General features: G+C 34.6%; 3 protein-coding genes, 1 long non-coding RNA gene and 1 other non-coding gene across 5 annotated transcripts; 3 read left to right on the forward strand and 2 right to left on the reverse strand.

Annotated features, from left to right (window-relative positions):
• Positions 1-18,503: 18,503 nt before the first annotated feature.
• LOC128221680 (uncharacterized protein DDB_G0283357-like) lies at positions 18,504-20,195 on the reverse strand. The gene is made up of 2 exons (XM_052930280.1): positions 19,964-20,195; positions 18,504-19,552 (listed from the first exon to the last, which is right to left on the reverse strand). Exons 1-2 carry the CDS (start codon positions 20,193-20,195, stop codon positions 18,504-18,506), a joined length of 1,281 nt encoding a protein of 426 aa, XP_052786240.1.
• Positions 20,196-55,557: 35,362 nt separating this feature from the next.
• On the forward strand, positions 55,558-76,092 carry LOC128221681 (angiopoietin-related protein 3-like). The gene is made up of 7 exons (XM_052930281.1): positions 55,558-55,600; positions 57,691-57,773; positions 58,379-58,450; positions 67,028-67,084; positions 69,380-69,476; positions 69,848-69,984; positions 75,955-76,092. Exons 1-7 carry the CDS (start codon positions 55,558-55,560, stop codon positions 76,090-76,092), a joined length of 627 nt encoding a protein of 208 aa, XP_052786241.1.
• Positions 76,093-81,568: 5,476 nt separating this feature from the next.
• Trnak-cuu (transfer RNA lysine (anticodon CUU)) lies at positions 81,569-81,641 on the forward strand. The gene has a single exon. It is a non-coding gene; the product is annotated as a tRNA-Lys (tRNA).
• An 11,439-nt stretch (positions 81,642-93,080) lies between these two features.
• LOC128222646 (uncharacterized) lies at positions 93,081-98,183 on the forward strand. Its single transcript, XR_008259191.1, has 3 exons — positions 93,081-93,172; positions 96,637-96,864; positions 97,866-98,183. It is a non-coding gene; the product is annotated as an uncharacterized LOC128222646 (long non-coding RNA).
• Positions 98,184-98,908: 725 nt separating this feature from the next.
• LOC128221682 (microfibril-associated glycoprotein 4-like) lies at positions 98,909-104,346 on the reverse strand. The gene is made up of 7 exons (XM_052930282.1): positions 104,331-104,346; positions 103,973-104,041; positions 102,778-102,981; positions 102,486-102,619; positions 101,977-102,073; positions 100,938-101,099; positions 98,909-99,174 (listed from the first exon to the last, which is right to left on the reverse strand). Exons 1-7 carry the CDS (start codon positions 104,344-104,346, stop codon positions 98,909-98,911), a joined length of 948 nt encoding a protein of 315 aa, XP_052786242.1.
• Between the last annotated feature and the right edge of the window lie 17,550 nt (positions 104,347-121,896).

The following is a 121,896-nucleotide window of genomic DNA, read 5'->3' on the forward strand; positions in this document are numbered from 1 at the left end:
AAGACAAAAAGAAATATAAAAAATGCCAAAACCTACCATCTGTGAGAGTGCAGCTTTAAAATTTCAGCTCAAATCTAAAATGGGTAAATTACAGTGTAGAAGAATCATAACCCTTACACGTGAATAATTACTTTAAATGGGGAGTGTTAGTTATACGGTCAAAATGTGACAAAAAGATGCATGTACACCAAAGATATCATAATAACTTAACAATTTGATTTACAACGGCAAATAAATAATAGAATATGGAATGACTGAAAAAGCTATAAATTAAAACATCGTAAGCTTAGTGCTGTAAACCATGGCCCAGTTTCCAATGTTTAAATGAATAATTTTGGGTGAACGCTAGGTCAGATGTAGAGAGCCAGTGACCCAGCTGCAAGGGATATGGCGAAAACCTCATAAATTTACCATAACAAGTGTCCAAGTTTGACCATTAAACTGACAACCCATAATTACCATGCCAATCCAAACTCATCGTATATGAATAGTAATAATGGCTCTCCTTGTCTTTCTCTTTTTAATATTACACTTTTTTCCATATAATTCAGTCTCCATTCAAACATACATCAAAGATGTGGTTTGTTTTGGAAATAAATAAACATTTCATGGTTTTGGATGGCTAATATGTAAATTAGGAGTTCTTTGAACGGACTACTTTTTCGCTAGTTTTATGACGTAATGAATCTGATTTTGAGATATCTCTTGGTGACTTTAATAGTCACATTGACCGGTATTTGTAATGTTGGTGCGCAGACAATTCAGGTATGGAATGTTACGTTTTATTACCGATTTACGTCAATTAGGTGATTGATAATCAATAATTGTTTTATTGTATTGTAATAAACTTTATGGTAATTGAAATCATGTTCATAAATGACACGTGGCGGCATGCGCACCGATTGATCTTTTCTTTCACATAATATGTTTCTGCAAGAATGCAAAAAAGAAAAGAAAAAGTTCATTTTGACAGAAAATTTATCGTAACGATTTACAAAAAATTCTTAAAAAGTTTAATTATTGAGTCAAGTATGTAGCTCAAGTTTTAATAATATTGTTATAAGAATCATTATTTTCTTGAATTGGGCTAACAAGTCTTCTTTGGTGCTCAATGCACAAAAGGGATTTTTTTAACTGATATGCTATTTGATAATAAAACAAACATTCAAGAAAGCTAGACAAAGAGAAAATTTTGGGGTGATTTATAATTTGATTTATTTGACACCAATATATTGATAAGAAAGGATTTACCGGCTATATTTTTTTCGCGTAAGAAACAGTGTGTGTATACCACGTGATAAATTACGTCATATATGCTACGTCAGAAGGCAACATTTTGCTTAAAATAAAGACTTTAAACATTGATAACTTTTCTTTTACTACACCATTTTAAATAAAACAAAGGGCAGTCTATGCCGCTTAAATATCCCCGCCTTCATTTTATTACCGAAGTTTGATAAGTTGATTAGTTTCATCAAACACTTCGACAAACCTGTTTCCAAAATAATGTTTTGACAGTGCTCTGTCAGACGGCCGTTTTGTGAAAAGGTTTGTCAAGTGTTTTAAGAAACTAAACTCTCAATCAAGCTCTGGTTAAATACCGAAGGTGGGGCTCCGTAAGCGGCGTAGACTGCGCTATGTTTCATTTAAAATGGTAAAGAAATAGTGAAGTTATCTTTGTTTAAAGTCTCCATTCGAAACCATATATTGCCTTCCGACGTAGCATTTATGACGCAATTTATCACGTGGTATACACACACTGAGAAAGAAATCTTGACCAAAGTTTACGACTGGTCTCAAGTCAAGTCAATTTCAGCCTCAAGACTCATAGCTAAATACTTTAAGTCCCCTTCACTTAAAGTATGCATGGTAAAATTGTTGTATATGTAACCACACGTATGTTTTTGAACGTCTTTTAATCATTGTTCGTAAACGCATGCAGTAACAATGTGTTTTTTTATTTAAAAAGTTTGCTTTATCTGGTCTGAGTCTAGACTTGAGAGGCCATGAATACGAACAGTCATCGTTAGTTTTCTTAAAATGCTCTTTTATCAACTTAGTTGAACTTTTTCATTTAGATGCTTTAAGAAACGACCCCCCAATTCATTCATTCATGTCTTGATTGACTCATTCGTATATTGTTTATTGATATTAATTATATTCATGCACTGTCTTTGCTCCATTACATCCATTCATAAGCATTTATTCATTAGCTTAAATTTATTAGTAAAAATTCGTTTACACAATGTAATTGATTATTCAATTCATTTTCTTTATAATAATCAATTCATTCAATAATGATTTACTTATTTATTTCCATATTTCATTCATTTTTTATGTTTGCATTCATTTTAATCTGTTTTACAATTTTTTTTTTATTTCAGACATTCATTACATCTATATGTTAAAACGATTACTTAATCTGCTTAACATTATTTTGAATATTCTGTCATGTATTCAGTCATCTAAATATTTGCTCGTTTATTAATTCATCCATTTGCCCCTTAAATGATTAGAGCATTCATTCATTCATTCGTTCGCTCGATCGTTCGTTCCTTAGTTAGTTCTTAGTTCATAAATTAATTCTATAATTAATCAATTCAATAATAGATATATTCGTTCGTTAGTTCATTCATTCATTCATACATTCGTTCGTTCGTTCGTTCGTTCGTTCGTTTGTTCGTTCCTTCCTTTCTTCCTTAGTTAGTTCTTAGTTCATAAATTAATTCAATAATTAATCAATTCAATAATAGATATATTCGTTCGTTCGTTCATTCATTCATTCATTCATCCATGCATCCATCCACCCATGCATCTATGCATCCATCCATCCATCCATCCATCCATGCTTGCATGCATTCTTTCATTCATTCATTCTTTCGTTCATTCGTTCGTTCTTTCATTTGTTCGTTCGTTCGTTCGTTCGTTCGTTCATTCATTCCTTCATTCATTCTTTCTTTCATCAATTTATTCTATTGTTCGTTGGTTCATTCTTTCATTCATTCATTCATTTGTTCATTCATTCGTTCGTTCGTTCATTCGTTTGTTTTCGTTCGTTCGTTCGTTCATTCGCGTATTTTATGATTCTTTATACTTTGTGTAATTTGTGTATTTTTTATTTAGAATATAGCTACTAGTATGTTAGAAAAGGCCATAGATAATTATATGAAGTTTTTGCAAAAAAACTGAACTTGTACTGTTTTCTTTTAAATTCATGACGTATTTTATTTTATAGAGGCACCAGCTGGGATTCCAATCACTGGCCAGACGTCCGAGACAATTAAGACAATCCCCCGACTCCCTCCAAATACTCTTGAATCGACAAGGACAATTTCAACCCGGGCCTCTGTCACAGCGTTCCCGTCATTCATTGGGATCAAATTTTATAACACCTCGCTCCAATGCCGCTTCAAGACCGCTTTCCAATAACAACTTGCGTTTGTCAGAGGCTGTTAGTTCACCTCTACGACTCTCTAGGGTGGATCCAGGCTTTCGGCAACATCTCTCTCCTAGCTTACAACGTCGGCTATCTGCACAACAAAGTCAGAGAGGATCTTCTCAGCATAGACCGGTGATACTTGCGAGAAATGTCCAGGTTATAAAACCACCTGCAATTCAAGGACAAAGGTCACCAGGACCTAGACAAGGTCATGGCAGCCAAATGTCAAGGTCGAATTTACGTGGCGCCGCAAATTCCGACAGTCTTGGAGTCGTGACTGTTGATGACATTTTGGCCATTGCTGACACGATATCAAGATTGCGAGGACAAGGTCGTTTATCGGACCTGGGTGGAATAAGAACTTCCATTTCTGAAACAGGTACTATAATTTGATAACAAAGGCATTCACCGAATACTTATTTTTGTCCTAAGTTTGAGGATCTGTAATGGACAAATTACCAATGCTCAAGCATATTAATAGTTTACACCTTAAAAAGTTGCAAATAAGTTATCTGACTACAACGACAATGATGAAATCACTGTGATTTATGGGTGTAATTATCATTTCTTATAATATATATATTTACAGTACAACAACCAGTGCGGCACATGTCTCCGCACCCTGGTATCTTATCGCAACCAACAACCTCATCAGGATCTTCTTCGTCTAGTTCGTCCCACGCCGGTCATTCATCATCTTCAGGTTCAACTGGCTCTAGCCAAGCATCGGCTGGAAGCCACCACGGACAGAGTTTAGCCTCCAGTAGCGCTGGATCTTCTTCTTCTTCTTCGACCTCCTCTTCTTCGTCTACTTCATCATCATCCTCATCATCAGCTGCGTCATCAGGGACTGCAAGGGCTTCCTTATTATCGTCACTGGGACGAGGAAATGATGCAGTAAGCCTTTCATCGTTAGGCCCTCCTGGCATAATTGGTGATGTTGTTGACCCTACACCGAACGGAGGCAGGCTCGCTTTGGATCCGTTCACTTCTCTGGCATTGATACAAGACGCGACAGACATCAGGACATTTGTAAACCACTTAATGTCCGACCCTGTCTTCAAAACTGAACTGATAAAACAAGCCAATGTTGGAAACTTGCCTATCAGTTTTACGAACTTGGCAAAACTGATTCAGTCTGGTACAGTCAACACAGGTAATCCGGAACAGAATAAAATGATCAGAGATTTGTTGGAAACCACTTATAAGAATATTCTTGAAGAGACTCTAGAGAATATCAAGAAACAGTTGTTGAAACAGGTGGAGCAAAAGCTGGAAAACAGGCCTCCGGCTGCAGCCTCGCATCCACAGAGTGTTCATGCGCATGCGCATGTCCCGAAACATGCGCACATTAAATAGTAATATATCAGCGTTCATACAGATGGGAAAGCAGATGATCACATAATATTAATAAATAAATACATCCACAGAGTGTTCATGCGCATGCCCAGATGCGCGCATTAAATAATAAAACATCCGCATTCATACAAATGGGAAAGAATGTGTACACATGATATAAAAAAAACATCCGCAAAGTGTCCATGTGCATGTCCATACGCAATACATGAGCGTTTATACACAATAAAAGCCCAAAAGAACATATTTTTATGAAATAAATAAAAGCATCCCCAGAGTGTACATGTTTATACTTCGGCACATTTGCACATTAAATAAATAAAAAAACAAGCACCCATGCTCATGTCCAGCAGTGCAAACACAAGCATACAAGAAATGTACAAATACACGTAAGGCTCTTAAATACACGGATACACAATATGGCATGATGGCAGCCTGTTCATGATTTTTAGTAGACATCTTCTTTACGTAAACAGTATTTTGAAATATATATCCTCAGTTTTGATCGTGCCGGTGTCTTTCATACAACCAAAGTGACCACGCAGCATTTATTTGTTTAAACACTTTCATTTTTTTTAAAAGTGCTAATAAATTGTAAGAACAGTATGTCAGCGTCTGTTTTATAGGCTTAGTATAAAATTGTTGTTACTGTAATAAACAAGGAGAAGGTTTTCACAAACTGCACATCAATGAGAAATGTTTTGACGAACGCGCAACTGCATGAGATGTATCATGAAAACTATATAGTCTAATAATGTACTGGTCATCCCAGATATATGAAGCATAGGGGCGCTGAAGTAATTGTGCTGAAGCAATAAATACTCTTTGTGCAAGATATATTTTCGAAGCACGACTTTTAGGACCATTTTATCAACATCAACACATTTGTTCTTAATATTATGCATTGCAGCTGCGTATTGTGTCTTTCATCTCCAATTGACACTCCACTTTGAAATTAAATAGATTAGGTTTTAACTGACAGCTACAAGTATTTATTTCAAAAGAAAAACTATTACTGGATAGAAGTATGGATTCGAAAAAGCAATCGTTTATGAGAGATGGGTCCTTAAATCTAAAAACGTCGATTAATTAGGATGCATTGATTACCTTGACATTTAAATGAAACCATATTTTTGTTACAGGATCCAGGGTTTGACCTTTTTTGGGGCCTCAGTTTGGGAAAAACTTGGATAACATGAGGGGCGTAAATTATTAGTGCAGTTTTGAGACGTAACTTAAAACGCAGATTGGAGACGTTACTTGGAGCGTAACTAAGGGGATGCAACTTTGGGGCACAACTCGGGGAAGGAGGCAAAGCTTTCGGGAAGGGGGCGTAACTTTGTGAGGGGGTATCTTTGGGGAAGGGGGCACACCTTGGGGACACACCTCGGGAAAGGGAGTGAAACTTTGGGGATGGGGCGTAACTTTGGAGAAGACGGCGTATGGCTGAGAATATGGGCGTAACTTTGGAAGGGGGCGTATTTTTGGGGCACACCTCGGGGAAGGGTGCGAAACATGGAGCGCAAGTTGGGGGCCTAATTTGGGCTTGTAACTTTGAGGTGTAACTTGGGTGCCTATTTAGGAAGAGCAGAATGGAAACGTCACTTGAGACGCAATTAAGGTGTGTCACTTCTGGTGTAACTTGGGGGTGCTAAACGGCAGTGTACTTTGCGTGCGCAAATCAGACGAAATATAGGCTCTTTATTTGTTATTGGGAATTTGTTCGATGTTTAACTTGGAGATGCAACTCAAAAATGACATCGGCTTTACATTTGGTATTGGTGATTTGTTGAGGGCGTAACTTTGGGGCGCAACTCACTTTTATAGGCTTTGCATTTGACATGCAGGATTCGTTCAGACCGTTACTTTGGGGCACAACTCATGAAAATAGCATAGGCTTTCTATTTTGCAAGGGAGACTTGAGGGTCATCCCTCAATACAATGAATGTGAGCTTAAAGTATATAGGCTATACTGTTTATCAAAGAAAAACTGTGCCAACCCTATCCACCTCTCCCTGGATCTGTTAGTGCGTATGTATTTTAAAACTTATTCGATGTGTGTAGCAAGTTAATCGATTTAAACAGTATTATCCATCTGTTATTATCATTTAAAATGTATCACATATATACTGTGTTTAGTATTCAATGGATGCGTCATCGTACTTATATGGAATAATAAAGACACAAACAGGGTTAATTGGCAATTTCAACTTCAATGACATTTGATTTACAATTGTGTCATTTATTACAAAGTTGACGTCATATTTACCAAATTTAAACAACAAAACTCTTGTTAAAAAAGTATAATATTGCGGTTACTTGATTCATTGTTGTTGATGGTATTTTATAGCCCTAAATCTGGCATTTCATTATAAAAAGCAGACCAATCGCCATTTAACGATAAGGAAGGGTGTTACTGGAAGTTAAATAAATGGAAACAAACGACCTCTGTCCTGTTTCCATCGGGTCAACGTGACATATAATAGATTATTGTGATCGTTTTTGAACTTGAAGAAAGAGGTTGATTTTAAAGGAAGTTCGTTACTGGAAGTGAAATAAATGGAGACAGATTACTTCCTTGCTGATTTTAATGGGTCAATGTGAGATGTTATAGAGTTTCGTTATGAATATCATCGTTGTTGAATTTTAAGGACGAGCTTGTACTCGTCAGGAACTTCGTCAAGGATATTTTAATAATTAGAGATAGATAACTTCCTGCTGATTTTATCTGGTCAATGTGACACACTGAGTTTTGTTATGAATAAAATTTGTTGTTAAACTTTAATGAACTTGGTGAACTTAAAGGAAGATTGACACGGATATTTAAATGATGGGAGACAAATGAACTTAATTTCACTTCGTGTCAGTTTTAAACTAAACTTAAGTCTTTTTTACATTTTAAAAACGCATTTTATTATAGAACAGCTTGAAAAAAAGCATTGGTCAAGATTCAAGTAAACCTCAATGTGTTTTTTTTAAACTAAAGCATTGTTTATGTACTCAATGAAAGAAGAAGAAGAAGAAGAAGAAGAAGAAGAAGAAGAAGAAGAAGAAGAAGAAGAAGAAGAAGAAGAAGAAGAAGAAGAAGAAGAAGAAGAAGAAGAAGTGAGAAAATATATCAGAACTATTTCACAAGGTTACGGGACAGTTCTATACAACTGCTGCACAGATTAACATACGCATATTACAATTATTTTATGACATATTATATACGTATAACACACATATACACAACACAACCAAATGAAAAAAAACAAAACAGCAAATATGTCACAATTATTCTACACTGAAATGAAAGGTTAACAACTTCTGAGAAAAGTATGACACATCTGTGAGTCATTAATGCTTACTAACCACAATGGTTTGGCTCACTTATGAAATATTACGCACTGGCTTTTAGGGTGATCTATATGTTAAAAATGGAATACTAATTAAGATATATTTGTTGATTTATTAGCATTTATGTCAATTCTGCGTGCAATATATTGCGGCTCTTGTTGTGTGTCAGGTTTAGATGTAGCTTTCAGTAATTGTTTAAAGTTGTTAGTATGTACTCACAAGAATGAATTATTTGGTGCGTCACAGATGCATAGCCATTAATTTTATATAAGGTACATACATTAAGTACATATAAACAACCTTCCACGTTTTTACGGGTTCTTACTCCATTGTAAAAACTACCAACTTAATAGGCCAGCCACTTTTTTATTTATCGCTTTACTTGATTTTAATCAATAGTGGCTGACTGTCGGTTTACCGAAATAATTGGATTGAAAATATCTGACAAATTTTGAAAAAAAAAATATCAAGGGAGGGAACTCTTTCTCAGCGCCGAATATTTAATTGTCTGCCCTTCTTTATTTTGGCGCCTTTCTCACTTGTTCTTTTATTCATTTTCTAAATGACGACAATTTTTGGACGGAATGAGGGGTTGGGGGGGGGGGGGGGGGGGTAAATTTGCGAAATTTAAATATCGGTGTAATGTATCTCATCATACAGATGCAAACAATATATTCAAAGCTAAATCTTTGTACATGAAATGCTGTCATTTTGTTAATTGGAAATAAACCCATCTTTAGATCTTCAAGTTATGACCTGGGCCCAGTTTGAGTAACGTACCATTTTCGAAATATGCCGTTATACGCTGCTTAAGACTGCTTAGGTATACCTGTAAAGTTGTTGGCGGAATGTATGTTATATGGCCTAAAGTATAGTATTTTGTTTCCACTAACATCTCAGAAATAAAATAGGGTAAGAAGGTAGGCTTTTATTCTATTTTTTATTTTTTGAGACCCGGGATTATGGACCAAAACGACCTTATCAGGGTATATCGCTATAGTTGAAAATTCAAATACAAAATGGTCAAATTTAAACAATATCACTTACAGTGTGTGTATACCACGTGATAAATTGCGTCATAAATGCTACGTCGGAAGGCAATATTTGACTTGAAAATATAATTTAAACAAAAATAACTTCACCATTTCTTCACCATTAAAAATGAAACATAGCGCAGTCAACGCCGCTTACAGAGCCCTGCCTTCGGTCTTTAACCAGAATTTGATTGCGGGTTTGGTTTCTTAAAACACTTAGACAAACTTTTTTTATAATACGGCCGTCTGACGGAGCACTGTCAAACACTATTTTGAAAACAGGTTTGTCGAAGTGTTAGATGAAACTAATGACCTCATCAAATTTCGGAAATAAAACAAATGCGGGGCTCTTTAAGCGGCATAGACTGCCCTTTGTTTCATTCAAAATGGTGTTGTAAATGAAAAGTTATCTTTGATTTAAGTCTTCATTTTAAGCAAATTATGGCCTTCCGACGTAGCATATATGAGGTTATTTATCACGTGGTATACACACACTGACTTAGCATGCACAAGTTTTAGAAAATTACGAGAAAAAAAAAAAAAAAACACTACGGGAAAGAAAAGTGAAGAGTCGGGAGGAATAAAAAGGGTCTGTCGGGTTAGTAGATTTTTTACGGTTGAAAGTTCGAACAATATTTTTATTGAATCACAGTTTATTATTTTTACCGCCGAAACAAGGTAAAGCCTGATTTTTAAAAAAAAATTACGATCTTTTTTGAAACCGGGTCTAGAAAACAACAAATATCTGAATCTGCTTGAATTCTTGAATAACAAAATATTAAGGTGATATTTGTATTTAAAATGAATACATACACATATATAACAAACATATGATAAACTTTTAACTACTTACTTAATAATATATATATGCAAAATATTAATTACTGATAACAAGATTCTAACCATGCATTTAATAGCTGAATACGCACAAATATTACATGACTGCAGAATGCTAAAAGATTTTCAGTGATCAACTTTTGTCTCATGTTGTAGAAATGCCGTGTTTTCTGCAAGGTTCTTTAAAATTCAACACGGTATTCTTCAGAAGAACCATTTTTTCGATATTTAGTCATCCTTTTCGGTAAACTAAAACACACTTTCCTAATTGTGGTTTTACATATTTTGGAGTAAAAGTGCATCTTTAAAGGATGGCCTTCATTATAAGAAACCTACATGTAAGATATCACCACGTGTGATTATTACTAAACCATCAATGTTGACGGATCATATTGCATACATTTATTGATATGGAGCACGCGCGCTTTGATCACAAAACAATGACCACTAAAACTATGTCATTCATTTCTGTTTGACTTACATTTCTGCAATTAATTAACCGCTGTTACTGACAAATGTATTTTATTAGAACACTCACTAAAGTAAGATATTTAGCGATTGATCTTATTCCAGAAGCCTGGTTTGTTAGAGATCAAATGAAAACATCATCGAAAATACATTTTTTGTCGAATTTAGCACTGGCAGAAAATTAAAACACAAAACACTTGTAATACAATACTTCTAGAAAGGCAAATGAAACTTAGTTTAAAGTTTATTTATTAATTTGTTCAACAAAAATAAGAAGTTTTATCGACATATGATTAGTAACTATAGTTTGCACGATTTTGCGAGAGTGAGGTAGTTTGTTGGGGGATGGGCCAGGGTACCTGGAGAAAATCCATTTGTGCCACCTGGTGACCACTAACAAGCACCGTGACATGAAATAGCTCAATCGAAACACCTCGGCCATTTTCCATCGAAAACAACTTTGGATGTATGTGGACGGTTTACATTATCAGATTTCTTTACATTTAACTAAGCTCTAGCAAATCGCGTAGTAATTTCAATTTAGAAATTAAGCCATAGGACCGTATACGCTTTCCCGAGAGTCAATTTAATCTTAAACAGAGTAATACAAATTTCACGTTTGAACTCTGCAATTGATTAATATAACTATTATTTATTTTTCGAACTCCTTTTAGTAATGTACAGGCATATATCCGAGGTTGTTTTTTTTTTCGATGGAAAAGGGCCAAGATGCTCCAATTTGGAATAGCTAACCGGATAACTGAAACTTATGGCTGATAAATCCTATATACAAATGAGGTGAGCATCTATTGTCCAGTCCTAAGAAGTCACAAGTCCACATACTTTTGAGATATATAATTTTATAACTCGTAACTTAGAAAACAACTTACATTTTCATCCAATGCAATTGCAGAACGGCAATCAATAAGTAGTAGACTTAATTATTAAGAATTTCATCTTTCGCGGGTGTTTAAAGATCCGTCAACTACAACTCATCCGATACATCCGTACAGAGTTTGCGTGGACAATTTGTCAGCCAATGAGGTAGTATTCTAAGACAAATAGATGATCTGAAGTAATATTATACTGATTAAAAGGGATATTTTCTTCGCTCACTCCGCCCATTCTTAATCATTAAAATGTTACTTCATGTCATTTACTACATAAAATATGTCGATATGACTACATGATAACAGCTTGTGTGTTCGATATTTTTCTATAGAAACTAAAACCACAAGCACTGACATATTTCGTCACCCAGCTATATAATAGGACAACTGTATCAAATAAGATATCGATTGGAGTAAGACAATAAGTATACGATGACTAATGGTCGAAGTTTTAAGTACAGAACCTAGCTGAGTAATTACATTATCAGACAAATGGTAAAACTATAAACAAAGGTGAATTGCCCGTATAGTATTAAGTTTTCATAATATCGCCTAAAACTACATATGTGTTTATAGTAAAAAAATCGAAACAGACACAATCGAGCAAAGCGGGCTTAATTTTATAATTGGAAAAAGGCGAAAATGGAACCAAATGAGTTTGAGCCAATCAGGATACGATTGTACGTTAAAAAACCCAACACAAACACATCTTATTTTGTCGCGGGAATCTTTTTTGTTCTTAATAAACATGCATAAACATCAAAGCAAGCAATTTAACAACCAAAAAAACCGACGTATATTTTTTGAAAATGTTGCAACCTTGACATTGAATCTCATGATAGCAAAATACAAAACATATAAAAAAAGCACTTTGGTTTTATGTAGAATTGTTGGTGTAAACAACATACTTAATACCCACATGTATAGTTGATATACCGACCAACATTTGATCGGCGAGTCACCTTAGAAGCGAACTAGTTGTCGTTGACCGCCTAAACATTTCGCTTCCACATGCACAATAAACATCGCTCCAAAAATCGAATACATCTTTTTAATGGTCATAACTTTTTTATGGAGAAAGAGTGTTGTCGATTAACAGCATCGTTAAAGTGACACACGTATCTCAAATCAATACCCCCACCCACACGTATAACAAACATATATTTTGCGTGATAAACCTTTAATTACTTACTAAATAATGCATTTATGGAAAATAATAATTACTGATAATAAGATTGCAACCGTGTATTTTATAGCTGTAAACACAAATATTAAATGACTGGTGATTGCTAAAAGATTTATAGTGGCAAACTTTCGTCTCCTAAGTTATAAACACCGTGTTTTCTTGGAAACTATTATACACCATTTTAACGGGTAAACCTATCTGAGACAGTGACAAGGTATTATTTTTATCATGTAAAGTGACAAATTATCGGCCTCATTCTAGCTTGTATTGACAAGTATAAGCCTTTTTTATGAAATACTGCATATTCCAATTTAGGGACCATCTGGTGTCTGATCCCTTCGAAAGAAAGTAGTTTAGAATGGTATGCTTAAACATTAGTCGGTTAATATATCTTAAAGATGCACTCTTACTCCCAAGTAAGATTTACCACAATTAATAATATTGTTTTAATAGTCCAAAAAGGATGAATAGATGTCGAAAACAATGGTTCTTAAGAAGGTTACCGAGTTTAATTTGAAAGTAATGAGCATAAAACATGCTATTTTTACCTTATGAGACTATAGTAAACCACAGTAAATATTTTAGTATTCACCAATCATTTAATATTGTTGCGCTTTCTGCAATTAAATACACGGCTACAATATTGTTATCAGTAATTAATATTTTCCGCACATGCATTATTTAGTAAGTAGTTAAAGGTTTATCACCTAAAATGTATGTTTGTTATACATTTATATGTATTGGTTTTGAATAAGAGTGTCACTTTAAAAAATGTAAGAAAGGGGGATACAGTCATCAGTCATCAAAAAATTATCGGCCAGTATATCTTTAAAAACATAATAAAGTAAAACAGAGTGATCATTTAGAATATATGTCGGTCATAGCTTAATATCTATAAAAGTAACAAACAGTAGAAAGTGGGATAAAGTGGGTTATTGTATCTTTAACAAGCATATAAAAGAAAAGACTGGTTAGCTATAATATGAGTAGGTTAATAAAGCTCTAAAAATGTAAACAAATATGTAGTTTTTCATGCTTCTTATAAAATGATAATATTATGAATTGTATTTGGAGCAATTTTGCATTTTATCTGTACTCTCATCTATGAATGTGAAAAAGGATAACGTGATTAGCTCAAATATCATTCGGGTAGTATATCTTTTACACACATAATAAAGCAGAATAGAGCGAATATTAAATACTGTAGTCGGTTATTATATCTTAAACCTACAAAAGAAAGTAAGATTAAGCGATTATTTAAAACATAAGCCGATTATTATATCTTTAACATACATACAAAAGTAGGAAAGATTGATTAGGTATAATATTAATATATTAATATATCTTTAACATTCATAGAAAAGTAGGTTAGAGTGATATACTTAAAGATGCACTATTACTCCCTAATAATATTTATTATGTTTAATAAATTCACCAAAATAGGATGAACAAATGTCGAAAACAATGATGCTTATGGAGGATATTAAGTCTAATTTAATTAAAGATGCAGAAAAAGCGGTATTGCTACCTTATGAGACCAGAGAAGATTGCAGTAGATATTTTAGCATGTACACACCATTTTTTTAATATTTTTATGTTTGCAGCTAATAAATACACGATTATAATATTGTTAATTGTAATTAGTATTTTCCATGAAGGCATTATTTAGTAACTAGTTGAAGGGTTATCACTCAAAATTTATGTTTGTTATACATGTATGTATTGATTTTGAATAAGATTGTCACTTTAACATACTTAAAAAACAAAATATTGACTAGTTAAAGTACGGGTCGGTTAATATATCTTTAAATATGTTAACAAATAAGTAGTTCTTCTTGCTTCTTATATTTAAAATGAAAATATTATGAAAGGTATTCGTAGCAAATCGTATTTTATCTTTATTCTTATATTATACTATGAAGATGGATAAAGTGATAAGCTAAAATAATAATCGGCTAGTATATCTTTTACAAACATAAGAAAGTAAGATAGGAGATAGAGCGATTATTAAATACATTAGTCGGTTAGTATATTTTAATCATTCAAAAAAAGTAGGTTAGAGGGATATAATTAAACATAAGATGGAAAATATATCTTTAACATTCGTTAAAAAGTAGGTTAGAGCGTTCTACATAAACTTAAGATGGTTAATATATCTTCAACATCAGTGAAAAAGTAGGTAAGAGTGTTATTCTTAAGCATTAGCTGGCGAAAATATCTTCAACTTTCGTGGAAAAGTAGCTAGGTTAGAGTGTAATACTTAAACAGTAGTCGGTTAATATATCTTCCAACAATCGTGAAAAATTAGGATAGGGTGTTAAACTTACACATAAGTTGGTTAATACATCTTTAACATACATTAGAAAGTAGGATAATATAATATACTTAAACATAAGTCGGTGAATATGTCTTAAGAATATACGAAAGGAGGATGACGTAATAAACTTGAACATTTATCGGCCAGCATGTCTTTAAAAAACAATGATTTAGAACAGAGTGATCATTTAGATTATATGTTGGTTAGTTTATATATTTAACAAACATTAGAAGTAGGATAGAGTGGTGAACTAAAACATAAGGCGGTTATCATAGCTTTAACAAACAGAATACAGTAGTATAGATATTAAACATTAATCGGCCAGTATATCTTTAAAAATATAATAAAGTAGAACAGAGTGAGCATTTAGATCATATGTCGGTCAGTATATATATATATTTAACAAACATTAAAAAGTAGGATATAGTGACGAGTTATCTTAAACAAACATAATGCAGTAGTATAGAGTGACCATTTAAGATAATAATCAGCTAATATATATTTAACAAACATTATAAAGTTAGATAGAGCGATTATTTAATACGTTATACGCTTATGATGTCTTTAACATACATAAGAAAGTAAGATAGAGCGATTTTTCAAAATCTAAGTCCGTCAGCCTCATTCTTACAAAACCTGTCACAAAAAGAAAGGTACAGTGCCTCTATATCATTCAGACTGACCAGGTGTAAGGTTTTCATTATGAATCACACAATTTGACATATATATCACTTTCGTATAACGCCAGGTGTCGATGGTGACAGTCAACTATTACCATTCGTACTTAAATATTAATTAATTACTCATTATGTCTCGAACAATAAATTAGTATTAACTGGTGTTCATAAAGATTGTATTATTAATTAATTAATGCTTTAGGTATTACGCAGTGCAAGTTCTTATTTATTAGTATATGCGATTATGGGATTGTAGCGCTACTTTTATCACATGTTTAAAGCTAGCCTTGTACTTTATCGCCGATTCTGACAATGTCCTCATCAATTCGCAATCAAAATATCTTACAAGTTTCAAAGTTTCAAAGTTTATTGGCAGATCGGCATAGAATAGCCTTTGGCCATTAACAACATAAATATGGCAAAAACATAAATCAACTATAAATAGCAACGGAATTATAATAAATATACATCATGTAACTAAATATGAAAATATAAATTGCTAAACACTTAGAAGGAAAAAGCAGAAATTAACAAAAGTTAACTTAAGAAGGATTACTATTGTACAAGGAAAGTATTTTTTAAATTCATGGCTTCTTTAATGTAGATTGCTATCATAGTTTGTCTTTTGCTTAACATTAGTCGTTTAAACATATTTAAATTTGGCCATGATATATTTCACATTACAGATCTAACGCGGATCTTAAATGGTTGAACGATTTTTAGCATGTACTTATAGAACTAAATGGTTTCAGGCAACGCAGTCTCATAACCGCACCTAATCATATTTTTGTAGGTACATACTTACAATCTTTAAGTAATTAAGTGGTCTACAGTATATTGTGTAAACTAGACATGCAGTTGGTCAGCCACTGTTTATATATGCCGCTCAACCAACGGCTAAATACTGATTTACTGAAAAAGATGTATTTGAATACATCCTTCTCATTGGACAATACATGATGATGACCACTTATCGCCCGTTCGAAACAAGCTTTGTACTATGAATCCGATTCTGACAATTTTCTGTAAGGGACAAAGACCATAACCGTCCGTTATTTCATAGAAAAGGACACCTAGAGGTCCCTAGGGCTCAGATGTTTATTTTCCATAAAATATTGGACAGTTTGAGGAATTTCTCTCACTTAAAACATTTTTTTCTCTTTTGTTGAGAGAGAGAGAGGGAGAGAGATTGCTGGTTCACAATCCAGCGATCTTTGTACGCTCAACGGATATTTGTAATTATTGAATGGTGATGGAGCGAGTGTTAGGTTATGGAAATACGCCCCATACGACTCGTGTTCCAGTGCCTCCTAGCTTCACTGATAAATTCAAGGTGGTATTTGTTGTTTGTTACTACTGCGATTTGCTCTTTAGATTTGCATTGTACTATTGTGATGTTGTGTTTCAAGGCGCACACTATAGGTTTATGCAGAGAAAATGTTTCTTTTTTATAATTTTAAAGCGTTATGATGTTTAATTCATTTGACGATAACGCTCACAATTTAGGCTCAGATAATACATATAAGTCTTTATAAATGAGTTTTCGTAGCTACAATTTCTACAGATAACAAGCGCCAAAATCTTTTCTTATTTATTTTTATCTGTATCTTAATCATGTAGACTTTTTATCATATGAGTTAAACACGATAATGTATTAAAATAAAAAGAAATTGACATCAACCAATATTGTGCGCCTTTAACTCATAGCGTGTATGTTTCTTTATTTGTCATTGAGCATTGTGCTTCTCAACATTATGGACATAGTTAGAATATTGGCCTGAGGGTGAATGTCAACAAGCTCATCTCCTCTTCAAACCCTTGACATTTCATTATCCTTAAAGTAATATTGGTTTGCAGTCAAGATTATTTCGGAAGATATGACTGTAACTGATTTCTGCCTTTTAGCTTAAAAAAGATAATATAATATTTTTGCTTATAAACTAGAGTCCTGGTCAATTTTCAAATAGCATTTCATGAAAGCTGAAGTTCAGGAAAAACTAACAATGTGTGGATGTTTAATTAATGAAAGAATGCAACAAAGGCTCATTCAATAAAAGCGTGCCGATAATTTCATGAACGGTAGAGGGTATTTCCAAAAATCGTTGAACATTTTCAATAAGATGATTTATAGAAATGGCAGCTGGGGTGATATTAACTATGTAACTGACGTCCATCTTACGATCTTACATCATTGCCATAATTCACAATATTAAAATGTTAGGATTGTGGTTACGTTGCCCGAATAGCTAAATCGTTTTTAAATCCAACAAAGAACAGAATTGAAAGCGCATTAAATGGTATATAAAGGTCATGCAAAAATAGGTTAGTTGTTCCGACCCAATTTTTGGACATCTTTTGCTAATTGGCATATATATATACCTTTAGTTTCGTTTGAAACTATACTCCGTTCAGTCGTTTCTGATTTGATAAAACAACACACATCGTTAAGAAAACTCATTCATCAAGTTTACCTCATTTTAATTATACTTCCAATCTCGACAAAGCTGTAATAATGACGACACTATAAACAAACATATTACATTTGTACAATAAGTGAATGAAAATACTTTTATAAAACATCGATCCATACACAGTAATATGACAATTTATTTAGAATTCAAATGGGGAGTGAACATCGCGCGGTGTAATTACGTACGTTTCGCAAAACTATTATATGAACATCAGTGTTAGAAATTATACAATTGTCTTCAATATCCTTATTATAAATGATACCCATGCCGTCGTGTGCTTCGAAAGCTTTGCACATAAATGCTACAAGATCTCGGCCAGCCCTATCTTTTTCGACCTTTCTCAGCGATTTGACAAAATGACAACCGCTTGTTGGAGGATAAGTCGTTAAAAAACCTTGCAGCAGCTAATATCGTGTACCAGTATTAAACTAACACTGCGAACAAGAATTCATTGCATAATCTAACAGGTATATTATCCCATTAATCTGATTAAACGCCCATTTCTTCGACATCGATGCCGCCAGGTCCAGTAGCACCCTCCGGAGGCTCTTCTGTAGTTTGGTATACCGATGTGGTACTTACTTTTGAACCAGAACCCCCTTGAGTTTTACCCGCGCTTTTAACACTGCTATTGGCATTGTTCTTGTTATTGTCCCTAACTGCGTACAATACACGCTGCCCGTTCGATAAATGCATTTCGTAATATGTGTGTCCATTATTTTGCCTAGTGCTTGAATGTCCGGTACCTCCAGCCGTTGTTGGCATGGGAACTACTTCAGCCATGCTAGGAATAACGGTTCCGGATACGTGTACGCCAATGTTTCCGTTTAGACTACCACTTGTACTTTTACCGACATTCGAATGCATATCTCCAGCTCCATGGCGACCGTTATTAGCTTTCAAATGTGCCCCGTTTACTCCTGCCGAGGAATGAATAGGATAGATATCCGCTACAACCACATCAACAGCATGTACTCCAGCTGCACCAAGCCAATGTTCTCCAATTAATCCTCCATGAGAGTTAAGTCCAAGTACATGTCCTGTACCACCATGATTGCCGCTAACTGCACTAAGCCCGTGCCCGCCATTCAACCGGCCATGAGAACCAAGTCCAAGTACATGGCCTGCTGCACCATGACTGCCGCCAGCTGAACTAAGCCCTTGTCCGCCTAACAACCCCCCATGGGAATCAGTTCCAAGTACATGTCCATTATTATTGTTGTTGTGACGGTTTTGTCCTGCTCCAGCTTTCCCTTTGACAAGGACGCCAATGTTATGGCTGTGAGGATCGTTCACGGACAATATGTTTCCATTGTGATCAATGTTAACGACAGGCAAGCGAAGAGTTGCGAAATTTCCGTGTCCAGAACCACTTCGTCCATTTGGCACTGTGCCATGTCCATTGTCTCCATAGTTATGTCCCTTACCCTGATTCGGATGTCCTTGGTTACGGATGCTGTGGAATGGGTTGTGTAGTGGTTGCCTTTTCGAAGTTGCACTATGATTGCTTTTGCCTTTTGGAGACTTGTCACCTGTCCCTGAAAAAGAAGAAGAAGATCATAAGCTTTCTATATTCACTAGTTGCTTCCCGTTCATTATTTATCTGGCAGTTACTTACAGTAAATAGTTTATTCATAAAGTTAACTTTAATTAGGTTGTTTTATGCTTTTCAAAACCTTCAGGACAAATAGAATTAACAGCAATATATTTTCTTTTGTAATTGCATGTGCATAATGAATCATACTCAGGTCACGTCCAATTTCAAATAAATAGTTATTAAAGATAACTCCAAATTTGTTCTCTAATAAATACAATGAACGGGCAATGGTTCAAACAAGTAATAGCCTAGAACTGCGAGTTAAACTATTCTATCTCTATTGAAGTTATTCCACCGATACTTCGAATCAGCATTCCAGGTTAAATAACAAAATACAAAAACCTTTACTCACCAACTGGCTGATGGCTTATGACCATCGTATGTCGGATGATTTTCGACTGCCCAGGCTTAAGATTAAGATTATTTATATTCAAAGAGTGGCTTATGGATGGTGCCCCGTTGTTGTTGTTGTTGTTGTTGTTGTTGTTGTTGTTGTTGCTACTTTTAGGGCTTCCGTTACTGCCATTCCATGTGTAAGGTTTCGGGGTGGGACGAGAGCTAGTTAATCTTCGTCTCCAAGTCATTCGTTGCGAAGGTGAACGGTTCTGGAATGAATTGGAGTTATATAAAATTAATAAAAAGCAAATGTATAAATAAGTTAGCAGAATATAAGACCATAAACTTGAAATTTGTTTTGAGGCTTATTGAAAGATTTAATCAAAATGAAATAAAGTTATGATCTTTGTCAAAAAAAATATGCTTAGAGAACCTGTCGCGGAAAGCAAATAATAAAAATAAAACACAATATATGAAGAAAAAATCCGCTGAGAGTTGAAAGTGTGATAATTAAGGGATTTTACAAAACTTCAGACAAATGAAAGTATATATAAATACAAATGTATTAACACCTTTTTTAAATCGTATGTTCGAAAATTGATAATATTTTTAATCACTCTGATTTTGATTATTTAAAGAAACTTTTTTGCATACACTATCTGCGGTAAAATAAGCTCCAAATGCTGCTTTGACGTCTTCAAAATTTAAAATAAAAACACAAACGAATTTGAAATTGAAGAAAATATAATCTGAATAGGATAAATCAGATATTTTTAGCATATGTTTTCACAATAACTAAAATATAGATCACCAGCTGACATATTTCAAAACGATATTTGATTATCATAGTTGATTTCTTTTTTTGTTTTTTGTTTTGGTTTTAGGACAGTTTATTTTCAATATAATATTTTCGAATTTAAGGTTAAGGTAATTTTTCCTTTTGTTTATAATTCAATTATGTCAGTTTTCTACATTTTTTTAAAATTGTGTTATTTTTTATCTTTTCTTAATTTTCGTTATATATTTACCTGGTGTCGCAAAATGTAACTGTCCACAGCGGCGAAAATTAAAAACACATTGAAAAAGAGCGATTTGAAATCCATCTTTCTGTATTTTGTATTAGTTGTCAAATAGATTATAAGTATCAACAATTGCCGAACGAAACTAGTGACTGAGTGCTACTTCTGATGTTAATCAGAACTTAACACTGAGAAAACTTTCGGTTTTATTATAGCATATAAATGACATGAAATAGCGGCTATGATCGTAAGAAATCGTACCTGTTCGATCAACGCTATTAATCATTGACAGAATCTGACGCACGGTGTCGATCTGACCGGGCTTGCCAATAAATTAACCCGCTGTTTTAAGCCTCAAATATGCAAACCACCATTTGGAGCGAAAAATCGATAAGTTCTGATACCATTATGATACTTTTGTTATATAGTTAATTAAAAATATAATACTGAACATAACAAAGGTATGATTAAAAAATCTATAAGAAGGACGCATGCTGAAATGACTTGTTTTCCGAGGTAGATCTTAAACTGATGTATTGTATGAAAACATGTTCGCGGATATCACCAGCCATGTTATATTTTAAAGTTAACAACGTTTTCATTGTATCTAACAAGGTATAAACGAATTATAAAATGTTCGTGTAGAACACTCAATAACGATAATATCATAGTTCGCATACTGTATAATGATCTTGTAGCAGAGTCTATGAAAGGAAATGCCAATTGGGCTAGTCATGTAAAGATAATGCTGGACTCAGCTGGTTTTTCAAATGTTTGGATTAATCCAGGCTGTGTCGATATGAAATCTTTTTATTTAGTTTATAGGGAACGAGTTATTGATCAGTTTAAACAATCTTGGTACAACGTTGTCAGTTACAGCCCCGTTTAATGTACTTATAAACATTTTAAGATATCTTTCGAACGCGCTGACTATCTCGATAGATTTGCTTCTAAATATCGAATTCCATTTACTAGATTGCGACTTTCGTCTCATCAGTTACGTATTGAAACTGGGTATAATGGCAACAATAGAATTCCTCAATCAACGCTATTGCACCATATGTAATAGTGGCGATATTGAAGAGGAGTTTCACTTTGTTTGTGTTTGTAAGGTATTTACTGATTTACGTAGACTATATCTTAAACGGAAATACCTTGTTAGGCATAGAATGATGAAATTCATTGAACTTATGCAAAATAGGAACTATACCATTCAACTTAATGTGTCCAAATATATTTCTTAAGGATTCGAACGACGTCATAACATTGTAAATATTGTTTCGTAACCACTATCACTTAGGTAAGGCTTTCGTTTAGAATTTAACTCTACTTGATTTATATGTATAATAATATTTCTTCATACAATTTGATTGTTTACAAAGTACATGATTGTTATATGATATGCCACTCTTCGTGAGAAATAGAATGTAAATATTTTGCTTAACGCTTGTTTGTCCATCCTCAATGTCAATTTATACACTATTTAGTTAATTTAGTTAATGTGCAAAATACTGATTATTAATAGTGATTATATAATATCTGTCGTGTCTCACATTCAAACCTATTGTGTTATCATTGTATATATGTATAATTGAATTATATTTTGATCATGTAATGAGGAATACGATTATGCTCAAATTACTTAATAAATATGTTGAACCTGAATCCGTTATACGTCTAAAGTGCTTTTGTAGTTCAATAGTTAAAAAAAGGACTGAGATGTTCCGAGGTTGATTTTTAACTGATGACTTGTATAAAAATCATGTACGCGGAGACTACCAGTCCATGGTAACAATTGTTCAGAACTTTGTTAAAGTTAAAACGTTGTCATCAGACATTACTGCCCTGGAAGTTTCATGGGTACACTTGTGTTACTCTGTATTTCTTACTTTGTTTGTGATAACCTTTTTAGCCATACTTGCTCATATTTAGATATGTAAGGTCATCATCAAATATTTCACGTTTAAAAATTAAAGACGATGTCCTTAGTTAAAAAGGTATGTTGAATCGGCCAGATATTCGACTAAGGTATTGTGAGAACAGTTTGCATTGATATGTTAAATAGATTCATGAAAGTATACTATTTTTTTCCCTATGATATTTTAGAATGCATTAATCTGGATTTTACTAGAATGATATTTAATGTTCTATTTAAGGTGAATCATCCATCAACAGGATGCAAAGATATGTTAGTGTTTAGATAGTAACATCGAGATTATTTTTATCTTTAATAAGTTAATTTAATACATCAATTAACCAGTATATGTTTTGCACGGAATATACTTTTGAATAAAACCAAAAGGACGCAACCATTATGATATGATATATTAAAAGGAGGTTAATAAACAATAGTTTAGTATAATTATAAAGTCATTTTATTAATTTGTTTCTTTAGTAACATAATGCCTATATTTAATTATTTTTACATGCCATAATATATCTTTAAAAATCTAGCTTTCATCATGAAAAATATGATATAAATATTTACTAATTAGTTGTTAGTCCATCCTCACTGTGGGGTGTAAGTGAAATGTTAGTGTAATGTAAAAGTATCTAATGTTTAGTCTTTTGTTAAAATATTAACAGTTCTTTTTTCACGTCTGAGATTTCAAACCTATCATGCTATCATTATATATATATATATATATGTTTAATTGAATGTATTATTTCTATCATGTAATGAGAAACACTTTGTGTTCAGGTTACTTACAAAATAAGTTGAATCTTGAATCTTGAATCCTATACAGAAACGCTCTCGATTTAAACGTAAAAATATTCAAACATACTTGTCTGTAACTATATGAATTATTTGACTTTGTACATTATTCTTGCTTCCAGGATTTTAAATTACGAAATAGTTTTTTTAAATATCGTTTGTAGAACTGTTATTAAATAATTGTGTTTGTTTTTTTGCTGGTTTCTCTTTCTCCGTTGCGTTTGGTGGCCATTATCAGATCGCAATATCGCATTACGCCCCATATCATAAATCAAACAACTTTGATATCTTAGATCATTAAATATGCATGGGGCGTAACCGTTTTAAAGCTACCTTGCCAATATATTACGACGCTATTCACTGATTCTGCTCGATATCTTTTAAACGTTGTCTTTGACACATGGAACAAGACAACTTCGCCACCGGTGGTTCTCTTCATTGACATTGGCTCCGGTAGTAAGCTCCGTAACTATTACTAAGATTTGCAATTTTAAGTCAGAACGTAAGTAAAATACAGGCCAAGGCGTTCGCATATCCCGAACTCAGCTCTTTTTCGAGCAGCTGATTGGATAGGTATTAAATGGAAACTGGCCCTGTATAGGTAGGGTTTGTCCCGTTTCTTTCTTGGCATTGATGCCACAAAGCTAGACCTTTTTTGTGTCCAGCTTCAATTAGCTGCCCCCTCCCCTTAGACATTGGATTATTCTTAAAAAATCTTAATTGGCAATGACCCAATCCAAGTTATTTTGAAAGATATGACTGAGACGGAGTTATGACTTAACACTGAACACAAAAAACAGTTTGAAGTGAATCATGTTGAGCTCATTATACTAGAGTCTTGAGCAGTATTTGCAAATAAAAGCAATTTCGGTCGATGTTTTACATTTTGTAAATAGCGTCTTTTTCTAAGTTCGATAAAAGGAAAAGTAAAATGATAATACCCCAATTGTATGAACACAAATGTATTTGAAAAATAATAATACGAAAACTAGAGGTTATTTTAAATAATCTTGTCAGTAAAGAGGAATGCTTTGCTAATTTGTTACTTTTAACGGCTCCTGTAACTCAATCTAATGGTCATACAAATTCGACATATGTCATTATATTGATCTGTTATTATTTCCCAACCAAAGCGATAAGCTACACTATTCTTTAAGATGCAATTAAGACCAACACGGAATACTACTATAGATGTCATTTTTGGTTAGGAGTTTGGACATCTGATTTGGATATTTTTGGACGTGTCCCTTGAGTTTGCTTCGGAACTTTATTCCGCTTAGTGGCTTCGCATTCGAAAAAAGAAACAGACAAAGGTACAAAAGCACACTATTTTAGTTTCATTCTTTTTATTTTACTTTCAACCTCGTCAAAACTTTAACAATCGCTTCAACTGAATATACAATATACCACAAATAGTGAATAATTATGAGACTATAATAGGAACATGTAAAATTTGCACAATAAATGAATATAAATACTTAACTTAAACCATGGATTCATACACGGTAATGAGACTTTAAATGGGGAGTATGCGTTAACGGATGCATATGCATTTCGCAACGTCATAATTTGAACATCAGTGTTACAAATTACGCAACTCTTTTTCATTGCATAGTTATGCAGTCATGTGCGCCAAAAAACATTGCACATTAATTGTACCAGAACTTGGCCAGCCCTGTCTTTTTCGACTTTTTTAAGCAAGTTGACCAAATGACAACCGCTTTTTGTGGGATAAGTCGTACAAATACCCTGCAACTGCTAAAACCTTGTACAGTTATTAATCTTTTAACTGCCAACAAGAATGCATTGCATAAACAAACCAAATGTTAATTGTCCTTTTGTTCTCGTTAAACGACCACGTCTTCTGCCTCAATGCCACCGGGTCCAGTAGCATTCTCCGGCGGTTCTTCTGTTGTTTGTAAACCCTTAGTATTACTTGCTTTAGAACCAGATCCGCCTTGAGATTTCCCCGCGCTTTTACCTTTGCTTTTGGTATTTTTAATATTTTTGTCTTTCACGGCGTACAATACACGCTGACCGTTTGATAGATGCATTTCATAGTACCTTTGTCCATTACCTTGACCTGTACTTGAATGAACTGCTCCTCCAGCGGTCATTGGCATTGATACAACTTCGACAATGCTAGGAATAGGGGTTCCGGATAAGTGTACCCCCATGTTGCTGTTTAAGACACCACTTGTGCGTATGCCGACATTTGCATGCAAAGCACCAGCTCCACGGAGGCCATTATTTGCCCCGTTTATTTCCCTCGGGTAGCCACCAGGAATAATATCTGCTACCATAATATCAACCGCATTTACTCCTGCTGCACTACTGCCAACTCCATGTCCTGCCGCACCATGGCCACCATTAGCTGAACCAAGCCCTTGTCCTGCACCGCCGTGACCGCCGTTAGCTGAACCAAGCACACCTGATAAGCCCGCATGGGAATTACGTCCAAGCCCATTGTTGTGACGGTTTGGCCTTGCCCCAGCTCCGCCTTTGACTAGGACCCCGATGTTATGGCTGTTGGGACTGTTGACAGACAAGACATTTCCCCTATTATCAATGTTAACGATAGGCAAGCGAAGAGTTTCAAAATGTCCGTGCCCGGAACCGCTTCGACCATTAGGCACTTCGCCATGTGCACGGTTTCCATTGTTATGTCCGTTGCCGTTATTCGGATGTCCTTGGTTTCGGTTGTTGTGGAAAGGGTTGTGCGGTGTTTGCGTGTTTGAAGTTCCACTTTGATTGCTTTGACCTCTCGGAGACGTCTTACTGGTACCTGAAAAAATAGCAAAGATAATGGTAAGCAATTTTTAATTACTGGTAGCTCCCCGGTAATGAATTATCTGGCAGCCATTGTTAGTTTGATATTCATACATATATACGAATATAAATTCGATTTGTTCTGTTGTTTTTTTTATAAAACTTAAACACTCAAAATAAGGATATTAAATAGTTTCAGTTAAATATAAAGAAGTATGTGTATATTCACAAAGAATACCCTGAACACATTCAATTTTTTAGAAAATCTATGCTATTACATATAGTTCAAATGTTCAGAACTCCCTTATGAAAAAAGAAAACGGGCTTTATTTCAAACGGGTAGAAGATTGATATGTAGGTAAGTTGATGAAATCTAAAAAATTACAAGCTATAGAATCGGACTTCATTTAGCGAAACTATTAACCTAAACGTGATTTAGCAAAGCGTTTAATTTTTATCGTGCAAATCATAAATATGATATCTATTTATCTTTTCAAAATAAAAATTTTACAAAATGAATCTTAAACAAAAAGGGTGTGCTTGGCTTTATCCGTTCATAAGGAGAATATTTGAGATATTTTGGGCCAGATTCCGAATTCTTCACCTTTTATTTAAATGTAAATTTTTCAGATAGTGTGAGGCTTTGATAACTGGAACTGGCGAGATCCATTGCTAAATGTGGTTTATATTATGGCAGTAGATCTAGTTCCTGTTGCTAAAATTTAAATAAAACCTATCACTTACCAACTGGCTGATGGCTTATGACCAGCGTCTGTCGGATGACTTTCGACTGCCCAGGCTTCAGATTCAGGTTATTGATATTGACAGAGTGGCTTATGGATGGTGCCCCGTTCTTATTGTTGTTGGTGGTGCTGCTTTTAGGGCTTCCGTTGATGTCATTCCATGTGTAGGGTTTGGAGGTGGGGCGAGTGCTACTTAGTCTTCGCCTCCATGTCAACCGTTGCCTTGGAGATCGTGACTGGAATAAAATTGTCGTTATAGAAATTAATTTTAAAACGATGAGAAAAAGAGACAGAACAAATGAATAATAAAAATATCATAACAGAATAAGAACTTATTATTGTATTATAACATAACAAAAATAGAAAATCAAGCTTATTTTTTTTATCGAAACTGTCGCGAAAAAGTGATAATATTAAAAACCAAAAAAGGAAAAAAATGATGCAATTTCACAATGAACATTATTTTCAAACTTTTTAACATTTGATTATTCCTATCATTTGCTTGTGTGTTTGCTAGTCACATTTTCATGCGCAATGTCGGTTTTATTCCGAATTTCGATTTTTCTTTATTCATTCTCATGTTAAACAGGATTTTGAGGTAACAAAGGGGAAATATATTAACAATATCTGTAGTGAAATTGACTTTCAACTGCTATATTGATTTCTTCAAAGATAAAAACGAATACGATTTTTTTTAAACTACGTAAAACATTAAACTTTTTGTCTATGGTCTTCTATATTTATCTGGATAAATACAACTTTTCATCAATAAGTCACCATCTTACATAGTCTAACATTATATTCGATTGTACAAACTGATATATTGATTTTTTGTTCCATTCAAATTGAAAGTAAATCAATTTTCTAATTTTGATTTGTATTTTTTTTTTCGTTGGAAAGTTGTTTTTACCTGTGTTTTAAATCTAATGATTTCTTTTTTCAGATTGTTTTATTTTTGTTATCTTTTTTATTATATTTTTTATTATTTTCCTACCTGATGTCGCAAAGAAAAGCACTCCACAGCAGCAAAAATAACCACCACATTGAAGAAAAGCGATTTGAAATCCATCTTTCTATATCGTGTATGTTTTTGTCGAAACTATTAACAATAATAAATGAAAATTATTAACAATTGCCGAACAAATTCAAATACCGAGTGTTACTACTGAAGAAACTCAGAACTTAACACTGAGCGATACATCGTTGTCTTGCTTATATATAAGACATAAATCATCGGCTATCATCGTAAGAAATCGTAACCGTTCGATCAACGTTATTAATCATTGCCAAAGTCTGACTCAATATAATTCTGCAAAGATCGGTATTTTCCGTTGAATCGTAAAAGTCGCATTTTATCAATCACGGAAGTTTACGACCAGAAGTTACGAGTAACAGCGACTGCTCCCGGTCAACAGCGCGTAATATATTGAATAAATGTCAGAAAGAACATACGTTATACAGTAGCTTTATGGCAGTCCAAGTGACAAATTAATTACAATAACTGATCACATATTCTTAGGCCAGATTAATTAATAAAATGTAATAATTATTTGGGGCTCCCCTTCACGCCTGACCCTGCCAAACTCCCGCGTCCGGCCCCAACTCTTTTAAGTAAAAAGTGTCGGGAAATGCTCGAACATCGATGGTTTTGTTCCGGGCTTCTTGCGTTTCACGTGTTTTACATTTATAAAGAAATATAATAAATATACCATGTATAAATATTGCGATTGAGAGTTGAAAATAATCTTTGTCTGGCCTAAAAGAATAGTCAGAAAGACGCTTACCTGTGCAGAAAAAATGAACCGCACGTCTGAAGTCACTGGACACACTTAAGTGACACTCTTATTCAAAATCAATACATACACATGTATAACAAACATAAATTTTGACTGATAAACCTTTAACTACTTACTAAATAATGAATGGAAAATATTAATTACTGATAACAAGATTGTAACCGTGTATTTAATAGCAGAAAGCGCAAAAATATTAAATGATTAGTGAATGCTTAGAAAGATTTACTGTGGTTTACTATAGTCTCAAGAGGTAGAAATACCATGTTTTATGCTCATTTCTTTCAAATCCAACTCGGTATCCTTCATAAGAGTAAGAGTGTATCTTTAGGTAATACTTAGTCTAATCAATATTAAGTACACAGTGTCAGTATTCATAAGGCATCTAATGTCAATTCCTAACTTAACTCATTTTTCATATGTTAAGTATTTAGCTTATCATATTATAACTTAATAATACATAAAATTCTTTATTTTCATTGATTTTATTGAAAAACGTTTCACACATAACAATATTTGGTCACACACAACTTTTCAGTTAATAATATGTCAAAAAAGTGTTAATAACTATGTTTGCATGCAAAACTATGTTTTCAAATAATTTGGCGCATATAAAATGATATTATCAACATGCTTAATTAAAATTAATTATTTATCGCTAAATGCGTTACAAACGCTTTATGAAAAATGCATTTTTGGCAGTTTCCAAAACAATTGAAACCTGTTTTATTATGATCTATATTCTATGGTGAGTCATCTTAAATGACTGAATTGAAGGCATTGCTACCAAAATCATCTTCTTCTGAGACTTTTTTAAAAAAAATGTCAAAACTGTCAATCTGGGAGAGAAAAAATCGTTTCATTATATTTGATCACAGAAACGGTCACTCTGACTATATTTGATCACAGGAACTGTCACTCTGACTATATTTGATCACAGGAACTGTCACTCTGACTATATTTGATCACAGGAACGGTCACTCGGACTATATTTGATCACAGGAACGGTCACTCTGACTATATTTGATCACAGGAACGGTCACTCTGACTATATTTGATCACAGGAACGGTCACTCAGACTATATTTGATCACAGGAACTGTCACTCTGACTATATTTGATCACAGGAACGGTCACTCTGACTATATTTGATCACAGGAACTGTCACTCTGACTATATTTGATCACAGGAACGGTCACTCTGACCTGTTAGTATGGGATGCAACAATCATAAACAATTAGTACAGCATCCACTGAAATGTTAAACGGGGTAATTAAAGATGCACTCTTACTTACAATAATATTTACTACAATTAAAACAATTGTTTTAATATACTAAAACGGGTGAATAAACGTTGAAACAAATGGTTCAAATGAAGGATACCTTATGATACAATAATTGACCCACCAGTCATTTAATATTTGTGCGTTTACAGCTATTAAATACACGGTAACACTCTTGTTATCAGTAATTAATATTTTCCATTAATGCATTATTAAGTAAGAATTTTAAGGCTCATCACTCAAAACAGGTGTTTGTTATACATGTGTATGTATTGATTTTTAATACGAGTATCTCTTTAAGAAATCATTTTGGTTTAATGAAAATTGTTTTATTACATTGGACCACAAACTGACACTCTGAACTGTAAGTATGGAATGCAAAAATCATAAACAGTTAGTCCTGCAACCACAAAAATGTTTAACAGGGGCATTAAAGAAATACGTTGAGGCGCATGATTGACTTACTCTCCAGTATGGTATAAGATTGACAGATGAATTAATATATCACTTGTATATGTTAAAAAGCTCATTTCGGACTTATAAATACTTTTTGTGGCTAGGTACTTTTATCTTCACCTGTACAAGTACATTGAATATGGAAATGAAACCAAGTCTGCGTTAGATCGAGACAGGTTGATATCTCGTGCGGTTCTTAAACGTCTGTTTTACGAAATAAAATGTCGATGTGTAACGTATTGGCATAGTCTCGTTTTCGGTCCATTTAGTAATTCAAACTCGAGTACGTGGACGCAACTTAGAAATGTAACATAACTCAGAAGTGAACGTATGGTGGGATTATGTGCAAATCACGTCAGAGTCTCAGAGGTTTTCAAATTGGATGGCTTTGCATGGTGTGTGTACAATTTAGAAAACAGTATACACTCTTACATTGGTCGATTTTAATAACAGTATACAAGAGTCTTTATTTAAAGTCGTGTGCATGATAACAAAAAACATTAGCTCAATGAGCTATTTTCCTACTAATTAGCAAACATACATAACATAACAAAACATAAAAAAATAACAATAAACTGGTGACCTGGAAATAAAAGCATATAACTTTGAATAGGTAACATATTGGAGAAAAAGTGCTTTAAAAAGTCGTCTCTTTTTATTATATTAATGCAGACAATTACAAAAAGTATGACGAATAAGAGGATTGTATATAATGATAACAACAACTAGTTTCCCGTGTGTACGGCGATCGCTGTTTAAATTTTTACTTTAATAAGCTAAAATTGTACGTGAAATCGCATATTTCGTAATATTTCGCGCCATTAACGTATTTGGTTTAACTTCTATTTGTGTAATCTTAATAGATGGTTTGTTGGCTCCAAAAACCCTTTGAAATTACATAAAAATAATGACTTGATAAGAATCCATAACACATTAATGTGTTAATCGCCTACTGACACTTGACCAAATCAGTCCAAGAAAACGGCACTCTTCTGCCACAGTCATAATTGCTTTGATAACGGATAACTTAAATAGATCAAAGCCGTCCCATAAAAGTGCATACAACAGGCACAGTCTTATATTTGAATAATGGACACCTTGACTTTGGCACAGCGTTTCAATACAACGGCATACAAATGTCGCAGTCATATCTGTGTGTAAGGGACAACTTAACGGGATCACATCAATGCAAAACAACTGCTCACATCTGCCATAGGCATATATGTGAATATGGGACATCTTAACGGGATCACATCAATATTATACAACTGCTCACATCTACCGCAGTCATATATGTGTGTATATATGAAGTCTTAAAGGATCACATCAATGCCATACAACTGCAACTGGGAAATCTTAACGGGATCACATCAATGTAATACAACTGCTCATATCTGGCACAGTCTTATATGTTTGTATGGGAAATCTTAAGAGGATCACATTAATACAATACAACTGCTCACATCTGGCACAATCATATATGTGTGTATGGGACATCTTAACAGGATCACGTCAATGTAATACAACTGCTCATATCTGGCACAGTCATATATATGTGTATAAGACATCTTAACAGAATCACATCAATGTAATACAACCGCTCATATCTGCCACAGTCATGTATGTGTGTATGGGAAAATCTTAACAGGTTCACGTCAATGAAATACAACTGCTCACATCTGGCACAGTCATATATGCGTGTATGGGAAATCTTAAGAGGATCACATTAATACAATACAACTGCTCACATCTGGAACAGTCATATATGTGTGTATGGGAAATCTCAACAAGATCACATCAATCTAATACAACTGCTCACATCTACCACAGACCTATATGTGTGTATATGAAGTCTTAAAGGATCACATAGATGTGATACAACTGCTCACATCTGGCACAGTCTTATATGTGTGTATTGGAAATCTTAAGAGGATCACATCAATACAATACAACTGCACAAATTTGGCACAGTCATATATGTGTGTATTAAAAATCTTAACAGGATAAAAAAAATAATGTAATACAACTGCTCATATCTGTCACAGTGATGTATGGGTAATCTTAACAAGATCGAATCAATGCCATACAACTGCTCAAATCTGATACAGTCATATATGTGTGTATGGGAAATCTTCACGGGATCACATCATTGTAATACAACTGCTCACATCTGGCACAGTCTTATTATATGTGTGTATGGGAAATCTTAAGGGGATCACATTAATACAATACAACTGCTCACATCTGGCACAGTCATATATGTGTGTATTGGAACTCTTAAGAGGATCACATCAATGTTATACAACTGCTCACATCTACCACAGTCATATATGTGTGTATATGAAGTCTTAAAGGATCACATCAATGTAATATAACTGCTCACATCTATAACGGTCATATAATTGTTTATGGGACATCTTAACAGGATCACATCAATGTAATACAACCGCTCACATCTGGCACGGTCATATATGTGTGTATGTGATATCTGAACAGAATCAAATCAATGTAATACAACTGCTCACATCTGGCACAGTCATATATGTGTGTATGGGAAATCTTAACAGGATCATATCAATGTAATACAACCGCTCACATCTGCCACAGGCATATATGTGTGTATATGAAGCCTTAAAGGGTCACGTCAATGTAATGCAACTGCTCACATCTGGCACAGTCTTATATGTGTGTATGGGAAATCTTAAGAGGATCACATTAATACAATACAACTGCTCACATCTGGCACAGTCATATATGTGTGTATGGGAACTCTTAACAGGATCACATCAATCTAATACAACTGCTCACATCTACCACAGTCATATATGTGTGTATATGAAGTCTTAAAGGATCACATCAATGTAATACAATTGCTCATATCTGGCACAGTCTAATATGTGTGTATGGGAAATCTTAAGAGGATCACATCAATACAATACAACTGCTCAAATTTGGCACATTCATATATGTGTGTATTGGAAATCTTAACAGGATAAAATTCAATGTAATACAACTGCTCACATCTGTCACAGTCATATATGTGTGTATGGGAAATCTTAACGGGATCACATCATTGTAATACAACTGCTCACATCTGGCACAGTCTTATTATATGTGTGTATGGGAAATCTTAAGGGGATCACATTAATACAATATAACTGCTCACATCTGGCACAGTCATATATGTGTTATGGGAACTCTTAAGAGGATCACATCAATGTAATACAACTGCTCACATCTACCAAAGTAATATATATGTGTATATGAGGTATTAAAGGATCACATCAATGTAATACAACTGCTCTCATCTATAACGGTCATATATGTGTGTATGGGACATCTTAACAGGATCACATCAATGTAATACAACTACTCACATCTGGAACAGTCATATATGTGTTTATGTGACATATTTACAGAATCACATCAATCAAATAAAACTGCTCACATCTGGCACAGTCATATATGTGTGTACAGGAAATATAAACAGGAACACTGCAATCTAATACAACTGCTCACATCTGGCACAGTCTTATATGTGTGTATGGGACATCTTAACAGGATCTCAGCAATGTAATACAACTGCCCACATCTGACACTGTCATATATGTGTGTATGGGACATCTTAACAGGATCTCAGCAATGTAATACAACTGCTCATATCTGGCAAAGTCATTTATGTGAATATGGGACATCTTAACAGGATCACATCAATGTAATACAACTGCTCAAATCTGGCACAGTCATATATGTGTGTATGGGACATCTTAACAGGATCTCAGCAATATAATACAACTGCTCACATCTGGCACTGTCATATATGTGTGTATGGGACATCTTAACAGGATCACATCAATGTAATACAACTGCCCACATCTGGCACAGTCATATATGTGTGCATGGGACATCTTAACAGGATCTCAGCAATGTAATATAACTGCCCACATCTGGCACAGTCATATATGTGTGTATGGGACATCTGAACAGGATCTCAGCAATGTAATACAACTGCCCACATCTGGCACTGTCATATATGTGTGTATGGGACATCTTAACAGGATCTCAGCAATGTAATACAACTGCCCACATCTGCAACTGTCATATATGTGTGTATGGGACATCTTAACAGGATCTCAGCAATGTAATACAACTGCCCACATTTGCCACAGTCATATATGTGTGTATGGGACATCTTAACAGGATCTCAGCAATGTAATACAATTGCCCACATCTGGCACAGTTATATATGTGTATATGGGACATCTTAACAGGATCTCGACAATGTGATACAACTGCCCACATCTGGCACAGTCATATATGTGTGTATGGGAAATCTTAACTGGATCTCAGCAATGTAATAAAACTGCCCACATCTGGCACTGTCATATATTTGTGTATGGGACATCTTAACAGGATCACATCAATGTGATACAACTGCCCACATCTGGCACAGTCATATATGTGTGTATGGGACATCTTAACAGGATCATATCAATGTAATACAACCGCTCACTTCTGCCACAGGCATATATGTGTGTATATGAAGCCTTAAAGGGTCACGTCAATGTAATGCAACTGCTCACATCTGGCACAGTCTTATATGTGTGTATGGGAAATCCTAGGAGGATCACATTAATACAATACAACTGCTCACATCTGGCATAGTCATATATATGTGTATGGGAAATCTTAACAGGATCACATCAATGTAATACAACTGGTGACATCTACCACAGTCACATATGTGTGTATATGAAGTCTTAAAGGATCACATCAATGTAATACAACTGCTCATATCTGGCACAGTCTATTATGTGTGTATGGGAAATCTTAAGAGGATCACATCAGTACAATACAACTGCTCAAATTTGGCACATTCATATATGTGTGTATTGGAAATCTTAACAGGATAAAATTCAATGTAATACAACTGCTCACATCTGTCACATTCATATATGTGTGTATGGGAAATCTTAACGGGATCACATCATTGTAATACAACTGCTCACATCTGGCACAGTCTTATTATATGTGTGTATGGAAAATCTTAAGGGGATCACATTAATACAATATAACTGCTCACATCTGGCACAGTCATATATGTGTTATGGGAACTCTTAAGATGATCACATCAATGTAATACAACTGCTCACATCTACCAAAGTAATATATATGTGTATATGAGGTCTTAAAGGATCACATCAATGTAATACAACTGCTCACATCTATAACGGTCATATATGTGTGTATGGGACATCTTAACAGGATCACATCAATGAAATACAACTGCTCACATCTGGAACAGTCATATATGTGTGTATGTGACATATTTACAGAATCACATCAATCAAATAAAACTTCTCACATCTGGCACAGTCATATATGTGTGTACAGGAAATATAAACAGGAACACTGCAATCTAATACAACTGCTCACATCTGGCACAGTCTTATATGTGTGTATGGGACATCTTAACAGGATCTCAGCAATATAATACAACTGCCCACATCTGACACAGTCATATATGTGTGTATGGGACATCTTAACAGGATCTCAGCAATGTAATACAACTGCTCATATCTGGCAAAGTCATTTATGTGAATATGGGACATCTTAACAGGATCACATCAATGTAATACAACTGCTCAAATCTGGTACAGTCATATATGTGTGTATGGGACATCTTAACATGATCTCAGCAATGTAATACAACTGCTCAAATCTGGTACAGTCATATATGTGTGTATGGGACATCTTAACATGATCTCAGCAATGTAATACAACTGCTCACATCTGGCACTGTCATATATGTGTGTATGGGACATCTTAACAGGATCTCAGCAATGTAATACAACTGCCCACATCTGGCACTGTCATATATGTGTGTATGGGACATCTTAACAGGATCTCAGCAATGTAATACAACTGCCCACATCTGGCACAGTCATATATGTGTGTATGGGACATCTTAACAGGATCTCAGCAATGTAATACAACTGCTCAAATCTGGCACTGTCATATATGTGTGTATGGGACATCTTAACAGGATCTCAGCAATGTAATACAACTGCCCACATCTGGCACTGTCATATATGTGTGTATGGGACATCTTAACAGGATCACATCAATGTAATACAACTGCTCAAATCTGGCACAGTCATATATGTGTGCATGGGACATCTTAACAGGATCTCAGCAATGTAATATAACTGCCCACATCTGGCACAGTCATATATGTGTGTATGGGACATCTTAACAGGATCTCAGCAATGTAATATAACTGCCCACATCTGGCACAGTCATATATGTGTGTATGGGACATCTTAACAGGATCACATCAATGTAATACAACTGCTCAAATCTGGCACAGTCATATATGTGTGCATGGGACATCTTAACAGGATCTCAGCAATGTAATATAACTGCCCACATTTGGCACAGTTTTATATGTGTGTATGGGACATCTGAACAGGATCTCAGCAATGTAATACAACTGCCCACATCTGGCACTGTCATATATGTGTGTATGGGACATCTTAACAGGATCTCAGCAATGTAATACAACTGCCCACATCTGGCACTGTCATATATGTGTGTATGGGACATCTTAACAGGATCTCAGCAATGTAATACAACTGCCCACATTTGCCACAGTCATATATGTGTGTATGGGACATCTTAACAGGATCTCAGCAATGTAATACAACTGCCCACATCTGGCACAGTCATATATGTGTGTATGGGACATCTTAACAGGATCTCGGCAATGTGATACAACTGCCCACATCTGGCACAGTCATATATGTGTGTATGGGACATCTTAACAGGATCTCAGCAATGTAATAAAACTGCTCACATCTGGCACTGTCATATATGTGTGTATGGGACATCTTAACAGGATCACATCAATGTGATACAACTGCCCACATCTGGCACAGTCATATATGTGTGTATGGGACATCTTAACAGGATCACATCAATGTGATACAACTGCCCACATCTGGCACAATTATATATGTGTGTATGGGACATCTTAACAGGATCACATCAATGTGATACAACTGCTCACATCTGGCACAGTCATATATGTGTGTATGGGACATCTTAAGAGGATCACATCAATGTGATACAACTGCCCACATCTGGCACAGTCATATATGTGTGTATGGGACATCTTAACAGGATCACATCAATGTGATACAACTGCCCACATCTGGCACAGTCATATATGTGTGTATGGGACATCTTAACAGGATCACATCAATGTGATACAACTGCCCACATCTGGCACAATTATATGTGTGTGTATGGGACATCTTAACAGGATCACATCAATGTGATACAACTGCTCACATCTGATACAGTCATATATGTGTGTATGGGACATCTTAACAGGATCACATAAATGTAATACAACTGCTCACATCTGTCACAGTCATATATGGGTGTATGGGACATATTAACAGGATCACATCAATGTGATACAACTGCTCATATCTGGCACAGTCATATATGTGTGTATGGGACATCTTAACAGGATCACATCAATGTGATACAACTGCTCACATCTGGCACAGTCATATATGTGTGTATGGGACATCTTAACACGACCACATCAATGTGATACAACTGCCCACATCTATCACAGTTATATATGTGTGTATTTGCAATCTAAACTCAACAATAGCAATCTTATACCAGTGTGTATACCAGTGTGTTGTGTTTTAATGTAGGTATGTAATAAAGACACCTAATAGTTCTACTACATTTATTCTACAAGTGTATATCATGTGAGTACATCAATAGTCTGAATCATACTGCCTCTCTGATACTTATAGGGGTTCCACCTTGGTGCCTTAGCAGGGCGGTTACTAATTTGCATATAGAGGCGGAGCTTCTATGCTCACAACATTACATCCCATCCTTTCTCAGATTTAAACTTTCAGCATCTGCCAAAGATTAGTTGAATATTAAAACAATTTCAATCATTATATTTGTTTAACCACATGATAGTCAATTCATTAGGAGAGTAGTTAATGTTCTGGCAGTTTACGAAATGTGGCATTTTGGCCAGTGTCAGATAGAGCTAATGTCCAACGGTGTCAGATTTATAGCAGCGGCGAGCACTAATTGCTTGATTCACCACAAAGTTTTTGAAAACAAGTGTCTGTTTGTTATTACACTAGTCGTTTTCTGAGATTAATAGCATGTCTCTGGGAGGATTGTAAATTCCAAGTCCAGGTAACTCATTTTTCGATAGAAAGTTGAGTCTGTTCAATAAATTTAGACTGGTCACTAGAATTTCACTGTTACATATAAATAAATTTGCACTAGCATCGAAATGTCCTGAATTAAAATGATATGTATCTGAAATGGAATATTTGTTTACTATGTTTATACTTGTGTACTTCTTAAACATACAAAGAATGCGCAAACATATTGTGTGTATTGGAAATCTTAACAGGATCAAATCAATGTAATACAACTGCTCACATCTGTCACAGTCATATATGTGTGTATGGGAAATCTTAACAAGATCACATCAATGCAATACAACTGCTCACATCTGATACAGTCATATATGTGTGTATGGGAAATCTTAACGGGATCACATCAATGTAATACAACTGCTCATATCTGGCACAGTCTTATATGTGTATATGGGAAATCTTAAGATGATCACATTAATACAAAACAACTGCTCATATCTGGCACAGTCATATATGTGTTTATGGGATATCTTAACAAGATCACGTCAATGTTATACAACTGCTCATATCTGGCACAGTCATATATGTGTGTATGGGACATCTTAACAGCATCACATCAATGCAATACAACTGCGCCCACATCTGTCACAGTCATATATATATATATATATATATATATATATATATATATATATATATATATATATATATATATATATGTGTGTATTTGCAATCTAAACTCAACAACAGCAATCTTATATCAGTGTGTTGTGTTTTAATCAGAGGTGGAGCTTCTATGCTCACAACATTACACAGTGCACACATTTATTACAGTAAAATATGTGTGTATAGGAAATGTAAAGAGGATCACTGCAATCCCAAAAAACTACATACAGCTAAGAGAAATATATATTTGTGTAACACGTACCTGTTCTCGACCACAGCATATCGTTAAAACGAAATAAAACTGTCGTAGTCGGGAGGTCAGTAAAACCAAGCCCAACCTTGGCCTGGTTAGATGATAGAGAAAAATATGTGAGGAGTAGATAAAACATAACAATAATGTTTGAGCAATGACAGGCAGAAAAGGGTCTTACTTTATCTTTTAATAAAGTGTCTTACTGTATCTTATAAAAGACAGTGCATGCATTTTTGTGCAATTGATTTATTGTACCATGTTCATTCGTAATTAAGCAATAAAATCATAAGTGTAGTTTGTTTTTCTTTCTTTAAATTGTGTTGTTGTTGTCATTGTTGTCGTTGTTGTCGTTGTTGTTGTTCATTTTCGTGTTTAGTGTAAACATTATATATTTCACAACGATTGTGAAGAAAGTTATGATAACTTAGACTTTGTCACTCTCGCTGGCACGATGTTGCGGGAGAGTGTGGTAATGTGTTGTGGGGGAAACCGGAGTGCCTGGAGAAGACCCATTTGTCCGGCTTGGTGGCCACTAACTCTTCTTGTTTATTGAAATAGGATTCATGAATAGTGAATACACTTAGAAGTTTATGCGAAGAGCTTGCATTAAATTGCTTTTAAGGGGGGTGGGTTTAAGATACTAAACTACATACATTTTCTTTTATATCTGTTATCATAAATTTTAAGAGAAAAGGCTGTTTCTTTTTTTCTAAATCATACAAGAAATTTATCAAGGTCATTATTACAAATCGCCCATATGCAAATCCTGGTTCTGTCATATTATGGCGTTTCTGGTTGTTTCTTGAAGGATATTCGAGAGCAAGTATTTCAGAGCCAGCACTATAAGACCTTATTTTTCCCAGATTCTATTCTTCCCACCCAAAATAGGATCCTTTTCTTCACAGCTGGGACAAATAAGATCTCATTTGTCACACATTTCGAACATATATGTCACAGCTCCTGGAAAATTTGTGATCGAAGCCGTTTTTTTATGTACGATGAAATCACATTCCTCACAGGTCAAAAATGGCATCATTTTTTAACAAAAAAAGTAAATTTTACAACTGAGTCTCATTTATCACAGATTGCTATTTCCAGTATTGTAGATATATTTTGTATATACATACATATATATTTGTTTATATTCTAGGCATAAAGAATCGTTGATTATGTTGTTGTCGTTTCTGTTGTTGCTATTAGTTGGCTACAGTTGTAGGCGCAGTGGCGGTTGTTGTAGAGATAGTTGTTTATTTTGTTTAATACAATATGTTGTTGCTGTACGGGTATTAGTGGTATAAGCAGGAATAGTATTGGTTCTTGTTGACACCATAAAAGTTGGTGTATACCTAGTAGGTAGATGGCATTGTGTTTGTTGTCGTGAGTTGTGTTGGCATAATCAGATGTACGTCGTTGTTGTTGTTGTTGTTGTTGTTGTTGTTGTTGTTCTTCTTCTTCTTCTTATTATTATTATTCTTATTATTCTTATTATTATTATTCTTATTATTCTTATTCTTATTTTTATTATTATTATTATTATTATTATTATTATTATTATTATTATTATTATTATTATTATTATTATTATTATTACTTTAATCATGCTATTATTATAAATATTATTATTTTATATCATTTTTATTATCATTTTATTATTACCTATTCAATAACAATTTTATCAAACGGCAATGTCATCGACAAAATCTGTGAAGAATATGATTCTCTTGCTTACCACCATTTTGGTCAATCATATATGTCACAGTTTGAAACTGTGAAGAATAGGATCCTATTTTTCCCAGACCTGTGAAGAATATGATCTGGGAATAATAAGGTCCTACACAGCACTGCTTATTCAGCTTGATTCATTCGTTTGCAGGCGATGCGTGTTTCCGGTGGATTAATACATAATATACTTTATCAGTATATATGCTAGTTTTTAAATCATTCTATATTGCTGGCTCTGATAGAGCTTATATCCCTAATGGTGTAATTATTGATAAATAGTTTGACAAAATTTATGTTATGGTCATACTAACGTGTTTAAAAGCCTCAGTAAACTCGTGTTTCACTGATAGTTTGAAGGTTGTACTCCCATCATTTAGCGGGTCAACCTTTTTGATGCTTGCGTGGTCTGTCTCTGGAGTGTGCATTTCTGTATGTGGTTTTTATTCGTTTGTTTCTTAAAGATGCACTTTTACTCCCAAATAAGATTTAACACTTCCATACTCCAAAACAGATGAATAAATGTCGAAGCAAAGGTTACAAGGAAATATTAAATTTGTTAAATTATTGCGCTCTGAAAAAACAAAAACAAATGTAAAATATATATTTAATTTGACCAAAAAATAAACTGCTAGATTGAAATGATAGTAACATAGATATAAAGCTTATGTCAAAAGCAGCCATAAATCCTCCCTAAAAACGGCTAAAACCTGTACAAAAATACCAAAATCTTTGTTATGAAGCAAAACAGGAAGTGCCGCGTCAATCATGCTAAATATTAAAAATTTAAGATGGCGTAGGTAACAGTCGGATTTCCAGTTACCAAACAACTGAATAAGCTCCCCCGAACATCGCGACGGAAGGAGTGCATGAAGTATTCTTGAGCATGAGCCATCGAAAGTTGCGTCAACTCTGCTCGCGTCTATTCGGATCACATCTCCATCGGAAACAGTACAAAACAACGGTTCTGAGGTTGCCAAGGAAACTAGCCTACACATAGTTTGAAACACTTTTACTGGACATAAAGAAGATGTGACGTTTTTACATAACGAGATAACTACATTGTTTTCCTCAAATTGATTAGTTTAAGCATACTTAAGTAAATCAACAACTCCAAAATCTGTTACTGACCCATCGTTTTTACAAAGATATTAAGATTTAAAACAAGCATCAGGAATTATGCTTGATTTCCTGCACATTATGTAAAATGCAAACAAATATAAGCACAATATTGTAGCATGAAATGGAATATCAAAATCAAGACCATCGTATATTGGTTTCAAAAAAAGTTGACGTCATAGGCGGTGCCTGCTTAGGGGAATGAAAACTTAACTTTCCTAGCCCTCTGTTAGCGAGAGTTGCAAAGAAATGTTGGAAATATCAGGGAATTCCCCTCCCCGCAAGACGTTTTCCCCCGAATTCAAAACTGAGCAAACTGCTTGGATGTCACAAAATATGTATACTTCCGCCGCCCCCTGCCATTTCACAGACTTCAACTTTAAAGCGACTTCAAGACTGTATCACTCAAACTTAGCTATATATGAGCACTCTCAAAGCACACATTTCGAAAACATTATATAAAATAACTCGCCACACTGAATGACAGCCCTTCATGCAGAAAGAAAAGCATCTGGCCCCAATTTCTCGAAACTTCTTAAACTTAACAGGCTTAAGTCGCTTATTTCAATCAGCCAAACTACATACTGAAAATGGATTCTGATAAATGAAAAATGGTTTATTCTGTTAATCATACAGATTATTACTAAACATAATTCCTAACAATTCTTGAAGAAGTAAATATAACACATTTTATAGAACAACAAAAATAGTGAGATTAGCTTAATCCTGTTATAAGGGACTTAAGAATTTTCGAGAAATTGGAGCCTGAAGAGAACATCTGATCAACAGTAAACCATTGAATAGCTTAAATAATGAACGTATACATGCAATAGTGTTATATTGCTCGAATTGTCAACGTACATATGAAGGATACTCAAATTCCCCGCAATGCCAACGTTCACAGGAAAGATAATTATATTTTTCGAATTGTCAACATTTACATAAACGATACTTAAAGATGCACTCGTATCCCCAAGTAAGATTTACCACAACTAATACACTTGTTTTAATATACCAAAGAGGATAAATAAATGTCAAAAGCAATGGTACTTATGATGGATACCGAATTTAATTTGAAAGAAAGGTGCAGAAAACGCGGAATGGAACCTTATGAAACGATAATAGATCATAGTATATCTTAAGCACGGACCAATCATTAAATATGTTTGCGTTTTCAGCTAGTAAGTAAACGGTTACAATCTTGTTATCAGCAATTAATATTTTCCATAAATACATTATTTAGTAAGTATTTTATGGTGTATCACTCAAATTGTATGCTTGTTATATATGTGTATGTATTGATTTTGAATAAGAGAGTCTCATAACGTTAACGTTCACATGAAATATACATACATTCATACATTGATCCAATATGAAGAATATATTGTAAATGATGTCGTCATGTTTACGTACAAACTGGGTCTTTGCTTTTGTATTGTTGAATATTCTAATGCATTCAAGACACACAAACAATATGTATAGTTATCGAAGATAAATTGACACAAACATTGAATGGAACATGTTGTTAGCAGCTATAAGTCTGTTAACTTGAAGATTCATGTAATTTTGGTTGTATCATCACTATCTTAACTGGCAGCTATTTTCTTTTGTCTTTGGAAAGAATCTATACATATTCAATAGATTGTTTATACTCAATGTTGAGAACAGCCGTTGTTGGTATTGATGACACAAGAAGGTAAATTGTGTGTACGAAAGTTGCCCTTCTCAATAGTGACCACATTAAATATTTCCAGGCGCATCCGTTCGACCTTGACCTTATTTCCCGGATAGAAGTGAGACGCCATCTTGAGAAGTTCCATTCGACATTCCCGGAACCAAAAAACGTAAAAACAGGTATCAAGCACACAGTTGACTGTATGAAAAACGTCAATCAATAAAGGTTGCAACCAAGCGGTGTCCAAAGCAAGCGATAGTATCATACTAAAAATCCACGTCAGAATGACTACAAATGAATATACAAACACAATCGTTGTTGCCTTATATCGTTGTAGTGACTTCGCTGTCCCCTTGAATCGACCGACGTTTGACGGAATTGGTTCCATCTTCACAATTCTAAGTATGTTCATGTAGCAAATTATTGATGATAAAATGACGCAGAAAACGCAAATAAAGAACATTATGAGGGTAGCCTTGTTACATGATCCAATGACGTCAAGCCACGTAAAATTTGGCGTCGTAATGTAACAAGCACCGATACGTACACAGTAATATATAATCGACACAAGAAGCAATATGCAAAAAACACCTTTCTTAAGTCTTGATGGTGTTAATTGTCTTATATAAAAGTTTGGCCAGGAAAATACAATGAGTCTTTCAATAGACATTATCCCGATCATTGCATAGGCTAACCAAGCAAAGTTGACGCTGATAACTTGAACCATGATGCTGACGTTGAGACTATCAATGAATTTTCGAACGGCAAATCCGATCGCAGCTAACACATCCATCAGTATCAGAACGCTGGTCAGAAACCTGCAACACCATAATTGAAACAATTATTCGGATCGTTATAGTAAGATAAAACCTGTGTTAATGACATAATGAGCCCTATCGCGCGATTTGTTTAGTTCTTCGGAATGCTTATAGCAATTGAAATATTCATTTATTAAATTGTAAGTATATTAGGCAAATAAAGAGACACAATCATGAAAAAATCACCATTGTTATCTTGAATGCCATTTTATTGAAACGTGTTATACCATTAAAACAAATGTATACCCGAAGGCCAAATTCGCGCGACACGGCTCAATCGAAATGATAATTGTTTTTATTAAGTTCGGGCCGTGGCGCACTTAGAAATTAATAAGACACAATATAAGTTACAATGATTTGATAGATGCAATTATTTATTTTAATGCATTATTATGCTAACTAGTTTTACTTTAATGATGAAAGCAAAAAAAGCACATCACTTGCATACATAATACTAGCCTTAAATATAAATGAGATGTTCGATTGATAGTTACGTGGCCACATAATACTCAGTTCAAAAGAGCGCCAAATATCGCTAAAATATCGTATCTGCACAACAACTTTTTTCCCATTTTGATCATTAAAGTCAAATAAGTTTAACATTATGATGCATTAAAATTGATACGCTTATTTTATGCATTAATCTAGACTTTATACCCATGACTCAGATGTATTCAAACTGACTGCCGGGTGTGGAAAATATCACATAATTATTCACAGCGTAGGATATATTTACGTAAGGAAAGTATTTTCCTTTTATTTCTAACATCATTTCCATCATTTGTAGCATACGTGCATGATAACTGAAACCGTTACTGTATGCAAAGTTAGTACGACAATTAAGATTGAAGAATAACGTTATGAATTATCAAGATTGTGATATTTAGAGAAGAAATAGGTTTTCTTTCGCCAGCTACTGAATAAAACTACTTAGAAAATAATATTCTCCCGCTTGGTGAAGTTTTCTCTCGGCCCAAAACGACACACACAAATTTAATTGGTGTAAACTGAATGTAATGTATAAACTATTTGTAATACAATTTTACTTTCAAGTGTCCCTCTAAACTGACAAATGACGCAAAAAGGATAAAGGATACAGAACCCTGAATGACTGTGAAAATGTTTTTATATTTAGTGACCAATAGGCCCATTGGGCCGGGTGTTATCTGTTTGATACTTAACTATTGAATTTGTAATATGTTTATACACATGTCACGGTAATAAACAATTTACTTACTTATTTAAGCATATCAAGGTCTGTCCACGCCTATTGGCTGCCATAGGGCTTGACCCTGCCGTGACGCCATTGAGACTTTAATTGTTTGTTAAATGCAACTAGTGACATGATATAGAAGTGACTGTCAATTCCAGATATTAGAATACTTGATGAAACAGACTGAGAGTGATCCGAATGCGATACTCAAGCCTTTTGCGAAGAGACATCTTGGTTCTTTACGTGATCGTTGAAAAAAAAACAATACAAAACGGATACAGCTTTTCTTGGTTTAATCAGTACTGAGTACGCAATTTTTCCAGTACTTTTAATACCGAGCGCTAGGCAAGGGAGCTACACAGAACATATCTTAAGGATTTTAAATATTGCCGTTATATTTCTCCACATCTTTCAAAATAAATTTACACCAATTCAATTTTCTGAAAGTAATTTTAAGAAGTCATGAAATAAGAAGATTTTGTTTTAAGATAACAAACAAAATAACATATAATATTACTCACTTTAATATGTAATCTATATACACATTTAATGGTTCAGATTTTACCCATCTAACTATGGTAGCGGCAAAGCGTTTATATGGATATGATTTTATTTAGATTGCATCGGCGTTTTAGAAACAGAAGACATTCTTGCCATTTTCTTTGGTCAAAATAGTTATTTGATTGGTAATAGCGAGGCGTTTACTTGGATATGATTTTAGTTTAGGTTCCAGCTGTGATCCAGAAACCACAAATTTCGCCATTTTCAGACATACATTGTATCGCGTCGTCCCCATAGCCCGGGAGGCCTCTGCTCGGCCGAGATACCTTCCCGGGGTCACACCGGGCCACTGCCTGCCTGCCTGCCTAGTACTATCGCGTCGTCCCCATAATTGATATGTAATAAAACTAGTTATTATTTAGTAATAATTTACCAACAATCCTTAGCGATCGCTCGGCAAATTCTGCCATTTCTTTATTCGGCGATCGCCAGTAATATTCGGTTTGTAGGTCCGTGATATTGTCAAGTATCTTATCGTACAATTATTTGTTGTTTTTTCATGTTTAAGAAACCATTTTTAAATTTTATGTTAAATATGTCACTTTGACATGTATCTTTTTTGAAAATCTTTATAGTTTTACAACGCTTTTTGTATGTCCTTTCATAATACGACTTGCGTTGAAATGCGTAACATGTGAAAGGGACTGTACTCCGTATGATTAAACAGCGGAAAAAAAGGAAATTGTCGAAAATTGACATAAACTTGGTATCGATGTGTACAATGCATTGGAACTTACTTACTGAAGTACCACATAGTTAACATATAATTTATTTTCGCATTTTTTTCGTATTTTTCCATTAAAAAATATTACTAGGTATTACCTAGTAGATTTCATTCCTTATGCGTGATTTTATCACGTGATATGACCATGTTAGGTATATACCTTAAATATTCCAACTGTTTGGAGTAAGCCTTCGTAGCACAGTGGATACAGCACTAGACTGCAATTTTGGCGACAACGGTTCGAACCCGGTCTCCGACTCGATTTTTTTAAATATATTTTGGTGTGTTTTTTTACAATTATGATATCAAAGAGTAAAACATTTTATTAAATAATTGTCCTGAGATTCGTTACAGAAAAAAACTTTTTTTGGTGCTAATCTGGTGTACAGTCCCTTTAATGTTTGACTGTTTATGTGAGATAGTTTATTTAAAAAATAACATTGATATAAATTTAAATTCTTTATGTTTTACGTTATTTCTTGTACGTTCGTTGATAATTTTTCTTCATTGGAAGGTGTAACATTTTAATTCTGATATTAAGGGCGTTTTGGTTGGCTATTCACTAGTTTTGGATTAACATCGGTTCCACGAACTTTGTGGATTTGTTGTTACAGTTTCAAATTAAATGAAAACCAGTTCTATCGTTTGTTTTTCGAAAATCTAAACTTTTTTTTAAAAACATTCGAAATCCACCTCCGAGGGCGGTTTTGTCGGTTCGTTTCATCTCTACAACTTTGAAAGGAAGCAAATGGTGGATAGTGATCAATACGTGTGATAAAACACCATATAGTGAAAAAGTCAAACGACCATCTGCGGTATCATTGTTTGAGATTCATTTAGACATAATGGCTACATGCAGAAGCTTCACGACTTCACGACACATGAAACAAAAACTTAAACTAGCATTATATCAACAGAAATGCATTGAATAACATTCGGAACTCCTAAGCCATTTTATCGAAAACAACCTCGGATGTATTTGGACGGTTTACATACTCAAAAAGCAGTACGTTTAAGTCCGCTGCAAGTAGATCGCGTAGTAATTTTATTTAGCAGTTAAACTTTATGACTTAACTCTTTGGTATCTGAATTATGTATGCAATATTATACTTCACAAGCAATCAATTTAAACTTATATCAATAAATACAACTTTAAAACACTGCATTTCATAAATGATATAATTCAAAATTTACGAACTGCTTCAACTGATGTACCGGCATACATCCGAGGTTGTTTTCGATAAAAATGGTCGAGAAGCTCCGAATGTTGAATGAAATACCTGGCGGTTTCAGGTGTTCTCTTGGTCCGGTTGAGTGCGACGAGGGCAAGCAGACTGAAGGCGATCAGCGGAATGTTGACACACGTGAACAACACCTTAATCCCCGTACTATAGGCAACCAAGCCAGACTGCGACGTCAAATTCACTGCCTCCTGAGATTCATTTATCAAAATCCGCGACCCGTTGTTGCCTGTACTGTTCATGATATACATGACCGACGTCTAAAATGCAACGTCTTAATCTTATTCTTAATAGGTCCACCTACGAAATAGAGTATAAACGCCTTTTCATTTGCAAAGGTTTTATAGTTAAATTAAATGTTTAATTGTATTCTGTTTTATAAGTTTAAGTGTTTAATTAAGACATGGCAGCTAAAAGGTCGGAACTAGTAACAATACTTTCATACAACCTAATTACAGCAAATATCGTTTTAATTCCAAACTGGCACTTCAAGATAATTCATACAGCTCGTAAATCCCTATTGTCTCGAATGATCTAGACAATTCAAAATAGTTATACAGAACATAAATATATATAATTACACTAAACTTTACAGATTTGTTTGTTTCATTTATGTTAAAGGCCATACACAACTGATGTATTGTTCTTACTTAAATTTAAGAATTTATTATCCTGTCAAAATGTTAAGGTTATTAACAATGTTGCTAGATTTATTTCCGATGCAATGAAATTTCGAGAGGAAAAACTCCAATTTTTGGCTGCTTCTTATTTTACTTAAATAATAATAATAATAGTAATGTCAAAAATATTGATTATAATTATAGTTATTATGAAAATGACAGAAATAACAATAATTAATCATGATAAAGTTTGTATGTCTCGTTAATTACTTAGTATATTGATTATTTCAATTGTCAATATATATACATTTTCATATGCATGTTATATTATATTTGTAATATTTGTTCATGTACGTTTGTGTCTTGGCCATATCGATATTTATGCAATGTGTAAATGGCCAAAGGCAAGATGCCGATTTGCCAATAAAACTTGTTCTAAGATAGCGAGCGATTTTGTCTTTGTGGTTTTGTTGTTAGCGAGGAAGCTGCTAATTTATAAACATTTTTAAGCAATTATTTCTTTTATGATCAAGACAGCAGCAAAGTTATGTATTTAAACACTTATTTGTGACTAATCATAATTTCACACTCTTGTTTTCTTAACATTTGGAAAACTTACGGGACATTGTCTTTCTTTCTTTTGTAGGCATGGCCAATGTACAAAAGGTCTTCTACCAACATTTTCAAGTGACACTCTTATTTAAAATCAATACATACACATGTAAGACAAACATAATTTACCTTTCATCTCGCACTGAATATTACATTTATGGAAAATAGATATTACTGATAACAAAATTATAAACGTGTATCTAATAGATGGAAACGCATTTTTTTTTAACTGATTGGTGAGTGCTTAAATATTTACTGTGATCTAATATCGTCTCATAAGTTAGAAATGTCGTATTTTCTGCACCTTTCTTTCAAATAAAACTCGGTATCCTTCATGAGAACCATAAATTCATCCGTTTTGGTAGATTTAATCATTTATATTAATTGTGTTAAACCTTATTTTGGAGTAAAAGGGCATCTTTAAACATTCCCCTACCAGAAGAACTATTATCTTTCAACCAATCACACGAATTAGACTAAATTCCTTCACCAAAATTGATAAGAACACCAAGCAATTTTTGTGACCGTGTTCATGAAGCTTCTTAGTGGAATTCTCAATTTTTCGAACTTTTAACAATTAATATTTTTTACAAAATTTATACACATGCCTTTATTTTCTTTGGATCATATTCTTGCTTTTTATATCTTTGGTGTGTAAACAGTGCATGGTTTCTATAAATTCAACTGTGAAAAAAACGTTTTTCCACTTAGATGAACATTTTTGATAAGATGCCTTATGAATATCAATATTACAACTAAACAACTATACAACATAGTCACCTAGCTATTAGATAAATCAACATTTCCCTTTTGTAAAATTAATTAATGTTCATAATGTTTCCAATGTATAACGGTATTTCTAGTTTATATGGCGTTCTATGAATGTAAATCATTCAGGTGTAAATAGCCTCCTAGCATTGACATACGTCTACGTTTCCATAGACATCTAATGTTACGTGAATGCAATATTTATATGAAAAACTACAGAAACAAGCTGAGTAGCCAAAAGTTTAAACATAAACACCGTTTAATGGCACAGGGTAAACGCCAAAGACATAGAACAACAGCACAAAACTCCACAAACAACACAGTGCATATATACAACAATATATATAAAAAAGGTATGTTTAACATGAATGATCGGGTACCGCCTTGAAACGATCAGTAAAATGTAAATTTACTAAGTTAACTTAGCGTTAAATGCATAACGCTAATTCACATTCCACGCCTCTTACACATATTTTTATTTCGCGTTACAAAGGTCTTCAATGCATAGCATTGGTTGTCCGGTTAGCGCAGTGGTTAGCGCGCTCGCTTCTCACCTATGCGACCCGGGTTCGATTCCCGGCTCGGACGCATGTGAGTTTGGTTCGTGGACACCAAGCCGGACAAGTGGATTTTCTCCTGGTTCTCCGTTTTTCCACACAACAGAAGACCACACTCTCGCGCAAAATCGGGCGAACGAGAGTGATTAATATAATGTTGTAATTACTTGTTTCACAACCGTTGCCAAATAAATATGTTTAAAATAAACTAATGCATAACATTAAATCGAATTTCCATGGCATCCAGTTCATAAAGCTTATTTTCGTTCCTTGGCAAAATATGAAAAGTTTGCAGGATATTAACTCATTGATGATTCCCGAATGACCCAAACCTACAGATAATTTGAACCTTTAGCCTAGTAGTAGTAGTAGAAGTAGTACTCGTAATGGTGTTGTTGTTGAGATGTTTTAGTGTTATTGGTCTTGAGTCTTAAAATTCAAGATACTATGCATTCTGACGCATTGAAATAGATGGCAACATGTCAGGCCTATAGTCAACGACACATTTTACATTGACAGATAATTTAACGGAAATAGGTCACTAATTGAGGTTTTTCAGAGGCATTTTGGCACTCAAGTCCCCAATTTACTGAAATGAATTGGGTCCATTACAGCAGGATTAAGCTAAGTTCACTATATTTGTTCTATTATTTGCGTAATATCACGGACCTATAAACCATGGATTGGCAACTGCCCGATATCGGTGAAACGATAAGAAATAATAATTTACCCACAATCCTTAACGCGCGCTCGGCAAATATCGGAAAATTCCACCGAATCTCCGGTTGGTGATCAAAGGCGGTTATTTCCGCAAGCTCTGCTGATAAATATTTTTAACACCGATCGACATGGCGCATGTAACATGTTTGTAGAGTGTCGTTATTGCATTTTCTCTAATTATCGAAGTATTAATCAGGACCTAATATGTTCCTGATGAAATTTATATTTAGTTTTAATTAATGTTTTCCTACATGTATGTATTCAGCCGATGTCGGTAGTCTCAAAAACGACCACACGGTAAGATATCGGAATGAAATCGCGCTGCACGCGTGAGTTTGAGCTTATCGCATTAACACAGATGAGATTTGCCAATACATGGTTTATAGGTCCGTGGTAATATTAACTTCCTTTAGAATTTTATAGATTATTAATTATCTATATGATTGTAAAAATTAACATTTTTTATTGATCAAAATCTAATTTTCGTATGACTTTGTATTATTTTGCCTAAGTGAAACAAACCTGTTAAGCTGAACAAGTTTCGAGAAACAGGGGCCGGTATTTATAAAACTTCTTAAGTCATTTCTTACCATAAGTTAATTTCCTAATATGTTTGTAGTCAAATTAAAAGAATATAAACATATATTATACCTTGCATAAATTTGTCCCTTCTTTATATATATAAATTTGATCGGTCCGTATATCACTGTATTTTTATGAAAATCCAGTTTTATGACGTCAGCGGTCCATATTATATTTTTGGTCGGTCCGGACCTCGCCAAAAATGTAACATGGACCGCTGACGTCATACGATTGGCTAGTGCGGCTTGCTATTTTCACAACGGCGAAAACTTGTCGCAAGTAAACATTATTAGGTTTGTTAAATAAAACACATCTAAATCGCTTTAAAAATATTGTCTTGTAATGAAAAGTGTTCGATATATTATAAGATATATAACACACCACTTCGGGCCATATGGCATTATAAGGACCGGTCAGTCAGCCCCCAAACGTGAACGCCTCGGTCCATATACATCTTTGCGGGCTGACTGGCCGGTCCTTATAATGTCATATGACCCTCAGTGGTGTGTAATATTTCTTAATTATTTTAAATCAAATGAGTGAAAAGAAAGTATTTCAGATATTATAAAGCGAACATATAAAGTGAGTTAGTTTACTAAGGAAAAGTCAATAAATTACTTAAGATGTTTTATGAATTCCGGACCTGAAGTTCAGGCTTAGGATAGCTGGGCTTGTTACTGCAGCTGAATTCCAATAGCAATGTTATAATTAAAAAATTGAAGCAATTTGAGAAAGTGTTAGCCTTGTTTCTAATGCATTTGGAATACATGAAAGATAACACTCCGTCGCCATGGCCTTACGAATAAGGGAAGTGTGTATAAGAAGTCATATTCGGCGTCTTTTCTCTGAACAGCTCACATGTATGTATTCTGTCGATTTGGAAACGGACATTTGGTGCTTATGAAATAGTAAAGTTATGATGAAGTGTGTGGTGTTGGTATTGTTAGCGGTTTCACTTCAAACAGGTTTGTTGTTTTACTTAAATTTGCAATATATTGCCTCGTTCAGGCCACTTTTAATAACTTATCTGTTTGATGTTTCTCTATAAACCAGTTGAGGGAGTTGTTGAATTTTAAACTTTAAATCTGTAATGAAAAAAGACCAACATATTGGTTTAAAACTCGTGTTGTGAGAACTTTCAAGTCTCAGGATCATTCTGTAAGCTTTGCACAAACAGTCAAATTAACATTTTATTTCTTGTGGCCTCACATTATATTTTTCCTGACACCTCGGTATCATAAAATGCGCTCAATGTGTTGTGTCTGCTAATATTACCTGTGTTTTATGGGACCTCGGTATCATAAAATGCGCTCAATGTGTTGTGTTTGCTAATATTACCAGTGTTTCCTGAGACCTCGGTATCATAAAATGCGCTCAATGTGTTGTGTTTGCTCATATTACCAGTGTTTTATGGGACCTCGGTATCATAAAATGCGCTCAATGTGTTGTGTTTGCTAATATTACCAGTGTTTCCTGAGACCTCGGTATCATAAAATGCGCTCAATGTGTTGTGTTTGCTAATATTACCAGTGTTTCCTGACACCTCGGTATCATAAAATGCGCTCAATGTGTTGTGTCTGCTAATATCACCAGTGTTTTATGGGACCTCGGTTGCTTAGAATGCGAAATATTTGTTGTTTAACTCATACTTACAGTGTATACAGCTTTCGAGGACCTGGGCTTTATAGATTGCAATTGATTTGTTGTGTTTTCTCATATTTACAGTTTGTTATGCTTTCTGGAACCTCGGTTTCATTGAATGCGTATGATGTCTTGTGTTTTCTTATATTTACAGTGCCTTTTCCTTTTTCGATCCTCGGTTTTATTCAATGCGCTTGTTTGTTGTTTTGACTCAAATTTACAGTACCTTTTGCTTTCTGGAAACTCTGTATCATTAAATGAGATTGATATTGCTTTGTGGAATCTCTGTATCATTGAATGCGCGTGATCTGTTGTGTTGACTCATATTTACAGCGCATATTGCTTTTTTGAGCCTCGGTTAAATTGAATGCGATTTATTTATAGTGTTGACTCATATCTACAGTGCCTGTTGCTTTCTGGAACCTCGGTTTCATTGAATGCGCGTGATGTGTTGTGTTGACTCATATTTACCTTTCCATATTGCTTTCTGGAACCTCGGTTTCATTGAATGCGCGTGATGTGTTGTGTTGACTCATATTTACAGTGCCTGCTGCTTTTTAAAACCTCGGTTTCATTGAATGCGCGTGATGTGTTGTGTTGACTCATATTTACCTTTCCATATTGCTTTCTGGAACCTCGGTTTCATTGAATGCGCGTGATGTGTTGTTTGTCATATTTGAAGTGCCTGTTGCTTTTTGGAATCTCGGTTTCATTGCATGCGTTTGATTTGTTGTTTGTCATATTTGAAGTGCCTGTTGCTTTCTGGAACCTCGGTTTCATTGCATGCGCGTGATATGTTGAGTTTTCTCATATTTACAGTGCCTATTGTTTTCTGGAACCTCGGTTTCATTGCATGCGCGTGATTTGTTGTGTTTACTCATATTTACAGTGCCTATTGTTTTTTGGAGCCTCGGTTTCATTGAATGCGCGTTATTTATAGTGTTGGCTCATATTAACAGTGCCTATTGCTTTGTCGAACGTCTGTATCATTAAATGCGCATGATTTGTTGTGTTGACTCATATTTACAGGTCCTTTTGCTTTCTGGAACCTCGTTTTCATTGTATATATAAGATGTGTTGTGTTTTCTTATATTTACAGTGCCTTTTCCTTTTTCGATCCTCGGTTTTATTCAATGCGCTTGTTTGTTGTTTTGACTCAAATTTACAGTACCTTTTGCTTTCTGGAAACTTCGTTTCATTGAATGAGCGTGATTTGTTTTGTTTTCTCATATACTGGAACCTCGGTTTCATTTAATGCGTGTTGTTTATTGTGATTTTTCATATTTACAGTGCATATTGCTTTCTTGAATCCCTGTATCATTGTATGCGCGTGATTTGTTGTGTTGACTGATATTAACAGCGCATATTGCTTTTTTGAGCCTCGGTTAAATTGAATGCGATTTATTTATAGTGTTGACTCATATTTATAGCGGCTGTTGTTTTCTTGTACCTCGGATTCATTAAATGTGCTTTATATGTTGTGTTTACATTTACAGTGCCTATTGCTCTGTCGAACCTCTTTATCTTTGAATGCGCTTGATGTGTTGGGCTGACTAATATTTACAGTGCCTATTGCTTTGTGGAACGTCTGTATCATTAAATGCGCTTAATTTGATGTGTTGACTTATATTCACAGCGCATATTGCTTTTTGGAGCTATTTACAGCACATATTGCTTTCTGGAACCTCGGTCTCATTGAATGAGCGTGATTTGATGTATTGACTCGTATTTACAGTGAATGTTCCTTTTTTCTCGACATGGTGCATAAAAGCAGGTTTCAAGACACCGTTTGATACTCCTGTAACGTTCGATTAACGCTGCAAGCTAGGCCATATTTTACAGAACACTCAAACAAACAGTGCATCTTATGAATTGAGTTAGGATGCAGTAACAAACTTTATTTCGGTTACTTAGTCCACTCATACCTCGTTCTCGCCTAACTTATAGTGGTATTTGAAGCCAGCATTTCTCACGTCATTCATAGCTACCAAGGTTATCTCAAGGACTCGAATAAATATTAATGTATTGCTACATCGATCTCCTATTTTAATAAGATTGCATATATGTAGTATGCATCCTTAAATAAAATCGACCTCATTTTGGTCCTGAGTTTGTATGTTTTAATAAAAGTACGAGTTTACCAGCGTTCTACCGCAAAAGGTGAATGCTCTACCTGTTCACAAGCGTACAATTCAATATCACGAAGTTGATTATGTTAAATTTCACTATAAAATATTACCATATCTACTTTTAGAAACTTCCATGAATAAAGTTTACAAACTCTGAACTCAGAGCTATCATCAGCTGCCATTATTCTCTTACAAATCCAATAATATGGATTACACCTCACGTCCGAATACTGTTTCAGACACATGTATGTTTGTTGTTGTACTGGAGGGTGATGCATCGCACTATTCTATTACATCTCACGTCCTAATAATGTTTCAGACACATGTATGTTTGTTGTTGTAATGGAGGGGAAGCATCGCACTATTCTAATACACCTCACGTCCGAATAATGTTTCAGACACATGTATGTTTGTTGTTGTAATGAAGGGGAATGCATCGCACTGTTATATTATCATGATGCATGCCAACGATTACTTCCCAAATCTAATGCGCGCTTAAAATTATCAGATCAAAATTGGAACTTCTTAAAACACATACAACTATCAATTATGCTAAATCAATCCATGTTGAAAGATTTGCTGACAATATGTCTGGATATTTTAACCTGAAATAGACACTGCCTATATGGTCGACCTCAATTTTGTGAATACCTGGACTTTTCGCTCTCATACGCTTTATATGTGCTTTCCTTGTATGCATTGATTTTTTTTTAAATGAGAGCATTAACTCCATCTGTATCAATTGTATTGAATGTATTTGATTGACTTTGCCACTAAATTAAATGTTTCTACTCCAACATTTTATCCTTTAGCAATTTTGAGGAGTATATTAAACATATTCGTATTTCATTATTAAGAAATGTTTTCGTGTGGAATCTGCATAGACTTATACTTGAACAGTTTTTTTCTTTGATTATCTCAATCTTAATTTTACTTTTCCTTGACAGTTTTATCACTTACATGTCTGCATTGTATCTTTAAATATAAACTGTAAAAAAGATATATCTCTACCAATTGTAATGAAATGTATTTGACTGACTTTGACACTATTCAAGATATTCAGATTCCAATACGTGGTCCTTTACTTATTTTGAACAGTATATATTAATCTTTGAAATTCTTATATTTTGTGTACAGTTTCATCGCTGACTTGTCTGCGCTGCCGGGGCGTGATTCAGCCCAGATACTGCTCCACAGTTGTTGATTGTAACGAAGGAGAGGTAAGTAAATATTTATTCATTATTATCATGCATCCTTTAAATGTTTTATTGGTATCGTATGGGGTTTAGATCGCAATGTTAAAACATCAATTCACTATAGCAATGTGACCAATAATACATGTATGATAAAAAGATCACATCATTATTACACCACAAATTATCACACCATTTCCACATGATATATGTTTTGTTAAATAAAATATACTTGTATACATATACAATATAATATATATTAATTTCGAAATTTAAAAAAGCATAATCTGTATTAATGTGTAAATATAGCAACGTTTCACACTAAAACTATTGCCCGTCATTTACTTACGCATAATGTACTACCCTACTTTTTACATGCTAAACTATATCGTACTTCCAAAAGAATCTTAATACTTAACAAATTTATCATAAATATCTGCGCTATAAACACATTGCAAACTTATCTACATTATTTGGGTATGCATTTCACATCAGAAAACGTTTACAGAAATTTTCATATTATTGAAACCTATTATTTATCAATGGGCAATATAATAATTATTTCATTGATATTATTTTCTTTTGAATGGTAATTGCTGAATTCGTGAAATAACTAGTCGTATTTATTGAAGGTATGCTCCGTAGAGAGGGTGATAACAGACTTGGGAGATATAGAATATAACCTCGGATGCTCTACGACGGCGGTAAGAAAGTGATTGGTAAAATGTATTACAATAATGTTAAGTTTAAAGCTCTTGTTTAAGTTTTTTTTCGGTACACCCCCGAGCAACCATTGGCAGGTCTTTGACGTCTTCATAACGTGAGCCTCTCAACTCGTTCTTGATGGTGGGAACAAGCCAGACGTCACATGGTGCTAGGACCGGAGAGTACATGGTGATGTCTTTAGTTTTAATATCTAATCCATTTAGTGTTATCTAAGCTACGACAGACGTATGCACTGGTGCGTTGTCATGGTGAAGAATGTGCCGACAAGCTCTTGCATCTACTTCCTAACTGCTCTTATCAATACACGCTGCAGCACCTAAAAGCGTTAAAGTGCATTTATGCTATGCTGAACTTTATAAATGCTAGTTGTATATGCAGTAAACTAAAAACATTAAGTATAGCATATACAAGCTAATAAATGCCTTTTTATAGTCAAGGATGTCATCGTCTTTTCGGAGGGTACTGTGTGGCTTAGGATGACGCCCTTCTTGTCAAAGAATGCGATGAACATTTTTTTTCGCAGAAGTCCTCGCCAATCTTTCATAGGTGATGGAGAATTCGGAGTCTTCCACACAGAACTGTCTTGTTTAGTTTTGGGCTCATAAAAACTAACCTATGTTTCATCAGCAGTGACGATGGATTCTGGAATCGTAGATTTACAGTCAGTTTCGATGTTGATGTAATTGTGCCCCACTCACGCTTACCCGACGTTACCATTACAACAAAATAAATCGTCTAAATCAAACACTATGTGTTTGCATAATTTGAATGAATAGATTAAATGTGTAGGTATAAATAATGAAAAATTCATACACACATGTCAAGAAATAAAATTATGACTAAAATGTAGTGAATTACCATTAACTATCATTAACAAGGAAAGGGCAATCAAATTCTGGTTTAGGATCATGAATAAACTATGACTCTCTCATGAACTGTGTGTTTCTCGATCAATGTAAAATTATCATTGGCCCTTGCTGGGCTTCTAAGAAACAATTATTATAATTCGTTTATGATAAAGTTTTCTAATTGGTAATTTTTTAGGTAAAAACCTAATATTTTTCTTAGTTAAGCTAAAGACAACGGGACCAATGAACTGGCGCAGATCCATACATATAATGACTAAATCAGATAGATATTGCTCATTGAAAACATATTTCGAAAACGAAGAATACATTGCTTAAATTGAAAATGATATATACGAAAACATTTTGCTTCTATTAAGTTATCTGCTCACAACTTAGATATTGAAGTTTGAAGATATAATGTATTGCGATAGAAATATGTTGTAACACTAATGTGATTGAAAATGAATAGCATTTCTTATAATTCTATAGTAAAGTCTGACTCGTACGATTAAAATAGGTAAAATATCATGGCCAAATTAAGATATGTTTAAACGACTAAAGTTAAGCAAATAAGATAGCAAACTACATTAAAGAACCCATGAGTTCAAGAAATACTTTCCTTGTACAATAGCTATTCTATCTTTTATAATGATATTAATATTTGTTCATTTTTTTCTGAATGTTTAACAACTTATCTTTATATACAATTTTAAAATGTATATTGATACTTATTCCGCAAATCTCAATAGTTAATATTAGCATTCCCATATTCATGTTGTTCATACGAAAGAGCTATTTACGCCGAATTGCCATTCAACTTTGAAGCTATTTATGTTATTGTTTGTGTTGATGCATAAAATGGTGTTTGTGTTTTTATTACAAAACAAGACGATACATCTGAATATGATTGATGTGATGACATGCTGCGTTTGTTATGTGATAACCCAAACTATATTCATCAATGGTCTTTTCCGACCTCGGGCATTTTTTCATGTGTATTAACTGACAAGGTATCAAAAAGGGCAGGGTGTAGCACCTTATTTGCCAACTTGAGCGCTAGTAGCCTGTCATTCCTCAACAGCTTCTTTGTTCATTCCAGATGTGCAAGAATACATCATCTTCTGTGGACGTTTACTCGGCCTGTAATGTCTGCTGTTCTTCGAACCTTTGCAATCACAAAGCATGTGGACTACCAGGTAAAGGTTACATAATACTAATTTATGTTTTCGAAGCCTCCTATACTAGCATTAAGTCGTGTTTCAATAGCATTCAATGTATAACAAATATAAGCGTTTCCATAGCAGTCAATACATAATGATAATCCATGAATTTATAGTACATAACGTTAAATCAAGTTTCCATAGCTTCCAGTACATAACAATAATCCACGTTTCCATAGCTTCCAGTACATAACAATAATTCACGTTTCAATACCTTCAAGAACTTACCGATGATTCACGTTTTCATAGCTTCCAATACATAACGATAATTCACGTGTTCATACATTCAAGTATATAACGATAATTCACCTTTTCATACATTTAAGTGCATAACGATAACTCACGTTTTCATAGCTCTAATACATAACGATAATTTACGTGTCAATACCTTCAAGAACATAACGATAACTCACGTTTTCATAGCTCCAATACATAACGATACTTCACGTATTCATACCTTCAAGTACAAACCGATAATTCACGTTTCATAATTCATAGCGTCCTGTACATATCGATAATTCACGTTTTCATAGCTCCCAATACATCACGATAATTCAAGTTTTCATAGCTCCAATACATAACGATAATTCAGGTTTTCATAGCGTCCTGTACATATCGATAATTCACGTTTTCATGGCTCCCAATACATAACGAAAACACACTTTTCCATAGCCCCAAATACATAACAATAATTCACGTTTTCAAAGCGTCCTCTACATATCGATAATTCATGATTTCATAGACCAAATACATAACGATAACTCACGTTTTTATAGCGTCCTGTACATGACGATAATTCATGATTTCATAGACCAAATACATAACGATAATTCACGTTTTCATAGCGTCCTGTACATAACGATAGTTCACGTTTTCATACCGCCAAGCACTTAACGATAATTCACGATTTCATACCTTCAAGTACTTAACGATAATTCACGTTTTCATAGCGTCCTGTACATAACGATAAATCACTTTTTCATAGCTCCCAATACATAACGTTTATTCACGTTTTCAAAGCCGTATATGCATTTAAATAGCATGTCAACTATAACGTTAGGCCTCATATGCATAGCAAGACTTCTCGTTTCAATAACTCTAATTGACGTATCATTAGCCTCCAATTTATATCGATACTACAAATTTCCATGATCTTAGAGGCATAACGTAAATATATTTTGTCATGGGTTCAATATCATTAAGCATATACCCGTTTCCTTAGCATCCAATATTATATTAAAGATAGTAATATTTTAATATTCAAAAGCAAAGGAGGATGGGAATGATCTTATTTAGTGCATTATTATAAGAAATTAATTTGTACTCTTTCTAAATTTAGGAATTCCTTTCGAGAAGGGCTCGCTATGTTACAACTGTCAACACCCAACACCAACTGGACGGTGTCACGATGTGGAGTTCTGTGATCAAGGACGGGTAATCACACCTAATGACATCCTTAATAATGTACTCAAGGACAAGTTATCTGCCTTCGTACGATTTGTTTTTAATGCCGGGCTTAAAGACGGATATTCCCCCGTTTAAGCATTTGTAATACTGTGATCAAGGACAAGATATCTCCCTTCATATGTTTGGATTCCGTGAATAAGGATGGATAATATGTCTCAATTATTTTGTTAATTCCTTAATCAAGGACGGTAAATCTCCCTTCATATTGTTTTTGCATTTCGTGATTCAGAATGGAGTATTTGTCTTAATAACTTAGCTACCGTGATTCAAATTGGACAATATGGCTTAATTACTCAATTAATTCCGTAGTTCAGAATGGATACTATGCCAACTGTCTTAATTATTACGTTAATTCCTTAATCAAGGACGGTAAATCTCCATTCATATTTTTTTTATATAATTCTGTGATTTAGAATGGATTACATGTCTTAATTACTTGTCAATTCAGTGATCAAGGACGGTTAATGTTCCTTCATAGCCCTTTTTTATTCCATAATCAAGGACTGATTCACTCTTTACATGTTTTATTTTATTATTCGGGACGATACATATCCTTTTACAACATTTTAACGCCGTCAACGGCGAAACTCCATGTATTGCAGTTTTAATTCCGGGATTAAAGACTGACACTCTCATTTTATATGTTTATAATTCTGTAAATAAAGACGGATAGTCTCCCTTTTAGCATAACATTTTATAAAATAGAACCTGTTCGTATCCTCTACATGTAACCTTCCCATATTGTAGGTACTTAATCATAAGCCGGTAACCTCCTTTCATAACAGTTTAGAGGGCTGAGAGGGAGATTTTAGAATGACTTATCAAAAGAATTCTTATGCGATAATGGTGCAGAATAAATGGCCATATATATTTTTATAACTAACCACTTGAAATTGTTGAACAAAATTATGCACTACATAACGTGTTCAGTTCGTTAACAAATATTGAAAACAATGATCAAGAAAGGAGGGTATTAATTAAATATGCGTTGTCAAATTAGAAGCAATTGAACTCGTATATGTACGCAATTAAAGATCAATTTATTAGGTTGTGAACTATTGCCAAGAAATGTTTTAATCATTTAAATATTGACAAATCTTAATTTTGATCAACTCTTAAAAGTTTTTAATCTTGATGAAAATACATGAACTTTTATACCATTTTTAAGAGGCAAATATGTCGTGATAAGGGCTCATATGAACTGTTTTAAGGACGAGTAAAATTCTTTATAGCATTGCAGTTCTGAGGTCAAGGTACATACATTACCATTTGTTTTGTTTTTAATGTTGTGATCAAGGACGAATATTCTATATAACATAATATATATCTTAATTTTATATATTGATGATGGTAGTATACAAATGTGATATAACTATTTTTCAGAGTAATTTTGCTGCTTTGTTAGACTTCTGTGCTGAACCGCTAATTTTCTTGTATTTTATGTCAACGTTATCGCAATAACTTGCTTTTGCTTGGAAATTCACTCTTTCGCTTTTCTTTGGGGGAATTGTTCTTGTTTTGGGGAAAACTCGCTTTGCTTGTAGAGGTTGGGGGCAGTTCAGTCAACAGTCCGTCTTAAGCCTATATAAAATATCCAACAAAAAGCACAGTTAATAGTTTATTACGAAGATGTTATTTCGTTCGGGAATCAATGTTAAGTCAGAGTAAATTGCAAATATATTTATATAATTATAAAATACATAAACACATTACTATGCTGTAAACGTTATAATTGTTGAAACAAACAATTTGATTTCAAGCTAAACAATAACATGATGAAAACCTGTCAGGCATAACAGAAAGGTATTGTACAAGTAGCTTGTATCTAAATAAAACAAGTGCCGCATGAAGCATAATTTATTTTACTTAAATGATCTGCAGAACTTGTAAAGTATTTACGAGCGGGTAAATTATTAATACCATAAGAATGCGAACATACCAAAATGCACCATTATAAAAGTTTACACAAATATCTTGATATTAGTCTGAAAATTTATGAAGAAAAGTTACAGAGTACAACATGTTACAACTTACAAAAGTTATAAGGTTTTAAAACACATCTTACCTATATAAAATATCCAACAAAGAGCACAGTTAATAGTTTATTACGAAGATGTTATTTCGTTCGGGAATCAATGTTAAGTGACTAAATTGTTTGCAACACGGAGATCTTCGAGAGCTGCGCGCTGATACCAATCAACAGCCAATCACCATCGATTCCCTGATCGGTCACGGGTCATGTGACCAATAGATCGATTACTATTGCACTGTGGGGTCCCTTGACCCGCGTGGATGTCACGCCTCTTGTTTAGGTAACATGCCCCTAAGGCAGCCATAAAGCTGCTAAAATCCGACTTAAAGGTATTCTATTGATAAAAGTATTTGTAGACATTAAATTACCCAAGAAGTCAAATTGAGTGAAAATGCATGTCATTAAATGACAGCATGAAACGTAATTTATCTTTAAACTTAAATTGCTATCAAACCGCCTATCTACTTTATTTAAAACAAAGAAGCCATACTTTAAAAAGTACAACTTAAGCAAAATGTTAATCATATAAAACATATAAAAAATAAACAATATGAATTTAATTAAAAGAGCTACTAAAAATATAAAAAAATAAAAATATTAATTTAATTAAAAGAGCTACAAAAAAGACTATTTTATTTATCTAAAGTAATTTATACAGAATATAACTCTATAAGAATTAATTTAATAATCATAAAAGGCGACCATGAATTATAGCATGGTAGCATTTGTACGTAGAATGTATTATGGTTGTGATACAGGAGGATTTATCTTTAAACAGGAATGCCTGAATGTTGTAGGAAAGATGATCTACGGAGAGCTCCTATACACTTCTCAATGCGCTTCCAATTACGTAAGTATGGAGTTATAACTATTATTATAAAATGCTTGTTATATCGTATGTGCTTTTTTCTGTTTGTAATCCATGGAGCCATCACATAAATACACGATTTAAATCAAAAGTGTCAAAAACTAATTATGATATTTTTCCTACACAGTCCAACTAAGACCAATATTTTTTTTTACTCAGGAATATCAATACGAAACTTTTTTCATACGGTATGTTTCTAGCGCCTTGTTCCGTTTTTTTTTGACTATCTTATTTATCAAAGCATTTGATATATCTAAAATAATAGCATCAAAGCAAATTTTTTGAGTGAAGACTGTAGATTTCTTTGCATATTTTTATTTTGTTTACCTGGACTGAGTGCAATAAATGTAAAAAATAGAAATTGAATGAAGCTTTTCGTGCGTTGCAACCGTGATAAATCGAATATACGGAACATCTGTCTTGAAGTACGTATTGATTAAATGGAAACAATATTGACAGTATTTTAGAAGGAGTGAAATATAAAATAGTTTCAATTTCATTCGTATACGTTGTTAAATACATTGTAATTGATAAAATTACATTTAGGAATGCCGTGCACACCATTCTGGTGGCTCTCTGATTGGTCGACGGGATTTAAGGAATCCGATTGTTCAACTGGAAACGAGGTCACATGTGAGCGAGGCGCATGCGTGTGACGTGTGCTGCACTGGAAATATCTGCAACAACATCTGCGGGGTCTCGAGTATGTTACACCAAGGTTTAAGTCCATGCGAATAAAATACGATTATTGTCGAAGATTTTGCCACGACATTATTTAGAGAATCATTTTGTTTTAAATTTTTATTTTAGGACATTACCTGATAAACTATATACAGACGCACGGAATACAATGAAAATAAAAAGAACAGCCGTTTCCGTTTGAAAAAATATTAATATTCATTCAGTTTTGTTTAAGTTAACGGAGAGTGGAGTGATTGGTCTATGTGGTCAGACTGTTCAACCACCTGTGATCAAGGTCAAAGGTCGAGGTTAAGGTCATGTTCAAATCCCGTACCACAAGGAGGGGGAATGAACTGCACAGGACCAAGCTTTCAGACCACGAGCTGCATGTTGACGTTATGCATTTACCCAGGTCAGAATGTTTCATTCCTAAGATACAATTATTTAATGCCAAAGTTCAGTGTCATGTACAAATCCTCCACCACAATGAAGCGAGAAGAAATGTACAGACTAAAGTTACCAGACCACGAGTTGTATGATAACCTCAACTAGACACTCACTGCAACTCTGGTAAGAATGGATGCACGCATTTCTTCTACGTGGTAAAGGTAAAAGAAAAGACCAAGGTCAAATACGAATTCTGTGCTACTAGAAGTGGGATAAAAATTGCAAAAAAATTGGCCACTAGAAAACTGAATTGTTAACTGATGCCGTTATGGAGATATGCATGTAAGTATGTTGGTATTCATATTTTATATAAGTATGTGTGGTCATTATAAAATGTCTGGATAAAAGGTACAAACCCTACAACTAGTGGGGATGTGTGAACTGCACTGGACCAAGGAAAATACAACGTGTCGTATGCTGACGTCATTTAGGTACTAGGGTAGGTCAGTTTGTATTTATAGACAGTTGTCAAGCTGCGATATATCTTAACAGTAGACATATGATTGGTCAAATGGAAACAAGATTACATAAGAGCGATGCGATGTACTGCATAAAGAGGGCAAAGCTAAATTGATATAACTTTGTGTAACTGAAACTTCTACGTCTTATTATATTTTCGAACATTCGAATGCGCATATAATGATAAACTCAACGTTAAAAGATGTTTTCATGTATGCAGTGCAAGTAAAATGAAAGTCAAACTCACGTCAATGATCAGATAGAAAGATGCTGCTTGCTGAGAAAGTTAGTAGCTGCTGATAAGTTGATAGTTGATAAGGTATCCATGGATATAATTGATCGCTAAGATACACATGGATTCATATGCTACTAAGCGACATACTAAGGTTGAACAGAAAGGTTTAAGGCGGGGCATGAACATTTATTCAGATTGGAAGCAATACATAATCAAGTATAAAGGGTTTAATATTCTAACTCTATTTTCGTTCATGTGGTAGAGGTCAAAAGTAAATTGTATTATCGCCTTGTGTCAGAATAAAGAGGCATGCTCAGAGCTAGTTCACTACGAGTTCAATGCTGTCATCACTCAGGTACGTCATTCAAAAATGCATACGACCGATAAGTTTGTTTATCTTTCTTTCAGTTTATTCTTGTAGTAAGATCGGGACCAAAAACTACGTACTCGTATGAAAACCGCAGGCTCGATTGCATAGGAGCTATTTAATATTATATAAATATATTACATCTTTATATTTGACATCATTGCTGTTGTTTCTTTAAATTTACAAACTGGTTCTCGAATATGCACTATAAGTATCTATTAATGTGAAATGTATGTTGTTTTCTAGTTTGAATGTTTTATACACAGCCGTAAAATAATAATTAACTTTATCGTTTAAACAGTATTGATTTTTAAATGCTGGATAGATTTCAAGGTGCATTAGCAATACAGCATAAAGCAATTCTTTATTATAGTTATAATATCCATTATAATTAAACACAATTTTAAAAGGAACATGTTAAATGATGGAGAGCTTAGCTTATAGGAATGGTACAGTTCATACATTCAAATCAATGATTAAGAGCTTAGTCTAAGGAAATGGTCATGCGACTGCTCTTTTGTAAATAGCCTCCACGGCGGCAATATTTTGTGGTGATTGTTACTAAAGCCTACATTCCATTAAACTTTACTCGAAGATTTATGACAAACATTTTCACAATTGAGAACGTCATGGCTTCCTAAAAAAATCACGGCTCGGGTACATTTCAATACGCAAAATCCCTCAATAGTATGACATGTTGTTCTCTAAAGTCGAAACGTATTACTTTTTATAGTGCATCATTGAAGTATTTTAAAGTGATGTTTTTTTAGGACATCATCGACCTCTATGAAAGCAATTTAGCGAAAACGTCTAGTAGATTTTAATAATGTTTTATAAAAAATAACAATAGTTTTATACCGGTTAAATTGTTTATTATTTTTATTTTCTAGCTGACTGCTCCGAGATATTCCAAATGGGACTCGGAAACACTTCCGGTATATACAACATAACCACGTGGTCCTCTAACACGACAACGGAAGTACTGTGTGAAATGAACGCACTGGGCGGATGGACGGTTAGTGTGAAATTTGGTGTGAATATCAAACTGTTTTACCTGAAATAGTGTACTGAAGTAGGTGCGTAATGCTTTTTTACTGGTAGACTTGCGGAGGATTCACAATTAGCAACCAACGAAAAATGTTTTTCTTTACACTAGTATTTTAAAAACCTTTAATTGTTATATATGGATGTGAAGGTCGGGGAGTTGTTATACTTATCGTGTATTGAAATGATACATATCCTTTCTAAAAGAATTATTACTACTATTTGAGTAATACTATAAATAACAATTTGTTAGTGTTTTATGATGGTAATAATGTTGAATAAATATTCATTGTGGCCCCACTTTTTGTAGTCATAACATGATACAAACTTCAATATTTATAGATTTAGCATACCAAATTGAAGAAGAGACGAAAAATAGTAAATATTTACATTGGGGCAAGTATCGTAAAAATACATATTTAATAAAATAGTTCCCAAACATAAACATTCGATTGTTGTCAATATCCGTTGTTACATTGAGACGTAAGACTTTAATTCTTCTTCTTCTTCTTCTTCTTCTTCTTCTTCTTCTTCTTCTTCTTCTTCTTCTTCTTCTTCTTCTTCTTCTTCTTCTTCTTCTTCTTCTTCTTCTTCTTCTTCGCAGTAGTAGCAGCAGTAGAAGTAGTAGAAGTAGTAGTAGTAGTAGTAGTAGTAGTAGTAGTAGTAGTAGTAGTAGTAGTAGTAGTAGAAGTAGTAGTAGTAGTAGTAGTAGTAGTAGTAGTAGTAGTAGTAGTGTAGTAGTAGTAGTAGTAGTAGTAGTAGTAGTAGTAGTAGTAGTAGTAGTAGTAGTAGTAGTAGTAGTAGTAGTAGTAGTAGTAGTAGTAGTTGTTGTTGTTGTAATAGTAGAAGTAGTAGTAGTAGTTGTTGTTGTTGTAGTAAAAGTAGTTAACCCATAGTAGTTTTCTTTATTTCCTTATTATTCTTGTAGCATAGAGGTTAAAGATTCTGACATATAATAAATTGGCAGAGGCGTACCTATGCAAAATCCAAAAGGTCCAGGCGTTAAAATTTGTTTTGGTCCGTTCATCCCCCTCCCCCATTGAAACTGAAATTAGGAAATAGAATCGAAGGATAGGGTATGATCGTTGGTTATAGTCATTGTATATGTGTCTGTAAGTGATACTATTGAATCATACCTTAAGCTTTTTTTGCATCAAATAGTTAATCAAAATATGCGTTTTGTTACTTTTTTTTAGGTGTTCCAACCATATTTCACGTATACTCTACCTTTTATCGCAGGTATTTCAGTACCGTTTTAATGGATCGGTGGATTTCTACCGAAATTTCGCCAGCTATGAACATAGATTTGGATCGGTGCATGGGGAGTTTTGGATGGGTAAGTGAATATTATCAAAAGTTGTTCTAATATGCCGTCAGATATGTACCTGTTTCGGACTTTGAATGTCTGGGTACCACATATTTTTTGGGCATCATACGCACAAGCTGTTTGTATAGAGAACAACTATTTAAAGAAAAACCGATATAGTACTCAGTCGAAATGAAGAATATAAAATAATGATAAGTTATTTTTTGCAGATATATAAAATAATGTTTTCAGTAGTTTTTACAATCAAAATCATCAAGCAAGTGATTGTAGAATGAATGATGATGATGCAGAAAAATAAATTTATAGCTCAAGGTAATGAATATACGATGTCGTTAGCGATGATGATCATATCACTGTATCAGTATGTACATTGCCTCTAGGGTTAAGTCTTTTACACGAAATGACGAACAGAACTGTAAATGAACTTCGATGGGACATGACAGGTATGGACGACGCTAACGCTTTCGATCAATATGCCAACTTCTCGATTCTAGCAGGGCCTACATACAGGCTTCAGGTGGGGCCAAGGACTAGCTCCGCTGGAGGTAAAACTTATTTCATAATGGTTCTCTATACTACAACTTCGGTAAGGTACGTTCGGTAAGTTCAGTTTCATTTCATAGTCCCAGGTGCTTTCATCGAAAACGTGTCAGAGACATGTATGGGTAAAACTTGTGCGGGAGCTAGAGAATATTATTCCTCGATTGACAATTAACATGGTGGATATCCCACGAGACCTATTGGTCAAGTGTACGGCAAACAAATTGTGAATAATAGGACTCGATTCAGTTAGGTTTTTTATAGATAGGTTTATTGATACTGGGATATTTTTTATCATATGAATACCATAATCCCCACAATAAAGAAAATATTACACAGTTATATAGAACCTTCTCTAAAATCCTCATTTTTTTCTGGAAATCTTGACCAACTTTTTTCTCGTAGTTGAAAATAACGTCAAAGTACATATATATAGCTAAACTGTGGATAGTGGTAAATAATTTATACGACTATCATTTTTTCGCAATTTGTATGCATTTCATATGTTTGAAAGGTTCTTGTTTTATTTTTTAAAGTTATTTCAGAGGGGAAAATGAGCAAAACAAAATTGATAAAGTACTTTTCATATTTGATCAAGTACACGAAACCTCTATTCTTGAAACTCATAATTGAAAGTTGGTCCCTGTTGAACGCAACCGCATATAAATTGAGTGGCAATAAAAGAATGAACGCGTTTTAACATTATGACCGATGGAGTCACGGAAAGTTACATGGGTTCTCCACAGTGATTGAACGTAGCAGAAAAATACAATTTACGTGCACAATCATGTATTAAGTGTGTGAGATATATAGCCACACTTCACTTTTTGACGTGTATTGATTTGTATCACGTATAATAAATAACTGGTTGCATTAGGCCTTCTGAACATTTGTTTATTAACCTTTGAAACATTTCAACAAAAAAGGTAACTTCGCTCAAAAGTGTTGTCTAACTTACGTACACTACATAGACTAAGACATTTTACTTTCGCCTAAACGTTGAAAAACTATGTCAAAGTAATAATTGTGTTTTTATGATTCATATAATTCATGAAATTATCTGTCTACTGTTGTACTTTGGACATCGTATCTGACTGCAGACCGATATAATCCAAGTTCGATCCCAGCTGCCAGCGCAACCTATTTTATTAAAGGTGATATTAGTTTTTTTGCCTCAGTGTCGGCCTCGGTAACACGGATGTATGGGCTGTCGGTCGTGCGGGCGGCCCTTTAATTGTTTGAATTACAAAGGCTTTGTTTTACGCGCTGTAACTCAATGAGCTAAGGTCTGATCAGTTCCGAAAATAGAAAAAATTGGACATGTATGGGTAGATTATATATTCCAACCACAGAGTTAAGGCCCTTGAATTACTTAAGTACACATATAATATGAAGTCCGCGTTGTTACGCTGTAAAGAGCTTATGTTCGACCTTAAAAAACTTGGACAAGAAGTGTATGGGCAGAATATATCAGCTATTCCAATAACCAGCCATTTTGCCACATCCGCTTCAGAGCTATGGCCCACTTAATGCTTAAATTACACAAAATTTGATACGAACCCAATTACTCCAACGAGCTTTTATCCTTTAACTACACAAACTTATGTTGTCATCGCTGTAATTTGCAGGTTTTCTCCAATCATCAACACACTTGAACAATATGTGTATTGACAGAACATATCGGCCAGACCATGTCAACCCAGTCGTTTGATAATTTCATTAATTTAATGTTATTTTTATTTTCCAAAATAGTTTAAATTTGATTTCATCTTAACTGCATCTAATGGACATTTAAGAAGGTAAGCTTGGAAACGTTATTCTGTGTTCAAAATTTTGACTCACACGCGTTATGCGCCCGGGAAATAAAAGTCAATTTCAAAGATAATGAAAAAATGTTTTGAGCTGATCAATAACGAAAGACGTTTGTTAGTGTGTTGATTTGTTCTAAACCAGTCAGAGTTTAATTCCGCATTTTTGCAATGATATGCATTGTTATATTGTGACCCGGTCAGGTTTTATTCCGCTTTTTTGTTCTGATGTTGATTGTTATATTATGACCCGGTCTAGTTTCATTCCGCTTTTTTGTAATGATGTTGATTTTAATATTGGGACTAGTCCTAGTTTTATTTCGCTGTGTGTTATCATAATGATTGTTAAAGTGTGACCCGTCCTAATTTAATTTCGGTTTTTGCTTGGATAGTGTTTGTTATATTTGTTCCAAGACCCATTGATACAATTACTGACACCGAATGGTCCGTTTAATATTCTTTGAACATTCACCTTACTGGTTAAAATTGACAATCGTGTAAATGACATGTTTATGTACAAGCTTCTATTGAACAGGGAGTTTTTTATGTTTTCGTCTATAAATTGACTGCCATATCGGGAATGCGGACATTTGCCATGCAATAACTATCGTGGCGATTATTTTCAACGCTATTCACATATACTTACGCTTGTTATTGAACCTTGCGCTTGACAACCTGGTACAAAATATTAACTTCACCCACTTAACCGCTCAATTATAATGTGAATAATTCGGGTTCTGGGGTCTTGTATGACTTGTGTAGATATGGAAAAATAATTGAAATAAAATAAATGAATATTTTATCCTTTCAGTGAAGTCATGCGTCATAACGATAATAATGAATTAAATAAATATATGTTAAATGAAGTAAAACGTCCCTATGCCCAAATATGTACAACTATAACTTGTAAGGTGAACTAATTGTGATTGCTATTGATTTCAATGAAGTTTGATGTGTCCCTGAGGTTTGATGTTGAATATTACACCTGTTCTAACATAGTAGTTAAACAATTATTTATTGTATTTATTAGAAATGCAACAGTTACGTAATTAGATATGTGACTATTGGTAAGATAATATCAATTCCTGTTGCATGTTTTTCAGTACAGTCAGTACAGTCAGGAAATGCAATACTATATCATAATGGACAGAATTTCACCACCTTTGATCGCGACCAAGATATTAACAGCGGTGTAAATTGTGCACAACTATATCACAGCGGGTTTTGGTTCAAATACTGTTTTCACCGCAACATCAATCCTAACGGACAGTATGGTTCAACAGACGGCAACAAAGGAATGCGTTATGACTCTCTCAGTGGTAACCACATTCTTAAAACCAGTAAAATGATGTTTAAAACCATTTTACTCCTTTTAACAAAAGCAAATAAATGCTTGAAAGTTTGAAAGTACTTTTATCTTATATCCACGTCAGTTAATGACCATTAAGCGGACATTATACCATAATATATTTTCGACCGTGTACTTAATGGCTTCTCTCTACAAATTAATCATATAATATCACTTTATACACTTTTGATGTATGTGGTACTGCAAACAAATTGTTTAACTGTGATATTGTCTTTTAATCTATTCATTAAACCTCAGCAGCAATTTAGCCAACCGTAAAATATTTACTTCTGACACTCACGAGGTGAAATAGTTTGCGTTTTTACAGTGAAACAAACACTTTTCCATTCATCATATGCCTTAATGTAAGACAAATGTATTGTGGCAGAACCAGTGTGTGTTTACCACGGGATAAATTGCGTCATAAATGCTACGTCGAAAGGCTATATTTTGCTTTATAAAACAAAGATATCTTCACAATTTCTTTACCATTTTATATGAAACATAGCGCAGTCTACGCAGCTTTTGGAGCCCTACATTCGGTCTTTACCAGATTTTGATTGAGAGTTTAGTTTCTTTAAACAGTTCGACAAACTTTTACGCAATACGACCGTCTGACGGAGCACTGTCAAAACATTTTTTTAGGATTGTCTATTTGATAGTTTATTTTTTAAGAGTTTGATGAAACTAATGACTTTATCAAATTTCGGTAATAAAAAATGCAAATTATCATTACAAATAAGAAAAACATTCTCCGAAGCGTTCTTCCTGAGCGTTGATGAATCGATCTTAAGGTTCGTAAACCAAGATATAAAAAGATCTACAGCCAATGAAATTGAGGACAAGTTATTTTCTATCCAAAGGTTTGTTATAACGGTTTAAGATCAACATTTTTTGGTAACTTGTTTTTTCTTTTCTTTTATATTACTTTTTTAGTTGAAATAAGTGATATGTCGCATCACTGCTTTACAAAGAAATACATTTGCCCAATCACTGGCATAATTTACGCCGTATTCAGCTTTGCTTAGTCGGTGTATCGGGAGGGCGCCGACTATATTTGAAATTGTCTAAAATATAGCTTAACGTTGGGGTCAGTTCATTAATTGCAGAAAATTTATGCTGTTGATATATTTCATGTCGTCCATGTTGGACGATCAAAGGTTGTGTTTTATTTAATTGAAAACGTAGTCTGAGATTACAATGGTCCTGTTAATTGTTGTTTTTGTTTTTTTTCAAAATATTGATTTTAAATGCAAACATCTCTTTGTTTTGCTGAAGGTTACGCGATACCATTAAACTTTGTATGTGTTTTAAATATCCTTCGCAATAATCTTCCTTGGCGAGAAGCAAAATTGTTGAAAAAAATACCATTACAATGAATTGTTTGATTTGCCTTGCCATTCACAAGAATCAATCTCTGACCGTTTCCTCACAATGAAAAATATATTCCTCATTCATTAAATCATTGCAGTAAAGTGTGTTCACAAAGAATGAAATTGTTACAATATAAATATCAATAATATTGACTGAAATGAATATTGAATTGTCAATTCGGTAACTCTTTATGGCCCCAATTTCCTTTCGAGATAGTTATTTGTTCATATCTTTTTCTCAAAATAAGTTAAAGACCAGATAAATAAACGAATTTAATCATTTGGTTTATAAAGTTATTAGTTATGTTAAAATTGATTAAGCACATACGATGTTATACTAAGCATTTGCGAACCATTTGATTAAACCAAAAAATACACATCAACATCGAATGATTTCACCCATGCGGGTTGGGTTAAAGTATATGTGTATCTTGGATCACTAAAACCCTGCAAAAAGTGAATATGACTCATTCGACTAGCAAAACATGCATTTCACCAAAACCGGAATCTTAATATGCGCCCGAACCTCAACAGGAGCAATAACACAGCAACTGTGTGAAAAGAAGTGCGCTGCATGTCGCTTAAATGCTTTTGCCGAATTCAGAGCACTTATCTGAACATGTTGAAATCAAAGAAGTATGCACGATACTTCCGAATTTAAATATCCTTGACCTTTTGACCTTAAGGAAGACATGCCCTTTTTGTTGAAACTTTGTTTTCCTACAGAACAATATATGCTTACCCTACGTCATCATAACTAAAGAAATGTACGGGTGGTGTCAGAGCGTTTAATGGTCTGATACTGAAATATTTGTGGGTGTACATGTTGTATAAATAAAATGAGTTATTTGTTTCTAGTTTTAAAATTGAACAACAAAATGAAATTGCACATCAGTTGTGATACGGACAATGAGGTACCAGAAATTGTTGCAAACGCAGCGACTGTTAAGTAATTGACGAGGTATGTTCTCCTCTGGCGAAAAGATTCAAGCGTAATTATACAAAGCAAGAAATTATGTGTTACCTGACATCTCGCACCCGAAGATTGATACGGCGATTTTAAAACTTAATCCTGAATTGTACCTTGGGAATTTCAATCATCAGGAGTCAAACAAAGCAGGACCGTGTATCAAGATCCATTACTTACTTCCCTTCTGTATCCGTGACTGCGCGCTCACTGAACCAAATGCTGGACAATCCGACAAATAACGACAGTACCAAATTATGAGTTCAACTTCAATCGAAAGCACACCATCTGATATGCCTTCTGTGGTGAATATGGAGACGGACGTGAACAACATATGGATTTCAACAGAGTATGGAACCTTTGAAAATGGTGAAAGAAAGATTATCGTCAACCAAAGCTAGACAGAATACGATGCAGAAAAGGTAGCCAGTAATATTCATATCCACTACAGGACCTGATTAATGATCGCCGCAGAAAATCGCTATACGGCAATGCAATCATCGACCTGACAAAAGTAAGAGCGAACGGGATTCTCAATGCGTTAACAAGGAATACAAAGGTGATGTCAGAGTACGAGTATTCGCGCTAAAGCCCAAAAGCAACGCCCGTGAACTAAACCTGCCTAAACTGGTGAAGACATTTAGCCACCTTAGTGTAAAAGAAACGAAAATTCCATCTCTATTTGTAACAGTCCTCTTAAAAAAAATATTTAGCATTGGTAAACGTATGTTGTTGAAAAACATGTTTTTTGTTACGATGACAAAGGTACGGATTCCCACCAATTGATCCCTTACTCCAACCGAAAAATCAGACTTGATTGTCGTCGAACATGAGACGTCCAGCAAATCGGAATTGATACCCGATTTTTTGTAAATGCAACAAAATTGTGGACTTGACACGTGATGTCTATAAAGGTTGAAACTATAGGCTTCCAAGAAAATCAAGCGCCAAATGCACAATTAAAAATGGAAAGCTACCAACAGCTTGTCGGCATCAGTCGTCATGAATATGTGTTTCTAACGCAGTTCTCTGTAGGTTTCAGATCCTCCAGATCATCACTGATATTTTCATCAATAACCCATAAAGTCGATAAGTGCATACATTTGACATTCTTCCTATGAAAAGCAAAATGTCCTATAGGAATCTCCTTTCACTCGAGAAAGAGCTTTCGGACTAGAGATGAAGCACAACAGTCTCTATCGATAAAAAGGAACTTAAAATGCTTCATGATAACGTCTGCCATGGCCACAAGACAAAATCCTTCACCAGCTGTCATCTCAGACCCCAACACTAGTCCAATTCCTATGTTTGGTGCCCAGAGAGATGTGAAACGTACAGGGTCAGCCGATTTACCAACAATTTTCTTGATTTCAAAGATCATTTCAAACACATAAGTAATCTCTACTTTAATTTCATCAATGCAAAACAGGGCTTCCTATATGAGCACGTACATCAGCCAGTGGAATAGTGGCACTGTGAGCATATTTTGGGGATCTTGGCATGTAAAAGGTGTAGCCTGTCTGCTTGACGACGCTCTCATCAGTGCCTCGCAGTCTGTGAGATAGTGTGTTGTTTTGGTCAGTCAATCCTCTCTATGTTCTTCTATCAGCTTAAACTGAATCTGTGATTTCTTTCGCGTAGAAGTCGTAAACTTTCTATATCACATGCTTCCTGGGATGTAAGAATGCATTGGAAGCGGCGTTGTTTCGCAATGTTCAAAACCAACCGCTTTCTCATTAAATGATGAGCACTTCAGATATCTGAAACATGTCTTCACCTGTTATCAAAACCAACATGCTTCCTGTGGGTACTTGAAACGTACTTGCCATAGTTTGTGTGGCAGCCAAAGGAACAAACGTCATCATTATAATCATCAACATCATCATCATCAGCAGCAGCTGCAACCCAGCAGCAGCAGCAACAACAGCAGCATTATTATCATCATTAGCAGCAACAGCTGCATCGTCATTATCATCTTCATCATAACCATCATCATCATCATCTTCATCATCATCATCATCATCATCATCATCATATCAGCAGCAGCAGCAGCAGCAGCGGCAGCAGCAGCAGCAGCATTGGTAATCGCTGGTGTTGTCGCATCACTTCTGATCCCTGTAAGAACATTGAAATACATTTTGTCACTTATAAAGCATTCATGCTATAAAACTGGTTGCAGTGTAAAGCCATCGATTTTTTGTCGTTTTGTACAATATAATATCATAAAAAGTCAGCATAGACAAAGATAATTCTAGATATATGCTCATAAACTGATATAGCACATTTGTTCGGGGTGTGAAATCATCATTTGTCGTATTGAGTATTTTGGTTGGGTTGAATCAGGTCTTTTCTCCATTAAGTTATGGGATTGCCTCAAACAAACTGAAAATAATTAAATAATTGCATCGGTAGAAATTCATATTGTCTTTTATACATGTAATGATGCCGAAACTGCAAGAAACATGAAACCATACAATTAACACTAAGCTTGTTATTTTATGAGACAAGGTACTTGCAAACTAGCTGTTGACAACTTTAATAACAATATGATATAAAGACCTTTATATAACCTGAAGGTATTAGATGCTTTAAAGATAAAGCTAGTTCAGGTACATCATCAGTGGTATCTGATCCCTAAGGTTCAACAGCCAATGGGTGATTGCCTTTCTCTGATGGTACATTTGCAGAACATCCTCGTTGTTGCATTTCTGAAAAAGGCAACTTTTCAGGCATTGTGACCAATTGTTTACTTGCATCTTATCCTCTGATATGACTTTGATTGTTATCGTTTCACTTTACAAATAATTTGATTAATAAGAAAAAAGGTACACCGTGTATGCATTAAAACAAATGGTTCAAAGTGAACTGAAAATAAACTATGTAAATAAATGTCCACAAGTTTCATTCTTTATTTTTTTATGTGTGTGAGCAATTTATTAATAGTCACAGATAGCTTGAAGTTAATAAATGATGTGAAAATGCTGTTTAAACTCAATGATTTTCACCTGCAAATCATAATTGTAATGTACGACAACATTATAGAAGTTATCAGAAAGCTAATATCGCATATCTAACGCACTAGCACAATGATCTCTGATTACATGTAAGTTCTTCACTTAATCAGTGCAAATCTAAAAATAGTGCTGTTTCCTTTGTTGTTGTTTAAAAAAGAATCATTGATAATTTAAAAACGAACTATTCGGTTAATAATGATCAATGACCTGTATAATTAAAATTGCCCTCTTAATAAAACCAATTAATAAACTTATTTAAGAAATACTACACACCAATAAGTGTTAAATGACACTATAAGGACCGGCCAGTCAGTCCTCGAAGATGAAAATAAAGTACTAAATGACCATGTATTAAAATTGCACATGTACCTTCGCTTGAAAACTTCGTTGCTATACTGCATCACAAAGATAGTATATCAAATAGTTTCGGTATCAAACATCTAAATTCAAATAAATTCTAAGCTAATCTGTAGCGATTAAAAACAACGCCTCATTACCGTTGGATGTTGACACTGCAATCAAGAACGGCCTCTATTGGAAGCAAAGACGGTGCAAGCGAACAACCTGAACAGTAACTTCAGCGATGAGCATATAACGTTAAAGGGTGACATTTTCCAGTCAGCGATCGGATATCGGCACACGCATTATAAATGATGTTAAGGTAGGGGTAAACCACACCGATGCCGATCTCCAGAATGAAAACAAGGCTCTTCGTGATAAAGTTTCCAATCTGGAGAAACGGCTGGACACCCTAGAGAAGCACAATTTAAACCAATAAAGCCGCAAAAATTATCTGCGACTCTTATGCATACCAGAGTCGGAGGGTGAGTCCGTCGAAAAGGTAGCCACCAAGTTATTCTCCGAAAACGAGTGTGACGTTGGCCTGAATGTGATAGATAACATTCACTGACTTGCTAGACGTAAATTTGCAAACCAAGGACAGACCAACCGACCAAGAGACATAATTATTAAATTCACTACTTATCGTGCTAGGCAAAAGGTCTAAAATCACGTGAGCTGCTAACGAGCTCAAGTCCTTTAAACGCGCATTCCTGATGAGGAGTTGACTCAACAACGGGGAGAAGTATTTTTCAATGCTCGTAAATTTGTAAAGAATGGCCAGATTAAATATGTTCGGACAACAAATGGAATTATCATCATGAAGAAAAATAATGACTCCATTCACAGATTTGAATGTATGAGTGATCTTTCTAAATTACAATCACGACCGTTACATTCTCCGCGCGTGTATAAACGATATTTTCAGCCAGGTATTAGATAATTACCGCGTTCACTATGATATAAACCGGTATAATATGATTGAACCTAATACCACGACAGTATTATGTATATTCAATGTGTTTGCTGATATATGTATCTCGGCCCGTTTTTTGAAAAATTTCATATCGTCATAATTTTATAAAATTGAAATAAGGAAGTTTATTTTTTTATAAAGAAAAGATACATCCAATCTGACAGCTGTGCGGGAAAATGACGACACTCTATTGCATTTCGGGACAGGTTGGTAAATTTTACCTGGGTAAACTTTTCACCTACCCTGATAAATTAGCCGCCTTGGTTATTTCTTTTATACAACGGATTTACCGCCATGGTTATATTACCACGGAATTTACCGGTGGTTTTACTTACCGAGGTAATTATTTACCATTGTTTATACAATTGGCTGCTGGTAGACATACCCAGTACTCTTTTTTAATGGAAAAATTCGAAATAACTGCTAAACTTAAATAAATTGTAAACTATGTGGTACTACAGTTAGTAAGTTTCAATGCATTGTACACATCGATTCCAAGTGTATGTCAGTTTTCGACAATTTTTTCGCAATTTATCATACGTGAAACAGCCCCTTTAATAGGTTTAGTAGATTTGCCTAGACATTTTTTTTTAGTTTTATTGGCAATATCAGCAACACAAGATTCTCTGGCCATGAACAAGTGACATAAAACATATTAAGTGAGTTGTATACAAAAAACAATGATTTAAACAGTACATACAACAATTTTATATGTTCTTATACAATGATATACTTGAAGGTACTAAACTAAGAAGCAACTGCATCAATGGAGGCAGATCGCCTCAACATAGCATGGTATATGAATTTAGCCAAACGTCTTAAAGTTATACCATCATTTGATGGCATTATCTTGACAAATATATCCAATGTATTCCATGATCCTAAAATATTATATTGTATACGTATGTCGGAGTAAAAAGACTAATAAGTTGTATTAGAGATGAGAAACCTTATTGCGTTTTGTAGACTTATCTAGTCTTAATTACATCAGAACAATATGTAACTTAATCATATACTTGTTTTTGTTTTTATCATTAACGTCAAATAAGTTAAACTTGAAAAGTTATCCTTAAAACCATCATCATCCTGTAGTGTGTAACTGTAACATTATTACAATGATTTCATGAAATGACGAGTTATTTGTATGTCGGATATCTTAATTACTTGACTCACCTGAAGGCAAAGGGGTATACACAAAAGCTTTGAAAGTATTTATGTTAATCTAATGCATAAATTGATATCAATTTAATCAATGTTACCCACTTTTGAGTATGATAGTCAATGATTTAAACATGCATATATACACATCTGCTTTAGGCGGTTGTTTATTTAAATGAAGATAAACTTAAACAAATGCAGTTTAAAATTTGACCACTTCAATTTAGGAAATAAATAATACGCTTGCTTGTAAACCAGCTGTCCTTTCGTTGACATTTATGAATACAATGTCCTATTTAAACTCTGGATGTTTATCTTGAAACGGAAGAGTGCACTTAAATGTAAACAGCCCAGATTGCGCTCAAATGTTTGGCGCCAAAATGAGAGAGGAATAGCTATCGTATTTAACAAAGCTTTTTTTAAACGAAATTTGATTTTAATCTAAATTTTAAACTTGAATGTGTCTGCTTTATTTAAGGTTTGGAGATTAAGATTTTTTATGTTAAACAATACTATAATACATAATATAAATGACTATATAATAAATTTTTATCTGACATTAAAGCATATAGTATATAGCCCGGCTAGCTCAGTCGGTAGAGCACGAGACTCTTAATCTCGGGGTCGTGGGTTCGAGCCCCACGTTGGGCGCTAAAAATTTTTGCTTCATTTTTTAAGGTATTATTGATAACATAATTATTAGAGTTGTTAATTTTGTTTCACTCCGGCTTTGTTATTGTTTTTTTTTCATTTAAATTTGTTAACAATCATGTTATAACACATGTAAACATTACCATTGCGTGAACTGTATCCTGTGTATCAAATACTAGTTAACATATCTTAAAGTGACATTCTTATTAAAAATCAATTCATACGCAGGGGCGGCCCCAGAAATTGACGTTAGAGGGGGCGCCACTTCGGCAACCTTTTGACATGCGCTCTTTACTTAGAACCAAAAGTATATCGCATAAACTGTTGGCATGTGGATTGGGGGTTACTCTGTCAAGAACATTTTAACAATTTGTGGTCAGAAATGATGCATTATGAGCGTATTTTATTCTCCGATATTGACATTATGAGTAAACTTGAACGATATAGAGGTGGCGCGCGCCGGGTGCGCCTCCCTCTTAAACCGCTACTGCATACGTATATTGTGTAAAACAAACATAATTTTTGAGTAATACAACTTTAACTTCTTACTTAATTATGCATTATTGAAACTATGAATCACAGATAACAATATTGTAACCGTGTATTCAATATGCTGAAAAAAACAAAAAAATATTAAATGATTGGTGAGTGCTAAAAGATTTACTGTGATCTACTATAGTCTTATAACGTAGAAATACCATGCTTTCTGCAACTTTCTTTCAAATTAAACTCGGTATCATTTGAACCATTGTTTTCGAAATGTATTTACCTTTCTGCTATGTCAAAACAATTGTATTAATTTTGGAAAATCTTATTTGGGAGTAGGAAAGCATCTTTAAAGTCTGCGTACAGAGTTCTGCAAATTGTTTAGATATTGCTTACTGTGTACCACGATATAGAGAACCCGAACACTCTTCTAACATCTCTTCAATAGTGTTGCACTGTACTAAAATGGGGACTGCAGCCTTAATAAAATAATACATGTACTAAATCGACAACCATGTTCACACTGAATCCGTCCCGTGGGTCCGCTAGTGGTATTTGATGTGTACTGTGCAGGTTTATTTCGGTTATCCATAATATATTTATTAATTACAGTTCGATACATTTACAGAGGGTTCAACAGTACCAATCGGAACACATCGGCCATTTTTTTCAATCGAAAACCTCCTCGGATGCATATACATGTAGACGATTTACAATGTCAGAATTATTATCAAAGTCTTATGCACTAGTCAATTGTAAACACGCCCCCCCCCCCCCCCCCCTAGCGGGGACTTTGACTTTCGGTCCAGCCAACTCCGGGTAAAATCCTCGCCCTGCGGTGACGAACTGCTGATAAAATCCCCGCAAAATGCCCTCGCACCCCAGGGACCCTAAGTAAGGCCCATTCCCCGCTATTTTTGGCACAAGGACAAAACCATCGCATTCACCCAGCACTGCGGGGTCACCTTGAAGGTAAAAACACTGCCCATTTCCCCGACTATCTCCGGCATACCCCCGAACAAGGGGGTGGGGGGCGTGCACTAGTGCATTAGGACTTTACTCTTTTGCATCGTAGTTATGTATGTAATAATATGTTTTAAAGGGCATTAGGTGTGCTATTTCATTAAACAAATAACGTAACATAGGTCAGGCTAGACCTTTTTGATGGGCAACATGGTTTTCAGCATTCGTGGGCGAATGCTCAGAATGAAGTACAATATTGTTTGTTATTGCAAAAAGCAAATTACTATTCTGGTCCATATATATGTTGGTATGTATCTTAAAACTGTTTGCCTATCAAATGGAAGTTTCGGAATGCATATTTTTTTACACATGTATATTCCTACAAATGAGGCTCAAATTCTACAGAAACATGATTTGTATATATTTTATATTACGAAAAGCAAAAAATACATGGTTATACAGAACAGAACTGAACTGAACAGAAAATTTAACAGCTCATCGTCACATTACACAAATATAAACATAAATATAGAATACACACACACATTAACAATCAAAATATTATATATAGTTTCATGTATAACGCGTTTAAAATAATGTTTGTATCATTGACAGATCTTTCAGAAATTACTCAATTATAGAAAGAACAAAAGAAAAAAAGAAAACATCAACCAAGTTACACACAAATCAGCGTGCATGATGGTTGATATGAAAGTGAGAATGTTAAATATATTATTTAACACAAAAACCTTGAAAATTGCGGAAAGAAATAGAATAAGACATGAAAATAGAAGCAATATTGCCGTTTATAAAGGAAACTAATACCAATAGATGGGAGATACATCATGTGTGATAAAACAACAACAGAAAAACAAAACATCATAGCATTAAAATAATCGATCAATTCGTAAACGATCGATTTGAAGTCAAAATTTATAAACTAACATTTTGTGCATTTAAATGCCACATCAACTTGAAGCTGCACTCTCACAGATTAAACGTTTTGACAACTTTTTTTTATTTTTGACTTGGAATGAACTAATTTATGCGAAAATCCATGGAAACCAGATATATAAGACTCCTGACAAAAAATAGATCGCAGATTTTTATATTTAAGTTCAAAAAATGATGTTTTATGCATTTTTTCTTAAGCCATAAAACATTAATTTTCAAACGGAAATATGAAATTCTACGATCTGAGTTTTTGTCAGCAATCTTATATCATTGGTTTGTAGATAATTACGCAAAAAAATGTCATTACCAAGACAAAAAATAAAAATGTTGTAAAAATGGTGAATCTGTGAGAGTGCAGCTTTAAAAAAGGAAAAAAAATGTCACATCAAAATCAGAACGGAAAATTTTACATCAATTGTCAATCGAAGAATGTCGTTTCAACTTAAGAATGAAAAACTAACAATAAAAGAAATTCATTTCAAAATATAAACGAAAGAATGTTTCATTTATCGGAAATGGAATCAATTTAAAATAGAAATGTCACATCATATGGCATCGGAGGAATAAATGGTAAAAAAGGTAGTCACATTAACTTAAGAACGTCAATTAAGAATGTCAAATCAATATAAGATTGTCAGATTTGGAGTGCTCTGAATCCGACAGACGCTTATTTAAAATAAGATGCAAAAAATAGAATGTGTTATCAATATAAGGTTGTCAGCTATTAACTGTCTCATTACTTTGTTACCTGATACTTTAGAATGTCTCATTACTTTGTTACCTGATACTTTAGAATGTCTCATTACTTTGTTACCTGATACTTTAGAATGTCTCATTACTTTGTTACCTGATACTTTAGACTGTCTCATTACTTTGTTACCTGATACTTTAGACGGTCTCATTACTTTGTTACCTGATACTTTAGACGGTCTCATTACTTTGTTACCTGATACTTTAGACGGTCTCATTACTTTGTTACCTGATACTTTAGACTGTCTCATTACTTTGTTACCTGATACTTTAGACGGTCTCATTACTTTGTTACCTGATACTTTAGACGGTCTCATTACTTTGTTACCTGATACTTTAGACTGTCTCATTACTTTGTTACCTGATACTTTAGACGGTCTCATTACTTTGTTACCTGATACTTTAGACGGTCTCATTACTTTGTTACCTGATACTTTAGACGGTCTCATTACTTTGTTACCTGATACTTTAGACTGTCTCATTACTTTGTTACCTGATACTTTAGACTGTCTCATTACTTTGTTACCTGATACTTTAGACGGTCTCATTACTTTGTTACCTGATACTTTAGACTGTCTCATTACTTTGTTACCTGATACTTTAGACTGTCTCATTACTTTGTTACCTGATACTTTAGACTGTCTCATTACTTTGTTACCTGATACTTTAGACTGTCTCATTACTTTGTTACCTGATACTTTAGAATGTCTCATTACTTTGTTACCTGATACTTTAGACGGTCTCATTACTTTGTTACCTGATACTTTAGACGGTCTCATTACTTTGTTACCTGATACTTTAGAATGTCTCATTACTTTGTTACCTGATACTTTAGACGGTCTCATTACTTTGTTACCTGATACTTTAGACGGTCTCATTACTTTGTTACCTGATACTTTAGAATGTCTCATTACTTTGTTACCTGATACTTTAGACTGTCTCATTACTTTGTTACCTGATACTTTAGACGGTCTCATTACTTTGTTACCTGATACTTTAGACGGTCTCATTACTTTGTTACCTGATACTTTAGACGGTCTCATTACTTTGTTACCTGATACTTTAGACTGTCTCATTACTTTGTTACCTGATACTTTAGACGGTCTCATTGCTTTGTTACCTGATACTTTAGACGGTCTCATTGCTTTGTTACCTGATACTTTAGACTGTCTCATTACTTTGTTACCTGATACTTTAGACTGTCTCATAATTTGCTACCTGATACTTTAGACTGTCTCATTACTTTGTTACCTGATACTTTAGACTGTCTCATTACTTTGTTACCTGATACTTTAGACTGTCTCATTACTTTGTTACCTGATACTTTAGAATGTCTCATTACTATGTTACCTGATACTTTAGAATGTCTCATTACTTTGTTACCTGATACTTTAGACTGTCTCATTACTTTGTTACCTGATACTTTAGACGGTCTCATTACTTTGTTACCTGATACTTTAGACTGTCTCATTACTTTGTTACCTGATACTTTAGACTGTCTCATTACTTTGTTACCTGATACTTTAGACTGTCTCATTACTTTGTTACCTGATACTTTAGACGGTCTCATTACTTTGTTACCTGATACTTTAGACTGTCTCATTACTTTGTTACCTGATACTTTAGAATGTCTCATTACTTTGTTACCTGATACTTTAGACTGTCTCATTACTTTGTTACCTGATACTTTAGACTGTCTCATTACTTTGTTACCTGATACTTTAGACTGTCTCATTACTTTGTTACCTGATACTTTAGAATGTCTCATTACTTTGTTACCTGATACTTTAGACTGTCTCATTACTTTGTTACCTGATACTTTAGACGGTCTCATTACTTTGTTACCTGATACTTTAGACTGTCTCATTACTTTGTTACCTGATACTTTAGAATGTCTCATTACTTTGTTACCTGATACTTTAGACTGTCTCATTACTTTGCTACCTGATACTTTAGACTGTCTCATTACTTTGTTACCTGATACTTTAGACTGTCTCATTACTTTGTTACCTGATACTTTAGACTGTCTCATTACTTTGTTACCTGATACTTTAGACTGTCTCATTACTTTGTTACCTGATACTTTAGACTGTCTCATTACTTTGTTACCTGATACTTTAGACTGTCTCATTACTTTGTTACCTGATACTTTAGACTGTCTCATTACTTTGTTACCTGATACTTTAGAATGTCTCATTACTTTGTTACCTGATACTTTAGACTGTCTCATTACTTTGTTACCTGATACTTTAGACTGTCTCATTACTTTGTTACCTGATACTTTAGAATGTCTCAACAATACAATTTTAGTTTAAACTTTATTTAATTTTACAACGATTGTGAAACAAGCTATAACAACATTATATTAATCACTCTCGTTGGCACGATTTTGCGCTAGGTTGTGGTCTTGTGTTGTGGGGGAAACCGGAATACCCGGAGAAAACCCACTTGTCCGGCTTGGTGACCACAAACCAAACTCATATGCGTCCAGGCCGGGCAATACAAGTTCACCAGATCAACATTAAAAAGTCAAATTGAAATAAGGATATCACATCAACTTAAGAATGTGATGTCAGCATCGGAATGCTACATCAAGAACAACTTGTCACATCAAACATCAATGTTAACCAGTCTTCTCAACCAATGGATTTGGCATTCTCTTCTCCATCGTTTTTCCCCCAGAAGGCATCCTTTTTCTTCCCTGAAAGACAAAATGTGAAAGTATATTAAAGGTATAACAACACATCTAAATTAAGAATTCATTTCTTCTTCTTCTTCTTCTTCTTCTTCTTCTTCTTCTTCTTCTTCTTCTTCTTCTTCTTCTTCTTCTTCTTCTTCTCACCCCCCTCTTCATCCTCATCACAATCATCGTCGTTTTCACCGGTCATAATATTCCTCTGTCATAATCTTCATCTGTAATAATCATCCTCCATCATCATCATCATCGCCATCGTCATCATCATCAGCAACAACAGCAGCAGAGAACCATCATCATCAGCGACAGCAGCAGAAAAAGAAGCACCAGCAGGAGCACCAGCAGAAGAAGCATTATTCTTCTTTTTCATCCTCATCTTCATCCTTATCCTCACCCGCCTCCTCAACATCATTTTCCGAATGCAAGACCATAATTACCATCCATTACATATTTAACCCTTGAACTCTCACAAAATGTACGCATTTTACTCATCACTATTATCATTACCTTTTTTTACCAATATATATATATATGAATAAAGTTTCAAGACCTTTACTTACCTCATCCAGTCCCGCTATGAGCCATCGCCTTATTGGTGGTTTGTCATCAGTAGCCAACTCAACTGCAAGGGGCATCTCTTCGGGTGGATGGTTGGCTCCTTCCGGTACAGTGGACGCTAAAACATTTGAACAGAAGCAGCACCACATGTTCCCAAATAAAGTTTATACATAATTTAATCAAGTACAATAATAATACAAACAAATTTTAAACATATTAATAAAAGTGCTTATTAACTAGTACTATCCAAAATAATAAAAAAAATCAGGTTTGCTTAAGCCTTTCCATGCGATGAATATATTATTGATAACATTCAATCTAAAAAAAACCGAAGCCCCATCCAAGATACAAAACTATATTTATTAAAATACACGAAAACTAAATAAACATTTTCTACTACACGGGTTTGGTTAGAGATCTTGGGAACAATGCTGGTGCCTTTTAGCATGTTCACTATAAGATTTCAAAAACCAACAGAAAATGCCTATTCATTTAATTTGTGTATTTATTTAAAGAAGAAAATTTGACTTATTGATTGAAACAGATTTTTTGTTTTTCAACAAATTCTAAAAAAGCGAGCAAAATGACACATAACTTTGTTGATTGTGTTTTCCACAGCAGTAGAGGAAGCGAACTCAAGTGCCAGAAAAGCCGCATCCCGCCAACCTGAGTAAAGAATATTAATAAGCTTTGAATGGTCAAAACTTGAAAAGTATTAATGAATCGATTCATCAGCCATTTTTGCAATGTGAATATCTTGAATGCCCAAGTAAGCGATATTGATTTGCAGGTGGTAATAAATTAATATCATTATTTCATATCGAAAATTATTAAATATATGACAATAAGGTTCTAATCTACTAATTAATTTACCTTTACATTTATATATGAACAGGCGACACTTAAAGCTGCATTCTCACAGATTGAACTTTTTGACAACTTTTTGTCTTGGAACAAGCCAATTTATGCGCATTTGGATGGAAATTAGTGATATAAGACTGCGGACAAAAAACATCAGATCGCAGATTTTTATATTTAATTTTAAAAATTAGTGCATTATGCAAAAAATAAAAAATAAATGTCAAAACGTTAAATCTGTGAGAGGGCAGCTTTAAGATCTGAACAACATTCATGTCTAGCTTTTTGCATAAATAACAACCATACGATTTCTTAAAAATCAGTACAAAATCAATCGATTTTAACAATAAAAAGGTATGTCGCTTTTCTTCAAGGAAAATTCGCCCAGATTGAATTTTTCACGGAACATTTTTTTTAATCAGTCAGAAAGTAAGAAAAGTCAAGCAGAAAATATTTAATCCCTGACATATTCATGATCTTTTTCTTTCTGTGGTTTTTAACAAAATTCAAACAGTAACGGCTATGATTTATGTTCATTACTCAGTCTGTAAAACAGTCATATAATTTAAAACAAGCGACTTGCTGCTATAAAACATTCCAAGACACAACATTCAATCACAAGAAAACATAACGTTGATCAATTCAGCGTCTAACCAAATTGAGTGAAAAAACATGACCCTAAGCTCGAAAAGGAATTAGCTTCAAACAATCAATAATCAGAGTTTCACGGGCAAGGATTATTCCATTATTTACAACACAAACTCATTTCTTTCAATACAGTGCCAGATTATGTTCGTTTATATGTAAACAGAGCACCCGTTTCTTCTCTTTCATTCAACTTTAATAAACTATTAATATTTTAACACAAGCTCAATTTTCTGTATCAACACCCGGATCTTGGTCAACGGAGGGGCGGGGGAGATAACTGTGGTATTGAGCCATATTGAGAGTGCATCCTAGACCACATACGGGTACTTGACATTTTGTTATAACGTACCTCTACTGTATTACTTTCCATACTAATAATTTGCATTTTATATTTCATGAGCCTTTCATACAATAGTATCAGTAATCTTATTGAAACGAAGTCCGCTTCGGAAAATGTCTACATCAATGTGCAATATCATATTTATGACAACATATATACACAGAAATGAATCAGATATTTTCTGACACTCGGGTTAGAGGTCTGCGGAAAGATTCTAAGAAGTCTAAGACCGAAAGAAAATGCAGTTCGTTTCTCGTGTATTTCTTAAATTCAAGCTCATGAAATATAAAATGACCTAATTAGTGAAACATGCGTTTTGAATTATTTTTTTAACGTAAAGGTTCAAAACGGTTTAATTATAATACTTTCGCCGTGAATCAAAATGCCAAAGAGATTTGGCTTTAAACACATTCTAATTGTGGTAAACCTGGAAACACTAGCACGGCGCTCTGGTTCTAACCCACCCATTACATAATACTAAAATGTGAGCAAAATTAAAATTACCTGTAAACCATTGTGACGTCATAAAGCAGTACAGTTGGTGGGTTGGCAACTTGACGTGGGGTGCGGGGGTGATGATGTTCGATCCTGCGAGGTTTTCTTGTGATAGTGACGCAATGGACATTCATAAGTTCCACTTCGGTAAACGATTCATTTATATATAGTCCCTTCAATCGTAATATCAGGAAGCAAAATGCATTTAAATTTTAAAACACAAACAAATACCTATATACAGAAGCGTTTATCCTGATAACAGCCATTACGAAACATCCGTCTTGTATCGCTCCTGCCTTCACCTGACCAATATACATGCAAGCTGACCACATGACACTTTATTCACTCAGACTTAAATAAACAGATGTCCAGGGGTTAGAATTCATTGTTCAAATTCAATAATATTATTACACGTTCTATTGTGTTTACTTTATTTGAGAGTTTGCGCTGCACTGGCACAGATTTCTTGAAATATATACTGCTCTAGTGAGTGCTGTCCTGGTGGTGCGTTGTTAAAATATGCATATATTGTATTTGTATTCTAGTGGAGCCTGTCCTGGTGGGGCGTTGATAAAGTATGTATACATTATGTTTGTATTCTAATCAGTGCTGTCCTGGTGGGGCGTTGATAAAGTATGTATACATTATGTTTGTATTCTAATCAGTGCTGTCCTGGTGGGGCGTTGATAAAGTATGTATACATTATGTTTGTATTCTAATCAGTGCTGTCCTGGTGGGGCGATGTTAAAATATGTATACATTATGTTTGTATTCTAATCAGTGCTGTCCTGATGGGGCGATGTTAAAATATGTATACATTATGTTTGTATTCTAATCAGTGCTGTCCTGATGGGGCGATGTTAAAATATGTATACATTATGTTTGTATCTATTCGTTGTGAAAGTATGCATACATTGTTTTGTATTATACTGGGTGCTGATCTGGTGGGGCGTAGTTAAAGTATGCCTTAATTATATTTGTATTAAATTGTGTGCTGATCTAATGGGGCGTATTCAATTGAGTTAATCGCCGGCGGTCTCATCCAAGTATAGGTTAGAGTTTATTAAGTAATTTCTTCGTGAATAAGTAACCTAAGAAAGAGGGGCGCAGCGATGCGACCGTTATATCATATTCACGAAGAAATTATTTAATAAATTATAACCGCCTTAGTTTTAGCCATTCCCAAATTGCATCAGCTTTAAAACTAATCCGTGCGCCTGACAAAAAGACCTGTCAATCACTGCAAGATAGTGTGACGTCACTGAAATCAGCGTTGACACTGAAATCGCGCCTTTGCATATGCAAACAGTAGGCAGTTATAGCAATTTATTTATTTGAAGAGTTGTCTTCAGAAATAAGTATCGATTCTTTACAAATAAGAAATTGAACATTTTAAAAATCAAGCGTGCCAGTTTACTTGAACTAGATGTAAAGGACAAATTTCTTTATACTGAAGGTAAACAATCCCGCTTGGCTCGAATTTTCCGAGGGTCGATGTATTTTCGCCGGTCCCTGGGAGTTCGAGCCAACGGGGTTTGACTGTATGCCCAAACAAATAAGGGAGCTAAGCTGGATCAGTTTATAAGGGACTGAATTTTGTTCAAGACAAAGGGACAAGTGTTGGAACTATGTCCGTATGAAAAAAATGTTTCAAAATTAAAGATGTTTTGTTACCTTTCACGCCCATGTGGGCCAAGAGTATTAATAAACTTGAAACTTGAAACTGGAAAAGTAAAGAAAAAACAACAAAGAAATAAAATGTGAAATACAACTGTGAGTTCAAAAAAAAAAACAACAACAATATATGCAGTTTTTCGCACTTGCATATTTTCAACCAGAATGCAGAACAATGATCAAGTGCTTTAGATTATAACTTTTGTGAACCTTCCGAATTCACACGCTTCACCTGATCTTAATAGTTAGTGCTAAAATGTATAAAGTGCCTAATGCGTTTTCATCCGACAGAACGCTTAATTGTTCGTGCATATTTTATAAATCAATCAAAACCAATACTTCTAAAGTTGATCTTGTTAAAGGCCCATTAGCTGTTAGTTTGATGCAATAAAATATCAACTTTGCTGAATATTTTTTTAACATATCAATGTAATAGGCTAGGGCATGTTATTCTTTAAGACACCACTGAGGGTCATATAACATCATACCGGACCGGCAAGTCAGCCACCGAAGGTGTATATGGACCGAGGCGTTCGGGGGCTGACTGGCCGGTCATTATAATAAAAATGGCCGGAAGTGGTGTATAAATATTTCTTATATTACACCGAACATTATATATTACCATTCAATATTTTTAAACCGATTCAGATGGGTTTTATTGAACAAAGCTAAATTATATAATGTTTACTTGCGTCAAGTTTTCGCCGTTGTAAAAATAGCAAGTCGCACTTACCAGTTGTAAGACGTCAGCGGTCCATATTACATTGTTGGCGGGTCCAGACCGGTCAAAAATATGATATTGACCGCTGACGTCATAAAACTGGATTTTTATTAAAATACAGTGATATACGGACCGATCGACATTATATTCACAAAGAAGGGACACATTGATGTAAGGTATAATATATAAATATATATATACTATATATATACTGGCAACTAAGGAGAGTGGGACTTTAATCTATAACTGAACATAACGATATGAAATTTCAATATTTCATTGCTCGCTATAGATTACAAAATCACAGATAACAAATTTTAATATAACAGTTTATTGTGACTTGGACGGTGGACAAAGCATTAAACGTGTGATTAACAGTGGCATATGTGGTATGAGTGAAGCTAGTAATTTATGAAATTGAAGTGATTTTCTTAAAAAACATGATTTTCTAAAGTTAGAAAGAAGATTTACATATTTATAAACTCATTAGGTGTGCAAAAACCTTTGCTTTGGTGATTTTGAAACGTTCAACGTTACAAGTGAGTGTATATTAAGAGATAAATTACGTCATATATGCTACGTCGGAAGGCAACATAATGCTTAAAATGAACACTTAAAACAAAGATATCTTTTGTTTTACAACACCAATTTAAATGAAACAAAGGACAGTTAATGCCACTTAAAAAGCCCCGCTTTCGTTTTATCACCGAAGTTTGATAAGGTGATTAGTTTCATCAAACACTTCGACAAACCTGATTCAAAAATAATGTTTTGATAGTGCTCCGTCAGACGGCCGTATTGTGCAAAGGTTGGTCGAAGTGTTTTAAGTAACTAAACTCTCAATCAAACTCTGGTAAAGGGCCGAAGGCGGGGCTCCGTAAGAGGCGGAGACTGAGCTGTTACATTTAAAATGTTGAAGAAATAGTGAAGTTACCTTTGATTAAAGTCTTCATTCAAAGCAAAATATTGCCTTCTGACATAGTAATTATGACGCAATTTATCACGTGGTATACACAAACTGATGGCGCAATTTATCACGTGGTATACACACACTGGTTACTCACTGTTATTTTTAACATGAACTGTTACTGCAATTTTGAAACGTTAAACATAACTTTCTGTACCATTACGTTTAGTGATTTCAAAACGTGAAAATTCAATGTGTGGAATATCTAACATGAACCGGTTCTTTCGGTGATTTCTAAACGTGAAACGTCGATGTGTGTAATATCTAACATGGACTGGTTCTTTCGGTGATTTCTAAACGTGAAACGTCGATGTGTGTAATATCTAACATGGACTGGTTCTTTCGGTGATTTCTAAACGTGAAACGTCGATGTGTGTAATATCTAACATGGACCGGTTCTTTCGGTGATTTCTAAATGTGAAACGTCGATGTGTGTAATATCTAACATGGACTGGTTCTTTCGGTGATTTCTAAACGTGAAACGTCGATGTGTGTAATATCTAACATGGACCGGTTCTTTCGGTGATTTCTAAACGTGAAACGTCGATGTGTGTAATATCTTACATGGACTGGTTCTTTCGGTGATCTCTAAATGTGAAACGTCAATGTGTGTAATATCTAACATGGACCGGTTCTTTCGGTGATCTCTAAATGTGAAACGTCAATGTGTGTAATATCTAACATGGACCGGTTCTTTCGGTGATTTCTAAACGTGAAACGTCGATGTGTGTAATATCTAACATGGACCGGTTCTTTCGGTGATTTCTAAACGTGAAACATCGATGTTTGTAATATCTAACATGGACTGGTTCTTTCGGTGATTTCTAAACGTGAAACGTCAATGTGTGTAATATCTTACATGGACTGGTTCTTTCGGTGATTTCTAAATGTGAAACGTCAATGTGTGTAATATCTAACATGGACCGGTTCTTTCGGTGATCTCTAAATGTGAAACGTCAATGTGTGTAATATCTAACATGGACTGGTTCTTTCGGTGATCTCTAAATGTGAAACTTCAATGTGTGTAATATCTAACATGGACTGGTTCTTTCGGTGATCTCTAAATGTGAAACGTCGATGTGTGTAATATCTAACATGGACTGGTTCTTTCGGTGATCTCTAAATGTGAAACGTCGATGTGTATAATATCTAACATGGACTGGTTCTTTCGGTGATCTCTAAATGTGAAACGTCGATGTGTGTAATATCTAACATGGACCGGTTCTTTCGGTGATCTCTAAATGTGAAACGTCGATGTGTGTAATATCTAACATGGACTGGTTCTTTCGGTGATTTCAAAACGTGAAATTTTACTTTCTGTTCTGTCTCAAAATAAGTGCAACTGTCAGTAATTTTAAAACTTGAGTTGTTACATTCTGTGTTATCTAAATTAAATTTCACCTTAAAATCATTGTCGTAAAATCCAACAACTGATTAAATACAATTTTATTATCGAACCGTACAAAGTGGTTCAAGTATTTTATAAGCAAGTATCTCCAAATTTGTTTAAACAAGGTACACACTTTTCAAAACAGTCGGTAAATCGGAAAACAAAATGGCTGCCTTTTGAAATACTTTACAGCATTCTCATATTAAGGCGGGTTTCGACACCAAATGAAAATGGTTCGTTCCTCTAATGACGTTGACGAGTTAAGTAGCCAATCAAAACGGCAGACACTCGAATAAGCCGACTTTGATCGATATTGAGCGAGTTTTGACATATATTGTCATCAATTGTTGAGTATTAGTACTGCGAGTGTCCCTGTATCGCCTCAAATACGTGGTAGTTGATTAATAATAGATCATATTTAATGTGGCACTTTCAATAACTGTATCATACTGGTTATTCAACGTGAACTACACTTGTCCGTGCTCTTGAAATAAATTAAAATACAACTTGTTGTTTATGAAACGTGAAATTATGTTGCTCCTATTGGTGCAACTTCAAATGACTCTTATTCATTCACAATGAATCTTACTCGCTTTGTAACATTAATATTACTTTTGATGCATAAATCACTTTCCAAACTCTCGATGCATCTTTGACGTAAAAAGCGTTGACATGCATCTCATTTCTCTAATCGGCGAGATATAAATTCGATATTTCACGTTTCTCTTATTGGCGAGATATGATTTAAATAGTTCACACTTCTCTAATTGGCGAGATTTAAATTAAATATTTGATGTTTCTCTAACTGGCGAGATATGAAGTCGAGATATGAATTCAATAGTTCACGTTTCTCTTATTGTCAAGATATAATTCAGTAGTTCACGTTCCTCTAACTGGTGTGATATAAATTCGATATTTCACGTTTCTCTTATTGGCGAGATATGATTTAAATAGTTCACACTTCTCTAATTGGCGAGATATAAATAAAATATTTGATGTTTCTCTAACTGGCGAGATATACAGTCGAGATATGAATTCAATAGTTCACGTTTCTCCAATTGTCAAGATATAATTCAGTAGTTCACGTTTCTCTTACTGATGTGATATAAATAAGATTTTTCACGTTTCTCTTATTGGCGTGAATTTTTCAATAGTTCACGTTTCATTGATTGTCGATATATAATTCAATATTTCACGTTTTTTTTCTTATTGGCGAGATATACATTCGATAGTTCACGTTTCTCTTATTGGCGAGATATGAGTTCAAAAGTTCATGTTTCTCTTATTGGCGAGATATAAATTCGATAGTTCACGTTTCTCTAATTGGTGAGATATGAGTTCAGAAGTTCATGCTTCTCTTATTGGCGAGATATAATATGAGTTCAATATTGACGTTTTTCTAATTCGCGAGCTATAAATTTGATAGTTCACGTTTCTCTTATTGGCGAGATAGTAGTTCAATGTTTCACAATAATCAAGCTTGTCTTTTTAAATAGCAATAATGGCAGAAACGAATGGAAAAAGTCAGATTGTCAAAAATGAGCGTCAATTGCCAGCTGTCATAGAATACCTTATCCTTGGTGTAGACCGTGTTTTCAAGAACTGTAGATGTAACTTTGGTGCGACCCTCTGCATCGCCGGAACGATGACAGCCTTCATTCTGATTGGACTGCTGCTTTGGAAATACGATGACGTCACAGGAACGAATAGAAAAGTGTTTACCAGTAAGTGTTGTAAGTTTTCTAGTATGATAATTATCATTATTGTTTTATGGTATTGTCAGATGACATGAAGTAAAATATAAATGATTAAGAATGGGCGGATTTAGCGTTGTGAACGAGACCTTCTTGATAATTAAGATTTTACTTCAGGACATCTGATGAACTTAGAACACGTTTCGATAGCCTGAATGGCTTTATTTCAAAGCCACGGTTCGATAGCTTGAATTGTTTTATTTCTAAATCACGGTTCGAAAGCGTGAATGACTTTATTTCTAAACCACCTTTCCATAGCCTCAACGGTTTTATTTTTACACCACGTGGCGATAGACTGGTTGTTGTTGTGTTTTTTGTAAACCTAAGGGAGAGTATCCTGACTAGTTTATGTTTATAAATCACGAGGTGATAGCCAGAATGGTTTTGTTTGTAATCAACGTGACGAGAATGGTAATAAATATAAACAACAGGGCGGAAGCCTGCATTGACTTATTTCTAAACCGCGTTGCGATAGCGTGTATGGGTTTTTCTAGGCAAGCGGGCGATAGCCGTAATGGTTTTATTTCTAAACCACCGAGTGATAGCCAAAATGGTTTTATGATCATACCACAGGCTAAAAGCTTTTGTATTTTTTATGATTTTATTTCTATAACACAGGGCGATAGCCTGAATGTTTTAACATTTAAACCATAGGTCGATAGCCTTGATGATTGAATTTATAAACCTCGGGTCAATAGTCCGAAAGATTTTATTTCTAATCCACATGACGACATATGTGTTTATATACAGTCGAACCCCGTTGGCTCGAACTCGCTTGACTCGGACTTCTCGTTGGCTCGAATTTAATTTTAAGGACCGATCTCTTTACACTGAACTTTATCTGTCCCGCTTTGCTCGAATTTTTCGAGGTATTTTCGCCGAGTGAGTTCGAGCCATCGGGGTTCGACTGTATCTCCATACATATATATATATACATTTACAACACATTTCATGTTTCATTATATACACAGGTACCACTATGCGTCCAACTTGGATTCCACATTTCTGGGATGTAACTGACGAGTCTATCACAACTTCAAGAACGTAATTCCATACCGGAATTGAATCAGATACTCAAATCTGACTGGCGAAGATATTAACTTGTTAATTTAAAGCGAACACTTTGTTATTTTACAGTGTACTGGATACTTATCTTTTCATGATATTCATCAATAAAACAAACCTCAAATGTATCTGTATTTGTTTGTGTTTTTCATAGTATAGTCATAAGAATATTTAGGTTTGCCATTGACTGCATTATTGCTTGACTCACTCGAAAAAGATGTAATCATCTATGCCCAAAAAGCAGCTAGAATAAACCAATAGTTAAGTGTGACATCCGAAGGGGAAGGGGGAAACATACAGTCAAGCGTTAGTGGAGACCAAGAACTGTTTTTACTATTAAATAAACAGCTTACATTAAACATACATTAGAGCTGCACTCTCACAGATTTGCCGTTACCGTTACGAGACTAAAAATAAATTAAAAAAGTTGTCAAAACGTTCAATCTGTGAGAGTGCAGCTTTAAGCAGCGAACTCCGAGTGTTTTGATTGGCCTGTTAATGTTATTGACGAATGAAATTAAACAAATCACTCAAACACGAGACTGGAGCAGATCATGATACATTATTGTTTGGCAAGGTGAAGGATGAGGTCACAAAATACCCGGATTTAAACCCTGATCAGGGTAGCTTGGTTAGTACTGCTCTCTCTCTCTCTCTGTGTGTGTGTGTCTCTCTCTCTCTCTCTCTCGATAAATCGCCATAACCAGCATTCGGTATAACCGAAATGTATATGAACTGTATTATTATTCCGATTAAAAACGAAAAAAGTTCGACATAACCAGTATATTGAGATAACATAGTTCGATATAGTGAGTTGCTACTGTATTACCAATTTCAAGATTTATTAATGCAAAAATAAGGGATTCAAATAACCGTAGAATGGTTAGTTTATTTGTCAGGTAAATAATCAGTTGTGGACGTAAATTGACGAAGGAAATATCGACATCTGTCAACCAGAAGGTCGAAACATGACCTTCGTCAAACGTAGATTATCATAAGGATTGAACGAAAAATATCCTATTCCATCGCCTTGCACCACACGTCCATAGACCCCGTTCAGATTTGCACTTTCGCAATAATTATACCACCAGGCGCCTTTAGCCAATACTGCACAGTTGCCATCGTTTCGTTGATCCTGATCACGATCAAATGTTGTAAAATTCTGGCCGTATGGTGTGTAACTACATCCCGTTAGCAGCAGATACTGAGTGGTCACTGAAAGAACAATGCAATCCCAAATTTTTTATAACATCATGTTTGTGAAATAGTACAGCAATGCTAAGTACTATACATGTATCTTTACCTAATTTATCCAATCGTGGACTCGCATTTTCAACACGTGACCGAATAAAATATTTCCGTATGGACGCACGCACGAACCTAAAAAAATCATGTATTTTTTCGTATTGCAACACTCACAGGCTCAATTTTAAATCTATAATGAAGACCGAAACACGTGAAAAGTTTTCGAAATGAAAATCAGAATCGACCTACGCTCTTAAGCTATAACATGAAACCTCTTTAATAACTGTTACTGTTACAATGATCACTTTCCGTTTTATTGAAAACAAAACGTCAAAATGCTGTTATCATCTGATATCAATGCCTTTGTAAAATACAATATAGTTTAGATATTTGGTAAATAGAAGGTAAAGAATAAATAAGTTTTTTAACATTGTTTTGTACAGTATAGAATATATGTGGACTCGTACAAAGCTCAGAAAATCATCTTACGGCTGGTCCAAAATGGTTTTCCCAACTGTATACCCATCCAAGTTAAATAACCTATATTTACCTGATCCAATACGATATATCTCATGTGAAAATAAAATCTCACTTTGGTACTAAATCCTTCTCATATATTGCAATAGAAACATGGATTTATATCCCATAATCTCTTAAAAATAGTGTTTATTTTTGGCAGGACTTAAACACAGATATAGGCAATGCTGTGTTTTAATCGGATTCATAAAAAGAACTGTATCACGCTGGCAAACAATAAATCGTTTACAATGGTCAATACACGTTAATTATATAAGAAGCTTCTTTCTCCCACTTCAGATAAGTAGATCCATTAATTTAACCATGCTAGAAATTCTTATCTTGCCCACGGGCGAAGATAAAATGCCCGTATGGAACTTCTTTTAATGGTCACCAAATTGTAATTACCTCCCTTGTTGAAGACTGTCGTATGTAGCGCTTCATGGAAACCTTGTCTTGTGGCAATATTTAGAACGCTAGTTAATTATTTCTCGCTTTAAATGTCACCAGAAAACAGTTTTCACGCATTTCAATAAAAAATGCTTCACTCTTCTTAGAACTATTTAAAGACCGATCAGACCATTTACATACTCTGAATCACTGCGCGAATATCCATGACAACCACGAATTATCGCATATCCGTATGCAATTATTTTCACTAAGCAGAAAAGAGTTCCAGCAAAAAAATACATTTTTACTTTATTTTGCCTAACTGAGGTGGGAGAAAAAGCATCTACCATAGCCGCTCGTGTAAGATAGGTTCATTCCGACCCGAGCGTAGGGTATTTTGCGGAAACGAGGTTTACCTCTCGGCCATGGAAGATACTTATACTCTCGTATGCCATTAATTTTTACGTAAACCCCGTATCATGTATCTACGTCGGTTTACGATTAACGACTTCAAATACAAATGAATAGATAGATACTTGTTAGCTAAAATTGGGATCAATGCTGCTACTGCTGCTTTTTCTGTTGTTGCTGTTGGTGCTACTGCTGCTGATGATGATGATGATAATGATGATGGTGGTGGTGGTGGTGGTGATGACGATGATGATGATAATGGTTAATGGTGATGGTGGTGGTGGTGGTGGTGGTGGTGATGATGATGATGATGATGATGATGATGATGATGATGATGATGATGATGATGATGCTGATAATGAAAATGATGTTTCAGCCACTTTTAAGCCAAGTTAACGATTTGAAATCCAACTTACTATTTAACGATCTGGTTCTGTTATCGACGAAAAACGTATATCCAGGTCCTTGCAGTCTGAAGTTACTGTACACATCGTACCCGCTCCTACCAGAAAAACTTTCTACATCTATGCGCAGCTCATGGCTTGCCTTGCTAAGCATCTCCTGTATAGTCCGTAGACCTGTTTTAAACCATGGATATTGAATGAGAAGGTGTTTCATTGACTCGCTTACATATTTCAAAGTATCATTTGTTGTTTTAAGAAAATAAATTTATTTCATTTATTGATTTGAATACACAAAGCATGAACAGCCAAACGGTTTACTGAGTGGAATGTACGTTGTAAAATATTTAGATCTTAAATGCATTAAATTTTACAATTGCCTTGACTTATTGTATGAAGAAGTTGTAACGTTTTTTGGGTGTTTTTTTTTGTTGATTTTGTTTAATCAAACAAAACATTAGGTAAGAAAACATGCAAGAAAATGGTGATTATGTCGCATCAAGTTCGTTTTCGAAACTAGTTGTTCCTCTTTTTTTCTTTATAATTTTTAAAATATCAATCCTACTTTTTCATCTTGAGGGTTTTCCCTACACATTCAAAGACATACTTGGATTGTTCATGCAAACAAAACTTGGACTAAACTAGATCACTTTCTACCCATATGGCAATAAGCTGTTTAACGAAAGCTTGTCTTTTGACCATATCACGCCTCCAACATAAATGACGCAAGTCCATTGGTCCAGGATTGGTCACGCGGTGACCCTATATTTATCCATATTGGGTCATAAAATTTATATCGTACCGAAATGGCGTCTATATTCCGAATCCGATGAATATTACGATGCATAAATGAAACCTTTAAACATGTTAATAGGTTGTCGATGTTATATACCTTACGAGGTTAGTAGGTGACTCGATATGGGATACCATATTCGATATGATTTCCTTTGCCCTGTATATACCATTTCGGATCACCAATCAAACCCCGTAACTGATAACATTGTTTATTTTTGAACATGTTGTTGGTTGTGGATATTCTATACCCTACACATACCTAACCAATATTCTCCAGAAGCTGAACCGAATCCATTTTCATATTCACTGAAATTCCGGTAAAAGTCCACGGATCCATCAAATCTTCGTTGGAAAACCTGACATTTAAAACCAGGCATTTTATTCATCTTAAGTATCAATACTGAGCAATGAACAACAATTAGTGTATTACATAGCATATTTATCGTGTGTTCATGTTGTACGAATGCAAATAGTCAATCCTTGAATGAACTGTTTAAGAAATAATTCATCAAGATTAGAAATTACATAAAGCAATTACGATATTGATTGTTTCAGAATAAGTATTGACGTGTTACCATGCATGCAATTATGTGTGTGTTTAAAAGAAAAGCCAAGACAGTTGTTTTAACGTCTTGTATTATTTGTAAATCGACGTCTTACTTCATTAATTAAATACGATCGAAATACTATACAACTATAAAACGGTCCAGATTATCCAATATGTTTTCTCTACAAGAGATTAAAGAAATTTAGATAAAAATACTGTACCGTCCATCCACCTCCTTCAGTATCCATGTCACAGTACACACTAATAGTTGTTTGTGACCTCAAAGTGGTTATATTGTACACTCCACTTCGATGAGTCCCCGTCTTATTTAATATATCGTAGCAGCTGTTCGCCTCTATAAGAATCACTTAATATGTAAGCCTCTAAGTAAGCAACCATATACACACATTTGTATGTGCACATATGTTTACTGAATATATTAAGTATCCACTTATATAACTAAGCCAGATTTATACGGCAATCAACATTAAATATAAAGTTGACAGATATTACCCAAGCAAATAGATGATCCTTCTTTGCTACTAGTTCCGGTAGGACAATGAAATGTGGTTGAGGCGTTCGGGCAGTAGTATCCTGCTGGGCAAATTGTGCATGAAGCTGCGCCCGCATGACTGTAGTAACCAGCAACACAGACGGTTTCATTGCTGGACCCCACAGGACAAAACGTGCCACTGGAACACTGAGTGCAAATTGAACCTAAAATATAAAATTACCACATCATTAACAACAAAATAAAACAAATACAAATATAAGATCCAATGTTTCGAATTTCGCAGTTATATATCATTTGTTTCTTGCATAAAGTAAACAATTCATTTTTGGGCTAAGTAATTCTCTATCATCTCACTTTCAGATGAATATGAGTGTGCTAGCTGTTTATCAAATTTATCCAAGCAGACGTTGAACTTTTGCAGACATATCGGACTTTTATTGATAAATCAAACAAATGAAAAATAGCTAAACAGTTGTATTAGATTTATTCTTTTCATTTATACTTTGTTACATATTGCTTTTTCCGAACTTTTCTGTGCGTATACAACTGTCAGTTCAAAAAGCTATTGCTTCAAATTTGTTGGCTGTTGCTCTTCTCTACCTACAACGCTCGCTGGCTTATGACCATTTTACGAAAATGTATGACAATATTTCACACCTTGAAAGCAAATTGTTGTAAATCGCCTCGGTCAATATTGATGTTTTAGACATTATGACAATATATTTCACACCTTATACGTAAAGTGTTGTATAATAATCCATCGAGGCGGTTACGTCCCTTTAGTTTGGCTTAACATGCTACTTAATTTGCATACTTCCGTTTGCTTGTCACCTTCTTCTGCAAAGGCCGCAAAGAACTACAGGTTTGCAACTTGGAACTGCCATCATTATTTGATAGAACTTTAATTCTTTCTTGCAATAGTGAATTTTATTTTTGCCATCATTCCCATAAATGAACTTTCAAATATTAGCATGAGTTTGATCCGGATCACACATGTTCAGTCGTGATATATTTAATATGATTTACGCCAACTGAATTGGTTCTCAATTTTCGTTATTTACTTAATAAAACTATGTAGGGTAAACGGTTTATTTACATTTGTCACGTGATGGCTCTTAACAACTGGGAGAAGGATTGTTATTGGTCCCAGTTAACATGATAAACGTAGTTGAGATGCATAAACCATTTACTTACTTCCTTCGGGGCTGTAATATCCACCAGGACATGGAGAGCAAGATGTGGAATCAGGAAGGACAAGTTCGCCTGCAAATCAGATTGACAAGGCTAAAGTCCCCTTTTTCATTATTATCATTGGGCAAAAGATTTTAAGCTTTAAGACATTTTTGTCTAATGGATACATTATTTAATCAGTTTATTTTGTGATATTTTCTCTTTTTTGTTTTGTGTGCATGCTATAATAGTTTTAATTCACAATTTGTCTATTGAATTGCAAAGAGAAAGCCGTTTATCAATATCTTAATATCAAAACACAACTGTAGTTTTAGAATGATAAAACATACATACATACCACATTAACAGACATTAAACATACCATGCGAACAGAGCATGCTATAATAGTTTTAATTCACAATTTGTCTATTGAATTGCAAAGAGAAAGCCGTTTATCAATATCTTAATATCAAAACACAACTGTAGTTTTAGAATGATAAAACATACATACATACCACATTAACAGACATTAAACATACCATGCGAACAGAGCAGACATTGTACGCACCAAGTGAACATACAATGTACACATCACATGAACATTCAATGAACATACGGTGTGAACTACGAATGTACATACCAAATCAGAAGACAATGTACAATCATGTGAACAAACCATGTACATACTATGCGAACAGACACTGTACACACCACATGAGCAGATATTGAACGCACCAAGTAAACATACAACGAACATATCACATCAACAGGCAATGTGCATACCATGTGAACAGACAATGTATACAGCAGTGACCAGACAATGTACAAACCACATAAGCCAACAATGGACATATAATATACACATCACATCAACAGACAATGTATATACAACATGGGCAGACACTGTACATTCCAAATGGGCAGATAATGGACACACCATTTGAGCTAACAAATATTGACTATGCGAACTGACAATACACACACCTCGTGAACAGACAATGTACACACAATGTTAGCAGACAATGTACGCACAATTTGAGCAGACAATGTACATATGATGTTGGCATACATTGTACATACCATTTGAACATGCAATGTACACACCATGTGCAGATACAAGCTACACATCAAGTGAGCATACAAGTTCAATCCAGTATAAAAAACCTTATTGTACTTAATTAATATTAACAAACCTGTCGGTTTTAGCTATGCCTTGTTTTGTTTTTGAGTTATAATAATAACCTAATTTTAAGTTACTTAACTTATCTTACAAAATGATAGCTTAATGCTATGACTAGTTTTATATTTTAACTAATAAGTGTAACAAATTCGTTGTATTATACAAAAGCTAATTGTTCTTAATTTGTGTTATAAAAAGGCATTTCTTTGAACTCAGAACCACTTGTCTTTACCACTGACACCAGCTAACACTAGTGCTCCACATACTTGCCAAACATTGTGTGCACGTGATTGAGCCAACAGCCGCCACATAGCCTTTGGAACAAGGGATAGGAGTGGTCATTCCTCTATTTGGACATTGGTGACCTCCATCGCATAATGTACACGAGGACGATCCTAAAGAAATGGGCAACTTTATGATTGAATTTCAGAGCTTCTTTAACAATATGTATTTCAACTAAAAATGTTATAACTGTGCGATATATGACCAATGTTATATTTTATACATATGCTCCCCGTTACTGGAGGAATAAAACGTATCTATCTTCATATAAAGGGACCGAAAAGGATGCTAAAAACAGGACAAGAAATGGGAAAGACACGTCCTATTAGGAGAGTGGTTGCGCAACATTATGTGTACGAGCACGAACACTTTGATGACGTAGTGCTAAAAAAGTAGTCCATACGTTCACGAAGTGAGGTAATTCCAATATCCTTCCAAACTTTGTTTGCAATGTTCTTAACATTGCAAACGACTTGTTTGTTTGCTTTTCTAAATCTCAGCTGCAATTGTTCTATGTACTACTACATGCAGTTATCCAATTAGGTTAAAATAAACATTTACTTAGTAGATATTAATATTGCTTGGCTACAGTGGTAGATTAAAAAGATAAATGTTGTCGCTAGGCTACAGTGGTATTGTTTTCTATAAAATTCTGATTTGAAACTAAGAACGATGCAGCTAGTCGGATAATGAAAAATACATGAGCAATGATGTAAACAATAACATCACCATCCACTATATGAGTGACAAGTTTTCCCTATGCATAACACGCGGGGATGTAAATGTAGCATAATATAAGACGCATTTACCAGTAGCATTGCTGTACTGTCCCTCTTTACAAGCCGTGCACATATCGTGGTTCCCTGCACTGTAATGTCCCAGTGGGCAAATCGAGGGCGCCTGACCATTGATACATTCATATCCAGCGGGACATACTGCGGAAGGTGTCGTCCCTATAATACAATATTAAGGTGGCATAGTCTGTACTTGTATATGAATACAAATGTTTAAATCTAGAACATCGCGTATTTTTACGTCACATTTGATCATAATGGCAAATAATAAGACCAATTTTAGAATACATAATGTTAAACAATTACCAGTAACATATGGGAAAGAAACATTGCCACAATTCCGATTGCACAAATCGTCATCACAGCAAAATGAGCAGTGTCTGTCATGTGATCTTAAGCTTCTTCCTGATTGGCTAGGCATAATCCCTCTGAAATCGAGGAGACGATATTCTGTTTCAAATTTTCCGTCGCGTTTTCCAACTATTGTGGCCGCAGTGTTTTGGTGTCCACATTCCTGGTAACATAGACAATATCATGGTTGTTTATTTTCAAAGCGCAAATGTTGGACTCAAACATCTTCGAACGGTCAGAGAGTATGTCAAAGATTTATTAACGCCAATATTGGGAAGACAAATTATTGGTCCTTTATTATATGTGTATATGTTTTGAGGTCAAATCACATTTAAAAGTAGAACTGAACCTCAATTTGTAGTTCCTTATTCTATACGTTTTATCATGATACAAGCAAACAGTGTGTATATAAGTTAGAAATTTCTTTAATAACGAATGCACTAGATATATGAAAACAGTTGTTAAGTCTTATCACTAATATGCGCATTACACAATTTGCAAATTGAAGGATAATGACTTTCTGATACTTACTCCCTTCGCAACGCAAGAAGATGTGTAAACAGTTCGTCCAAAAACGTCCCTGCCGATGACTTGACACTCCTTTAAATTCATTGAAGCATGCAAAAGATATGTAAACATGTTGGAAACTAATTCCTTCAGATATTTGAACGACTCCACCACATTTAACAGCCCAAATGCGTTCATAACGCAATAATAACATCAATGACCCAATTTGTTTCTTAAATGAGGGAGATATAATATCGATAATGCATAACAAGAAAATGTACTAATTGATATATATACCTACATAGCTGTTACAACGAAGGTACTGGTGGTTTAGTGTTAAATGTACCTTAAGGACAGGGAGTAGGTTTGATAATGCATCAATAACTACAGGGACAAGCTAAATAATCGAAAGTTAAATAAAACTTTTAAGAGACTCAAGGCAAGGGCCAAAAACGACAAAGAACTAAGGACACTAACTCACAAACTAATACCACGAACACTAACGCCAAGAGTGGGAACTTTCATGGCCTCTTAAAGTATGCCCAAGTTCTGGTTTCCATCAAGCCCGGTCGAGCTGAAATAAATCAGTATTGACAAACAGGTATATACACATACCTCCCATGGTTTACACACATCGATATAATGGCATCTGCCTTCGGGTTGGGGTTCGTTCTGGCAATTGTAGCATATGACACCGCGGTCGGAGGGGTAACCTGCAATATGTATAGCGATTAAAGCAATGTTATGTGTTTCCAAAATAATTGAACTAGTCAATGCATAGTAGATACATTTAAAATCTGCAACACTCAATTTTAGTAAGCTCCAAAATGGTCAACTGTGTTGTTGTTTTTATTTTTTCATGCTTAGCCTCTTTGTCTGTTATCTTTGTGTCATCAACGATGCAATACTTTCTAGAACTTGGCCACTTGAATTTTTACTATTTGTTTTAATGTTTATTATAATTAACATTCTTGTTTTTTAAGTAGATACTCATCTGAAAGAGGGCTAAGCTATAGTAAAATAATATAAAACATGCCATCATAAAAACAAGATGAACGTCTAATAACACGAATTAAGTATTAGAATAACTCCGCCTTCCTGATGCAACTGAAAAAGGGGATTACATACAGAGCGCCTCGTTCCCACAAGGCGCAATCAATATGCGGTTTATGAACCAATATAAACAATGTACATACCGTTGACCCCGCAAGCTTCATGGTTACAGAGATTTTCCCGACAACAGTAAACGCATTGTGAGCTTGTCGTAACATTCTGACATGCCTGTGGTGAGACATAAGTACAGAACACAGTGTGTCGTTCTATGCTTTTAAACTCACATTAACACAAACATATATAAATATGTGCTTCTACATGCATTTAGGCTTTACACTAGCTAAATTGTTGTCGCGTCTATTTCGGGAAACGAGTATTAGGTAAACTGTGTCGTTATATGCCTTTGGAATGTACACAAGTTAATATGTTGCGTCATTGTTATTTCGAAAAGCAAGTAACAGCTTAACTCTGTCGCTAGATGCCTTTGGAATGTAGTCTAGTGAATTTGTTGCGGCATTAGTAGTATGAGAAAAAAAACATTAGTTGAACTGTGTCGGTAGATACCGTTCGACTGTAAAGCTGTTAAATTGTTGCGGCATGGCTATTTTAAGAAGCTAGTTTTAGATAAACTATGTCGTTAGATAACTTTTCAATGTACATTAGTTATTACGTACCAGCATGGCTATTTCGATAAGCAAATATTAGCCAAACTATTTAGATGCCTTTGGACTATAAACCTTTTAGTTTGTTGAGGCAGGGCTATTTCGAAAAGCGAGTGTTAGTTAAACTGCCTTAACTGCCTTTTAGCTTTACACAATGTTATTTGTTGCGGCATGGCTATTTCGAAAAGCGAGTATGTATTAGTCAAACGTTATCGTCGGTGATTTTTGGCTGTATGCTAGTTAATCTTTTGCGGTATGGCTATATCGGGAAGCAAGTATTACTACAGTAGTTGAAGCATGTCGTAAGATGCCTTAAGAATATACACGGGTCAATATGTTTCGACCTTGGCCATTTCGAGAACCAAGTATAAGTTCAACTGTGTCCTTCCTTGCCTTTGGTTTGTAAAGCAGTTAATATATTGCGGTGTGGCTATTCCGCAAAGTATGTTTAGTTATTTCTGTCGTTAGATGCATTTGGACTATAAACGTGTTAATATGTTGCGGTAAGCCTATTCAGAAAAGCATGTTCAGGTAACTCGGTCGTTAGATGCATTTGGACTGTAAATATGTTAATATGTTGCGGTATGGCTTTATCGGGAAGCAAGTTATAGTTAAATTTTGACGTTATATGTCTTTGGCATAGACTGTAAACATGTTAAATTGTTGTCTATATTGCGATGCAAATATTAGTCAAACTGTGTCCATAGACGCCCATGCAGTCATGTCAGCTGGTCATTTTAGTGAAGCTTAGCTGTTACGTGAAACAAATATTAGGAAAACTGCGCTTAAACGCCTTTGAATAATTTAAGTTATGATCATAAGCATTCTTTAATTGTACATTTGGCGAGAAATAAATAAATACCAAGCTGTAATTGTTGATGCCTTTGTGACATTATGTTACGTTGTCGTTTGCTTGTGGTGGGTAGTAACTAACACTATTAAATGAACGAACACTGTCTGTTCATTACCTGTTTTTCAGAAATGGATTTTCAATTAATTATTAAATACTGGGATTTTCCATTTAGTTTCAATAATTGTTGAATTAATTAAAATTAAATGCAAAACACATATTTTCGTCTCGTTTTAAAACAAAAGTAAAGCATTCGCATTTGTAAAACACCTCACCCGAACATTCAGTATAGTATATAGATCTCAAAACATTATCATACCAGCGATGGCATACATCCCAGCTTGAATCCAGGCTCCCCAAAATCATTTATAGTCCTTTCAGCATAACATACCTGGAAAAGACAATAATGCACCATTCAGCTGTAACCACGCCCACAGGACCGGTGAATAGCGGGGACTTTGACTTTCGGTCAAGCCAAGCCCGGTTAAAATCTCCGCCCTGCTTGGACGAACTGATGTTAGATCCCCGCCGAATGCCCCCCCCCCCCACACACACACACACTCAAGGGACCCTAGATAAGGCCCGCTTTTTTAGCGCATCGACAAACCACCGCATTCTCCCGACATTTCGGGGCCAGCTGGAAGGTTAAAACAAGGCACATTTCCCCGGCTTTCACCGGTATACCCCCGGACCTGGTGGCGGGGCGTGGTTACAATTGACTGGTGCATAAAACACTCACCACTTTAAAGGTACTCGCTTGTGATTTAGTTAAATGCACGTTTAGAATGACAAAATAAAGTGATAAAGTATTATCATAAGGAATGTTAGAACTAAGATACCAACAGCTAGAACCCTTCAGCAAATGTTGATAATTTTCATAAGCGTTCACGCTATTGGTCACTTAAATACGGCTTTGATGAAGCCTAATTGGTTGATTGATATGACCACGTGATGTTACAAATGCATTGTTGAGAGGTCAAAGTATCTACCACTTGTGTAAAATTACTTTTGACACGGTGGTTTGAATATGTACGAGTATTTACTTTGTCAGGACAACTTTTTTCTTTCACGAGCTATTTTACATTGCTAAAGTAATAAAATTGAATCACTTGAAGCTGAACAATGTTTTTAGGTATAGTTTGATAAAAGATAAATAACTTTAAAAAAACTAACATAAAGATGTTTCTTAAACAGTATATTCGTTGTTAATTCGTTCTTAAATACTGGGCTTGTCCCTGTAGTAATCGTCGTAAATTAAGAAATAAAAAAGAAAATCAGTAAATTTCTCTAACAAAGTTTTAAACATATTAAAAATATTAGAAATAAAAGTATAAAAATTGGGAAAATTGCAACCATGACATGATTTATTATAAGAGTTCTCTTTACATATGCCATATGATTTTATCCCCTGCATTCTTGATATTCAAATACCATTAATGCTTTTATTATCTTTAGGTTTCAGTGGGTAATTGTTCGCCGTTTACACTCACCTAACTATTATAATGAATTACTGGAAGCAGTTTCTTAATTCAAAACAATGGAAAAATCGGCTTTTACCCGACATAGTCGTACTGGAAAATTGTTACCAAATATAAAGATTTAATCCAATATTATTAAGCCTCAAATGCATCAAGTTATTAAATAGCATAATAAGCAGCACTAAAGACTAAAACCTTGCTGAGAGCTACTCTCTGACTAATTGGTCGTAGTTAAACATCATTATGGAAGACAATAGGAAATTAGCCTAACATGTGACCTAATTCCAAAAGTCTCAGACCGCTGGCATTCTCAAAAAGGCAAACATGACAAAAGTGTCAAATAGTTGCGTTGCGTTGCGGAATCATTCTTGTTAAGTTAGTGTTTCACCAAAACACAAGACCACACTCTCGCGCAACATCGAGCCAATGATATTGACATAGTATAAGTTATCATTACTTTCTTCACAATCGTTGTGATATATATAATGTTTAAACTAAATGAACTCATGTTTACATTATCTGTTGGACAGTCGATCACAGTCGTGCTGTACCTCGGCTCAACGACATCGTTGCTCCTCAAGCAGGTCAAACAGTCCACTGTAAGATAAGAGACTAAACTTTCGACTACTGGACTTGTTTCTGTAGGTTTTCATATAAATATTTGGATAAGAGGGACTTTCTATTTCTTGTTTCGTGTCAAGTAATTTGATTTTTTTAATAAATATAACTATTAACGAATTAAAGTGTTTCTCTGGAATTAAAATAGTTCCATGCCCTGCCAGGTCAATAAGCATCTTAGTAACAATTTTCATCTTAGTGAAAAATTGCCTTTTTTCTAATTTGAATTTTTAGAAAACGAACAATGTTTGTACACCAAAAGTATGAAAACAATCAAGAAAATGGTCTAAACAATATATGCATATGAATAAATCTGATGAAAAGTAGCTGGTATTTAAAAAGATCAATGTCAAAAAATACGAAATTATGACTAAGTTGAAAATATTCACTAAGATGCTTTTTGAATACGGCCCCAACACTTGAAAAAATACATGTATTTAAAATGCTCTTCCTCATGTCTAGAAAAAACGTGTGTGTGCTGCTTAAGTTGTTTACTATCGAGCGCTAATATGTTACAATTTAATTTGCAACAGAACGTTATTCAAAGTGTTTTAAAATACGAAGGACGTACGATTTTAGTTCGTTAATACGTTTGAACAGTCTGACTAAAGTTATGAGCTGGTTATGATAAATTATTAGTTTTCATTAATCGATGTAGTCTTGCGTAGTCGCGATCGCTCCAGATAGTTGGCCGAGCGATCAAGATAGAAAGATTATCGCCGGGCTCAAGAGAAAGTAGATCTTACGCACTAAATCGTCTGGCGAATGCTCGTGAAAGCAGGTCAAAAGACGAAACTATCCAAATAGCAAGTCTAGCGTTCGAGATATGAACGACACAGGTGTGTCATTCAGGTACTAAAGTTTGATATTTATAGTTTAGTATTACCTTTTTGAAAAGAGACTGCCAGTACAAAACAAACCCAAAACAGATTCAAGACACTCATCTGAAAGGAAAAGACGACTATTTAAATAAAACATACATAAACAATACTAGAGAAAAAGTGAACGCGAACTATAATATGTATTATGTCCAAAAGAAAGAACTTGTAAACTAAACGTTCTATTCCGCACTCCTAACCATGAGAGTTGCATGTATTTATGTATTTGTATATACTGAATTTAATATTGTGATATGACTTACCATGTAACTACCATCGTGTCCAGTGTCCTGTGTTAAAATGTCAGGCGTAATCAGTGTTAGGCTGATAAGGGTGTTGACATCGACGACTATATTAGACACTAGGTTATCAATAAAGTAATGCATGCAAAGAGACAAAACCCTTAGCCTTACAATAAAACTAGGTCTTGTTAAAAGGAACTCGCTCATGTTTTTGGACCAAACATTAGTTTACCGTATAATGTATTTAAAACACTTATCTTATCATTATTGCAGAAAAAATACAATTATAGTATATAAAGTATGTCGGATCTAGTTGGGTGGGAACTCACACCAGTAGAGTAAAGATAAAATAGAAAAACTTTGCCTTCACCACTACGCAACTAGGACTTTGACACAAGTGATGGATAATTTAACCTTTTAACAATACTTTGATAACATCACGAGATAATGACAATCAAGCTATCACTCAACAATAAAGTCGTTTTAAGTGATCATTAGCGTTATTAACGCTAAATATCACGCTAATGAATATTGTCTTCAAAGACGATATTTGAGCAAATATCAACATTTGAAGAGTTCCAGCTATTGGCATCTTCGTTTTAATACTCCTAATGAGTTGTCTTATTTTATATCGGCATACAAAAAAGTGCATTTTACAAAACATGGGCGAGTCTGTTTAAAGACATACTGATTGAGGCCTGATAAACAAATAGTAAGTGATAGATATTTTGACCTCTTAACAATACATTGGTAACATCACGTGGCCATGTCAATCGACCAATTACGCTACAACAAAGCCGTATTTAAGTGGCCATCAGCGTTTACGCTAATGAAAAACATCAGCAATTGTTGAAGGGTACTAGCTTTTGGTATATCAGTTATAACAATCCTTATGATTTGCAGCACTTAATTTTGTCGACGTGCATTTTTAAAAAAACATGCACGCTTACCTTCAAAATGGTGATATGCTTTTATTATGTGTCTTTTCCAGGTGTTTTATGACGAGAGGACAATAAATGATTTGGGGGAGCCAGGATTCAAGCTTGGATGCATGGCATCGCCGGTATCATAAAATTGTGAGAACTAAGCACTATATTAATGTTCGAGTGATGTATTTCACAAATGAACATACTTTACTTTTCTTTTAAAACCAGACGAAAATATGTGTTTCGCATTCAATTTTTATTTATTAGACAATGACTAAATGGACATTCTCAAATTTCTATAATTAAACGAACATCCTGTTTGGAGAAACAGGTATGAAACAAACAGTGTTTGTTCATTGTATTATGTTATTTCTTACCCGCCATAACAAAACCACAAGGTAAAATATTTTCACAAACAATCACAGTTTGGTATTCATTTATTTCTCGCAACATGTACGAAACACATTAACGACAATTTAAAAATTCTTATGTTCATGACTTATAGTATCTAAAGGCAATTAAGCGCAGTTTTCCTGATATTTGTTTCTCGTAACAGTTAACAGTGCAAGGGCGTCTTTGGACACAGTTTGACTAATATATACATCTCGAAGTAGACATGCCGCAACAATTTACATGTTTACAGCCGATGCCAAAGGCATCTAACCTCAACATTTAACCATAACTTGCTTATCGAAATAGCCATACCGCAACAAATTAATTGGTTTACAGTCAAAAGGCATGTAAATACGCAGTTAATTTAACATGCTTTTCGAAATAGCCAAACCGCAACACACTAACTAGTTTACAGACCGAAGGCATAGAACAACACAGTTAAACTAATACTTGCTACTCGAAATAGCCCTGCCTCAACTAACTAACAGATACACTCCAAATTATCTTACGATACATTTTAACTAATACTTGGTTCTCGATATAGTAATGCCGCATCATTTTAGCTAGTGTACTTTCCAAAGGCATCTAATGACACATTTTAACTTATACTTGCTTTAACTAGTGAATGGCCTAAAAGCATGTAAAAGCAGATATTACTATATTTTCTAAAATCAAAGAACAACACACTCTGTTTGGTACCCTTTCTCACATCAGGCATACCAGAATGTAACAACAATCACAATGTACTTACTGATGTGGGGAAAATCTCTGTAACCATGAAGCTCTCGGGGTCCAAGGTATGAACATTGTTTACATTAGTTCATATACTGTATTTTGTTTGTTGCGGGAATGAGACGCTCTGTGTGTAATGCAAGTTTCCAGCTGCAGCAGGAAGGCCGAGTTATTTACTTAATTCGTGCAATTAGAATTACATATTTTTTTCTAAATATTATTGATGGCATGTTTTATATTTGTTTACTATTGCTTCGCCCTCTTTCGGATGAGGTTATAGTTAATATATATGAATGCCAGTTAAAACAGAAAATAAAACAAACAGTAGAAATCAATGAAGCAACGTTCTTGAAAGTTTGGCATCGTTGATTGCACAAAGATTACATCCGAAAAGGCAAAATATGAATAAAACACACAGACACTGTTAACACCAATACAGGTAGTAGTATGTAATATGTTCATCGTAGCACAGTTGATCAATTTGGAGCTTACTAGAATCGAGCGATGCAAGATAGTAGATTTTAAATGAATCTACAATGCATTGACTAGTTCAGTTATTTTGAAAACACATTACATTGCTTTAATCGTATTCATTTTGCAGGTTACCCCTCCGATCGCGGTGTTATATGCTACAAATGCCAGAAGGAACCCCAACCCGAAGGCAGATGTCATTATATCGATGTGTGTAAACAATGGGAGGTGTGTGTGTATACCTGTTTGTCTATAATGTTTTATTTGCGCTCGATCGCGCTTGATGGAAACCAGAACTTGTGCATACCTTAAGAGACCATGAAAGTTCCCACTCCGGGCGTTAGTGTATGTGGTGTTTATGAGTTAGAGTCCTTAGGTCTTTGTTGTTTTTAGCCCTTGCCTTGTGCCACTAAAAAGTTTTACATGTATTTAACTTTCCACTATTTGGCTATTTGGTAGTAATTAAACCTACTCCCTGTCCTTGAGGTACCTTTAACACTTAACCATCCCTACCTTCGATATAGCAGCTAACTAGGTAACTATTTCTAGGTATAGATTATAGTTATAATATCTACCTCATTTAAGGAATAAATTGTGTCATTAATGTTAGTATTGCGTTATGAGCGCATTTAGGCTGGAGTATGGAGTCGTTCAGTTATCTGAAGCGATTAGTTTCCACCATGTTTACCTATCTTTTGCATGCGTCAATAAATTTAAAGGAGTGTCAAGTCGGCAGGGACGTGTTTGGACGAACTGTTTATACATATTCTTGCGTTGCGAAGCGAGTAAGTGTCAGAAAGTCACTATCATTGAATTTGCAAATTGTGTTATTTGAATATTAGGGATAATACTTCACAACAGTTTTCATATATCTAGTGCACTTGTTATTAAAGAAAGTTCTAACTTATATACACACTGTTTGCTTGTATCATGCTAAAATATTAGCTAAATCAAAGGCAGCACAGCCCAAATGTATTGGCGCAACGATATATGAGGCAGAACAGATGTCAAATTCCATGGAAACGGTACACGTAGAAACGATGGTATAGACAAGTGGTTCTGAGTTCAAAGCGATGATTTTATAAGACAAATTAAGAACAGTTAGCTTATGTATAATACAACGTATTTGCTATACTTATTAGTTAAAATACAAAACTAGTCATAACTTTAAGCCATTATTTTGTAAGTGCAATAAGGTTTTGTATTCTAAATTGAACTTATGTACATTGTATGCTCACTTGTTGAGTACCATGTTCAAATGGTATGTACAATGTATGTTCCTATGGTAATTACATTGTTTGCTAACATCATATGTACATTGTTTGCTCAAATTTTGCGTACATTGTCTGCTAACACTGTGTGTACATTGTCAGTTTATGAGGTGTGTGTATTTTCAGTTCGCATGGTAAATATTTGTATGCTCAAATGGTGTGTCCCTTGTCTGCCCATTAGGAATGTAAAGTGTCTGCTCATGTTGTATATACTTTGTCGATTCATGTGATGTGTATATTATATGTCCATGTTGTGTAAATTGTATGCTTATGTGGTATTTACATTGTCTGGTCATTGCTGTATACATTGTCTGTTCACAATGTATGTACATTGTCTGATGAGGTGGTCTGTACATTGTCTGTTCACAATGTATGCACATTGCCTGTTGATGTGGTATGTTCGTTGTTTGTTCTCTTGGCGCGTTCAATGTCTGCTCATATGGTGTGTACATTGTCTGTTGATGTGGTATGTAGATTGTTTGTTCTCTTGGCGCGTTCAATGTCAGTTCACATGGTATGTACATTGTCAGTGATTTACAGGCGAGATTGTCCTTCCTGGTGCCACTTCATGCTGGCCATATCCCGGAGGATATTCTTGTAATGGCGGAAACAATACAATGTGTAATGCAGGAACTGACTGCCCCGAAGGAAGTAAGTAAAGGGTTTGTGTATCTCAACTACGTTTATATTGCTATATTGTTGTTAAGAGCCACCACGTGACAAATGTTAATATGCCACTCAACCTACATTGAACCATAGTTTTATTTATGCATCAGTCAATTGTTACAACGACCCCCTTGTCCGGGGGTATATCGGGGATAACGATGGAAATGGGCCGTGTTTTTACCTTCCAGGTGGCCCCGCAGTGCCGAGTGAATGTGATTGTATTGTTTTCGCACCGAATAAAGCGGGGAATGGGCCTTACCTAGAATTTCTCCGGGATGCGGGGGCATTTGGTGGATATTTTACCAGCAGTTTGTCCTCGCAGGGCGGGGATTTTACCCGGGATCGACTGGACCGAAAGCCAAAGTCCCCGCTATTTCCCGTACCTGGGGAGGTCGTAGCTACAATTGACTGGTACATTAGTAAAAAGCGAAAATTGGGAACAGATCAGTTGCTGTTAATCATAATAAATATGTCACGGCGCAACATGTGTGATGCGGATAAAACTCATGTTAATATTTGTTAGTTTATCGATGGGGAAGATGGCAAGAATATACACATAACATCAGGAAAGAAACATAGATCGATCAAATAAAGGACGAGGTCCAAACCTGTCGTTTTTACAGTTTGGGGCGAAAAGGTGGCAAGCAAACGGGAAAAAGGCAAAATAAGTAGCATTTTTAGTAAAAAAAGACTGATTAAGGGATGTAAACGCCTCGATCATGGAACGAATTTGTTGAATTGATAATATTATACAACACTTTACATATAAGGTGTGAAATGTATAGTCATATTGACCAAAAAGTCAATATTGATCGAGGCGATTTTCGGGAAACAGTATTTCCCTCATTTTGACAATATGTACTGTCACACTGGAAGCCATGCAATATTTATATAATATTGACCAAAGAGTCAATAATGACCGAGGCGATTTTCAACAATTTACATTGAAATATATTGCCATCTATGTTCGTAAAAAGTCCACAGCTAGCTAGCGTTGTAGGTAGGGACGAGCAACAATCGACAAATTTGAATCAATTGTTTTTTTGAACTGACAGTTGTATACGCACAGAAAAAAAAACACAATCTGTAACAAAGTATAAATGAAAGAAATATATCTAATACAACAGTTTGGCTGTTTTTCTTTTGTTTGATTTATCAATTGAAGTCCGATCTGTCTGCATACGTTCAACATCTGCATATGTTCATCATTTGCTTAGATGAATTGGATAAACAGGCCTAGCACACTCATATTCATCTGAAAGTGAGATGATAGAGCATTACTTAGCACAAAAATGAATTGCTTAGTTTATCCAAGAAAACAAATGTTATATAAATATTTTCAAAGTAATTCGAAACATTGGATCTACTATTTGTGATCATGTTTTGTTGTTGATGATGTGTTACCTTTATACTCTAGGATCTATATTCACCCAGTGTTCCAGTGGCACGTTTTGTCCTGTGGAATTCCAGAAATTAAACTGTCTGTCCTATTGGTTACTACAGTCCTGCGGGCGCAACCTCATGCACAATTTGTCCAGCTACTAGTGTCCAAATGCTTCAACCACATTGCGTTGTCCTACCAGAACTAGTAGCAAAGAAGGAGCATCTGTTTGCTTCGGTAATATATATTAATTTTAGCAGTATTTACTGTTGTTTGTCGTATAAACCTGACTTAGTTATGTAAGTGGATGCTAAATATATTCAATTCAGGGGCGTAGCTAGCCCGCTATTTATGTGGATAGTAGGTCCAGGGACATGCCCCCTCGGACAATTTTGAAATCCATAATGCAATCTGGTGCATTCTGGACGTTCTGAGGTGCTTTATTTAGTATTGGAAAATGGACAGTTTTAGGAGCACGTAGTCAAGTACGCATACTGCAACTTTGGCTGATATTTTTGACAAACTCATGTGGATTCAGCTGCGTACTATCGTATAGGCAGCTACGCGCCTGCAGTTTATATACATGACCATATAAAAGTGCGTACAAAGACGCTTGTTTTACTTAAAGGCTTTTATATTAAGTGAATGCTATAGAGACGAACAGCTACTACGATATATTAAAGAAGACGGGACTCATTGAAGCGGAGTGTACAATATTACCACTTTGAGGTCACATACAACTATAAGTTTGTACGGTGACTTGACCACCGAAGGAGGTGGATGGACATTAAAGTACCTTTATCTTAATCGTTTGTCTATTGTTGAGAAAACATATTGGATGAACCGGACCGTTTTATAATTCTATTGTATTTCGATCGTATTCAATAAGCGCGACGTCGATTTACAAATAATACAGGACGTTAAAACTGTCTTGGCTTTTCTTTTAAACACACACATAATTGCATGCCTGTTAACACGTCGATACATTTTCTCAAACACTCAAAACCGGGATTTTTGTTATGTTATTTCTAATCTTGATGAATTATTTCTAAAACGGTGATTATAAGGATTGATTGTTTTCGTTCGTACAACATAAACACACGATAAATATGCAATTTATACAGTCATTTCTTATTCAGTGTGTATTGATTTTATTACATAATATGAAATATACTTACTTTCATCACTCAACATTGATACTTAAGATCACTAAATGCTTGGTTTTAAATGTCAGGTTTTCCAATGAAGGTTCGATGGATCCGTGGAATTTCAGAGAACATGAAAATGGATTCGGTTCAGCATTGGGAGAATATTGGTTAGGTAAATGTATATAATATCCACGACCAACAACATGTTAACAATAAAAAATATATAAGTTACGGAGTAAGTAGGTTACCCGATATGGTATATACGGGGCAAAGGAAACCATCGAATAGGGTTTCATGCACCCCGTATATTTCATATCGGGTCACCTACTAACCGCGTAAGGTATATATCACGTCGACAACCTGTTTACATGTTTAAATGTTTCATTTATTCATCAGAATATTCATCGGAATCGGCATATAGACTAACCGCGTAAGGTATATATCACGTCGACAACCTGTTTACACGTTTAAATGTTTCATTTATTCATCAGAATATTCATCGGAATCGGCATATAGACGCCATTTTGGTGCGATATAAATTTGGTGACCCAATATGGAAAAATATGGGTCCCGCGTGACCAGTCCTGGACCAAAGGCGTGGCGTCATTTATGTTGGTGGCGTGATATCGTCGAAAGACAAGCTTTCGTTGAACAGCTTATAGCCATATGTGTAGAAAGCGATATAGTCTAGTCCAAGAAGGTTTTGTATGCATGAAAAATCCAATATTTCTTTGAATGAGTTAGAAAAATACCTCAAGATGAAAAAAGTAGGGTTGATCTTATAAAATTTAAAAAGAAAAAATGAAAGTATAGTTTCGAATACGATCTTGACGCGACACGATCACCCTTCTTTGTATGGATGGTGTTTCTTAAACAAATTTAGAATACATTGAAAAAGAGATTTTTCATGCAGACAGAACCCCTCTCTGTGAGTTATTAATATGACAAATGAACATACAATAACAAAGTAGCATTGATGGTAATGCATATTATTACTTTTACATAATTACTTCTATTTAAAAAAATCCTATAATTGTAAAAATGTTGCTTGCTTTTAATAAATTGATAAAACTGAGAAAAAAACGCAACTAAAACAACAACATAAAAAGCATATGATTAAGTTACAGATATATTTATAAGATGACTTTTTCAGCTGTGTACGAGTCCAAATATATCCCGTACTGAACAAAACAATGTTGAAAAAACTTATTTATTCTCTAGCTTCTGTTTTACAAATATCTAAACTATATTATCTTTTATTAATGTCATTGATATCAGAAAATTACAACATTTTAACGTTTTGTTTTCAAACAAACGGAAAGTGTTCATTGGTATCAAAAAGGTTTCAAAAGTTTGTTAAAGTTAACAACAATGTCAACATTATCGTTGTTAAATCTCTAGAAAATTAATAAGTGCACTTGAGATTTGAAAAAAAAAATGTTTCAGCTGTATTGGTTCATTTAAATATGTTAAAGATGCACTTTTACTCAAAAATAAGATTTAATAATTTTAATGCAATGTTTTGATATACCAAAAAGAATGAAAAAAAATGTAAAAAACAATAGATCTTATGGAAGATATCGAGTTTAATTTGAAAGAAATGCGCAGAAAACACGGTATTTCTACCTAACTCATGCCCACAGTGGTCACAGATTGGTTCAGGGAGAGCAATAATTGATAGCATATAGAGGGCCTATTTTCTACCTTTGGTACCCTGTGGGTAGGAGTGACCTTATGAGACCATAGTAGATCGCAGTAAATCTTTTAGCATTCACCAATCATTTAATATTTTTGCGTTTTCAGCTATTAAATATACGGTTATAATATGTATAATAGTAATTAATATGTTTTTATAAGTGCATTATTTAGTAAGTATTTGAGGGTGTATCACTCAAATTTTATGATTATTTTACATGTGTATGTATTGAGAGAATTAACGTTGTTTGACTTGACTTGACTATTGATTTTGAATAAGAGTGTCACTTTAACACATCATCAAATAGTTCAGGTTCAAAAGTTAACAAGGATTTCGTTTATCAAGTTGTCAACCTTATCAAAGTTCTGA

This window comes from Mya arenaria, chromosome 16 (genome assembly GCF_026914265.1).
Source record: "Mya arenaria isolate MELC-2E11 chromosome 16, ASM2691426v1".
In the NCBI taxonomy this organism is placed as follows: Eukaryota; Metazoa; Mollusca; class Bivalvia; order Myida; family Myidae; genus Mya; species Mya arenaria.

Bases quoted from the DNA above. Each gene is read 5' to 3' on its own strand.
- LOC128221680 (XM_052930280.1), bottom strand. From the start codon at position 20,195: ATGACTTGGAGACGAAGATTAACTAGCTCTCGTCCCACCCCGAAACCT. The intron at 19,553-19,963 runs GTGAGTAAAGGT...CTTCTTTTTCAG, and splicing joins CATAAGCCATCAGCCAGTTG to GGACAGGTGACAAGTCTCCA.
- LOC128221681 (XM_052930281.1), top strand. From the start codon at position 55,558: ATGCGCTTGTTTGTTGTTTTGACTCAAATTTACAGTACCTTTT. The intron at 57,774-58,378 runs GTAAGTAAATAT...TATTTATTGAAG, and splicing joins TTGATTGTAACGAAGGAGAG to GTATGCTCCGTAGAGAGGGT. The intron at 69,477-69,847 runs GTAAGTGAATAT...CATTGCCTCTAG, and splicing joins GCATGGGGAGTTTTGGATGG to GGTTAAGTCTTTTACACGAA.
- LOC128221682 (XM_052930282.1), bottom strand. The intron at 102,982-103,972 runs GTAAGTAAATGG...TTTATATTTTAG, and splicing joins ATATTACAGCCCCGAAGGAA to GTTCAATTTGCACTCAGTGT. The intron at 99,175-100,937 runs GTAAGTTGGATT...TTGTTCTTTCAG, and splicing joins CAGAACCAGATCGTTAAATA to TGACCACTCAGTATCTGCTG.